At 45.5% G+C, this 144179-nt stretch overlaps 1 long non-coding RNA gene across 1 annotated transcript; it reads right to left on the bottom strand.

Annotated features, from left to right (window-relative positions):
- Nucleotides 1-60355: 60355 nt before the first annotated feature.
- LOC146817316 (uncharacterized) lies at nucleotides 60356-121081 on the bottom strand. Its single transcript, XR_014962964.1, has 3 exons — nucleotides 120939-121081; nucleotides 119915-119966; nucleotides 60356-62627 (listed from the first exon to the last, which is right to left on the bottom strand). It is a non-coding gene; the product is annotated as an uncharacterized LOC146817316 (long non-coding RNA).
- Between the last annotated feature and the right edge of the window lie 23098 nt (nucleotides 121082-144179).

The raw sequence follows: 144179 nt of genomic DNA, 5'->3' as shown, positions 1-144179 counted from the left end.
AAACTTAAGATAACTCACAAAGGCTCTGTCCACATGTTCACAGATGCAAAATCTGCAATGAAGTTTGCCAAGCATGTGGGAGGGAAAAAGAATGCAAACATATAACATGCTGGTCAAATTTCAGAAGCCGTATTAAGCGACAATGATTAACTCTCTTTTCTTCTTTTTCTTATTTGCTAAATCAGGTTTGAACTCTGGTTTGTCACAATTTGGAACCTGTTGTGGCATGGCAGGGATCGCCCATGGCAGATGCTGAAAAAGTATACTGTACTTAGGATGCGGCCGCGTTGCGTAAGCATGTTGTGCTATCTGCTTAAATTTAGTGGTTCTCCATCATAAGCTAAGCCACCCCGCCTATGGCAGGGTAGTATGCCGGAGACCCCACGCCCCCCAGGGAGAGTTCCCGATGGCAGCTACTAATTTGTATTAGGTATAAAATGCTGTTTTTGTTTCTAGGGTGGGAAGCTAACACACAACCTGATTGGGGGGTTGGTGTGGAAGGGGGGAGGGTGGGTAAGGTTAATGTTTAATTTTTAGGCAGGACACAGTCACACAACACACTCTTAGGCAGTGACAATGCAGTTCCAACAAGGGATACACACAAGTTGCAGAGGACAATGGAGACAAATAACACAGCCAATAAGCAATGGACAGTCAATTGATAGAGTAAGGCAATAGACAATCGGTATTTGATCTCCTCACAGCTATCAATTGATAAGACATGGCGACATTGAATCTATTAACATTGAACATCCGTGGGCTAAACTACCACAGGAAGGCCAGACTTGTCCACACATATCTTCTCAGACACCACATAGATATTTGCTTTTTGCAGGAGACCCACTTGAACTGCACTCCATCCACTAGGCTAAAGTATAAACGTTTGGGACATATATATTCAACTATATATTCAAACTATGCACGGGGAGTGGCTGTGCTGTAACCCTGGGTGGTGAACTACGCTCCGCTCATGGAGTTTGCGTAGTTTTGGTAACTTTGCAGTTCGCGTAGAACGCGTAGTTACCGAATACTACACAATCTGCAACGCAACATAGCCGTTTTTGTTCTTCGCGTGCTCAATATGCGTTCCCGTGCGCACGGTAACGACTTACCGTGATTCTGAGTTCGCCGACTCGATTTTTTTATCAATTTGCGTGTGCCACGAGCTCTGTAATATGGCCGCACGATCCCGCGAGAGTGTGTGAACGCAAACACGTCATTCGGACGCGCAAGTTGACTTCCGGCGGCAGTCTTGGTAAGATTGCGATCCCGAACACGCAGAAACTACCATCTGGCGAAGAATATCTCTCAAGCATCATAATACCTTCTCGAAAATGATCATTTTGCTCAAAAAAACTCCTCAGATTGTGATTTGGCTGTAGTTTTTTGTGCAAGGAGTCCTTTTTCTTTTTTTACTTTTTTTTCAAGAGTAAGGAAGTGCCCCTGAGTCTCCAACTTCCTATTCCTGTACAGCAGGCTCCTACCAGTCCATGTGCTGTTCACTTTCATTCGGATTTTGGAGCTGGAAGGATCACTTTTTGTGTCTGTCTGCTGAATCATATATCATTGGATTGGATTTGAGGACTTTTGGAATTGAGATTTTACAAGTAAGTTGGGGAATTGGTGTACTTGTTTGTTTGATTGGGCCTTGTACCTACATTTTTTGGGCATTTTCATTGTTTTTAAAATATATTTCTTGTTGTTGTGGGTGGCCTGTAGTTTCAGAAGGGGCCTAGTTGTTTTTCTTTGACGTTTCAGCCAGTAGGTCCAGAGGTGTCTGTAGAATTTTATTTTAAACATCATGTAGGGCATGGATGGCATTGGATTGAATTTCTAAATGTGGTTGGGGTGTAGTTCACTTTTTGGGTGTGTGTGTTGTTCATAAATAAATACCTTTGTTGGATGTGTGTTTGTGCTTGCTATGTAACTTTCCAACCTTTTGTAGCCCTGTTGATTTTAGTTTTTACATTTTTGTATTAAAGCTGTGCTGTTTAGCAGGCCTCCTTTGTCTGGTCATATAGGCCTGCTTGACTTCATTGTTTGCCATGGCCTGTTGTGACTGACCATCCATGTGGCTTGGGGCCATTTTGTGGTGGTAGATGAGTAGTGTGCTGCTTTTTCCATATACGGTACAAAAGGGACTGTTCCCATGAGGCACAGGGTCAGACTGATTTGCATATGGCCATGTCTGAACTGGGGTGGCAGAGTGGGCTAAAGAATGGTGATGGATCAAACCCAGATCTGTTGACTGGGTGTGAGTGTTTGATTGGTTCTGATGCTCCGTCCATCACCACCCCCTTTTGTACCGCTTTACTCGCCATAAGTTGGCAGGGTATGCTCAGACGTGAGTCCCTTGCTCACTTTGCCACTGGATTCAAGCAAGCCTGGCTGAATACCGCTGAAATGCCAGAAACCGGTCCTAGGAAGCTTGTTTCCGGTCCAGGGAAGGCATGGCTTGGCAGTTCGGGCTGGACTGTTCCTATGAGGCACAGGGTCAGACTGATTTGCATATGGCCATGTCTGAACTGGGGTGGCAGAGTGGGCTAAAGAATGGTGATGGATCAAACCCAGATCTGTTGACTGGGTGTGAGTGTTTGATTGGTTCTGATGCTCCGTCCATCACCACCCCCTTTTGTACCGTTTTACTCGCCATAAGTTGGCAGGGTATGCTCAGACGTGAGTCCCTTGCTCACTTTGCCACTGGATTCAAGCAAGCCTGGCTGAAGACGGCTAAAATGCCAGAAACCGTTCCTAGGAAGCTTGTTTCCGGTCCAGGGAAGGCATGGCTTGGCAGTTCGGGTTGGACTGTTCCCATGAGGCACAGGGTCAGACTGATTTGCATATGGCCATGTCTGAACTGGGGTGGCAGAGTGGGCTAAAGAATGGTGATGGATCAAACCCAGATCTGTTGACTGGGTGTGAGTGTTTGATTGGTTCTGATGCTCCGTCCATCACCACCCCCTTTTGTACTGCTTTACTCGCCATAAGTTGGCAGGGTATGCTCAGACGTGAGTCCCTTGCTCACTTTGCCACTGGATTCAAGCAAGCCTGGCTGAAGACAGCTGAAATGCCAGAAACCGGTCCTAGGAAGCTTGTTTCCGGTCCAGGGAAGGCATGGCTTGGCAGTTCGGGCTGGACTGTTCCCATGAGGCACAGGGTCAGACTGATTTGCATATGGCCATGTCTGAACTGGGGTGGCAGAGTGGGCTAAAGAATGGTGATGGATCAAACCCAGATCTGTTGACTGGGTGTGAGTGTTTGATTGGTTCTGATGCTCCGACCATCACCACCCCCTTTTGTACCGTTTTACTCGCCATAAGTTGGCAGGGTATGCTCAGACGTGAGTCCCTTGCTCACTTTGCCACTGGATTCAAGCAAGCCTGGCTGAAGACGGCTGAAATGCCAGAAACCGGTCCTAGGAAGCTTGTTTCCGGTCCAGGGAAGGCATGGCTTGGCAGTTCGGGGTGGACTGTTCCCATGAGGCACAGGGTCAGACTGATTTGCATATGGCCATGTCTGAACTGGGGTGGCAGAGTGGGCTAAATAATGGTGATGGATCAAACCCAGATCTGTTGACTGGGTGTGAGTGTTTGATTGGTTCTGATGCTCCGTCCATCACCACCCCCTTTTGTACCGCTTTACTCGCCATAAGTTCGCAGGGTATGCTCAGACGTGAGTCCCTTGCTCACTTTGCCACTGGATTCAAGCAAGCCTGGCTGAAGACGGCTGAAATGCCAGAAACCGGTCCCAGGAAGCTTGTTTCCGGTCCAGGGAAGGCATGGCTTGGCAGTTCGGGCTGGACTGTTCCCATGAGGCACAGGGTCAGACTGATTTGCATATGGCCATGTCTGAACTGGGGTGGCAGAGTGGGCTAAGGAATGGTGATTGATCAAACCCAGATCTGTTGACTTGGTGTGAGTGTTTGATTGGTTCGGATGCTCCGTCCATCACCACCCCCTTTTGTACCGCTTTACTCGCCATAAGTTGGCAGGGTATGCTCAGACGTGAGTCCCTTGCTCTCTTTGCCACTGGATTCAAGCAATCCTGGCTGAAGACAGCTGAAATGCCAGAAACCGGTCCTAGGAAGCTTGTTTCCGGTCCAGGGAAGGCATGGCTTGGCAGTTCGGGCTGGACTGTTCCCATGAGGCACAGGGTCAGACTGATTTGCATATGGCCATGTCTGAACTGGGGTGGCAGAGTGGGCTAAAGAATGGTGATGGATCAAACCCAGATTTGTTGACTGGGTGTGAGTGTTTGATTGGTTCTGATGCTCCGTCCATCACCACCCCCTTTTGTACCGCTTTACTCGCCATAAGTTGGCAGGGTATGCTCAGACGTGAGTCCCTTGCTCACTTTGCCAATGGATTCAAGCAAGCCTGGCTGAAGACGGCTGAAATGCCAGAAACCGGTCCTAGGAAGCTTGTTTCCGGTCCAGGGAAGGCATGGCTTGGCACTTCGGGCTGGACTGGATCCCATGAGGCACAGGGTCAGACTGATTTACATATGGCCATGTCTGAACTGGGATGGCAGAGTGGGCTAAAGAATGGTGATGGATCAAACCCTGATCTGTTGACTGGGTGTGAGTGTTTGATTGGTTCTGATGCTCCGTCCATCACCACCCTCTTTTGTACTGCTTTACTCGCCATAAGTTGGCAGGGTATGCACAGACGTGAGTCCCTTGCTCACTTTGCCACTGGATTCAAGCAAGCCTGGCTGAAGACGGCTGAAATGCCAGAAACCGGTCCTAGGAAGCTTGTTTCCGGTCCAGGGAAGGCATGGCTTGGCAGTTCGGGCTGGACTGTTCCCATGAGGCACAAGGTCAGACTGATTTCCATATGGCCATGTCTGAACTGGGGTGGCAGAGTGGGCTAAAGAATGGTGATGGCTCAAACCCAGATCTGTTGACTGGGTGGGAGTGTTTGAGTGGTTCTGATGCTCCGTCCATCACCACCCCCTTTTGTACCATTTTACTCACCATAAGTTGGCAGGGTATGCTCAGACGTGAGTCCCTTGCTCACTTTGCCACTGGATTCAAGCAAGCCTGGCTGAAGACGGCTGAAATGCCAGAAACCGGTCCTAGGAAGCTTGTTTCCGGTCCAGGGAAGGCATGGCTTGGCAGTTCGGGCTGGACTGTTCCCATGAGGCACAGGGTCAGACTGATTTGCATATGGCCATGTCTGAACTGGGGTGGCAGAGTGGGCTAAAGAATGGTGATGGATCAAACCAAGATCTGTTGACGGGGTGTGAGTGTTTGATTGGTTCTGATGCTCCGTCCATCACCACCCCCTTTTGTATCGCTTTACTCACCATAAGTTGGCAGGGTATGCTCAGACGTGAGTCCCTTGCTCACTTTGCCACTGGATTCAAGCAAGCCTAGCTGAAGACGGCTGAAATGCCAGAAACCGGTCCTAGGAAGCTTGTTTCCGGTCCAGGGAAGGCATGGCTTGGCAGTTCGGGCTGGACTGTTCCCATGAGGCACAGGGTCAGACTGATTTGCATATGGCCATGTCTGAACTGGGGTGGCAGAGTGGGCTAAAGAATGGTGATGGATCAAACCCAGATCTGTTGACTGGGTGTGAGTGTTTGATTGGTTCTGATGATCCGTCCATCACCGCTCTCTTTTGTACCACTTTACTCGCCATAAGTTGGCAGGGTATGCTCAGACGTGAGTCCCTTGCTCACTTTGCCACTGGATTCAAGCAAGCCTGGCTGAATACGGCTGAAATGCCAGAAACTGGTCCTAGGAAGCTTGTTTGCGGTCCAGGGAAGGCATGGCTTGGCAGTTCGGGCTGGACTGTTCCCATGAGGCACAGTGTCCGACTGATTTGCATATGGCCATGTCTGAACTGGGGTGGCAGAGTGGGCTAAAGAATGGTGATGGATCAAACCCAAATCTGTTGACTGGGTGTGAGTGTTTGATTGGTTCTGATGCTCCGTCAATCACCACCCCCTTTTGTACCGCTTTACTCGCCATAAGTTGGCAGGGTATGCTCAGACGTGAGTCCCTTGCTCACTTTGCCACTGGATTCAAGCAAGCCTGGCTGAAGACGGCTGAAATGCCAGAAACCGGTCCTAGAAAGCTTGTTTCCGGTCCAGGGAAGGCATGGCTTGGCAGTTCGGGCTGGACTGTTCCCATGAGGCACAGGGTCAGACTGATTTGCATATGGCCATGTCTGAACTGGGGTGGCAGAGTGGGCTAAAGAATGGTGATGGATCAAACCCAGATCTGTTGACTGGGTGTGAGTGTTTGATTGGTTCTTATGCTCCGTCCATCACCACCCTCTTTTGTACCGCTTTACTCGCCATAAGTTGGCAGGGTATGCTCAGACGTGAGTCCCTTGCTCACTTTGCCACTGGATTCAAGCAAGCCTGGCTGAAGACGGCTGAAATGCCAGAAACCGGTCCTAGGAAGCTTGTTTCCGGTCCAGGGAAGGCATTGCTTGGCAGTTCGGGCTGGACTGTTCCCATGAGGCACAGGGTCAGACTGATTTGCATATGGCCATGTCTACACTGGGGTGGCAGAGTGGGCTAAAGAATGGTGATGGATCAAACCCAGATCTGTTGACTGGGTGTGAGTGTTTGATTGGTTCTGATGCTCCGTCCATCACCACCCCCTTTTGTACCGCTTTACTCGCCATAAGTTGGCAGGGTATGCTCAGACGTGAGTCCCTTGCTCACTTTGCCACTGGATTCAAGCAAGCCTGGCTGAAGACGGCTGAAATGCCAGAAACCGGTCCTAGGAAGCTTGTTTCCGGTCCAGGGAAGGCATGGCTTGGCAGTTCGGGCTGGACTGTTCCCTTGAGGAACAGGGTCAGACTGATTTGCATATGGCCATGTCTGAACTGGGGTGGCAGAGTGGGCTAAAGAATGGTGATGGATCAAACCCAGATCTGTTGACTGGGTGTGAGTTAGGTATAAATGGCCGAACACTGCTCGTCTTACCAGCAAGTTGCCCCATGGAACTATGGGCGATGTAGTAGCGACGGCGAGTACGCCTATGCTACGAAGTGTAAGAATAAGTATGTGTCGCATTAGCCATCCCTGGACACGTGTTTCGAGGTAGTTGCCTCTCGTCAGCAGGGAGTAGGTAAGTGTAGAGGGGTGCCGTGTAGACTGCCTGCAATTAAAAATAGGTAAAGTACCTTTCAAGGCGCGCAGGTGCCGGTCAAAGACTCGTCAGTCCGGTAGCTCAGGAGAGCCGTAATGAATTAGGTATAAATGGCCGCACACTGCTCGTCATACCAGCAAGTTGCCCCATGGAATTATGGGCGATGTAGTAGCGACGGCGAGTACGCCTATGCTACGAAGTGTAAGAATAAGTATGTGTCGCATTAGCCATCCCTGGACACGTGTTTCGAGGTAGTTGCCTCTCGTCAGCAGGGAGTAGGTAAGTGTAGAGGGGTGCCGTGTAGACTGCCTGCAGTTAAAAATAGGTAAAGTACCTTTAAGGTGCGCAGGTGCCGGTCAAAGACTCGTCAGTCCGGTAGCTCAGGAGAGCCGTAATGAATTAGGTATAAATGGCCGCACACTGCTCGTCATACCAGCAAGTTGCCCCATGGAACTATGGGCGATGTAGTAGCCCACAGTTCCTTGGGGCAACTTGCTGGTGTGACGAGCAGTGTGCGACCAACCTTTGCACAATTTATTACGGCTCCCTTGAGCCAACGGGCTGACGAGCCTTGGATCTGCACCTGCGCGCCATGAGAGGTACTTGACCTGTTTTAATTACATTTTGGCAGTCCACGCGGCACCCCTTACACTGACCTGCTCCCTGCTGACGAGAGGCAACTACCTCGAAACACGTGTCCAGGGATGGCTAACGCAACACATACTGTTCTTTCTACATCGTGGCATAGGCGTACTTGCCGTCGCCACTACATTTACCGCAGTTCCTTGGGGAATTTGCTGGTGTGACGAGCAGTGTGCGACCAACCTTTGCACAATTTATTACGGCTCCCTTGAGCCAACGGGCTGACGAGCCTTGGATCTGCACCTGCGCGCCATGAGAGGTACTTGACCTGTTTTAATTACATTTTGGCAGTCCACGCGGCACCCCTTACACTGACCTGCTCCCTGCTGACGAGAGGCAACTACCTCGAAACACGTGTCCAGGGATGGCTAACGCAACACATACTGTTCTTTATACATCGTGGCATAGGCGTACTTGCCGTCGCCACTTCATTTACCACAGTTCCTTGGGGCAACTTGCTGGTGTGACGAGCAGTGTGCGACCAACCTTTGCACAATTTATTACGGCTCCCTTGAGCCAACGGGCTGACGAGCCTTGGATCTGCACCTGCGCGCCATGAGAGGTACTTGACCTGTTTTAATTACATTTTGGCAGTCCACGCGGCACCCCTTACACTGACCTGCTCCCTGCTGACGAGAGGCAACTACCTCGAAACACGTGTCCAGGGATGGCTAACGCAACACATACTGTTCTTTATACATCGTGGCATAGGCGTACTTGCCGTCGCCACTACATTTACCACAGTTCCTTGGGGCAACTTGCTGGTGTGACGAGCAGTGTGCGACCAACCTTTGCACAATTTATTACGGCTCCCTTGAGCCAACGGGCTGACGAGCCTTGGATCTGCACCTGCGCGCCATGAGAGGTACTTGACCTGTTTTAATTACATTTTGGCAGTCCACGCAGCACCCCTTACACTGACCTGCTCCCTGCTGACGAGAGGCAACTACCTCGAAACACGTGTCCAGGGATGGCTAACGCAACACATACTGTTCTTTATACATCGTGGCATAGGCGCACTTGCCGTCGCCACTACATTTACCACAGTTCCTTGGGGCAACTTGCTGGTGTGACGAGCAGTGTGCGACCAACCTTTGCACAATTTATTACGGCTCCCTTGAGCCAACGGGCTGACGAGCCTTGGATCTGCACCTGCGCGCCATGAGAGGTACTTGACCTGTTTTAATTACATTTTGGCAGTCCACGCGGCACCCCTTACACTGACCTGCTCCCTGCTGACGAGAGGCAACTACCTCGAAACACGTGTCCAGGGATGGCTAACGCAACACATACTGTTCTTTATACATCGTGGCATAGGCGTACTTGCCGTCGCCACTACATTTACCACAGTTCCTTGGGGCAACTTGCTGGTGTGACGAGCAGTGTGCGACCAACCTTTGCACAATTTATTACGGCTCCCTTGAGCCAACGGGCTGACGAGCCTTGGATCTGCACCTGCGCGCCATGAGAGGTACTTGACCTGTTTTAATTACATTTTGGCAGTCCACGCGGCACCCCTTACACTGACCTGCTCCCTGCTGACGAGAGGCAACTACCTCGAAACACGTGTCCAGGGATGGCTAACGCAACACATACTGTTCTTTATACATCGTGGCATAGGCGTACTTGCCGTCGCCACTACATTTACCACAGTTCCTTGGGGCAACTTGCTGGTGTGACGAGCAGTGTGCGACCAACCTTTGCACAATTTATTACGGCTCCCTTGAGCCAACGGGCTGACGAGCCTTGGATCTGCACCTGCGCGCCATGAGATGTACTTGACCTGTTTTAATTACATTTTGGCAGTCCACGCGGCACCCCTTACACTGACCTGCTCCCTGCTGACGAGAGGCAACTACCTCGAAACACGTGTCCAGGGATGGCTAACGCAACACATACTGTTCTTTATACATCGTGGCATAGGCGTACTTGCCGTCGCCACTACATTTACCACAGTTCCTTGGGGCAACTTGCTGGTGTGACGAGCAGTGTGCGACCAACCTTTGCACAATTTATTACGGCTCCCTTGAGCCAACGGGCTGACGAGCCTTGGGTCTGCTCCTGCGCGCCATGAGAGGTACTTGACCTGTTTTAATTACATTTTGGCAGTCCATGCGGCACCCCTTACACTGACCTGCTCCCTGCTGACAAGAGGCAACTACCTCGAAACACGTGTCCAGGGATGGCTAACGCAACACATACTGTTCTTTATACATCGTGGCATAGGCGTACTTGCCATCGCCACTACATTTACCACAGTTCCTTGGGGCAACTTGCTGGTGTGACGAGCAGTGTGCGACCAACCTTTGCACAATTTATTACGGCTCCCTTGAGCCAACGGGCTGACGAGCCTTGGATCTGCACCTGCGCGCCATGAGAGGTACTTGACCTGTTTTAATTACATTTTGGCAGTCCACGCGGCACCCCTTACACTGACCTGCTCCCTGCTGACGAGAGGCAACTACCTCGAAACACGTGTCCAGGGATGGCTAACGCAACACATACTGTTCTTTATACATCGTGGCATAGGCGTACTTGCCGCCGCCACTACATTTACCACAGTTCCTTGGGGCAACTTGCTGGTGTGACGAGCAGTGTGCGACCAACCTTTGCACAATTTATTACGGCTCCCTTGAGCCAACGGGCTGACGAGCCTTGGATCTGCACCTGCGCGCCATGAGAGGTACTTGACCTGTTTTAATTACATTTTGGCAGTCCACGCGGCACCCCTTACACTGACCTGCTCCCTGCTGACGAGAGGCAACTACCTCGAAACACGTGTCCAGGGATGGCTAACGCAACACATACTGTTCTTTATACATCGTGGCATAGGCGTACTTGCCGTCGCCACTACATTTACCACAGTTCCTTGGGGCAACTTGCTGATGTGACGAGCAGTGTGCGACCAACCTTTGCACAATTTATTACGGCTCCCTTGAGCCAACGGGCTGACGAGCCTTGGATCTGCACCTGCGCGCCATGAGAGGTACTTGACCTGTTTTAATTACATTTTGGCAGTCCACGCGGCACCCCTTACACTGACCTGCTCCCTGCTGACGAGAGGCAACTACCTCGAAACACGTGTCCAGGGATGGCTAACGCAACACATACTGTTCTTTATACATCGTGGCATAGGCGTACTTGCCGTCGCCACTACATTTACCACAGTTCCTTGGGGCAACTTGCTGGTGTGACGAGCAGTGTGCGACCAACCTTTGCACAATTTATTACGGCTCCCTTGAGCCAACGGGCTGACGAGCCTTGGATCTGCACCTGCGCGCCATGAGAGGTACTTGACCTGTTTTAATTACATTTTGGCAGTCCACGCGGCACCCCTTACACTGACCTGCTCCCTGCTGACGAGAGGCAACTACCTCGAAACACGTGTCCAGGGATGGCTAACGCAACACATACTGTTCTTTATACATCGTGGCATAGGCGTACTTGCCGTCGCCACTACATTTACCACAGTTCCTTGGGGCAACTTGCTGGTGTGACGAGCAGTGTGCGACCAACCTTTGCACAATTTATTACGGCTCCCTTGAGCCAACGGGCTGACGAGCCTTGGATCTGCACCTGCGCGCCATGAGAGGTACTTGACCTGTTTTAATTACATTTTGGCAGTCCACGCGGCACCCCTTACACTGACCTGCTCCCTGCTGACGAGAGGCAACTACCTCGAAACACGTGTCCAGGGATGGCTAACGCAACACATACTGTTCTTTATACATCGTGGCATAGGCGTACTTGCCGTCGCCACTACATTTACCACAGTTCCTTGGGGCAACTTGCTGGTGTGACGAGCAGTGTGCGACCAACCTTTGCACAATTTATTACGGCTCCCTTGAGCCAACGGGCTGACGAGCCTTGGATCTGCACCTGCGCGCCATGAGAGGTACTTGACCTGTTTTAATTACATTTTGGCAGTCCACGCGGCACCCCTTACACTGACCTGCTCCCTGCTGACGAGAGGCAACTACCTCGAAACACGTGTCCAGGGATGGCTAACGCAACACATACTGTTCTTTATACATCGTGGCATAGGCGTACTTGCCGTCGCCACTACATTTGCCACAGTTCCTTGGGGCAACTTGCTGGTGTGACGAGCAGTGTGCGACCAACCTTTGCACAATTTATTACGGCTCCCTTGAGCCAACGGGCTGACGAGCCTTGGATCTGCACCTGCGCGCCATGAGAGGTAGTTGACCTGTTTTAATTACATTTTGGCAGTCCACGCGGCACCCCTTACACTGACCTGCTCCCTGCTGACGAGAGGCAACTACCTCGAAACACATGTCCAGGGATGGCTAACGCAACACATACTGTTCTTTATACATCGTGGCATAGGCGTACTTGCCTTCGCCACTACATTTACCACAGTTCCTTGGGGCAACTTGCTGGTGTGACGAGCAGTGTGCGACCAACCTTTGCACAATTTATTACGGCTCCCTTGAGCCAACGGGCTGACGAGCCTTGGATCTGCACCTGCGTGCCATGAGAGGTACTTGACCTGTTTTAATTACATTTTGGCAGTCCACGCGGCACCCCTTACACTGACCTGCTCCCTGCTGGCGAGAGGCAACTACCTCGAAACACGTGTCCAGGGATGGCTAACGCAACACATACTGTTCTTTATACATCGTGGCATAGGCGTACTTGCCGTCGCCACTACATTTACCACAGTTCCTTGGGGCAACTTGCTGGTGTGACGAGCAGTGTGCGACCAACCTTTGCACAATTTATTACGGCTCCCTTGAGCCAACGGGCTGACGAGCCTTGGATCTGCACCTGCGCGCCATGAGAGGTACTTGACCTGTTTTAATTACATTTTGGCAGTCCACGCGGCACCCCTTACACTGACCTGCTCCCTGCTGACGAGAGGCAACTACCTCGAAACACGTGTCCAGGGATGGCTAACGCAACACATACTGTTCTTTATACATCGTGGCATAGGCGTACTTGCTGTCGCCACTACATTTACCACAGTTCCTTGGGGCAACTTGCTGGTGTGACGAGCAGTGTGCGACCAACCTTTGCACAATTTATTACGGCTCCCTTGAGCCAACGGGCTGACGAGCCTTGGATCTGCACCTGCGCGCCATGAGAGGTACTTGACCTGTTTTAATTACATTTTGGCAGTCCACGCGGCACCCCTTACACTGACCTGCTCCCTGCTGACGAGAGGCAACTACCTCGAAACACGTGTCCAGGGATGGCTAACGCAACACATACTGTTCTTTATACATCGTGGCATAGGCGTACTTGCCGTCGCCACTACATTTGCCACAGTTCCTTGGGGCAACTTGCTGGTGTGACGAGCAGTGTGCGACCAACCTTTGCACAATTTATTACGGCTCCCTTGAGCCAACGGGCTGACGAGCCTTGGATTTGCACCTGCGCGCCATGAGAGGTACTTGACCTGTTTTAATTACATTTTGGCAGTCCACGCGGCACCCCTTACACTGACCTGCTCCCTGCTGACGAGAGGCAACTACCTCGAAACACGTGTCCAGGGATGACTAACGCAACACATACTGTTCTTTATACATCGTGGCATAGGCGTACTTGCCGTCGCCACTACATTTACCACAGTTCCTTGGGGCAACTTGCTGGTGTGACGAGCAGTGTGCGACCAACCTTTGCACAATTTATTACGGCTCCCTTGAGCCAACGGGCTGACGAGCCTTGGATCTGCACCTGCACGCCATGAGAGGTACTTGACCTGTTTTAATTACATTTTGGCAGTCCACGCGGCACCCCTTACACTGACCTGCTCCCTGCTGACGAGAGGCAACTACCTCGAAACACGTGTCCAGGGATGGCTAACGCAACACATACTGTTCTTTATACATCGTGGCATAGGCGTACTTGCCGTCGTCACTACATTTACCACAGTTCCTTGGGGCAACTTGCTGGTGTGACGAGCAGTGTGCGACCAACCTTTGCACAATTTATTACGGCTCCCTTGAGCCAACGGGCTAACGAGCCTTGGATCTGCACCTGCGCGCCATGAGAGGTACTTGACCTGTTTTAATTACATTTTGGCAGTCCACGCGGCACCCCTTACACTGACCTGCTCCCTGCTGACGAGAGGCAACTACCTCGAAACACGTGTCCAGGGATGGCTAATGCAACACATACTGTTCTTTATACATCGTGGCATAGGCGTACTTGCCGTCGCCACTACATTTACCACAGTTCCTTGGGGCAACTTGCTGGTGTGACGAGCAGTGTGCGACCAACCTTTGCAGAATTTATTACGGCTCCCTTGAGCCAACGGGCTGACGAGCCTTGGATCTGCACCTGCGCACCATGAGAGGTACTTGACCTGTTTTAATTACATTTTGGCAGTCCACGCGGCACCCCTTACACTGACCTGCTCCCTGCTGACGAGAGGCAACTACCTCGAAACACGTGTCCAGGGATGGCTAACGCAACACATACTGTTCTTTATACATCGTGGCATAGGCGTACTTGCCGTCGCCACTACATTTACCACAGTTCCTTGGGGCAACTTGCTGGTGTGACGAGCAGTGTGCGACCAACCTTTGCACAATTTATTACGGCTCCATTGAGCCAACGGGCTGACGAGCCTTGGATCTGCACCTGCGCGCCATGAGAGGTACTTGACCTGTTTTAATTACATTTTGGCAGTCCACGCGGCACCCCTTACACTGACCTGCTCCCTGCTGACGAGAGGCAACTACCTCGAAACACGTGTCCAGGGATGGCTAACGCAACACATACTGTTCTTTATACATCGTGGCATAGGCGTACTTGCCGTCGCCACTACATTTACCAAAGTTCCTTGGGGCAACTTGCTGGTGTGACGAGCAGTGTGCGACCAACCTTTGCACAATTTATTATGGCTCCCTTGAGCCAACGGGCTGACGAGCCTTGGATCTGCACCTGCGCGCCATGAGAGGTACTTGACCTGTTTTAATTACATTTTGGCAGTCCACGCGGCACCCCTTACACTGACCTGCTCCCTGCTGACAAGAGGCAACTACCTCGAAACACGTGTCCAGGGATGGCTAACGCAACACATACTGTTCTTTATACATCGTGGCATAGGCGTACTTGCCGTCGCCACTACATTTACCACAGTTCCTTGGGGCAACTTGCTGGTGTGACGAGCAGTGTGCGACCAACCTTTGCACAATTTATTACGGCTCCCTTGAGCCAACGGGCTGACGAGCCTTGGATCTGCACCTGCGCGCCATGAGAGGTACTTGACCTGTTTTAATTACATTTTGGCAGTCCACGCGGCACCCCTTACACTGACCTGCTCCCTGCTGACGAGAGGCAACTACCTCGAAACACGTGTCCAGGGATGGCTAACGCAACACATACTGTTCTTTATACATCGTGGCATAGGCGTACTTGCCGTCACCACTACATTTACCACAGTTCCTTGGGGCAACTTGCTGGTGTGACGAGCAGTGTGCGACCAACCTTTGCACAATTTATTACGGCTCCCTTGAGCCAACGGGCTGACGAGCCTTGGATCTGCACCTGCGCGCCATGAGAGGTACTTGACCTGTTTTAATTACATTTTGGCAGTCCACGCGGCACCCCTAACACTGACCTGCTCCCTGCTGACGAGAGGCAACTACCTCGAAACACGTGTCCAGGGATGGCTAACGCAACACATACTGTTCTTTATACATCGTGGCATAGGCGTACTTGCCGTCGCCACTACATTTACCACAGTTCCTTGGGGCAACTTGCTGGTGTGACGAGCAGTGTGCGACCAACCTTTGCACAATTTATTACGGCTCCCTTGAGCCAACGGGCTGACGAGCCTTGGATCTGCACCTGCGCGCCATGAGAGGTACTTGACCTGTTTTAATTACATTTTGGCAGTCCACGCGGCACCCCTTACACTGACCTGCTCCCTGCTGACGAGAGGCAACTACCTCGAAACACGTGTCCAGGGATGGCTAACGCAACACATACTGTTCTTTATACATCGTGGCATAGGCGTACTTGCCGTCGCCACTACATTTGCCACAGTTCCTTGGGGCAACTTGCTGGTGTGACGAGCAGTGTGCGACCAACCTTTGCACAATTTATTACGGCTCCCTTGAGCCAACGGGCTGACGAGCCTTGGATCTGCACCTGCGCGCCATGAGAGGTACTTGACCTGTTTTAATTACATTTTGGCAGTCCACGCGGCACCCCTTACACTGACCTGCTCCCTGCTGACGAGAGGCAACTACCTCGAAACACGTGTCCAGGGATGGCTAACGCAACACATACTGTTCTTTATACATCGTGGCATAGGCGTACTTGCCGTCGCCACTACATTTACCACAGTTCCTTGGGGCAACTTGCTGGTGTGACGAGCAGTGTGCGACCAACCTTTGCACAATTTATTACGGCTCCCTTGAGCCAACGGGCTGACGAGCCTTGGATCTGCACCTGCGCGCCATGAGAGGTACTTGACCTGTTTTAATTACATTTTGGCAGTCCACGCGGCACCCCTTACACTGACCTGCTCCCTGCTGACGAGAGGCAACTACCTCGAAACACGTGTCCAGGGATGGCTAACGCAACACATACTGTTCTTTATACATCGTGGCATAGGCGTACTTGCCGTCGCCACTACATTTACCACAGTTCCTTGGGGCAACTTGCTGGTGTGACGAGCAGTGTGCGACCAACCTTTGCACAATTTATTACGGCTCCATTGAGCCAACGGGCTGACGAGCCTTGGATCTGCACCTGCGCGCCATGAGAGGTACTTGACCTGTTTTAATTACATTTTGGCAGTCCACGCGGCACCCCTTACACTGACCTGCTCCCTGCTGACGAGAGGCAACTACCTCGAAACACGTGTCCAGGGATGGCTAACGCAACACATACTGTTCTTTATACATCGTGGCATAGGCGTACTTGCCGTCGCCACTACATTTACCACAGTTCCTTGGGGCAACTTGCTGGTGTGACGAGCAGTGTGCGACCAACCTTTGCACAATTTATTACGGCTCCCTTGAGCCAACGGGCTGACGAGCCTTGGATCTGCACCTGCGCGCCATGAGAGGTACTTGACCTGTTTTAATTACAGTTTGGCAGTCCACGCGGCACCCCTTACACTGACCTGCTCCCTGCTGACGAGAGGCAACTACCTCGAAACACGTGTCCAGGGATGGCTAACGCAACACATACTGTTCTTTATACATCGTGGCATAGGCGTACTTGCCGTCGCCACTACATTTACCACAGTTCCTTGGGGCAACTTGCTGGTGTGACGATCAGTGTGCGACCAACCTTTGCACAATTTATTACGGCTCCCTTGAGCCAACGGGCTGACGAGCCTTGGATCTGCACCTGCGCGCCATGAGAGGTACTTGACCTGTTTTAATTACATTTTGGCAGTCCACGCGGCACCCCTTACACTGACCTGCTCCCTGCTGACGAGAAGCAACTACCTCGAAACACATGTCCAGGGATGGCTAACGCAACACATACTGTTCTTTATACATCGTGGCATAGGCGTACTTGCCGTCGCCACTACATTTACCACAGTTCCTTGGGGCAACTTGCTGGTGTGACGAGCAGTGTGCGACCAACCTTTGCACAATTTATTACGGCGCCCTTGAGCCAATGGGCTGACGAGCCTTGGATCTGCACCTGCGCGCCATGAGAGGTACTTGACCTGTTTTAATTACATTTTGGCAGTCCACGCGGCACCCCTTACACTGACCTGCTCCCTGCTGACGAGAGGCAACTACCTCGAAACACGTGTCCAGGGATGGCTAACACAACACATACTGTTCTTTATACATCGTGGCATAGGCGTACTTGCCGTCGCCACTACATTTACCACAGTTCCTTGGGGCAACTTGCTGGTGTGACGAGCAGTGTGCGACCAACCTTTGCACGACTGGGTGTGAGTGTTTGATTGGTTCTGATGCTCCGTCCATCACCACCCCCTTTTGTACCGCTTTACTCGCCATAAGTTGGCAGGGTATGCTCAAACGTGAGTCCATTGCTCACTTTGCCACTGGATTCAAGCAAGCCTGGCTGAAGACGGCTGAAATGCCAGAAACCGGTCCTAGGAAGCTTGTTTCCGGTCCAGGAAAGGCATGGCTTGGCAGTTCGGGCTGGACTGTTCCCATGAGGCACAGGGTCAGACTGATTTGCATATGGCCATGTCTGAACTGGGGTGGCAGAGTGGGCTAAAGAATGGTGATGGATGAAACCCTGATCTGTTGACTGGGTGTGAGTGTTTGATTGGTTCTGATGCTCCGTCCATCACCACCCCCTTTTGTACTGCTTTACTCGCCATAAGTTGGCAGGGTATGCTCAGACGTGAGTCCCTTGCTCACTTTGCCAATGGATTCAAGCAAGCCTGGCTGAAGACGGCTGAAATGCCAGAAACCGGTCCTAGGAAGCTTGTTTCCGGTCCAGGGAAGGCACGGCTTGGCAGTTCGGGCTGGACTGTTCCCATGAGGAACAGGGTCAGACTGGTTTGCATATGGCCATGTCTGAACTGGGGTGGCAGAGTGGGCTAAAGAATGGTGATGGATCAAACCCAGATCTGTTGACTGGGTGTGAGTGTTTGATTGGTTCTGATGCTCCGTCCATCACCACCCCCTTTTGTACCGCTTTACTCGCCATAAGTTGGCAGGGTATGCTCAGACGTGAGTCCCTTGCTCACTTTGCCACTGGATTCAAGCAAGCCTGGCTGAAGACGGCTGAAATGCCAGAAACCGGTCCTAGGAAGCTTGTTTCCGGTCCAGGGAAGGCATGGCTTGGCAGTTCATGCTGGACTGTTCCCATGAGGCACAGGGTCAGACTGATTTGCATATGGCCATGTCTGAACTGGGGTGGCAGAGTGGGCTAAAGAATGGTGATGGATCAAACCCAGATCTGTTGACTGGGTGTGAGTGTTTGATTGGTTCTGATGCTCCGTCCATCACCACCTTTTGTACCGCTTTACTCGCCATAAGTTGGCAGGGTATGCTCAGACGTGAGTCCCTTGCTCACTTTGCCACTGGATTCAAGCAAGCCTGGCTGAAGACGGCTGAAATGCCAGAAACCGGTCCTAGGAAGCTTGTTTCCGGTCCAGGGAAGGCATGGCTTGGCAGTTCGGTCTGGACTGTTCCCATGAGGCACAGGGTCAGACTGATTTGCATATGGCCATGTCTGAACTGGGGTGGCAGAGTGGGCTAAAGAATGGTGATGGATCAAACCCTGATCTGTTGACTGGGTGTGAGTGTTTGATTGGTTCTGATGCTCAGTCCATCACCACCCCCTTTTGTACCGCTTTTTCCATATAGGCCTGCAGGTCTTTTCTTTGTTCCCTTTGGCTACTGCTTGTTGTTGTTGTTGTGGCCTGGCCATGTGGGTGGCGGTCAGTTTGTGAATTCAGGCAGTTTGCTTTTGCCACAGGATTGCATTGTCTGTCTTCCATTTCTTTTTGTTGTGGGTGGCAAGCCATTTTATGGAGCCATCCAGGCAGTGTGCACTGCTTTCCCATAGGCCTGCATTCATTGTCTAGTGTCTTCACTTTCTGTGGGTGGCCTGGCCATGTGGGTGGCGGCCATTTTGTGGAGTTAGGCAGTGTGCTTGCTTTTGCCATAGGCTTCAGTCCCAAGCTTGTGGCCTAGTCTGCCAGTAGGCCCAGAGGTAGTCATCTCATCTGATTCATGGGTGCATAAAAACTGTTTCTGTGTTGTCAGTTGAATTTTAACATCATTTATGGCATTGGATTGAATTGCAAAATGTGGTTTTTGGGGTGGAATTTCAGGGTTTTTTTGTGTGTTAAATAAATAGGCCGTTTCAGCCAGTAGGTAACCCTAGGTGTTCAGCTTGCACAGTTTTGGCATCCCCGCACTGCACGACAACGCGGACTTACAATTTTTGTCTTCTTTTTGCGCTCAATATGCGTGTTCGCAAACGCGATATCGACTTTTTGTAACAATCACAATGCCGAACACGCTGAATTTGCAATCTGGCAAAGAATATCTCACAAGCAGCATAAAACATTCTCGAAAACGATGATTTTGTTCATTTTGCTAAACAAAACTCCTCAGGTTGTCATTTGGATGTAATTTTTGGAACAAGGGGTCATTTTTCAGTTTTTTACAATTGCTTAGAAGAGTAAGGAAGTTCCCCAGAGTCTCCAACTTCCTGGTCCTGTCCTTTGTCTTCACTTTCTTGTTATTTTGGCTGGCCTGACCATTTGGCTTGGGGTCATTTGGTGGTGGTAGTTAGTAGTGTGCTGTTTTTGCCACATAGGCCTGCGTGTCTTTCCATTGTTCCTCTTGTCTTACTGCTTCCAAATCCATCCCCATTGCCAGCTGCAGCTCCCTGATGCTGGATCCATCCCACGTGATGCACAAATTTAGGCCAAACAGGCTCCACTACATTTTTGTTTTTGTTCTTTGCTATTCTTATTCTTCCTGAGTGTACACAGTACACCAGGAAAACCCTGGCCTGGTTGTCAAAGTCTCATAAATGGCTACACTGTTGTTCACTGAGTTACTAAAATGTAATAATTGTGACCACCACTACACACTAAGAAGTTATATATTATATTATTTTGATTGCACTATCTTTTGACTGATGTTCTTCTGGCTTTTTTGCTTTTAGGTGCACAAAAGACTGAGGAGGAGGTGTGTCATCAACGTCCGTTGTGCTGCCAGACAGACGTCTTGCTGCTGTACACAACGTGACGTGTGAGTGACCTGACCAGACATCTCTGCAACTTGTGCAACTGAGTGCTGCTGACATCTGAATAAGATGTGCCCAAAGAAAGCAGGCAGCAGGTCCTCCAGTATCAAGAAAGTTGCTATTGAGAAGAAGGAAACGAAGAAGGAAGTGAGACTTAAGTCGGGTGTGCCGCCCAAAACGTTTTTTGGGAAAACGAAAATGACACCTGCAGCAGCGGTGTCCAGGGGGCAAGCTGGGGCCAGCACCTCCGCATCAGTGGCCCCAACCCACCAACCCAGGCCCAAGTACATGAGTGTGGAAGAGGTAGCCAGCCTAATGGAGGAAAGCAGTGATGCTGAGCCTGAACTAAACTTATCGCTACCTCAAAATAGTACCCAATCAACGCAGGAGGAAACACAGAAGATAAGTGCTCAACAATAACAGCCGCAACCACCGCCCGCAATAGTAGTTGTTGTTCCTCCCAAATTAGGGGCAGTTCAGGAAATTGAGCCTCATGCAGAGGAAGAAGAGGAAGCCAATCATTCAGAAGATCCATTGTCTTCCAAATCCCCACCAAGGAAAAGGAGGGCTAGTCCAAGTTCTTAGCCTAGCCCCCCTTCTGAAGATCTAGATGCCACTTGTAAGCCACAAACTGAGTCTGAGAGGGAGACACGTCCCAAGACCGGGCTAGGGAAAAGGAAGGTTCCACAAAGCCTTACACTTATGGAGGTTGATTTAGAACAGCAGGATGATGATGATGATGATGAGCCAGTCATCACGAACATCACTCCCGGCCCGAGGAGATGGAGACCAACATTATTACCCTATCCAAAATCGCTGCGAGGGATGTAGCACGCATACCTCCAACACAGGTAACACCAAAACGACCTTCAGCTTCCATATTTGCATTAGCAAATTCCCGTCAGCGACCTACATCCAGCACAACCACCACCTCAGTAGAAGTATGTAATGGTACAGCACAGAGTCAAATTCAAAGCACACCCTCAAGTTCATCCGGCATTGGAAGTGGTACCTCCAGCAGGAGGCAAAAGTGAAGATCCCCAGTTTGGGACTTCTTTACGGTTAGCGAAAAGGAGGAGAACATTGCTATATGCTTCATTTGTAATACCTCTGTTGGTACCGAAGGCCAAATAACCCATCTGAGAAAACACCACTTGATTAAATGGGAGGACCACCTTCACGGCATAAAAACTGCTATCATTGGTGTTGATGGGGATAAATGAGTAGAAGAAGAAGATCCGATCATGGTGGGAGAGGAAGGACAGGGAGACATTCTCTCTGGTAGTGGTGCACAAAGTTGCCCTGTCCCCAGCAGTGCAGTGTTATCGTCGACCACATCTTCAGCAACATCTCTGTGGCACAAGTGTAAGAGTCAGCCTGAGACAGCAACGAGTACCGCAATGAAAAAAAGGGCGTTGTTGAGCCTAACAGGAAGGAAAACCATGCAGCCCACCATTATCAGCATGTTTAGGCCGGTGGAAGGGAGGTACGAACGCAACCACCTAATAGCACGTTTGTACAATGCAAAGCTGGCTAAAATGTTAGCACTGGACCTTCTCCCTTTTTGTTTTGTTGAAGGGGTGGGTTTTCTGGAATTTGTGAGAGCCATCTGCCCAAAATGGCAGGTTCCCAGCCGCTACTATTTTGCCAGAGTTGCTGTTCCAGCACGACATCACGACGTGCTGGAATTGCTTGGAAACGCCTTGAAGCAGAGTGCTGTTCATAGTATCCACCTGACAACAGACATGTGGACCAGTTGCCAAGCCACTGATTACATGTGCATAACTGCACACTGGATCTCTTTCGTGGGGGTTAGAAAACAGATATCTGCTGGTGTTGACGCTGCTGAGATTTTTCATGCCATTCGCAAACATGCAACTGTAGCCATGTTTACCATGGAGAAATCTCATACTTCTGCAAACATTTTGGATGAGTTTAACAGCAAGGTCTTTGAGTGGCTGCGCCCAAGAGGGCTTAACATTGGTTTTGTTGCCACGGACAATGGCAGTAATGTAGTTAGGGCCATGAAAGACTGTGGCTATTTCAGGGTCCCATGTTTGGCACACTGCATTAACATTGTTGTTCAAGACTTTCTGAAAAATTAATACAAAGTCAGCAACTTACTGGTCACCTGCAGAAGAATATGCACATATTTCAGCCATTCTTTTAAAGCCCGGAAGCAGCTAAGGGTCATTCAACGTGAGCATAAAATGCCAGTCAAAGCATTCATCCAGGAGGTGCCAACACGTTGCAATTCAACTTATTACATGCTCGATCGTCTGTTTGAGCAGTATATACCACTCAATGCTTATGTCATGCGAAGATTAGGGGATCCTACTGTGAGAGGCATGACCGTTGAGATGGGTCAATGGGACCTCGTTAAATGCCTGCCAGAGAGGCTACTTCTTTTTGAGGTCTTCACACGTGAAGTCAGCAGGGAGGACTGTACTATGGGCCAAGCTATCCCATTCTTGCACATGCTAGAGCAACAGCTGAAGGAGGTGTCTGAAACGTACGCAGGTGTGGATGACAAACAAGATGCACATTATTTGGCGGAATCCTTAGCTGTTCGCTTATCTGAAAATACAAGGATTCAAAATAACATTGTGTCACATCCACATTACATTTTTGGATCCACGGTACAAAGTATTTCTGAACAGTAAGGCAATAATTCCTTTTTCAGAAGTGGATGTTGCCAAGTACAAAACTTTGATAGCTGAGCAAGCCATTGACTTTGAAAACGAATGGCTGGTAATTATAGGCCCCCAGCCCAGAACAAGTACTCCAGGGCAGATTCCAGAGTCAAGTTCTACTTCAGGGCCTGAGGGTAGTGCGTTTGCCTCCCAGCAGTCACCGACACCAACACTACCAATAACATCAACAGCAAGAACAGGATCATCCACACTACAATCGGCAACTGATTGGTTTCTACGGCAGGGGTATGGTAAGTCCAGTGCTTATGCAAAGGCAAAAGAGGCCGAGCACATCGGAACATCCCTGAGCATTGAGCGAATGGTCCAGGCATATCTGGATGACCCAACAGAGGTATTCATGGATGGAAATCCATTGGTGTATTGGTATGGGAAAAGAAGCCAATGGACAGTGCTCAGCAGGCTGGCAATAAAGTATCTGGCTTCCCCTGTCGCAAGTGTCTCTTCTGAGCGTGTTTTCAGTGCTGCTGGTGCCATTGTAACGGTGAAAAGGACCCGTCTCTCTCCCAAAAGCGTGGAGAGGTTAACCATGATCAAAATGAATCAGCACTTTATACCACCGGACTACAAAATACGTGAATCACAGCAGGAAGAGGACAGTGACTTTGATGACATAAGTAGTGGGTTACATGACCTACTTCTGGCGGAACCACCAGAGTTTGAGGACGAGCTCCTCTTCCCTGAGAACTAGGCTTTCAAATTGTTACTTTCTGTCTTCCTTTATTTGTGTGTGTCTCTGTCTTTTTCTGCTTCAAATCAAATCACAACAAATAAATCCATCACCACCATCTTCTCTTTTTATTTCCCTATTGGAGTTGTACCTCTGTGCATTTTACTGCCCACTCCTCAGAGTCATGCTCCATCTTCCTGACTCGCCCTAAATACATTTCAGTCAAGCCAGACATTGGATGGAGAATAGTACAGGAAGAATTGATGCCTCTAACAGTCCCTTCAGAAGAAGTGGAACGTGAATATAGGTATCCTCCTTTTGTTTCCGAGCCGAAACTCGTCCCTGTCAGAAATAGGCTAATGCCTCGGCAGGCATAAAAGCTCGTCAATGTGAGAACAGAAGGTACTTGGCAGAGAAAGACCAGAGACTCTTCGAAGAAATTTGCTGACATGTCACATTTCTGCAAACTCAATTCAATTGACCAATGACCGCTTCCCAGGCCACGGCCCATCTCACAGCACTGACCATGATGATGTAAACCAACTACAACTGCGACAAAGAAGTGCCACAGATGAGTAAGAAAACCGAAACAGTGACTAACACTCAAAATTAATGTGGAGTAATAATGAGGCCACTGGCTTGGTAAAAAAACACACACCTGTCAGAAAGAACTAGGCATCTGACAGACAAAGAGAAGAGCAAGACAGATAATGTACTAATGTTGGCAATGCATGCGTTGTATGCAGACTCAGAGTGATTGTTGTTTTTTGTGTTGATGTTAGTGACGTTGTGCATGAAGTCGAACTGTACTACTAATTAATCTACCAACCAAAAGTGACTCAAGTGACAGTCAATGTTTCCCTTCTTGTTGTTTAATAACCAAATTGTACTCCTACTACTACTGCAGGCCAATATCCGTTGCAATTTTTAATATGGAATATGGACTTAGTCGGAGTCGTACTCGGTATACTACAGACTGAGTTGGAGTTGGCCAACACGTACAACAACACCATGATGATGAGTCATGACCATACTATCTTCGCACTTTCGCAGTCAGTCAGTTGGATCGGAGCTGATTGATGGAATAACTCTGGGCATTTCAAATCAAGTGGCATAAAACGACAAATTAGTCAACAACCACAGCAGACCTACTTGTCCGTGTAGTGGTGGAGTCGAGTAGTGCAGTGGGATGACTGACAGCGGTGCATTGCCATAGATTTGATTTCTTCACCTAATTTTGAAAATGCTAGGTTGCTGTATATGTGCTTTGTCTGGCACTGTCAAACTTTCAGTTAAATGGCTATTTGGTCACGGCCCGGTGACGTGGCATGGCATGCTCTGTCCTGTTGTTGGTGTAGCTTAAAAAATGCTGTAAACAGAGTAGACAGACATGATGTATCTATCCATGCCGCCTCAGTCTAAAAGTGTTCTGTTCTCTGTCTGACTCTTGTTGCACTCCACCGTAATTGATGCATTTTTTTATTCATTGATTTCTGAGTATCCCATTTGTTTTTCCATTTACACTTACAGGCCGGCTTCTACCCTGTGCTATACTTGGAAAAACAACGCACACTTACCTTCCCAATGAATCTACATATGCCAGGCAGGCAGTGGTGACACCCAAAATTGATGGATGGAGCATCCATGGAAGGGACTGAGGACCAAGAGGAATGCTGAGATGCAACTCCCCAGATTTAACCAGGATAACAATCATAACCAGTAACAGTATCAACTTTTGTCATCTTTTAAACAATTTGATTCATTTTTTGTCTTCAATCATTAATGTTGTGTGTTGTTGTTATTATTAATTATGTTTGCTCTCTGCTTATAATTCATCCCTACAGCTATTTTTATATTTTCTTTGCTATTTTTAAAAGTAAGCCAGGTACAACAGAACAGAACACAAACTGTATGTAATCTGTGTCTCTCTCTCTATGAGGGCAGACAGACAAGGCAAAGTGCCTAATATTAATATATACTGATGGCCTGCACTGCCTAATTGTCTAGTAGTAGTTAGTAAGTTTTACTTATCATTAACCATCAAGTTATCATCATCATCATGCATGCATTTCCTTTTTCACCCTTAACACATTTATGGATATGGTAGTCTACAAAGATTGTGTTTTCTTTTGTTGTTTGTCCATGCATACTTTTTTTCTTTGTCAAACCTTTCCCCAAACCCCCCTTCCCAACCATTCATCAAACCCTAATCCTTTTCCCCCGGGCTGTGTGATTTATTGAGGTGTGACTACATTAATGTACACCAATAATTGATCACACGCTTGCTGAGCGGACGTGGCGCAAGCAACACTAATTCAATTTCAAGGCAGGTGGAGGATCTTTTTCTGCTTGCCCACCCATGAAGATACGTATATTTGCGAATTGCGAGTTAACTTTTTTAACAAAGGAACGTAATCCATCATCATTAATTTCCGGCATCGATTGTCATCCTTCCTATTACACACAGCACTAAAGGTTACGCTTGTGTCTAGTGTAGGCCTGGTTGAGTGACTTGAAAACAACTACAGTTTCTAACTTGTTGTTCTAGGCTATCCCCTCCACCATTATGTTTTATTTACTTCACTCTACTACTCCTCCCAGAGTCTCTCTCAGGTGGCTGACTGTCTCATTTTTTTTTTTTTGTAAATGCTACTGCCAGTGTCTACTACTACTACCACCACAACCATGGCATCTGATTCTGCATTCTCTTTGGAAACCCAACCTGCATCGTCAACGTCATGCAGCCATCGCTGTACCTAACTTAAACCTCAATCACAGGTAAGAAAAGAAAAGATATTTGGGGGAGGTATAATAATGGACTAGGACAGGAGGAGGAGAGAGTGACCGTACTACTAGGACAAGTCAATCAGTTAGGGGTACCACATCTATCTGATTGTGTCTTACAAAGCCAGCCAATTATCTAAATCAAACAATGGCTGTGGCCCTGCGGCAGCAAGGAAACAGTGTGACGTAAAACAGTAACCCCACCCAAAAAACATTAACCACATTGTGTGTAAAGTAAAATATATATAATGTAATCCCCTAACAAAAATAAACTACGTAAAAAATCCCACAACACCTGACCCGCCCCTCTCCCTAACCCCAACCAATGACCAAAATGAAAAAGTCCAAAAAGGTCCAATTGTCCATAACCCCAACGCCCGATTCCCACCCACCAAAAGAACCGATAAAAAAGGGGCAATTTACTAGCGGCGGGCTCTTCTCTCCAGGACCTTCAGATGCTTCTTCACCTCCTCTAGCTCCTCCTCCAGCCGCGCATTCCAGAGGAGCATGCAGCGTGCATATGTCCTGCAGTTGCATCCACAGCGGGGGTAGCAGTAGTGCTGGATGTTGTTGCTGGTGGGCGGCGAGGGTAGGCTGCCTGACCGCGGCGCTGAACAACTGGAGGTGCCTGGCTGGGGCCCGGGGCATTGGAGGAGGCTGCAGCTGCTGCCGCCTCCTCCACCTCCTCCGCCAGATCCACCAGCCATCTGTACTTGGTACAGATGGCCTTCAGCTTCCGGCGCTGGGCCAGAACTGCCAACTCCTTCCTCGTTGGTTTTGGAGGAGCTATATCAAGAAAGAAAAAAATAATATTTTAGCAATACTCTTAGCAAAACAGTAACACAAAATTAATTCAACACATAGTAGCTGTAGCACTACCAAGCACAGTACATAGCATTGGTGGTATGTATCTGTCCTCCCACTTCCTCAGCCTCTAACATTTGTGGGACTTTTTCAGGCATTATACTAGCACTATGGCACAGTACACCAGTCTCCTTTTTCTCTTTAGTGTAGCGAAATTACATAACCTTGTTGTCGCCGACACATGCCAGCTCGGTCAGCTTGCGCCGAAGACAAACATACTCAAGTCTGAATCATGATGACACAGACTCACGTTAGTTCTATTTAGTATTTACTACTGTCTTCAGGTGGGGAAGCTCGTAAGTTTCTATTACGGGTGGCACTGGACATAGTCTCTCTGTTACATCACGGGCAATTGCTCAATTTCACTTTCACCCTGCCCTGACTACTACAAAAAGGCAGATTATATATCTGATCTAATGATCATTGCTTATATATGGGACGACATGAGGTACTTTATTTTGATTGATTGTGTAACCAAAAGATAGGCCACCCCCAATAGCAGGCTGCCTGACAGTACAATTAACATAGGTAGAGAGTGGTCCTCTTAGTCAGAGAAAGGCGCTGATAACTACATACATCATACACAACATATATATATGATGTGCTTGCAAACTACTGTGAGTCAAGGGAGTATTTTGAAAATACAACTTGTATATTCCCCTCGGTAGTCGGCTTTGCTACTGTGGCGCGGTTTCTTTTACATTCTCTTCAAAGACTCTGGTCTGCAACTCTGCATCCAGTGACAGTCGCCACCTATGCTAAAATACATCCAGGCATCCATCCATTCAAAGTAACCGTCTAACATTCTTCTTAATCTCTCAACAAACCTTAGTTTGTTTCACCAACAACCACCCATGCGTCCTTCCTTGCTTGCCTTGGCTTTGGGTGTGACCCAAACACCGCTGACTATTCTGGCAATCCTATTCACCCATACAATGTGGGCACCCATGCAGGCATCTTTTCTTTGACTTTCCACCCATCCTTCAACAACTCGTGCATCTGATTCCTATGAGCCACCTATGCATGCTTCCTACGTATTCTTCTCTGCCAGTCATATTACATCTTGCCCGTCCTTCCTCCTTCAGTTCCACCCTTCAAAACCCTTTTTGTTCAACACATTCATCAATGTCATCTGATCTGATCAGATCAGACTTTTAGTCTTCTCCATAAACTCACAGCTGAGTTGGAGTCAGATGGAAGAAGTCATTGGTTACTCAACTTCCGCTGCTAATGCTTTTGCTGCTTCTCCTGCTTCTCTTCAACCGTTGTCTAATGTTCACTGCAACTTCATACTTACTAAGTCTCAACAGTACAGTGAGTGAGTGTGCACTAGTACACCCTTCCCACTAGTATAATGTCAATAACTAAGGAACATAACTTACCACCGCCCACCGCTGCTGCAGGCTCACCCCCTCTAGCTCCTGTGGGTACGCAGCTGCATCTCCGGCTCCCTCCGGAATGGCCGCATAGCCGCTGGCGCCAGCACTGGTGGTGGCCGGTAGTACGCCTAGAAAAAACATAACACATTTTTAGATGCCATATATACCTCCCCCTTTCATTCTTTTTCACTAGCAAGATTGAAAAAAATTAATACATACATATACAACATACATCACTAGTCCAAATTGGGTACTAGAGTAGAGTAGACTCGTAGTGTTATGGTCCCTAGGGTCATTCTAGTCTACTCTACGCTTTGCAAAGTTAGCCTGAGTCATGCACCATTTTAGCTTCATGTCTTTTGCGCACAGACGTTACCTCTCAGCTTGTTCTGGATGCCTTTGAGTCCACATGAGCTCATACAGCTACTGTCTGAGCATTGCATACAAGAGGTCGAAAAACAAGCCAATTTGTTAAGGAGTTCTGGTCAGTCCGTATTGCTTAGCCATAACATAATATGCTACACTTTTTGGCATGAATGAGAAATGCTTGCATTATACTATGTAACGCACACAATTTTTCTCATACAGGTGGAAGATTCCCTTCTACGAACGAACCAGAGCTTTGCAAGGCTTATGATGCATGTAACCAGTACTTCTATGTTCTAAGGTGAGGAGTACCCCAGAATTCGCACAGAGATTGTTTGTCTGACTCTTCGATGGACTTGTTGTAACAATGTTTATTGTTTTAATCTTATGCATTTTTCTTTTGTAGCTGGCTCGTATAGTATAATGATTTGAATTGTAGAACAACGTACAGAGCTTGTCAGTTGAAAATAAACCTTTTGAACTTCAACGTACACAAAGACTCTGTGGTATTTGGTGTGGTGGACTTACACGAGTGCGTGAGCAAGAGGGTGTTATTATGTTCCTGGGTTGTGTCTAATCATTGGGTATCTTTGGGGGGGTTTTGGGGACCTAATGAGCGAGTATAGCTAGTCTGCCACAGGATTGTGGTGGGTTAACTTCTGACTGAGGTGTGAGGAAGGTCCAACCTCCCATCACCAACATCCTATTTTCTTGTGCATAGTCTGTATGTGGCTGAGCAGAATTCTGGTTGAGCATTTTGTTGGTGGGAATTGTCGAAAAGCCTCAAGAAAGATTAAGAAGACAAGAAGAGGACAACCCAAAGGACTGGACTCCGTTGCTAGAGCTATTGGTGAATCTGAGTTTAATTAAAACCTTTTAAATAAAGAGTGGCCAACTGGGCAAGCTTAGCTATAGACAAACTAATAGTAGTAGTACAGAGAGTCATAGCCGGCTCATAGCACAGGCAGTTGGAGGCAGGGATAACGACAACAAGAATTTAGAAACAGTCTAGATCGAAGAAGATTTGGAAAAAAATTGAATTAGGAAACAGAAATAATAGTTCGGGAAAAAAAGGTGCAGTAAAAGTTAGGGAAATATAATTATTAATATAACCACTGGAGGACTTACTGGGGCCAGCAGCCGAGGCTTAGGTAGAGGAGGACTGGTCCTGGCCCTGGGAGGCTTGATGTTCTTGAAGTTGTGACTGTCCCGCCGCCGCCTTTGACCCCGTTGTCTTGCCCCTGGGTGCTGATCATGTAAGATATAACAAAGAAAGAGACAAACATTAATGATTGGTGTACTATGAAACAAATAAAATATTTTTAAAAACGCTCAAAAAACATTTTAGGAAACAATTGCAATAAAATTGACCTATGTCATCTGATCGACTAGTAGTATTATTGCGGGACTCACAGACAGTCTACTTATTATTTATGATCACTAATCCAGTATTCCATTCTTATTTCAGAATACTAACTAAACTAAGCCTATGTACCACCTGACATAACCCACATATTCCGGACGGGCCAATTGTTCAATAAGTCTGCATTTAAATTTTAGCCCTCAAAAATGCATAGGTGTAGGACACATGCATAAATTTGTGCATACACCAAATTTTCGGTTGTTGCATCTGATGTTATCATGCTAGTGATACTGCTAAGCCTTACCACTCGCTAAACAAACTACAAAAGGTTCTACTTAGGACTGGGGTAAGCACGAAGCAGCACTCAGTGACAGAGGATTCATCACGCAAACCTAAAAAAAAAAAATACTAACTAAACCTATCAATCCATCCACCACTATCTCTTCTTAGTGACAGGAGGACAAAGGAAGGACTAGAGTCTCTCTAGGAATAGCATTACCTGACTTAAGTTCTCTAAGTAAACTCTTACATAATCAATCAGCCCAAGCGAGTGCAAAGTTGCAATCAAGTAAGAGCACGCTGAGCACCTGTGTCCTACAATCACAGAAGATTTTGAAACGTAATTTACCTGCAATATAAGGAGCAGTATCCTTGCTATTCGGAAAAAAATCATACACAATACTTATACTGCTAGTATATTAGCTATTTACCAAGCCCCACGACCTCGACACCTAGCAGGTCCAGCAGGTCCTGCTCCCGGTCCAAGATGTCGGACCACCAGTGGGACAGCTGGTGATGGGTGTGCTGGACCCCTGATTCACGGAACACAGCCCGGCGCACCTTCGCCCACTGGCGGTGACGCTCCTGGGTCTGGTACCCAGAGCCAGGCCTGCTGCCAAGGTCAAGGGGAGGTGGCACTGAACAAAAAAAACCAAAGGCGGCCACCTCCACCTCTCCAAAAGCTCCCAGGCCTGCACCCCTGGACGGCGCAGTCTGCCGCAAGGCAGGCGGCTCTTGGGCGCAGGTGCCTTTCCATTGGAGCGGCTGTTGGTACCCTTAGGCATGGTCTGGGGGTGAGTGGGAGGCACAATAGGGAAAAATAAAGTTAGGGGAAGGAGTAAAAGAAAGTAATATAAAACAGTAGAAAAAACCCAGTAAAAGTAGAAATAACATGCAAAATATAGACTTAGGGACAGAGAGTGATAGATAATAAATAAAAACGATCAGAAAAACAGTGTAAAAAGCTAAGGATGGCAAAGATTGAGGGAGGATAGAAGCAGGCACCAGAACCATAGCATAGAATGAAAAAACATGATGGCCGATCCCGTCGCGACCGCGTGGGTAAGTTTGTGCGATATTTCCCCGCGAGCACGCACAAAACGTCGCGAACATGTTAATCGTGTTCCCGAGAATGACATGCGCATCGCGAACACGCTATACGTGACCCAGAACAGGAAATAAGGCATCGCGAACAAGACAAAAACAAGATGGCCACGCCCATAGGTGACCGCATGGGTAAGTTTGCAAGATACTATACCCCGAGCATGCAAACAGACTCCCGAACACACAATACGCATTTGCGAACGGATGGGAGAAGCAACTACGCGTGCTCGCATAGCTACACTTAGCTCGCGAAGCGCATGTGCAACTTTGCGTAGCTATGCGCAGCGCGACTACGCATACTACGCCCAGGGTTACTGTACTGGTGAGGCAAGGTTTCGATTGGAAGTTATGTGAATCACAAATTGATCCCAAAGTGAGATATATTATACTACTGGGGTCACTCAGAGGCACATTGATCACATTAGCAGCAATCTATCGCCCAACTATATACAAGCCTTAGTTTTTTCAAACCGTATGGGTGAAAATCAAATCCACAGGTTGTGATACTGTTATTTGGGGCAGGGACTTCAATGCTGTGCTTGACGATGTGGTTGACAGGAGGGTCCTGTCCCATTCCCTACGTCCTAATTCCAGCGCCACACTGCATACCATTATATCTGATGGCAATTTAACCGATATCTGGAGAAGCTTTAACCGCAACACTATGGAAAGTACATGCATATCAGAACTAGGCCTGGGCTAAAATTCCGTTAAGCTCGCGGAAATTGCGATAATTTGACATTTTCGCGTTCCACGGAGAGCGCGAAAATGTCAAAATTTCCGCATTCCGCAGCTTAGCGATAATTTATTTCTTGCTCGCGCTGTAAAATAATACATTTTCGCGTGCGCGCGATCGCCTTACCTGAATCCCTGCGTTCGCCGACAAGTTTTCCCGATCCGGTCGCGTTCTCCACGAGATGTTGGATTGTTGGTAGCCATTTGCGCTGTCTCGCGACAGTTTGCACCCGCAGTAACGTCATTCGTCGCGCGATCACGTCTTCTTCTCGCGATCATGCACTGCGAGACAAGTGAAAACAAGATGGCCGCGCCTGTGAGCAACCGCATGAGTAAGTTGGCGAGCCGCGCAGAAAATACCGCGAACGGGCGGGATAAAAACTTCCGCCTCTTCGCGATATTTCCGCGTGTTTGTAGAGATTTTTAACATTTTCGTGATAATTTGCTAAAGTGAATTTTGCAAATACCGCCCACCGCTAATCAGAACCCCACAGTTCCTGGTCCAGGTTAGACTTTTGGTTGCTGTCTAGTGATGTGGTGACGTGGACACAGAAGGTTTGTCACCTTCCCATGTCACTGTTAGATCATACCCCTTGCTTTCAGCGGTTGTCCATGCCCAACACATCCAACCGAATGTTCAGCTGGAGGCTCCCCCCAAATGCCTTGCTCGACAAGGCCTTCAAAGAAGAGATTCAGAGGGACTTAAAAGTTTCGGGGTGATTCGGTAAGCAGGGGCCGAGAAAAAGGGGGATCCCAAAACGTGTTTTCTCCATGTTAATTCCCATAGGAAACTTTATACACGGCTACAGCCCGAACTGCTGAACGGAATTACACCAAATTTGGCAAAAAGGAGAAGTGTGGCTCAATGGTTAGAGCGGCAGACCCTGATGCAGAGGTCTGGCCCGGGACCAGGGTTCAATTCCCGCCTCGGCGGGTCTTGGGCTCAATTTCCTCTGACCTGTTAATTCTCACCTCGGTGCCTATTCTAATCATGGGTCCCACTCTGCAACTCTGGGCAATAGCTTGCTTAATCTCCACAACGGCCCCACCAGCGCTGGGATGCCTGGCTTCACCTTGGGGATGCCCAGGAGTGGTCATTTCACAGGGAAAAGCTAGGAAGGGTTCCACAGCGGTATGAGTACAGCGCCAGGACACCCTAGGGTAACAGTGCGCTATACAAGTACAACACATTTACATTTGGTTCAGAAAGATCCCTTTTTGTTAAATAGTGTATATCTGTTCAGTAGTTCATGAGAGATTAGAAAAAGAAAACTTTTCAATATCTGGGTGGAGCCTAACGACACACCTCATCGTGAGAGCTGATTGGCTGTCAGCACTTCATCCTGGAATTGCTGGCAGCCATCTTAGGACCAATATACATGATAGTACCCCTTTGAAATGCATTGTAGTGAATCAAAGATTTTGAGGGTTACCAAAAGGAGAACTATAAAGGGTGATATCAGACTTTAGTTACATTAGAACTCATTTGTTGATGGTACCATACTAATTTCATGAATTGTTGTGTGTTCAGAGGTGATTAAGCCCTGTGAAAAACCTTGTGCTGGGATATCACAGATCATGTTCGAGACAAAACTGAAGCTAAAATGAGAGCATATTTTCTGTAAATTCACATTATCTTTCTCAGTCATGTGAGAATGAAGTCTGTCATTCTCAGTAAATCATGTACATCCAACAAGGGCAGAGACTGTCAGTTGATGCCTTTGTGTTCTACTGCAGCTTCCCAGAGTGTTCTAAAAAACAACTAGAGCGCTAACAGCCTTACTTATGACAAAAGTATGGCACACCTGAAGCCATCCTGATTGGAATAAACTGGTAACACTTAAAACATTTAATTTAACCCCTTCCATGCGGGGCGGATTCCCCCGCTGTGCTGACCGTTACCTGCGCGGGCGTGGTCATGACGGAACGGTTCCGTCATGAGCACAGCTCAACCGACGCTCATGACGGAACCGTTCCGTCATGAGCGTCGCAGGGGTTAAAAAGGAACAAAATGATGGGGTTCATTTTGTCATAGAAATTATGGTTAGTGCTGTAGAAAGAAAAATTAGGACATGTTTCAAGTGTGATCTCAAATATCTTCCTGTTATATTTCAAAAGGAGCAGCCTGTCAGTTGATGCCTTTGTGTTCTACTGCAACTTCCCAGAGTGTTCTAAAGAACAACTAGAGAGCTAACAGTCTTACTTATGGCAAAATGATGGCACACCTGGAGCCATTTTGATTGGCATAGAAATTATGGTTAGTGTTGCAGAAAGAAAATTTAGGGCATGTGTTAAGTGATATCTCAAATCCTCTTCTATTTCATTAGAAACTTCTGACATGCAGACTGAAACAATCACTTTCAATACCAGCAGTAGACTTCCAGTTAACTCCCTGGTGAGCAGTAGCTTTACTACAGTGATCTAATGAACAACTATAGTGCTAACATTCTGAATTTATGGCAAATGTGTGACACATCTGAATTAGGGGTGGGCGGAATTTGCGTAGTCTCACTAAGCAAAGCTCTGCGAAACGGTAAAAAATGTCTGCAAGAACGCAGAATTTTCACGAACATGCGGAATTGCTTGTTCGCAATGCTTTGTTCCTGTTCGTGAACGCTGTTTGCGTGCTCAGGAGGAAATATCTTGCGAACACGCATTTTGAAAACGCGAACAAGCAAAAAATTCCGAGAAGTCGCGGAACGCAGAATTTCGGGCAATTTCGCGTTTTCCGCGGAACGCGAATTTACCCAAATTCCGCAAATTCCGCAAATTCCGCGAGCAGAACGCAATTTACCACCCAGGCCTAATCTGAATGCCTTCTTGATGGAATCAAAGTAAAAAACTGAAAGCATTTCCTACTGAGTAGACTGCAGTAAATGAGGAAATTAAGAAACTTCAAGACAAATAAGTCTCACAAGATGGCCACCAGAGAAAAAAGAGCCCAAATGTAGCACACATATCACCCAGATGTAGTCCACATATAGCCCAATGACAGAAGTGTGTAAAACACTTTTTATTTTTATAGTGCAGACTGGTCAGGTATTGGAGCGTTACATCTTACTTGGACCCCTTATTGCGTATTTTGCACAAAGTACATGAGATTGATCTTGCGAAACATTGAACTTTACGATTCTGTTAACCTGAAGTTTCTCTGAACCAGGCTTTGAAACGTCCGTTTTTACCTACTGGTTTTAATAAATTCTCACTGTATTGTATTAGGAAAGAGGATTTACTGTTTTTATGTACACTTTTATGATCTATGTTTCTAAATCAGATCGAATAAAGTTTAATGAATTCTATGGCAGGAAAGAGGCGAGGATTATGCATATCTTTCCTCACTTTTTTTGCATAGCAGTTCAAAGAAAACGTAACACAACAATCATTAAACAAAAGACTACACAACCCATGAACCATTAGGGGGGTAGTCTCCAAGGCAACTATAGTCCAATCATATCACAGTCCATCGTATATAATATTGTGACATCCCTTTTGCTTCCTCTTTCTTCACTGCTCGTCAGTTAAGAGCATTCCTTACATTCTTGGCTTAATCTGACGTTGTTGCAGTTTGTATAGCAGCTTCTTGTGCAAGTTATTAGCATTATTGCCTTGGTATTGTTTCATATTCCCTGCGCAGCAGCCTCTTGCCCGAGAGCATTCTCCCCTTCAAAGTTTCTCCCGCTGTGCACTCTACGTGTGGTGAGATTCTGTCAGGCGCGTCTGTTTCCAAGCGAGGCAGCTCCTTGGAACTCTCCTGCTGGTCTTTATGGGCATTTGGGAATGCGGTCACTCCTTTAGTGTCCGCTTGATTCCCGACCAACCCTCGCCTAATTTTGACACCGCTACATGGTGATTTCCCCACACGGGCACGTTAGTGTCCAGCACCACCTGGTGGTGGTAATTGGTATTGCACCTCAGTCTATTCTTATAACAGCTTTGGGGAAAGCCCAGCTGTTGGAGCACCAGCGAGGAGGATGCCTTAAGGATTTTAAGGGCATTTGTTCTGTGCTCACACCCTCTGCTATCATGTCTTCTCCAGAAGACCATTTTTACTCCCCCTATCAAGAAGTGGAGGAGGAATGGCCCTCCAACTTCTCCCTCCAGCAGTGGACCAAGCCATCACTCTGGCTATTTCTAGGGCGCTGGCTCCACTTAGGGATCATGTTGATAATCTGGCGAAAAGCATCCCTGGGGTTTTCAGTGACCCTGATCTGGTGGTTGGCGGGTCTCAGTAGCTCCCAGATGAGGAATAAAAGGGCCGTTAAGCATAACGCAGGTCACTTGGAAGGATTTGATAAACTTACGGAGACCTTCCTCAAGAGTGCGCGAACGCTAAAACATGCACACTACCGGGAGGAGGAGGAGTCCGGAGAAAATTGCAATGCTGTCACCACTATTGTAGACCCCGACGGTGGGTTTCCCTTAGAGGGAGAGGGTGTATCGGAGGACGATTTCTCCTCCGATGAGGATAAGGACTCGGGGCGTCCCTGGCATCCAGAGTCCCACTCCTCTCAGTCCTGGGTTGGGGACGGGGTCCACTCGGACATGTTTGAGACTACCCAAATTTACCATCCTAGGTCGGCAGAGTGGACCCCTGACACCAAAGTGGCAGAGTATGCGGTGGGGAAAATCCATCAACCTCTTGAAAGGGAGGTTAGGAACAGGATGAGGGGAGAATGCCCCAGGCCCTCACTGAAGGGAAAGGTGGCACACACGCCTGAAATTGCTGAGAAGCTATGTACCTTTTTCTCCAAGTATATGAGGGATCCCAAGAAAGGAATTGATAGGTCTTGGACGTGGTAGGGCCCTTGACCCAAACTATTCAATTGGCGGAGCGCTCAAAAGAGTCAGGATCCCCTTTGTCCACGGATATTGTGGCTGGTTGGGCGCACTACCCTAAACCCTAAAACACTACCCCCTCCACTACCCAAGCATCACTGCACTACCCTAAACCCTAAAACACTACCTCCAACACTACACAAACACCACTGCACTACCATAAACCCTAAAACACTACCCCCAGCACTACCCCCTACACTACACAAACACCACTGCACTACCCTAAACCCTAAAAAACGACCCCAGCACTACCCCCTACCCTTCCCAAACACCACTGCACTACCATAAACCCTAAAACACTACCCCCAGCACAACCCCCTACACTACACAAACACCACTGCACTACCCTAAACCCTAAAACACTACCCCAGCACTACCCCCTACACTACACAAACACCACTGCACTACCCTAAACCCTAAAACACTACCCAGAGCACGACTCCCTACACTACCCAAACACCACTGCACTATGCTAAACCCTAAATCTACCCCAGCATGACTCCCTACACTACCCAAACACCACTGCACTACCCTAAACCATAAAACACTACCCCCAGCATGACCCCCTACACTACTCAAACACCACTGCACTACCCTAAACCCTAAAACACTACCCCAGCATGACCCCCTACACTACCCATACACCACTGCACTACCCCAAACGCTAAAACACTACCTCCAGCACGACCCCCTACACTACTGCACTACCCGAAACCCTAAAACGCTACCCCAGCATGACCCCCTACACTACCCGAACACCACTGCACTACCCTAAACCCTAAAACACTAACCCAGCACAACCTCCTACACTATCCAAACACCACTGCACTACCCTAAACCCTAGAAGAAAAAAAACACCCCATGCCCAATGCCCCTTACCTCTCACTCCTCGTGGTTCCTCTCTCCTTATGGTTCCTGCTTCACGTCGTCTCTGAGGGGCAGTTGTCAGGGACTAACTTGTAAACATTTACTTGCACAGGAGCAGAACGACGATAGGTCCCAATGCCCTCTTCGGAACACTTCCTGTAGGCTATTAATTCCGTACCAGGTAAGTTCCAAGGGGGGAAAGGGGAATTGGACAGAGAAGAGAAAGCTCCAATATCTGCCTGTAGCTTCTTCTTTCTTCTTACAGGTCTGATAACAATTACATCACAATTAGTACTTAGTTGAAACTAGCTAGGAGTCTTACTCACTATTAAACATTTCTTCCTTATCTTACCAGAATGTCTTGGATGCTTGCTACTATTCGTACTTCTCTATACCTTTGCTTGGAAGAGAAGCCCTCACTCACGCTCTTCTTATTTTAAGGCCCGTGCTGCTCAGGACTGTTCTTTTATCCTTACGTGAGAAAGAATAAATAATTAGTGAAATGAAATTAAATGAAATGAAAAATTATATTTATATAGCGCGTAACTACCCGGAGGCCTCGTCGCGCTTCAGCAATTACTATGACGAGCTCCAAGGTACATTAGCACGCTTTCGCAAACAAATGGGTTTTTAGGACTTTCCTGAATGCCATCCTATTGTTGATCTGTCTAATACTCACAGGAAGGGAATTCCATAGTTTGGCGTCAGAGTGTGAGAAGGAGCGACCGCCCCAACGGGCTTTGATAACCTTTGTTGGAGTTACTAAGTGCAGTGAGCCGGAACGAAGGGCTCTGGAAGGGACGTAAGGCACTACAAAGGGGAACAAGATGGCAGGGCCTGTTAGATGAAAAGATTTGTGCACTATGCACATCGCCTTAAACTGAGCTCTGGCAGTCATTGGGAGCCAATGAAGCTCCTTAAGGGCTTTCTTAGCTGATTGCCAACGAGGAATATTAAACAATAGCCGGGCGGCACAGTTTTGGGTGACTTGGAGCCTTTTGGTCACCGCTACAGGGGCGCCCAAATATAAGGTGTTCCCGTAATCCAGGCGAGAGAGAATCAGGGCCTGAACCATGACTCTCCTCGCCTGAAAAGGGAGCAAAGGAAGAACCTTGCGGAGCATTTTCATTAACCCAGCACAAGTTGAGGCAGTCTTGGTGGCTTGGACCGAGAAATCAAGCGCCCTGTCAAGCCAGATTCCAAGGCTCTTTATCTGGGGCTTAGGGAGGGGAGGAGTGCCAAGGCATGTAGGCCAAATAGAGGCCAAAGTGTTCGGTAAGGAATTACCTAATAACATGATCTCCGTCTTCTCCCCGTTAAGTTTAAGACAAGACGCATGCATCCACTCAGCAACAGCCTCTAGACACAGACCCAGGGTGTTAGATGACCCCTCCGAGTGGTCCAAAGAGACCACCAGTTGGGTGTCGTCTGCGTAGGTGACGATACGCACACCAAAGGGCTGACCTATATTTGCTAGAGGTTGCATATAAACATTAAAAAGAGTGGGGCTCAGGGACGAACCCTGCGGAACCCCACAACTGAGTGGTTGCTTGGCCGAGATCGTCTCACCCTCGAACACCTGAAAAAAACACTCATCCAGGAAGGAAGTCAGCCATTCCAGGGGCGCGCCCGACACACCCATGCCTTTCAAACGATGTAATAGGATGGCATGGTTGACAGTGTCGAACGCGGCACTGAGGTCGAGTAGTATGATGGCTGCTTTTCCTCCCTGGTCCAGCACCGCTCTAGTCTCTTCTGTTACTGCTATAAGGGCAGTTTCAGTTCCATGCTGAGGGCGGAAACCCGTCTGAGAGACACATAGTAGGCTATTAGATTCTAAATAGTCCACTAAGATGTTATTAATGTGTCTCTCAAGAAGTTTGCTCATCCAAGGAAGTAGGGAGATAGGGCGAAAGTTGGCCAAATTGTTCTGATATAAGGTGGGTTTTTTCAGAAGTGCCCTAACCATCGCACACTTCCATTGGACTGGGACAGAATTCGAAGCAATGGAAGCATTGAGGACATCCAGGATGGCAGGACGGATGACGTCGATTACTTTGATAAGAGTCTGAGGAGGTGCTGGGTCGTTAGGGGAACCCGAGGTGACTTTAGGGATTATTCCATCCAATGAGGAGGAGTCTAGAAGGGGGAATTTGTCCAACAGGCAAGAAGTCATCGTGTCGGGGTCCATTGTGGTGGAAGGCTCCAAGTTCCCACCAGCTATGGAGAAAGAGGAATAGATAGTTGAAATCTTCTGGGAGAAGAAAATTGCTAAGTTATTGCAACGGGTTTTTTCGCCGTCAAGTGACTGACGCTCAGGGGGAGGGGGAGTGATTAGGGATTTAGCAATTTTAAAAATTTCCTTAGGAGAATTGGCAGCTAAACAAATTTTTGATTCATAAAACTGAGCTTGGGCAGATTTAATTTCACTTTTGTAGAGCTTTATAGCAGCTCGGTACTCCACTTTTTTAGATTGAGAATATTCTTGTCTCCAGGCTCTCTCTAGTTTGCGACAGAGTTGTTTCCTAGACCTGAGAGCAGGCGAGTACCAGGGAGCAACTTTGGGTCTATTTATTAGATGCAAAGATTTCTTTGGAAGGACTAGATCGAGGGTGCTGGAGATCCAATTGTCAAAATTGACAGTGGCTGTGTCGGGGTTAGTCACCTCCGGGGCTGGCTGATCAATGAGAGCTCGTTTCCATTTAGCAAGTGGAAGTGAGGCCCATTTTCTTCCCCAGCGCTTATTGTGGGAGTGTGACATAGAAAAGCTGCCGGTAGACCAAGAAAAAGGTACCAAAAAGTGATCGGTCCAGGGTAGTGGTATAGGTGTCTCCACGGTTAGGCTCTCTAGATTACTGTAAATGTGATCTAGAAGATGGCCCCTGATATGCGTCGGTTGAAAGCCTTTCTGTAGCAGGTCCATAGCCTGCAGATTAGATAGAAGGCTATTGGCATCTGCGTCAAGTGGGACATCCAAATGCAGGTTCAGGTCTCCTAGCAGAGTAAAATTTGCTGAAGACAACACTAAGTCGGCAACTGTGTCCGTTATATTGGTGATAAAATTGCTGAGGGCGCCAGGTGGTCGATAGACTAACATACCAGAAAAAGTGTTTAAGGGGGAGAATTCAAGAGTAAAGTGTAAAGTCTCACAGGCTGGCGTAGAGGATGGGGTGACACGACATCTAAAATTGTCCCTGTAAATAATGGCCAGTCCTCCCCCTCTACCTGTCTTACGATCCAGACGTTTACAGGTATAGCCTTGGGGGGTGGCCCATACAATTGTAGGATCGATATCTAGCTGAAGCCAAGTCTCCGTTAAAAAAAGGGCATCAGGTTTAAGATCTTCTATCAACATAGCTAGTTCAATATGATGTTTTGGCAGGGATCGGCAATTGAGGAGACACATCTTCCATTTGCGCGTAAAGGAATGATTCCCTGAGTCTGGAGGTGAAACACACTGTGAAACCACAGTGTGGTATTCTAGTTGTTTTAAAATTAAAAGGATAATCTTCCAGCCTTTTCCCAATGACTTACTGTTCTAGGGCGAGAGTGAGGAAATGTATTGTGGGTTCTGATTATCGTGAAGTGTAGACGGGAAAATCTTCTTTTCAATTAGAATAGAGGAAGTAAGTATTTTATTGAGGCAATCCATAAGACTGAGGAGGAAACCTCCCCCCTTAATCTTCCCTCGCTTTTGGCATGAAGGAGTTATCCTCTTCGGTCTACTTTTATTATTTATTTCCCTTCACTCTAAACACTTAATGGTCTTGGTGTTTATTTCTATTTAGTTTAGCGTTCCTTTTATTTTATACTCAGATAGTAGTGAAAGAAATTGTCGGGTATTTTCAGGTCTAACACACGCTTCTGATTCTCGCATCCTAGTCAGGGAAAGCCTTTACCTGACTAGAAGCAAGACGTCTCCTTGGTTTCCTGAAGGACAGCTAGTCCTTCTAATGTTTCTCCCTTTGAATGTTCCCTGTATTGGGAAGAAGTTACCAAGTCACTCGACTTGATGCAGTGCCCGGAACAAGCTTAGGAATCTAAGTCAGAGACACGACGCTTGAATTTATGCGCACGCGTCTGACTCTGAGAGTCTCCCAAGCCTCTGACAACCTCACGACTCGTAACGCGTAAACAAACACGTTCGAGTCTTGTCACCTCAAATTGGCTCGAACTCTGTGGAACGAATGAAATTTGATGAACCTCCTTAGTGGCAGCGCTTGAATGGCTGCGCTCGCCACCAAGGTTCAATTGTCTTTTATTTCACAAAACCAAGCGCACGAAATGAGCGCTCCTGACAAAATCTTCACTTGACACACAAACTGGATTTAAACTATACGCGGATCCTATGCTGACAGGATATTAGTTTATCTCCACAGATACATACAATGCTTAGGTCTTTTTTACTCTGAGGGAAACTTTTGACTTGACAATTCACTGATTGGTTATTATTCTTTTAGAATTAAAATGAGAGTTTAGCTTTAACTCCACTGACCTGACCTTGTAGGGAAGAATCTAGAACCGTCGAAAATAACCCCGCTCATTCGCAAACTACCCTAGCTGACTAACACGACGCAGGAACTCAGGTGTTCTTCCCTCAGCTTCTTCAGTGAAGGGCACAGTAGAATGTTGGAACACACTTCACCAGCTTCCTAGAATTCTAAAAGACTAGACTGCTAACAGCGGAATGCTGTAGCAGTACTGTGCAAGTTGGCAGCCATCTTGGAATTCCGCCGATGCCAACATGCACCCCAACTCAATGAATTGAAACACTCTTGATAAACTTGCGAACAAGAGGTAGAAGCCAGAACAGCGTTATTGGGAGGAAACCTCTTGTGGGTCCTGACAGTACCCCCTCCCAACGGGGTTTCCTCCAAACGCGGCTTGGTAGGGAATTTGGTATGAAAGGCTTTGATTAAACGGGGGGCATGGACATTAGTACTCTTTTCCCAGGAACGTTCATCAGGTCCATAACCCTGCCAATCAATGAGGTAGAAAAGTTCGTCATGTACTATTTTAGAATCCAGAATTCGTTTAACTAGATACTCAGCCTCGCCATTAACAATCAAAGGGTCAGGAGGGGAGGCCCTGCGCAAACCTGGATGAATCGGTTTGAGGAGAGAAACATGAAAAACTGGATGGATTTTACTAGTGTTAGGAAGAGATAATTGGTAGGTGACTGGATTTACAACCTTCGTGACTGGATAAGGTCCCATAAATCGAGGTTGAAATTTACGGGAACCTTTAAGTTTAAGATTTTTAGTACTTAACCAGACCAAATCCCCAACTTGCAGTTCAGTTTGTTGTTTGCGTTTGCGATCAGCGAAGAATTTGTAACGATCCTTCGCATTAGACAAGGACTGGGTCACTGAGTGATGGATCTTAGTTAGTTGACGAGCTATATCCTGAGCAGCAGGAACCTCAACTTCATCAAAACTAGCGTGAGAATTAGGATGTCTGCCTGAGTTGATGAAGAAAGGAGAAAGACCAGTGGAAACATTAATAGCGTTATTGTGAGCATATTCTGCAGTCCACAAATGATCAGGCCAATCACCCTCCTCATCTAACAAATACAGTCTGAGGTGCTGTTCTAAATCTTGATTAGTACGTTCAGTTTGGCCATCGGTTTCAGGATGGAAACTTGTGGAATACCGATGGTCAATATTGAGACCCTTGACATAAGCCTGCCAGAAACGAGATAGGAACTGGGAACCCCTGTCCGAAATGAGTACCCTAGGAATGCCATGAAGGCGAATGACATGTTGGTTGAAGAGTTGAGATAATTGTTTAGCAGACGGAGTACCCTTGAAAGGTATATAATGGGCCATTTTACTAAAGGTGTCAACAACCACAAGAATGGTATCATACCCTTGGGAGGAAGGCAAATCTACAATTAAGTCTAAGAAGACTGTGTGCCAAGGATATGGAGGAGTCGGTAAAGGTTGCAAAAGACCTTTGGGGGCCTGCCTATCGGATTTTCCCCGTGCACAATTGTCACAGCTCAGCACATATTGGCGAATGTCACGACACATGTGTGGCCACCAAAAATATCGTTTTAGTAAGTCTTCAGTCTTTAAGATACCCTTGTGTCCACCCAACGGATTGTCATGACATTCCTGTAGAGCCTGGAGTTGAAGTTCTTTGGTGGGTAAATACAAGGTGGAACCCATATAAGGAAGGCCATTGCGAATAGAACGTTGAGAGTCTTCTGCCGCCCAGAGCTCCAATTCACAGTCGTTCAAAGATCGTCGAACAAGCTGTTCAAAGGGTGCTAAGGAAATTGTGCCAACGAATTTCCCATCTTGAATGATTTGATGATTTTCCACAATGACCGATTGATTATCCGTGTCAAGTCGAGAGAGGACGTCAGCTTTCCCATTCTTCGATCCGGGACGAAAAGTGATGACAAAATCAAAATCAGCATAATAGAGGGACCAGCGAAGTTGACGAGGCGTGAGGGTTCTAGCAGACCGTAGAAATTTTAAGTTGCGATGGTCTGTAAACACCGTCACCGTGTGCTTCGCCCCCATTAAATAATGTCTCCAGTCTTTGAATGCATCTTTGATCGCAAGGAGTTCCTTTTCCGTAATGGTGTAGTTACATTCCGCAGGGTTAAGCTTGCGGGACCGGTAGGTCACCGAATGCAACTGTCCCGTGTCCTTGTGGCGCTGAGAGAGTATGCTGCCGATGGCGAGGTCAGATGCGTCTGTCTCAAGATAGAAAGGATCTGAGGGATCTGCATGCAGCAAAACAGGCGCTGTGGTGAAACTTTTCTTCATTAACTGAAAGGCAGCTTCTGCTTCGTCGGACCAGTGGAATAGGACTCCTTTCTTCAACAGACGGGTCAAGGGAAGAATCTTCTGGGAGAATCCATGAATGAAGCGTCTGTAAAAATTAGAGAAGCCGATAAAGCTTTGAACTTCTTTAATGCAGGTAGGGGATTTCCAGTCTGTGATAGCTTCCACTTTGTGCTCATCCATCCGAACTCCCACAGGGGATAGTACGAAACCCAAGAATTCCACTGTATCTGTATTGAAGAGACACTTCTCTAATTTCACATATAAGGAGTTCTCCCGTAATCGTTGTAAGACAGCTCTGACCTGGCTTCGATGTTCCTCTACAGAGTTAGAATAAATCAAGATGTCATCAATATAAAGGATGGCACAGCGGTCAATAAACTCACTTAAGACATCGTTGATGAAGTACTGGAAGGCAGCTGGCGCGTTACAAAGGCCATAGGGCATTACCAGATATTCATAAAGGCCGAATTTGGTCCTGAACGCAGTTTTCCACTCGTCACCTACCCGAAGTCGAATCAAGTGGTATGCTCCTCGCAAATCAAGACGAGTGTAAATTTTGGCTTCCTTAACCTGATCAATTAGTACCGAAATAAGGGGCAATGGATAGCGATTCTTGACAGTTATTCTATTAATGGCCCTGAAGTCGATACAAGTCCTGAGATCGCCATCTTTCTTCGGTACGAAAAAAAGTGGGGAAGAGACGGGAGACTGTGATGGTCGGATAAATCCATTTTCCAAATGTTTAGTTAGGTATTCTTTCAAATGGGCGTTCTCCTTCTCGGTCAAGGCATAGATTCTGCTGCAGGGTAGATTGGCCCCTGGTTCCAAATCAATTTTGCAGTCGTAGGGCCTGTGGGGGGGTAAGGTTTCTGCCTTAGCTTCATCAAAAACGTCTGCAAAATCCTTATAGTCTTCGGGTATCGAGGTAGCGTGAATCACACACACAGAAACTCCACTATTACACAATGGCGTGGCTGCACCGGGTATAGGTGAATGCGTGGAACCATTGAAACAGTGTCTAGTGCAATAGTCAGAATTCAATTGAATTGTTCGGGCTCCCCAATCAATTAAAGGATTATGTTCTGTAAGCCATGGTAACCCTAAGATCAATTGAAATTGAGGAGCATCAATTAAGTTAAAATGCAGATACTCGTGATGATCTTCAACAGTGGTCATGTGCACCAATTCCGTATGACTGGTTATTGGCCCAGAAGTAAGGTCTGTTCCATCCACAGCTCTAACTCTTTCAATCTTTTCCTTCTGGATGGCTTGCAGACCAATCGAGTGAGCAAACTTGAGGTCACAGAAATTACCAGTTGCCCCCGAATCCACCATTACTGATATTCCTGACAAAATTTTGCTTCTGAACCTTAAAGTCACGGTCATAACCAAATGGGGAGAGGAGACTTGAAGCGTATTTGCCAATTGATGATTAATTGGAGTCATTTTCACAGTCGCATCCACAGGTTCAACTCCACTAACCTGTGGTGCTTCTAGTTTCCCTTCTCCTTAGCAGGCAACTTAGGTCTCTTTAGACAGTTTTTGACAAAATGACCACTTCCTCCGCAATAAAGACACAATTTATTCAGCCGTCGTTTCTCTTTTTCTTCTTTAGAGAGGGGACCTCTGACCACCCCAATCTGCATAGGTTCTACTCCCGAAGAAGTCTCAACTGCTCGTGTGGACTCTGTCTTGACACAGTCAAAACGAGGAACACTTGGCCTAAACTCCTTCCTCCGTTCTCCTTTCCGTTCACTCTGCCGATAGTCAATTTCTAAGGTAAGATCCACTAGGGCCGAGATGTCTGTGGGGCGATTTGGAATTTGAGAGAGAGCGTCTTTTAGTTCCTCTCGCAACCCTCTGTAAAACACTGCCGCTCTCTTGTCCTCAGGCCAATTGGTTTCGACTACCAGCTTGTTAAATTGGGCCAGATAGGGTACAAGGTCTCTGTTTCCCTGTTTCATTTCCAATAATTCATTATCAGAGGCTTGAGACGCAGTCCGTCGGTCAAATATTCGAAGGAATTCTTTCTTGAAGTTATCTAAGTTGTATAAGATCGGATCATCTTTGGTTACCAACGGCATAGACCAAGAGGCAGCGTCGCCACTCAGATAAGACAGGATGAATGCTACCCGTGATTGTGCATCGGGAAAAATCGTGGGGCGGCACATAAAGTGTAAGGAGCATTGTGTTAGAAAAATTTGAGCCTTATAGGGGTCTTCATTAATTCTCTCAGGAGGGGCTAAGGGTATTACAGGAGATAATGAATGAATTACTTGTGTTGGGGTAAAGGATGAATGTTCCCTGTATTAGGAAGAAGTTACCAAGTCACTCGACTTGATGCAGTGCCCAGAACAAGCTTAGGAATCTCAGTCAGAGACGCGACGCTTGAATTTATGCCCCCGCATCTGACTCCGAGATTCTCCCAAGCCTCTGACAACCTCACGACTCGTAACGCGTAAACAAACGCGTTCGAGTCTTGTCACCTCAAATTTGCTCGAACTCTGTGGAACAAATGAAATTTGATGAACCTCCTTAGTGGCAGCGCTTGAATGGCTGCGCTCGCCACCAAGGTTCAATTGTCTTTTATTTCACAAAACCAAGCGCACGAAATGAGCGCTCCTGACAGAATCTTCACTTGACACACAAACTGGATTTAAACTATACGCGGATCCTATGCTGACAGGATATTAGTTTATCTCCACAGATACATACAATGCTTAGGTCTTTTTTACTCTGAGGGAAACTTTTGACTTGACAATTCACTAATTAGTTATTATTCTTTTAGAATTAAAATGAGAGTTTAGCTTTAACTCCACTGACCTGACCTTGTAGGGAAGAATCTAGAACCGTCGAAACTAACCCCTCTCATTCGCAAACTACCCTAGCTGACTAACACGACGCAGGAACTCAGGTGTTCTTCCCTCAGCTTCTTCAGTGAAGTGCACAGTAGAATGTTGGAACACACTTCACCAGCTTCCTAGAATTCTAAAAGACTATGTTGTAAATTAAGGCAGAATGTGATTAAGCATTTACTGAAAACATTAGTGTTTCCCTTTTATCGTGTTTTCCCCATTATGTTGGCCGAAGTCCGGACTCCATTTTGTATTGACATGCTGCCACGTGTTCACCACGAGGAGAGTCCGACCTCTGTGTTAGTTGCTCTTGTAATCTGCCTAGCAATAGGTTATAAATAGCTCTCCCTTGTCCGTCTGGCGCATGCCCAGACTTGACCACATCTGTTATAATTAGCTTTGCTTGACCATGTGTTTTCGCGGGCCCAAGGAGTGTGTTAGCTCCGCCCATGTATTGATTTGGTATCGAGAATGACCCTAAATGGTAATGTTCTTCAACTTTGTGGTATCCACCCACTCATGAGCCCCTTCGCTGTGTATAAAAGGGGACTGTGTATGCAAGTTCTTTGTGCTACTCCTTGCAATACTGAAGAGTGTTGTGTGGATTGTAGGACCACCCTTAAGGGTTAATAAACGTTGTTTTTGTACTTTGCAGTTTCCGTGCCAACTTCCTTATAGATTTCGTTACAGAAGAGCGAACCCTTGTCTCTTGCGGGCCTAGCTGGGGCTTGTATTCATCAATTGGCGCCCATCACGTGGGGCTCATCGGCGACTCGGATGCTCGAAGGACTGGTCGCGACGAAGGTGAGGAGTTTGGCCGGGGACGTGATCACTGCCAGCGGCGTCTTAGCCTTGGCATCCCGAGGTTTTTCTTCCTTCCCTTCCGAGCTGACCATCTGGGTGGCGCCGGTCATCGACTGAGACCTCTTCTGTCGGTCCTGCCGTGAGAGCCGTTTGGGCGATTGTGGAGCTTGGCAGTTGGAACCTGGACTCTTGATTGGTAAGAACCGTTGTACGGTACTTGCTCCGAGTTTTGAAGCCTGGTCTGGCTATTTGAGTTTGATTGATGGTGACTAGTCATATTTTGAATTTGTCTTTGTGAAAATATATGCGTTGCAACACATATAGGCAGGTAATGTGGAGAAATTTCTCCGGAGCTGTGTAAACTTTGAACGGCGCAACGATTAAGTGCCATTTTTCTTGATAATACTGCATATTTTGCATTATTCCTAGCATGCCTGCTTTTAGCGCACTTCGTAAGTGGTGCTGTTGTCTTGGGAACCGGTTGAACCTCGAGGAATCTGCTCCAGCTCCCCCAGAGGGGACTCCTAATAGGGATATGTACGTGAAGCATGGTCTTTCTTCCATAATGTACAGCACGTTATGGAGGAAATATACTAGGAAGGATCCTGAGTTGCGATGGCCTTTGTATGGATCGTTTGATCTACGTAAGATTGAGTATGTGGAACAGTGTATGTGTAAGCGACGTGCGCGTCAGGATATGTTTGAGTGTGTGCGATTATGGGTGAAGGAAGTGCGTGAGCGAGAGAAACGTGAGAAAGCGCTGTTTGATAAGGAGCAGCGAAAGAATGATCATGTGCGAGCGCAGGAAGCGAAGCGTCGGGAGGACAAAGAGCAAACGGACAGACAAGAGAAAGAGCGTAGGCTACAAGTTTCGGGTCAATATGTTGTTCGTCAGCCGCTTTATCCTGTCCTTAATAATCCTGATGACGATTTTTATTTACTAGATCGCTCTCCGCCCCCTTATGTTGGCGCATCTGCTCCACGGCCGCAAGATTCTGGCCCGGCTCCGGGTAAGGTCGACACACGGTCCATGTTATCGGCCGAGCATATGGCTGAGCTCCGGAAACTTTCTCTTCGTGCACTTAAGGGCAAGATGTCTATGGATGAGTTGTTCCATGCTTGGGGGTCGTGGCAAGATAGAGAGAGGGTGTATTTTCTGTCTCATTTTTCAGAAGAAGTAATCGCAGCTTTCCGAAAATATTCTAGTGTCTTTGAGCCTGACGACGTGTCTTTGGATGCCGGAGCATTACGTAATGGTGTTTTTTTTCTCCCCCTAAGGCTTCTGAGGCGGCTCGGCGGCTGTTCGCTTTGCGGGACGAGGTACTGGCCCTTAGAGAGAAAGCACGTCAACAAACGGAGGAGGAGAAGCAGTCAGATTCGTCTGCAGCAGGGGGCCACCCATCCGCCTCCCAGTCAGATAAGGATGACATAGTGCATGCTAAACCAATGCGAGAGGCGGCGCCTTTGTATGTTCCTCCTAAGGGAGCGGGGACTAGCTCGGATGTTAACTCCGCCGATGCAAGGGGATATTTTGTATATAACTGGGTTTATACTCCATGGCATAGGGCCGATGTTATGGCATTAAAGAATGCGCTGCCTGACCCCCGCAAGAATCCAGCGGCCTTCTATGAAGAAGTCGAGGGGGCCTTGAATTCTTGCATTATGACCCTGGCGGATATAGACCTGTTCTTTGGCCTTATCCTACCGCCGGATACGTGGCGCTCTGTCCGGAAGGTAGATGATGCGGTTGCCTTCAAGGCCCGGTGGTCTGACCTTGAGGATGAGGATAGGGAACGAAAGCCCGCACAGAAACCACCCCAGAATATTTTAGATCTCCCTGCGGCTATTGTGGCTAAGTTGAAGACGATTATCCCCCCTAAAAAGATTGACTGGAATATGTTAGCAGCATGTAAACAGAAAGTTGACGAGTCAGTCGCGGACTTCTTTACGCGTTTTGAGGAAACGTTCCATGATTTTAGTGGTCAGTCGCTTACTGACGACACGGGCCGCCACCTTTTCGCGGACAAATATGTGGCTAATCTGCTGCCGGCAGTTGCGGCCCGGTTAAAAGCGAGTGAGAGTTCTTGGTCCTCCGCGACACCGACGGCCCTTCTGACCATCGCCCAGTATTATGAGCGTCAGGAGCACGAGGCGAAGGGCCAGGAGGAGAAGAAATCGAAAGATCTTAAAACCAAAGTGATGTTAGCACAAGTATATGGCCCGCCCCGCCGGGGTAATAATAATAGAGGAAGGGGTGGATCTTATGGTCCCCCTTCGGGCCGATCGGATTTGAATAGGAACCAGTGTGCGTATTGCAAGCAGTTGGGCCATTGGGCCAGGGATTGCCCAGCGTTGCGTGCTTCGCGTCAGGGGCACACTCCGGGTGGCCCGAGAGGTAGAGGGGGCTTCTCGAACTTTAGAGGGAATTCCAACGATAATGTCCGTTTCGATACCGCTGGACAGCACCGAGATAGCTCAAATGTTTTTGATCGCCAGCACCAGTATCATGTATCGGACATCGATCGCTCAGGATATCATGATTCTCAGCATGCATAGGAATGCGTAGGATGGGGGTCCGAATCAGTTGAGGTGCCGGTCGATCAGACGGGTCCTTATGTATCGGCTGAGGTTTTAGGTTCTACTGATCAGTTCCTAGTGGATACAGGAGCGACACGTAGTGCATTGTCTAGGTACTTGGTTCCGGGGGCTCCCCCATCCGGCTCAATAGTTACATCGGTAGGGTTTGACGGTACACTTTCCCGAAGCCCTCTTTCACAGCCCCTTGCATTTAAAGTTGATTGTTTTTCTGCGCCTTGTCCGTTTCTGCTTGCTCCGTACACACCGGATAACATTATGGGCCTTGATATGTTAAAGTATTTTAGGGCTACAATTCGCTGTTCCCCTGAGGGTGTGAGGGTGATTTTAAATGACAACTACCCCCGATCTGGGCGGATGTGTACGATCTCAGAGGATGCGTTGTTGGCTACCCTCCCCCAAACTTTATGGGCAACATCGGACACAGATGTCGGACAAATGGTGATTCCTCCGGTCCACATTAGTGTCCAGGAGGGGGCGGTACTACCGCGCCTCCCACAGTATCGTATTTCCCAGGAGGGCGAGGAGGCTCTCATACAGATTGTGCAAGACTTGATCGCAGTGGGGGTAGTGGAAGAAGTCCCCTATAATATCTGTAACAGTCCGATTCTCCCTATTCTGAAAAAGGACACGGATGCAAAGGTTTATCGGTTCATAATTGATTTGAGGGAGGTAAACAAGATCGTGATACCTCAGTACCCGGTGGTTTCCGATATCACGACGTTGCTCACCTTGGTCCCGCCTACGGCGACCATGTTCTCAGTTATTGATTTGAAAAATGCCTTCTTTTCTATTCCCATTCACCCCGATAGCCGATTTCTTTTTGGGTTCACATTAAACAATAGATCTTATCGTTTTTGTAGAATTCCCCAAGGCTATACAGAAAGCCCTAGTATTTACAGTCAGGCTTTGAAACGACAGTTGGACTCCTTTGTTTTACTCGAGGGGGTCGCCCTCATTCAATATGTCGATGACATCTTGTTGGCGGCTGACACCCTGGAGTTGTGTGAGAAAAGCACGTTATCCTTACTTTCCTTTTTAGCATCCCACAATCATAAGGTATCTAGGAAGAAATTGCAATTCTGTAGACCAAAGGTGACTTATTTGGGTCACCTTTTGTCTAAGGAGGGGCGTGCACTCACACCAGATCGTATCCAAGTAATTTTGGACACACCAAGGCCATCCACGCAGAAGGACGTGCGTGCATTTTTGGGTCTTGTTTCTTTTTGTAGACAGTGGATATTGGGGTTTTCACACATAGCTAAGCCATTACTAGCTCTCTTGACAAAAGACACGCCCATCCCGATCCCCTGGTCAGATGAGTGTGACGCTGCTTTTCAGCAATTGAGACAGGCCCTTTGTTCAGCACCAGTGTTAGGGACCCCTGATTATGCAAAACCCTTTTCGTTGTATGTGCATGAGAAAGATGGATGTGCATTATCAGTCTTAGTGCAGATGCACGGCGATAAGCAGCGCCCTTGTGCATACTTTTCGGCTGTACTTGATCCTGTCGCCCGAGCATTGCCGGGGTGTTTTCGCTCGGTTGCGGCGACAGCTGTGTCAATACGGCAGAGTGAAGGAATTGTATTGTCCCATAAACTGTTGGTGTTAGTTCCCCACGCTGTTGATGCCCTGCTTAATCAAACAAAGACGCAGCATTTGACCAGTGCCCGTTTAACGGGATATGAGTTGACGCTTTTAGCTCCTCACATTACGTTAAAAAGGTGCGTGACATTAAACCCGGCCACATTGTTGCCATACCCCGAGACCCAGCCTGAGGCACAGAAAGCGCATGATTGTATCCTTGTGACTGAGGAACAAACAAAGGGTCGTATTGATCTCCAGGATACGCCCTTTTCAGATGTAGATGGAGAGTTGTGGGTAGATGGATCATGCCTGAAGCTACCAGATGGTACGACTTCAGCAGCATATGCAATTACCACATTACACACGATAGTGGAGACAGCACGCATACCACAGAAATCGGCTCAAGCAACGGAACTGATAGCGTTAACACGAGCGTGTGAGCTCAGTACAGGATTGTGCGTGAATGTTTACACAGACAGCCGCTATGCCTTCGGAGTAGCGCACGATTTCGGCCTACTCTGGAAGGAGAGAGGGTTTCTAACGTCACATGGGGTACAGATAATGCATGGGGAGTTAGTCCACAATCTTTTAACTGCATTGACATACCCAAAGAAAATCGCCATTGTTAAGTGTAGCGCCCATAGGAAAGTGGTTGATAAGGTTGGAGAAGGGAATGCGTTAGCGGATCGAGTAGCACGGGAGACTGCGATGCAGCCCGGCACTACTGCCATGTATGTAGTGAAGTCACAGGTGGAGAGATGGCATGATGCGAAGGAGCAAGTGCGAGAAATACAAAAGACCGCTTCTGACAAAGAGCGGGAACAATGGGTTAGCGAAGGAGAACTGGATGACGAGGGTTGCTGGAGAAATAAGCAGATGGATAGATGGAAGTTACCCACGGCTTTTGTACAACCTATGGTCCAGATGGCACATGGGCTAGCACATGTTGGAGCTTCCGCAATTGTGAAATTGCTTACCCAAGTCTGGGAGCATCCAGAGATTGCTAGCACAGCAAAGAGGGTGGTGCAGACCTGTATGATCTGTCTGAAGTATAACCCAGGGAAAGGTACGCGAACTCCAGCAGGAGGATTTGCGACACCCACTGCACCCTTTGAGGTTCTGCAGATGGATTACATCCAGCTTGAGCGCTGTAACAATTTGAAGTATGTTCTAGTAGTGGTTTGCGCCTTCAGCAAATGGGTTGAGGCGTACCCTGCGAAAGACAATACTGCAATGACTACAGCGAAGCTATTGCTGAAAGAGTTTTTCCCCCGATACGGCGTCTGTAGACTTCTGTGGAGTGATAATGGCCCTCACTTTGTAGCAGATGTTATAAAGTATGTCTTGAAGGGCCTAGGCATCACCCAGAAGTTCCACGCCGTGTTCCACCCTCAGTCTGCAGGACTAGTCGAGAAATATAATGGCACATTGAAGCTTAAGATCGCCAAAATTCAAGCTTCAACATCTTTGACTTGGCCGGACGCCTTGGCACTGGCGTTATTGTCAATTAGGTCGGTGCCACACTCTCGAACCGGCCTTACACCCTATGAGATTGTATTTGGACGCCCAATGAATATTTGGGGTCCACCAAGGCCTAAGGCTGTGTATGATGTACCTTATGTAATGATGAGTGATTATCTGGCACAGTTAACGGATAACTTGGTTTCTATTCATCAACAGGTCCGAGAGGCGCTCCCTGATCGGTCTACCGGTGAAGGACATGGTCTCCGGCCTGGGGATCATGTCATGCTGAAGGTTTTCGACAGAACGAACAGTTTGGAGCCGAGATGGGTCGGACCTGAGCAAGTTCTTCTTGCAACGAGGACGGCAGTGCGAGTTTCGAACAGGAAGAATTGGATCCATTCCTTGCACTGTCGAAAGGTACCGCCCGGATTGGTGGAATCTGCTGTACTGACCGATCAACGAGACATCTTAGCAGCAGAGACAGGCCGTGCTGCAGTGCCAAACGACACTGAGGAGCTCTTTCCGGACCATACGACTTCTGGAGGAAGGCGATATCATCTGCGACCAAGGAAGTGAGGTTTCCAGTACCGGGACATACTGTCAGAACGGCCCTTGGGTTAGTGAAACGGAGAGCCGATGAGGCAAGGGGGGGGGATCAGCCCTGCATTAGTGTAGCGACACCCGTCTTGGCCCGCTGGTGAAGAAATCAACCGCTGCCCAAGGGGAAGAGTTCTGACAGACTTTTAGTTTCAGGAAGATATTAGGGTATTGTTTCCTTTGACATGGAGAAGAAGAAAATTTTTTGTGCGTTGGGGTTCATGCTAACAGTAGCTATCGTTGGTATAACCACATGGTTTGTGGAGGAGGCAACTCCAGCCCGAGAGACACTTGTGTTGACGACTCCAGTGCCTGCGGAGCACTACTTTTACACATTGCCATATCAAGAGTTGAAGCATCGACAATCCTATTTGAATAACACTTTCATTCAGATGCTGCATCACACCCACGTTGCTACAAACGCTACGAACTGTTGGATATGTGGGATGATGCCAGCCCATCAGAAGAAAGGAGGTACGCCATTCATACCACTTCCTTTCTCTCATAATGGCTCTTGTAGAGCATGGTACACTCTGTTGTTTGCCACTCGAAAACCGACAGTGGGACGATTGCTTTTTAGACTTAATAAGGAATGTCATCAGGACAAGAATGGATATCCACAAGCGAATGGGACAATTTGGGAATGGGAAGAATACCGACCGGACAATGAATCCATCCCCTATATCTTCACGAACACCAGAGACACTGTGGGGAAGGATAAGTTTGTAATCCAAGTAGCACAAGCCCAAGCGGACCTGTGCGTCCAGAGTGTGGGTTTTATCCCTGTCGGTGTCAGTGATTGTATAACTGTGTTAAACATTGATGGGTTAAACAACAGCACCTTCCTAGCATCCCATAATACCTACTTTGTATGTGGAGATAAAGGTTATTACCGTTTGCCGGCTGGGTGGTCTGGGGTATGCTATGTATCATTCCTATTACCTCCTGTATTCCTAGCACCTGCATCGTATCACAAGGATTTAAAACTGTTGAATAATGTGACTGTAAATAGATATAAACATACTCTATCCATTGACGAGGTGGATCAAACAGATACCAGTTTGCAACAGTATATTGATTTTAATTTAGGATTGTTCTTCTTTGTTGGAGCTGCTTTGAATAGTAGGAAGATCCGAAGATTAACAAGAGTGGTAGAAGCTGTGACTAATCAGACTGCTGCTGCTCTCGGGAATCTTACGGAAGAATTACAGATTACCAGAATTGTTGCATTGCAGAACCGTATGGTATTGGATGTAATGCTAGCTGATCGAGGAGGAGCCTGTAAAATTATTGGAAGTAGCTGCTGTGTGTTCATCCCTGATCATACGCCATCCGTTTATAACGCCATTAATAAGCTGCATAAAATAGCAGCTGAAATCCACACGGAAAACGCCACTTGGTCCTTTTCTGGATGGTTTTGGGCGTTGGTTACTGCCTGGGGTTGGAAGGTTCTAACTGGTCTCTGTATTATTGTAGCAATTCTGTTCCTTTTCTGTATGTGTATTCAATGTGGACCATTGTGCTGTTCCGTATGCATTTCATTCTGCATTCCAGATAAGAAAGCTATTGCCGATGTTGCCCGCCAGAAGGGTCTAGCTAAAGAGGTTAAAGGAATGATGATAATTGACATATACGATGATTATTCTTGGAAGCCAGATGTCTTCAGTAAATGCTGAAAGGGTCGTCTGTTGTAAATTAAGGCAGAATGTGATTAAGCATTTACTGAAAACATTAGTGTTTCCCTTTTATCGTGTTTTCCCCATTATGTTGGCCGAAGTCCGGACTCCATTTTGTATTGACATGCTGCCACGTGTTCACCACGAGGAGAGTCCGACCTCTGTGTTAGTTGCTCTTGTAATCTGCCTAGCAACAGGTTATAAATAGCTCTCCCTTGTCCGTCTGGCGCATGCCCAGACTTGACCACATCTGTTATAATTAGCTTTGCTTGACCATGTGTTTTCGCGGGCCCAAGGAGTGTGTTAGCTCCGCCCATGTATTGATTTGGTATCGAGAATGACCCTAAATGGTAATGTTCTTCAACTTTGTGGTATCCACCCACTCATGAGCCCCTTCGCTGTGTATAAAAGGGGACTGTGTATGCAAGTTCTTTGTGCTACTCCTTGCAATACTGAAGAGTGTTGTGTGGATTGTAGGACCACCCTTAAGGGTTAATAAACGTTGTTTTTGTACTTTGCAGTTTCCGTGCCAACTTCCTTATAGATTTCGTTACAGAAGAGCGAACCCTTGTCTCTTGCGGGCCTAGCTGGGGCTTGTATTCATCAACTAGACTGCTAACAGCGGAATGCTGTAGCAGTACTGTGCAAGTTGGCAGCCATCTTGGAATTCCACCGATGCCAACATGCACCCCAACTCAATGAATTGAAACACTCTTGATAAACTTGCGAACAAGAGGTAGAAGCCAGAACAGCGTTATTGGGGGGAAACCTCTTGTGGGTCCTGACAGCGGTGCACATCATTGTGAGGAAATGGTACAGCCTCTGTTTCCTTACAGCAACGTGGATAGTCTCCATGTTTTTAAGAACGCATGGTCATTTACCATACATACCTTTACAACAAAATTTGTTGTAAAGGTATGCATGGTAAATTACCATTTGTTCTAAAAAAATGTGTAGTAATGACTTCGCGATGTACAACGCATGCGTGGTAATGCATGCGTTGTAATGGTATCGCGAAGTAAAAAAGTCATTGTAAAGGCTGTTTACCGATTGAAGCTGGACCCTGTTCTTCAGTGAGATGTTTATTTGATTAATTAGGAGGAAGGAATGTGTTTTTTTACCGAAAAGGGCATTCCTAGCTGTTGTATTGTGAAAGTGTCCGCGTGGCCTGGTTTCACTTCCGGTGAGAAAGCGGAAGAGTCTGTTTGGATCTAAAGGAGTTCTGTTGTTGGACGGGGCCGGAGCGACACGTCATCAGAAAACATAGCTAATGGAAAGTCTCCTTCCTGAAGTGTGGAGCAGTGGCATAAGAGGTTACAGTATAACCATACCGCGTGACCCATGTGCCGCCTCCAGGGTACAGGAGACAGAAGCGGCATCGCAGGTCCTCTTGCAGACCGTTTTTGCACTAATTCTACATTTTGGTACTAGGGCATTTTAACTTTATTGTTCCTGCCAGATACAAAGAGAAGATCCTGTGTTATTCAGTGTCCTCGTTACCTTTTTGTGGGTTGTGGTGCTTGTCACTTCGCTGCCCCGCCGGTGCACACGACTGGGCACCGCACCTCGTGTGCCATCTACAGGGCCTCTGCCTCCGGATCACTGGTTTCGGTTTCTGGAGTGGCAACAGAAACAGTTGCTCCCAAAGGACTAGCCTGTACACTTAGGTGAATATCCCCTGCACCAGCATTCCACGGAAATTCTTTCCTAGCTCTCCCACGTCGACGAGGACGTCATAATAGCACGGCTCCGCTCGCGACACCGTATGACGTCATCGGAGCCATAAGAGGACCTCATCGGCGTGCTGATGTCAGTTCCACCCATTTTTTCTGTGCCACCGAGGCAAACAGGCGGACCGAGACATTTTCAGATGTATATATAGTATAATAAATATATATAGATTCACTGAAAAAACCATAGGTTTCAGGCACGTTATAGTTAGAAATTAGCATTTAAAAAACCTTAGAAATTCACTGAGAAACCATAGGTTTCAGGGGCATTATAGTTAGTTGGACATTTCACTCGTACAAACCATAGACATTCTCCCGTTATAGTGAGTTCAGCTAACTATAACTCGCACGCCCGCAATGCACTGCTGATGACGTCACATATTACATCACTCATGACATGGTCAGTGACATCACTCATGTCATCACTGATGACATCTCAAATGACATCACTGATGACATCATCCAGTGAATGTGTGTTTTTCTGAAAATTAAATATGTTTTATATATGTATATCTCAAGGTCGATGGAAGAATAAATGGGTATATAAGTGTCTAAATGGATGATTTTGTTTTGTAAAATTGATTGTATAACTGACTGATTAAGTGCATCTTAGTGAATACATGGGTTAGTGAGTAATGTTTAAATATGTAAATATCTGTATCAGTCTCTCACTTTGTGTAGAAGTGGCTGCATGGGTTGGTGAGTATCTACATGAGTGTCTATATGGGTTATTAGTTGTTTTTTTTAGTATCAGTATGAGTGTCTGAGTGTCTCTATGGTTTGGTGGGGGTATTACTTACTGCATAGATGCATGAATGAGTGGCTCACTGTTTGTATGTGTTGAAGACAGCATGTGTGCAGGACTGTATAGGTGGATGAGTGTTTGTATGGGTGTGTTAGTGAATGAATGACTGTCTCAATAGTGTCTTTATGAGTAACTACATATGTTTTAAACTAAACTAGTATATGTGAGTATTGGTGTATAGAAGTGAGTATATGTGAGAGTGAGAGATTGAAAGAGTTCCTGTACAAATATTTAGGTGTTTCTATAAGCGATTGTTTAAGAGAGTAAGTATGTGAAAGTTTCTGTAGAAGTAAGTGTGGTAGTGTGTGTATAACTGTATATGCAAGTAAATGGATGTTTGATACTTGTTTGCATGTGTGACTATGCGTGTGAGTAACTCTATGGATGAGTGGCGGTGTGTAACAGGATGTATAGGTGTATGAGTACATATGATGAGTTAGTACATGTATGAGTGACTGTATAGGGACTGTTGGTGAATGAGTGGATGTGTGTGTAGATCTTGGAATTACTGAATAGGTGTGTTGTAACTGGTATTGGCATGTCCATTGTTTTGAAAATGTTAGTTTGTATTTTTGAGTGTGTGTATCAAAGGGTATATTAGGGTGAGAGGAGGTCTGCCACTCTATCACAAGGATGATGTCATCAGTGATGTCATCAGTGAAGTCATTTGAGATTTCATCAGTGATGTCATGAGTGATGTCACTGACCATGTCATGAGTGATGTAATATGTGACGTAATCAGCAGTGCATTGCGGGCGCGCGATTTATAGTTAGCTGAACTAACTATAACAGGGGAATTTCTATGGTTTTGTAAGAGTGAAATGTCCAACTAACTATAACACCACATATATATATATATATATATATATATATATATATATATATATATATATGCTTACAAAAAGAGTTTCCCCTTGGGTGGAGGCACACATCAATAGTTGCTGGAATCCCACACTCGCGATCACATTCCAAATTCGCCGCCGACGCGTTTCGGGCTGTACCCCTTCTTCATGGGCGGTCTTGGACAAATGGACGGCACACAAGGACCGCCAGCGTTTTCCCTCATCGCTTTTTATTCATCCTAAAATAGGTCATCCCTGGAATTATGGGACTGGTAGTTCCTCCATACAATTGAGCCTCACATGAGGTGCTGCCAAAAATGCCCATCTGTGAAAAATAATAAAAAACAATCACTGGGGTGCTCACAAGGTGCAGGAAAAGCAATGACAGCAACAGTCGCTCCGCTGCCGCTCTTGATCTATGGCGACAGTGGACCCACAAGTTCGGTGAGGGTGCCATCCGTGACCGGGGCAGTCACTAGGATGCTTACAAAAAGAGTTTCCCCTTGGGTGGAGGCACACATCAATAGTTGCTGGAATCCCACACTCGCGATCACATTCCAAATTCGCCGCCGACGCGTTTCGGGCTGTACCCCTTCTTCATGGGCGGTCTTGGACAAATGGACGGCACACAAGGACCGCCAGCGTTTTCCCTCATCGCTTTTTATTCATCCTAAAATAGGTCATCCCTGGAATTATGGGACTGGTAGTTCCTCCATACAATTGAGCCTCACATGAGGTGCTGCCAAAAATGTCCATCTGTGAAAAATAATAAAAAACAATCACTGGGGTGCTCACAAGGTGCAGGAAAAGCAATGACAGCAACAGTCGCTCTGCTGCCGCTCTTGATCTATGGCGACAGTGTATCCACAAGTTCGGTGAGGGTGCCACCCGTGACCGGGGCAGTCACTAGGATGCTTACAAAAAGAGTTTCCCCTTGGGTGGAGGCACACATCAATAGTTGCTGGAATCCCACACTCGCGATCACATTCCAAATTCGCCGCCGACGCGTTTCGGGCTGTACCCCTTCTTCATGGGCGGTCTTGGACAAATGGACGGCACACAAGGACCACCAGCGTTTTCCCTCATCGCTTTTTATTCATCCTAAAATAGGTCATCCCTGGAATTATGGGACTGGTAGTTCCTCCATACAATTGAGCCTCACATGAGGTGCTGCCAAAAATGTCCATCTGTGAAAAATAATAAAAAACAATCACTGGGGTGCTCACAAGGTGCAGGAAAAGCAATGACAGCAACAGTCGCTCCGCTGCCGCTCTTGATCTATGGCGACAGTGGACCCACAAGTTCGGTGAGGGTGCCATCCATGACCGGGGCAGTCACTAGGATGCTTACAAAAAGAGTTTCCCCTTGGGTGGAGGCACACATCAATAGTTGCTGGAATCCCACACTCGCGATCACATTCCAAATTCGCCGCCGACGCGTTTCGGGCTGTACCCCTTCTTCATGGGCGGTCTTGGACAAATGGACGGCACACAAGGACCACCAGCGTTTTCCCTCATCGCTTTTTATTCATCCTAAAATAGGTCATCCCTGGAATTATGGGACTGGTAGTTCCTCCATACAATTGAGCCTCACAGGAGGTGCTGGCAAAAATGTCCATCTGTGAAAAAAAATAAAAAACAATCACTGGGGTGCTCACAAGGTGCAGGAAAAGCAATGACAGCAACAGTCGCTCCACTGCCGCTCTTGATCTATGGCGACAGTGGACCCACAAGTTCGGTGAGGGTGCCATCCGTGACCGGGGCAGTCACTAGGATGCTTACAAAAAGAGTTTCCCCTTGGGTGGAGGCACACATCAATAGTTGCTGGAATCCCACACTCGCGATCACATTCCAAATTCGCCGCCGACGCGTTTCGGGCTGTACCCCTTCTTCATGGGCGGTCTTGGACAAATGGACGGCACACAAGGACCACCAGCGTTTTCCCTCATCGCTTTTTATTCATCCTAAAATAGGTCATCCCTGGAATTATGGGACTGGTAGTTCCTCCATACAATTGAGCCTCACATGAGGTGCTGCCAAAAATGTCCATCTGTGAAAAATAATAAAAAACAATCACTGGGGTGCTCACAAGGTGCAGGAAAAGCAATGACAGCAACAGTCGCTCCGCTGCCGCTCTTGATCTATGGCGACAGTGGACCCACAAGTTCGGTGAGGGTGCCATCCGTGACCGGGGCAGTCACTAGGATGCTTACAAAAAGAGTTTCCCCTTGGGTGGAGGCACACATCAATAGTTGCTGGAATCCCACACTCGCGATCACATTCCAAATTCGCCGCCGACGCGTTTCGGGCTGTACCCCTTCTTCATGGGCGGTCTTGGACAAATGGACGGCACACAAGGACCACCAGCGTTTTCCCTCATCGCTTTTTATTCATCCTAAAATAGGTCATCCCTGGAATTATGGGACTGGTAGTTCCTCCATACAATTGAGCCTCACATGAGGTGCTGCCAAAAATGTCCATCTGTGAAAAATAATAAAAAACAATCACTGGGGTGCTCACAAGGTGCAGGAAAAGCAATGACAGCAACAGTCGCTCCGCTGCCGCTCTTGATCTATGGCGACAGTGGACCCACAAGTTCGGTGAGGGTGCCATCCGTGACCGGGGCAGTCACTAGGATGCTTACATAGATGCTTGAATAAAAAGCGATGAGGGAAAACGCTGGTGGTCCTTGTGTGCCGTCCATTTGTCCAAGACCGCCCATGAAGAAGGGGTACAGCCCGAAACGCGTCGGCGGCGAATTTGGAATGTGATCGCGAGTGTGGGATTCCAACAACTATTGATGTGTGCCTCCACCCAAGGGGAAACTCTTTTTGTAAGCATCCTAGTGACTGCCCCGGTCACGGATGGCACCCTCACCGAACTTGTGGGTCCACTGTCGCCATAGATCAAGAGCGGCAGCGGAGCGACTGTTGCTGTCATTGCTTTTCCTGCACCTCGTGAGCACCCCAGTGATTGTTTTTTATTATTTTTCACAGATGGACATTTTTGGCAGCACTTCATGTGAGGCTCAATTGTATGGAGGAACTACCAGTCCCATAATTCCAGGGATGACCTATTTTAGGATGAATAAAAAGCGATGAGGGAAAACGCTGGTGGTCCGTGTGTGCCGTCCATTTGTCCAAGACCGCCCATGAAGAAGGGGTACAGCCCGAAACGCGTCGGCGGCGAATTTGGAATGTGATCGCGAGTGTGGGATTTCAGCAACTATTGATGTGTGCCTCCACCCAAGGGGAAACTCTTTTTGTAAGCATCCTAGTGACTGCCCCGGTCACGGATGGCACCCTCACCGAACTTGTGGGTCCACTGTCGCCATAGATCAAGAGCGGCAGCGGAGCGACTGTTGCTGTCATTGCTTTTCCTGCAACTTGCGAGCACCCCAGTGATTGTTTTTTATTATTTTTCACAGATGGACATTTTTGGCAGCACCTCATGTGAGGCTCAATTGTATGGAGGAACTACCAGTCCCATAATTCCAGGGATGACCTATTTTAGGATGAATAAAAAGCGATGAGGGAAAACGCTGGTGGTCCTTGTGTGCCGTCCATTTGTCCAAGACCGCCCATGAAGAAGGGGTACAGCCCGAAACGCGTCGGCGGCGAATTTGGAATGTGATCGCGAGTGTGGGATTCCAGCAACTATTGATGTGTGCCTCCACCCAAGGGGAAACTCTTTTTGTAAGCATCCTAGTGACTGCCCCGGTCACGGATGGCACCCTCGCCGAACTTGTGGGTCCACTGTCGCCATAGATCAAGAGCGGCAGCGGAGCGACTGTTGCTGTCATTGCTTTTCCTGCACCTTGTGAGCACCCCAGTGATTGTTTTTTATTATTTTTCACAGATGGACATTTTTGGCAGCACCTCATGTGAGGCTCAATTGTATGGAGGAACTACCAGTCCCATAATTCCAGGGATGACCTATTTTAGGATGAATAAAAAGCGATGAGGGAAAACGCTGGTGGTCCTTGTGTGCCGTCCATTTGTCCAAGACCGCCCATGAAGAAGGGGTACAGCCCGAAACGCGTCGGCGGCGAATTTGGAATGTGATCGCGAGTGTGGGATTCCAGCAACTATTGATGTGTGCCTCCACCCAAGGGGAAACTCTTTTTGTAAGCATCCTAGTGACTGCCCCGGTCACGGATGGCACCCTCACCGAACTTGTGGGTCCACTGTCGCCATAGATCAAGAGCGGCAGCGGAGCGACTGTTGCTGTCATTGCTTTTCCTGCACCTTGTGAGCACCCCAGTGATTGTTTGTTATTATTTTTCACAGATGGACATTTTTGGCAGCACCTCATGTGAGGCTCAATTGTATGGAGGAACTACCAGTCCCATAATTCCAGGGATGACCTATTTTAGGATGAATAAAAAGCGATGAGGGAAAACGCTGGTGGTCCTTGTGTGCCGTCCATTTGTCCAAGACCGCCCATGAAGAAGGGGTACAGCCCGAAACGCGTCGGCGGCGAATTTGGAATGTGATCGCGAGTGTGGGATTCCAGCAACTATTGATGTGTGCCTCCACCCAAGGGGAAACTCTTTTTGTAAGCATCCTAGTGACTGCCCCGGTCACGGATGGCACCCTCACCGAACTTGTGGGTCCACTGTCGCCATAGATCAAGAGCGGCAGCGGAGCGACTGTTGCTGTCATTGCTTTTCCTGTACCTTGTGAGCACCCCAGTGATTGTTTTTTATTATTTTTCACAGATGGACATTTTTGGCAGCACCTCATGTGAGGCTCAATTGTATGGAGGAACTACCAGTCCCATAATTCCAGGGATGACCTATTTTAGGATGAATAAAAAGCGATGAGGGAAAACGCTGGTGGTCCTTGTGTGCCGTCCATTTGTCCAAGACCGCCCATGAAGAAGGGGTACAGCCCGAAACGAGTCGGCGGCAAATTTGGAATGTGATCGCGAGTGTGGGATTCCAGCAACTATTGATGTGTGCCTCCACCCAAGGGGAAACTCTTTTTGTAAGCATATATATATATATATATATATATATATATATATATATATATATATATATATATATATAACCCTAAACTCACTCCAAACCCCAAAAATACCCCAGCACCCCAAAACCTTAAAGCCACCATGAACACTATAATTACCCCCTACACCCCAAAACCCAACCCGCCCTGACCCCTAAAAATACCCCAATACCCCAAAACATAATCCCACCCTGTACCCTAAAAATACCCCCTACACCCCAAAACCCTATCGAACCCTGACCCTTAAAATTACCCCTGCACCCCAAAACTTTAACGCGCCCTGTACCCCCAAAATACCCCAGCACCGCAAAACCTAAACGCAGCCTGGACCCCAAAAATACCCCAGCACCCCAAAACCTTAAACCCACCCTGACACCTAAAATTACCCCAGCACCCCAACATCTAAATGCACCTTGAACCACAAAGGATTTCGCTCTCTGATCCTTGAGTGTGAAAAGAAAATTATTATAAGCAGTGTTCCCCAATTGGGGTTCATCCCCTTTAGCACTGCCTATGTCCCTATAGCAAGGGGCTGTATATAGTTCATAAATGTAGATCACAAATCATCCATCAAAGTTCAATTGAATGTGTTTATTTTTCAATGGTGGTATTAGATATTCTCCATCCCACCAGATTAATAGCCAGACTTCTTCATATCATATTTTTCAAACATAGAAGCATGTTTCTCATTCCATCCCAAAGCATTTGTTTCTTCTCCCATCCCAATGCATTTCGGACTGATATGGCCCTTTGTCAGGGGATAACCAATCTGAAAAGAAATATATACCTAAGGAAAATAATGAATCCCAGCCAACCGGCTAAACTTAGAACAATCATTGTATATCGAACTGTGATATAGCAACCATCTGATGTCTATAACCTAATGCCAGATGTTCGTAGTTCATGCATGTACCACGTGATAATAAAAGCAAACCAGTTCAAAACATAACACATGAAAAAGCGTAAAGCCTCAGTGTTAAGTACATAACGTTACCAGTGTGCCTGCTGACAAACAACTGGTTCAAATTCCAGATAAACATCTCTGTTCGAAATTATCAATTAATAAACGTGAAGCCTGCTTGGAATCAGAGCACTGCATGTTTTTATTGTGCAATCCCATGATTGCTAGTGTTAAAATAATTAGTGCGTGCCACTGGAAACAGATGCCTAACGCGTAACAGGTGACATGCACCCAAATGTTTGCAGCACGGCCAAAATCAAATACGTAAATAAACGAAACAGTGAGTCGTATAAGCATAAGTGATGCAGGATTTTGGTGTGCAATCCCGCTATATCATTAGTCAGATGCCTAAAGTGTAACTGGAGAAATTTTCCCAAATCTGCGCAGCGCGGCCAGAAAACATAGTGCAGAGGTTAATGATGTAGTGAGTCAAATAAAGAATCCAGGGGAATATTCACAAGAACGTAACGCAACTTGCACATTTCAGTCTAACTTTGCACATTTCAGTCTATCGTGGGAAAACAATTCTGTGTCAACGTGGTATTATCAAGCCGGCGGTACCATGTGATAGGCCCACGATAACGCGTCAAATGAACACGATAAAGTCAACGCGACGCCGCAAAAATGCGAAACACGAACACAAAAAAAGCGGCGATGAGGCCAATTGCGATACAAATATCTGCGAAAACCAGCAACAGGTCTGCAATTCTCACGCCTCATGCAGGGAAATGCACCATAAAGGCAGTCAAAAATAAAAAGTACATAAATAAACTGCGTAGCACCATGGATGTACCCGGACCGAGTGCAGAGGACAACACGAGCCCCACAAGCCCCACAGATGAACAGGCTGGGACCTTGGGTCAGGGAAAGGCAAGGACAAGAAGAAGTGGAAGACGCGGATCAGACCGCAAGAAAACAGGATCCTGATAACAGAGGTGACAGAACACCATCAACCACTGTTCGTCACCTACACTGTGTCATTGCCAACAAAAAATGGGACATGGGAGTCCATCGTGGACAAGGTGAATGCAGTCGGAGTGCTGAGGAGGACAATGGAAGAGGGCAAGAGGCGCTGGAATGATGTGAAGCGCAAAACCAAGCAGAAACTCGCCAACAATCAGAAGCCAGCAATGCAGACAGGAGGTGGGAGTCCAGCGCCACAGGAGGAGCTGGACAAGATGGAGGAAATAGTATCCACAGTCATCAGTGGGGAGACCGTGGCAGGAGTTGGGGGAGCCCACACTGCCCAACAAGACCTGACACAACAGCAACAGGGTGAGTAATGACCAGGGACTGGGAGGACAGGCAAAGATGGTAACAATGGCACACATGCACAATTAAGTACAGCACACTGCACACCCACAATGACTGTGGAGCCTTTCCCTGATCCCCTAGCCACACTGCAGCACACCTAGGAACAGGAAGTAGGCCCCCATCCATCATGTGCCCAGAGGGGGCTCGTCCCACACACCACCAATCTCACAACAAACACATGTACATATGTCAAACACAGCAATGCAGCGTGTATGTGAGCAACACTGACAATACAAGTGACACGGCATGACAAATAGCATTGCCGCAGTCAACATGCCATGAAATGTTGCATGCAACGACACTGATGTGGCTGAGTGTGGACCACATCCGTAAAGGAGCAGGTCACACTCTGAAACATCCACGTGCACAAACCACCCCTGACGTCGACAACACATCTGCAGACATAACATGCCCCAGACCACCAACTCCCAACAAGAGACCAATATACTCAAGTATGCAACATCTCAGCACCGTAGAGGCACAGAAGTCAAAGGCACACCGCCTCAAAGGTATAAGGGGCAACAAAATCAGAGCTGCAGGGGCGACTCCCCAAAATGCAGCACAAACACATAACATGCAGAGCACATCAACAACAATGTGGTACAAGTCGCAATACGTCCAACACAGAACAGGGGACGCAACTGGGGCCGCTTGTCCTTAGAAATGGCCCAATCCCTCCTGGCATGACAGGGAAATGTGAGTCGAAATCGGCCAAGTACAAACACACATCAGTGAGGTCGTTGAAATGTCCACTGGCCCGCATCAAATAGTCAGAACCACACAAACAGTCAAAATGTCCAGTTTAACGCCCTCTGTATGTAAACTTGTACAATGCGTCAACCAACATGTCAACACAATCTTCACATGCATCTCCCCTTCACATGGCAGAGGGATAATCAACACCTCCTGCAGTGCATACCTGACAACTCCTCATTGATGATGAAGAGGACCTCCACACCGTCGCACCACAACAGCTCATGGACATCTACGGCAACCCACCTTCAGGAACAGGGCAGCCCAGCTGCATCCCGGAGACCCCACCCCCTGCACAGACCACACAGCAGGAGGCACACATCAGCAGGGCTGGCTTCCAGCACCTCACCCAAGCACACATCGCATTCCAAGGCCAGGTGTCAGACTGCAAGAGGAAGGTGGCTGAACAGGTGCGGGTCGAACTCATGGCAGCCGAACTAGATCACATACGTGGGTGTCTCATTCCCATCAGGGACCACTTACACTCAACAACAGACACACACACTATGACACAGACACACGCATTAGCACATATCCAGTACTGAACCACGCCCAGAGCCACAGGATGATCATTCACACCAGTCCACTCCCCTAACATATTGAGGGACGACGACAGAGCTAAATGTCCAATGTCTTACCCACTGCCTGGGGTGACTAGGTTGCGTCCGCTATACACCGCACAATGTAATGTGGTACGGCCCAGGGCCACCGTGCATACGTAATGAGCACACAGACACACTGTGATAGTCAGTTGTACTGGCTATGGGCACGTGCGCCCGGCCACCGTTTATTACTAGGCTCACATGACTAGTGACGCCTTTGCTGGATAGGTGTAGTGTGAGTGTGATTCATCCCTCAGGGAGTGGTTGGAGCTGGCAACAACCACAACAGTGATCACCATTGAAGCGGAAACAGAAAACACCCACATAACACAAACAACAGCGTGGCATCATGGTGGTAGCCGGACCAAGTTCAGAGGTCACCCAATAGTCAGTCAGAAGGTTCCGTGAGTTGCAGTGCACTGAGGTTGGGGCACCAGAGCTCAGCGTGCTCATGTGAGAAATTGTCTCGGATTGTGTCCCTCGGGATATCCCTGCTGCTGCTGGAGTAGGGTGTGTCACACCTGCCACATCTCACCCGACATCATCCCAGGTCTTCCACACTGCCTGAGGTGACAGTTGAGTCCGCAGTCCACAGCACAATACTCATAGATCCTGGTGTGTAGCTGGACTATCATCTCCATTCTCTATTCCTGCCTTCTGGTTGTTGCCTCCTGCCCTCCCATTGCCTTCTCCCATCCGCACACTTGCCACATGTTCATCATCATCATCATCCCAGGTCTTCCCCACTGTATGAGGTGACATTGTTGCGTGAGCTGTCCACAGCACAGAACTCAATCAGAAACGGTCCATGAGTTGTGGTGCACAGAGTAAGTGACCCTGGATGCAGTGCGGCCGACACAGGCATAACGCTACGGGATGGTAACTTACAGTGCACTGAGATAGGGACACCAGAGCAGAGCGGGTCCACATCGATGTCCAAGGTGAATGTCATGGAGGGTTTCGAGGGACAGTGGAAGGTGTTCTTCCAGGGCATGATGCAGATGGCAGAACCAAGCAGACACAGGCAATATGGAGGAGATGAATGCTACTGACACATTCTTGACACCAAGTCAGTATCTTTTCATAAACAATGTGATTCTACCCTGCAGTAGTGAAAATTATTTTTAATTTATAATTTTTCAGTGAACAAAAAAGTGCTCCATGAGGTGTCATGGGAAGGCACCATGGGGCATATGTATGAAAGCAAAAATTAGTCGCAAACGCTGCGAATCGCAAAAAACAGCGTTTGCGACTGATTTTTCGCTATTTCATATGTATGACACATTTCCAAACTGAAAAATAAGAAATCGCTAAATTAGCGATTTCTTAGGCTGCGAAACAAGAAAACTGCGAATTTCCTAGCGAATACCTATTTTGCGATTCCTTAGCGTTGCGAATATCGCTAACAAGAAATCGCTAGCTAAGAAATCGCAAACACATGTATGAAAAAATCGCAAATTGCGATTTTACGAAAGTCGCTAATTAAGAAATCGCTATTAACACCAATTGCTTGCAGGTGGTAAACTGGTGCAAGGTACAAAAACCAGCCCACAATGCAACAAACACACCCACAATGGCTGCAATGTACGTGATAGCCAGGAGGCTGCGTATTCGGGCCCTTGCACACAGGAGAATGAGACAGGAACGTATCTTCAGGCTGCGCATCACCCTGTTACAGAACACTGAAGAGGAGATCTATGACAAGTACAGACTGCACCCACAGACCATAATGGACCTGATTGAGGAGCTGAAACCCCACTTGGAGCACCCTACTCGCAGGACACAAACAATTCCCACACATGTGCAGGTCCTGTGCTCCCTGCACCTCCTCGCGTCAGGGAGTTTTCAACGGGTCATAGCGGAGGTTGGTGGTGTGTCACAGAGTGCACTTTCGCGCTTCTTCCATGCCTTCCTAGATGCAATGCTACTGAGGCTCCCACATCACATTTACTTCCCCACCACCCAACAGGCATTACAACAAACGATACTGGACTTCTACCAGATTGCACGTTTCCCCCACGTCATCGGCTGCATTGACGGGACCCATGTGGCCATCACACCCCCAGCAGAAACTGAATATGTCTACAGGAATCGGAAATGCTACCATTCCCTCAACATACAGATTGTGTGCAACGCTAAGTATCACATCACCGACATCGTAGCCAAATACCCCGGCAGTACACATGACTCCTTCATCTTCCGACACAGTGGAATACACAGACGTCTGAGTGCTGGAGAGTTTGGGGAGGGGTACCTGCTCGGTAAATACATTGCACACATCAATACATCCACTACATCACTTGAGGGGGGGGACATTGACTCACCTATTGTGTTTTTTTCCATGCAGGTGACAGTGCCTATGCAGTGCGCGACTTCATCCTGACCCCATACCTGGATCCTGCAAATGCAAGTGAGAGGAGCTACAACAGGGCACACAGATCTACACGCTGTGTCATTGAGCGAACCTTCGGAATCCTGAAGAGCCGCTTCCGGTGCCTGCATAAGAGTGGAGGCGCACTGCAATACAGCCCTGAGACCTGCTGTAAAATCGTGGCAAGCTGTGCAATGCTACACAACATGGCAATGAGGAAAGGCACCACAATTGATGTGAGCGATACAGACACATCGGATGACGAGCGCCCTGCTCCCCCTGCCAGACCAGCACCAGGAGTTGGGGCAGCTGCTGGACGCCAGAGACGGACTGAGATCACACAAAACTACTTTTAGGTGAGTGTTGAGGAAATGAGACTACAAAGCCTGATGATGTGTCAAGTGTTTAATCACACTTAACATGAAAGAAATTGTAATTGTCCCCAGCACATGTTGTACACACAGTGCAGAGAAGGCACAAGAAATAGGGCAAACAGCCTTTTGCGGGTTAATGCACCCGTGTTGCAGTCAGTGTCCCCGCAGATGATCACCTCCGTCGGTGCCGTCCAGGGTGGTTGACCCCCATGGTGCGCCCTTGGCCTGCTACCTGTCTGCCACTGCGGCGTCTTTCACCTGGCAAGGTTGGAGTGATGCTGCTGCGACTCGATGTGTCCTCACTCTCAGCAGAGGCCATTAGTGCGCTGCCACCTGCATTGGCTGTCTGCAGCTGTTCCACAGCAGTGGTCACCTGCGCCAGCCCTCGCGCTATGTCCTGGCAGCAATGTGCCATGTCCACCTGCATGGTTACGCTTCTGCGTGTGAGTGCGCTGGTGGTGGTGCAGAGGCGGTTGACTGCCTTGGTGTAATTGTGTAGCCGTGCATTGGCACGTCGTCCAGCCCTGTCATTGGCAGCTTGGGTGTCCCTCAAAGTGGCACAGAGCTCTCGTATTGCCGCTACCATGCTGCGATTGTCCTGATGTAGGCGGCCTAGCTGGCGACTCATTGACCGCATTGCCTTGCTTTGCAGGCGCTGTTCCTGCAACATGCACTGTTCCAAGCCGGAGAACACGGTGCCTTCTCCTTCTGTTGCAGTGCTGCTCCTGGGCCTTGACCTGGAAATGGCCTGTTCCCTTTGCCTTGGTGTTGGTGCGTCATGACGGGGCATGTCTGTCACACCCTGACTCCCCTCTCTCCTGTCGGTGTCATCGCCTGTTGCTGGGACTTCATCCTCAAATGGAGGCAGTGGGGGCACATGTGCGCGCTTCCTGCGCTGAATTGGCTGCTGCTCTGTCTCATCGCTGGAGTCCGCAGGGTCTGCAGGCTCCTCTCCCTCAGCGCTGTCTTCTTGTGGCATGGCGTGTGCTGTGGATGTAAAGGGGACTATATGAGTTTGTGTTACTGTCTGCATGTGGCACTCAATAAAGTTACAAATCTTTGACGGCTAATCTCTGACACATTTCTATTCAATGATCCCCAAAACACATATGTTGCATTTACTTGTGATGGTGTCATGGACACACAGTCAGACACAGTACTACGAGTACCATGATGCATTGCTGGGTGTGCTGTAAGACCTGGGCTGGATTGGCATGTTGGGAGTTAACTATGCGCATTTGGGGGAGTGTGCAAGGGATGGGGAGGAGTGCAGGGTGATTTGGCATGCATCTTACCTTGTCTGCTGGATGAGGGGTCGGAGCTGTCGATTGCAGCCACACCACCAACGCTCTCAGGCAGGAGGGTTGACTCCACAAGCTCCTCATGGGGGGTTGGCTGCTCTGCAGTGGATGGTCCTCCTCCAGTCTGACTGGCATCCTTGAGTCTGGCTGCCACCCTCTCCTTGGACCTCTGGCGCATATCATACCACCGCTTGCGCAGCTCCTCGATGGTGCGTGTGGTGACTCCAACAGCATTCACCTTGCTCTGTATTTCCAGCCAGATTTTCCTCTTCCTGGCCTCTGGGACTTTGAGTGCCTTCTTCCCAAACAGGAGCTCATGGCTGCAGACCATCTCCTCAATGAGGACCTCCTGCTCCTTTTCTGAAAACTTGTGTTTTCTCTTTCTTTTTTCTGCATCTTTGCCCTGCTGGTTTTGTTTGGGATCCATTGCTGGTTGCTGTCTCCAGGAAAGCCTCCTCACACTCCACAAGCAGCCTCTGGGTGTGGCTCAGGTGAGCAGGTGCAGGCAATCACTACAGTTTCCTGTTTGTGATGTCATCAGCCTGCACCAGGCTTGCAGATTCCCGTTTTTGCGATTTCTTATTTAGCGAATTTCGCTATTAAGAAATCGCAATACGGGATTCTGCGAATTATTTGCGATTTTTAAGGAATCGCAAATGATTAGCGATTTATTTTATACATCCCGTTTAGCGAATCTGATTTTGCGAATCGCAAATTCTCGCAATTTGAGATTCGCTAAAGGGGAGTTTGATACATATGCCCCTAAGTGTTTTTAAAATACCCCTCACACACTATGAATCCCATGGTGTCATGCTTCATCATAGGGGTCTTCCCATCCCTCTACGGGGTGGGGTGTGCTGCGATCAGTAAGTATGTAGGAGCACTGTTGTTTGTGAGGGAATAGGCTATGTGTATTGAGAGAGTGAGAGTGGTAGGGTTAGTGAATAGTTACAAAAAAGATAAAAAATTCTCTGGCTAGTGGAAAAAACAAATGTATTCAATTCCCTGGCTGAGAATATTAAAAAAGGGGGGTTATGTAGGGGGGTGTACCTTAATCTGATACTCCCTACTGGGTCAACATGTTTCGTAAGCAGTCCCCACTGCTTTACTCATCAGGACCTAAATATGTCCCTACTACACTCAAAATGTTTTTTGAGATTAAATGAATTGTATGGCTATGACTCAAAAACCAAACTTCAAAATTTATGCAAGTTTGGAGAATGTTTGTAAGGGTACAATGACCTTCGTCGTTTTGAAATAACACATTTTCAGTATATTGTTAGGAATAGTTATCCTGCTTCATGAGCTTGCACCGGGGGGAAAGGAGCCTTGTAATAGTCAATGCTGAAGGTCTCTCCTCACCTCTGTCTGCCACCGTGCTGCTCTGTCAAGTTTGGTTTTTGAATAATAGGCATTCAGTTCATTTAATCTAAAAAAAAAATTGAGTGTAGTAGGGACATATTTAGGTACTGATGAGTAAAGCAGTGGGGACTGCTTACGAAACATATTGACCCAGTGTCACGGCCTCGGGCTTCTGGTACAGAGTTAGCCAATATACACAGGAGCGAAGCTGACGTCTGTCCTCTCACCCGAGATGCCTCACACCCCTGTTACTGAGCACAAGGTGGGTAGAATGGTACCTCTAGGGAGCGAAGAGACCGGAATGAGCCACCAGGGAACTTCAGGATTATCTGTAGTGAGGGATGAGCGATTCAGTAGAGAAAAAGAACACAACAGATAGCTGAGGCGGGGCTTGTGTAGTCGGAATTGTCAAAAGGAAAGGTAGTCCACGGCATACGTCTGCCTAGTACCCCATAACAAATGCTACATCCAGGACAAACGAAGATAGTACTCACAAAACATGGGAGAAGGTTTTCACTTATTCACAGCTCTTGGTAGATTCGTAGATAGGATGGTGAGCGAGGTTCCACTCACAAGGTTAATTCCTCAACATCCAGCTGCAGAGACTTCACTATCGTCAGATCAACAGAGCCAAGGTTGTATCGAGAGCGAGCGTTCTCTCGCGAGCTTGAAAAAACAAAAAAAGGACTCAGGAGGTTGTCAGGATAGGAGGAGGAGGCGAGCAATACTTCTTGCCGCTTGTGAGTCTTTCCAGTGTGAAGGCAACGCGTCTGTGTGCCCACACGCTTGCCGGAAACAATCACAATATCTCACCAAGCGTCCTGACGGTCATGAAGGTACCAGAGACTGAAAGTTCATAGCGCTTCCTCGCGCTATAGAAGTTGGGTTTGACAGCAGCTCAGGCTTGCGTTTGCTGCGAAAACAATAAAATAAAAAAAAATAAAAAAGCACACACAGCGCTACTCGCGCTTGGAAATGAGTCACTAGTTCGTAACGGTTAGCACATGCAAGCGCCTCCAAAGAACCAAGCTATATTCCAATAGCGCGACCTCGTGCTGAAGCAAGGTTTTGCAATCCACAGGTAGAATTCCTGTACCGTCTTCATGGAGGCAGGGTCTGTAGTAATCCAAGGCAAACAGGCCGTGGCCCAAGAAACAGGAAAAAAAGCCAAGCACCGGGGATCTGTGGCTCCCAGCTTATAAGCTGAGCTTGTCAGCTGATTAAGTTCTAGTGCAGTATGGGAAGGCACACATGTTACATACCCTACTGATGCATTGTGGGCAGTGTAGTTCTTTCATATACCATAGGAGTTCTACGCGGGAAGTCTACAGTCTAACAGTTCTCCCCTCTAACGGCCTATTCATAGGTCGAGGCTTGGAGGGATGTCTAGCATGAAATCTCCTTACCAACATAGGGGCATGTATATTCTCAGCGGGTTCCAAAGTTCTATCTTCGGGGGTATACCCAACCCAGTCTATGAGATATTGTAGTTTCCCTCTGACTTTCCGTGAATCTAGGATACTTTTCACTTCATATTCCAGTTCTCCTTCCACAACTATAGGAGGGGGCAGAGGTTCAGGGTAAGAGGAAGGGATGTAGGTTTAAGTAAAGATGTATGGAAAACGGGATGGATCTGTATTTCAGGTGGAAGGTTCAACTTGACTGTCACAGGATTAACAACTCGAGAAATGGGGAAAGGCCTTATGTACCTGGGTTGCAATTTACGGGGACCTGGTAACTGGAGGTTTTTTGTGGACAGCCAAACCTGTTCTCCTTCGGTGTACTCTGGTGAAGGTCGTCTGTGTTTGTCAGCCTGTGCTTTCATTGCTTGTTTGACTTCGAGCAGGGTTATTTTGGCTTGATCCCATATTGACTTGCGGCGAGTGTATTGCTCTGTAACAGCGGGCACATCACTGTGCTGGAGAGAAAGGGGCAGGAATTTAGGATGGTAGCCGGTATTAAAGAAAAAGGGGGAGACCTTCGAAGCAGAATGTGAGGCATTGTTATACGCAAATTCAGCCAAAGGAAGGGCCTGGAGCCAGTCAGTCTGTTCTAGAGACTGATTTGTTCTCTCCGTTTGCCCGTCCATTTGCGGATGGTAGGCCGTAGAGAGTCGATGATCTATATGAAGAGCCTTACATAACCCCTGCCAGAATTTGGACACAAACTGGGGGCCCCTATCAGTAACAATAACAGATGGTAAGCCATATAACCGGACTACGTTGCCGATGAACACTTCAGTGAGGTCTCTGGCACTGGGTAGTTTTTTAAGGGAAATGAAATGTGCCATCTTTGACAACATATCGACTATCACCAATATAGTGGTAAATCCTCGTATGGGTGGAATATCTGTGATAAAATCCATGCTAATGGAAGACCAAGGTGTATCGGGAATAGGCAGTGGCTGTAACAGGCCAGCAGGAGCACAGTGTGAGGTTTTCTGTCGTACACATGTAGGACAGGCCTTGACAAACTCATCGATGTCTTGGGTCATATCTGTCCACCAAAACCATCGCTGGCACGTTAGTAAGGTTTTTTCTCCTCCAGGATGGCCTGCCAAGGGCAGGGCATGACACCATTTCATTATTGAGTCACGGGTTTCTCTTGTAGGTATAAATAGACGGTTCTCATGATAGAACAGTCCATTCACTACTGTGTTGGAAGGGTCTGTTAACCATTTCTCCCTATCAAGCGTAGAGAAGGCCTTAGTTAATTGGGATGCAAAAGAGTCAACTGTGCTGTTAGCAGCTACGATCTTGTTTCCGGGATGATAGGCATGGGAGATTCTTCTATGTATTTATGACTTTTGCCTAGGCGTGACAAGGCATCCTCCTTACCTTGTTGTGAGCCCGGGCGAAAGGTAATTATGAAATCGTATTCCGAAAAGAAAGAGACCCATCACATTTGTCTAGGAGTGAGGGCTCAGGCAGACCTAAAGAACTGAAGATTCCGATGATCTGAGAAAATGGTGATAGTATGAGGTGATCCTAAAAGGTAATGTCACCATTCTTGAAAGGCCATCTTAATGGCCAAGAGTTCCCTTTCTCCAATGGCGTAATTTTGTTCTGCTGGTGACAAGGTTTTAGAGAAGTAGGATGGAGAGTACCTGATTGGGAATCACGTTGCGAAAGAACTCCCCCAGCTGCATACTGAAAAGCATCTGCCTCTACATAGTAGGGCTGTGTTTCATCTGCATGACGAATGATAGGAGCAGAAGTGAACTTACTCTTCAACTGTTGGAAAGCTCACTCGGCATCAGCATTCCACTCAAAGGATACTCCCTTTTTTAACAACCGAGTTATGGGTGTCACTATATCAGAGAAGTGATTAATGAATCTCCGATAGAAATTGGCAAATCCTAAAAAGGATTGCACGTCTTTGACAGTCTTAGGGCTACACCATTTAGTGATAGCTGTTATTTTAGCAGGGTCCATGTGTATGCCTTCTGGGGAAATAACAAAACCTAAGAATTCCACTCTTTGGACATGAAAATGGCATTTGTCCAGCTTAGTAAACAAAACAGGTGGTTGTCTTGTAATTGGTGTAAAACTAATTTAACATGTTTTACATGTGCTTGGTCATTCTGGGAGTAGACCAAGATATCATCAATGTAGACGATAACAAAAACGTCCAAATACTCTCCTAAAATGTCATTCACGTAGAATTGAAATTCCGCAGGGGCATTGCATAGGCCAAAGGGCATAACACAATACTCGAACAGCCCGAATTTTGTACGGAAGGCCGTCTCCGTCTCTAACGCGGATTAAATGATAGGCACCCCTAAGATCCAGCTTCGTAAAGATCTTGGCCTTCCGCACCTGATCTAACAGAGTAGAGATGAGTGGAAGAGGGTACTTATTTTTTATTGTCACTTTCTTCAATGCTCTGTAGTCCAGGCAGGCTCTTAAACCACATTCGCGTTTTGGAATAAAAAAAATAAGGGAGGAAACTGGGGAAGTGGAATGACAGATAAACCCTTTTTGTAACATGTCTTGTAGGTACTCATGGAGGTATTTATTTTCCGGTTCCGTAAGAGCATACACCCTTCTGACAGGAAGCTGGGCACCTAGTACCAAATCAATCCTGCAGTCGTAGGACCGATGAGGGGGCAAGGCTACTGCTCGTGCCTCATCAAATACGCCTGCAAACTCCTCATAGTCTGGGGGTAGAGCAGAGGTATCTGGAAGAGACAAAGCACAACTTAACGAAGTGTGCCAATGGGTAGTGTCATGGTAACAATGCGTCAAGCAGTATGATGAACGAAGCGTGACTTTTCTAGCAAGCCAATCAATGAGAGGATTGTGTAATTGAAGCCATGGGACTCCCAGAGTGGCGCCAAAACTCGGGGCATCGATTAAGTCAAAGGTAATAACTTCTGTATGTCCGTTATCACACATCATCCTAAGATTAGGGGTTTGATATGTGACGAGACCAGAGGACAATTCTGTCCCGCCCACCGCTCTTACCTTTTCAGGTTGAGTTTTAGGGACGAAGTCTATTCCTAGGGTCTCAGCCAAAGAGATATCCACAAAGTTTCCGGTAGCACCTGAATCTAACAATATGGACATAGTTTTCCTATGCTGAGAAGGTAGTAAAACTAAAACCGAGATAGTGAAATGTTTCGGTACAAGAGCCAAGGTATTCGCCAAGAAATGAGAGATCTGTCCGGTAATAGGACTTGGAAGAGCGATCTCTAAACTGTCCAAGTCCGTTAGTTTTCCAACAGCGCCGCTGCCCCCGTCCTGAGTGCTGTGGTTTTTTGAGGAGGTTTTGGTTTAACAGGACATTCCCTAGCGAAATGGCCACTCTTGCCACAGTACAAGCACAGATTCAATCTTCTACGCATTTCACGTTCTTCAGCAGATAGTGGGCCCCTCACACCCCCTATCTGCATGGGTTCACTGTTATCCTTAACTTCTTTCTTCTCACTTCTAGCAAGAAAAAGACGGGTATAATCACTCTTGGACTTTTCTCCTTGTTTAAAACTCAATAATTCATTATCGCTTGCTTGCATGTAGGAGTGAAGAGCAAAAAGACTTCTAATTCTTTCTTTGAATCTAGAGAGGTCATACAATATGGGGTCATCATTCTCTACAAGAGGCACCGCCCAGAGAGCTACATTGCCACTGAGATAGGAAATAATAAAGGCTACTTTCACCGCATCATCCGGGAAGGAGGCTGCCCTACATAGGAACTGGAGATGGCACTGGTTCATGAATATCCCATACTTGCTGCTATCCCCACTAAATCTTTCTGGCATAGCTAAAGGGGTCTGGGCGGGGGGTCACTACTGTTACGTTCACCGGGGCGGGGGAAGAAACCACATTAGTAGAGACAGAAGCAGTAGAAGGGACCTGGAAATGTCCAGGATGGATATAACTCCTCTTGAATTTAGGTATAGTGTCATGTGCTTTATCTTCTAACTGTCTTTGTGTTTTTAGTACCTCTAACTCAGAGACCAGCCGCTGATTTTCTCCTCTCAGTGAGCTAAGCTCTGCTTGTAAATTTGCTACAACTGCCACTAACTCACTCATGGAGGTTGGTGGGGTAGTAAGGGACAATGCATTATCCATAAGGGCATCGAAAGAGGCGCCCTTATCCATCTTCGCTCGGGGGATATAATAACCGCGGGCTTGGCTTTTCTGTCGCGGCCTCGGGCTTCTGGTACAGAGTTAGCCAATATCCACAGCAGCGAAGCTGACATCTGTCCTCTTTCCCGAGATACCTCACACCCCTGTTACTGAGCACAAGGTGGGTAGAATGGTACCTCTAGGGAGCGAAGAGACCGGAATGAGCCACCAGGGAACTTCTGGAAAATCTGTAGTGAGGGATGAGTGATTCAGTAGAGAAGAAGAACACAACAGATAGCTGAGGGGGGGCTTGAGTAGTCTGAATTGTCAAACGGAAAGGTAGTCCATGGCATACATCTGCCTAGTACCCCATAACAAATGCTACATCCAGGACAAACGAATATAGTACTCACAAAACATGGGAGAAGGTTTTCACTTATTCACAGCTCTTGGTAGATTCGTAGATAGGATGGTGAGCGAGGTTCCACTCACAAGGTCAATTCCTCAACATCCGGCTGCAGAGACTTCACGATCGTCAGATAAACAGAGACAAGGTTGTATCGAGAGCGAGCGTTCTCTCACGAGCTTGAAAATGCTCCAAACACAAAAAACAAAAAAAAGGACTCAGGATGCTGTCAGGACAGGAGGAGGAGGCGAGCAATACTTCTTGCCGCTTGTGAGTCTTTCCAGTGTGAAGGCAACGCGTCCGTGCACCCACACACTTGCCGGAAACAATCACAATATCACACCGAGCGTCCTGACGCTTATGAAGGTACCAAAGACTGAAAGTTCGTAGCGCTTCCTCGCACTATAGAAGTCGGGTTTGACAGCAGCGCGGGCTTGCGTTTGCTGCGAAAACAATAAAATAAAAAAATAAAAAAAAGCACACACAGCGCTACTCGCGCTTGGAAATTAGTCACTAGTTCATGACGGTTAGCACATGCAGGCGCCTCGAAAGAACCAAGCTATATTCCAATAGCGCGACCTCGCACCGAAGCAAGGTTTTGCAATCCACAGGTAGAATTCCTGTACCGTCTTCATGGAGGCAGGGTCCGTAGTAATCCAAGGCCAACAGGGCGTGGCCCAAGAAACAGGAAACAAAGCCAAGCACCGGAGATCTGTAGCTCCCAGCTTATAAGCTGAGCTTGTCAGCTGATTAAGTTCTAGTGCAGTATGGGAAGGCACACATGTTACATACCCTACTGATGCATTGTGGGCAGGGTAGTTCTTTCATATACCATAGGAGTTCTACGCGGGAAGTCTACCGTCTAACACCCAGTAGGGAGTATCAGATTAAGGTACACCCCCTACATAACCCCCCTTTTTTATATTCTCAGCCAGGGAATTTAATAAATTTGTTTTTTCCACTAGGCAGAGAATTTTTAATCTTTTTTGTAACTATTCACTAAACCTACCACTCTCACCCTCACAATACACATAGCCTATTCCTTCACAAACAACACTGCTCCCACATAATTACTGGTCGCAGCACGCCCCGCCCCATAGAGGGATGGGAAGACCCCTATGATGAAGCATGACACCATGGGATTCATAGTGTGTGAGGGGTATTTTAAAACCACTTAGTGCCTTCCCATGACACCTCATGGAGCACTTTTTTGTCCATTGAAAAATTATAAATTAAAAATAATTTTCGCTACTACAGGGTAGAATCACATTGTTTATGAAAAGCTTGACAGGAGGAAGATTCTACAGATATTCCTCTTAACTCCCTCCCTTTGTTAATGTTTACCAATTCATTATCAGCTACATGATGATGATGACAACTCCCGGGCCATAGACTCACACACCACCAAAGTTCAACCAGAGAGTGTTCATGGATTACAGGGCACAGAGTTAGTGGCACCAGTGCTGAAAGGGGATGCAGTCTGGGATGAGGCATGTTCAATGGCATGAAATCTGCAACAAATGAATCATGTCTCAGTTACACATGTGTGACCTACTGGACCGCAGTGTAGGCCAGAGCCAGCGGTCATCACGGGCCAAGCACTGTTCAGCCAGCTCCTCCTGGAAGTCTCACACACGGCATTGGAATGGCATGTGACGATGATTTGTGGTTGATGGAGGTTGAACCACCGGAGCTCAGCGTGTGCGATGATGCCATGTCCTGCCTGGTTAAGACTGGATTGGATTTGAATGAGGCCCGGTGGACCGCAGTGTAGGCATGATACAGATGACTCTGCGGTACTGGACCGCAGTGTAGGCCGGAGGCAGTAGTCAGTAAGCGACCACAGACACGTGTCGTTGGAATGCTACGCACAGGGTCGGTGGCACCACATCGAAGGGAGTATATTGATATTAAGCGTCCCATTGACATATGGACTCAGTCATCATGAAATCAAGACTCATTTCCAAATTTGTGACATACTGGACCTCAGTGTGGGCTGGAGGCGGTGGTGGAGTACGTCAACGAGAAAGGAGTGATGGGGGCCTGTGTTGTGGGCCTTGGGCTTGGAGGTTGCATCAGCACGTGGTGGGCCCTCCTTGACACACGCCGGTATCGGCAGGTGAGCAGTGAGGCCTGGCTGCGCAGGGGTGGGCAAGACGGGTTCAGGGACCAGCGGCCCCGGATACAGTAGGCGCACAGGATCGCTGGCAACTCTGCTCACGATGATGGCGTCGGCCTCGTGGCGGGGTGAGGAGCGCTGCCCTGGCAGAGACGTTGAGCATTCTGGAAGAGAACCACACCCAGGGATATGTGCTTTTTATTCACAACCCCTACGCTAGCCTGGTGTACGCCGGGCCAGCCCACCCGGCTCACGCTTACAGGGGGGACGTAACAGGCTACATTTATGCGATCTTCCCCACTGGCTGTGGTGACATGGTTGCGTCCAGTGTCCAATACACTCCATACACCAGTGGTGTATGTCTACATGGATATGGGTGTGGTCTGCATACAGCATTCTGTCTAGCACATCTCTGCCACACTTGGCATTGTGTACATACTTATTCATGGGTCACTTGCCTCCTTCGCACATGCCTGGTGCCCACCTCTCCACACAATCTGCTATGGTGTGTCTGATGTGCCATGCTGTTGAAGGCTCATTTATACATGGCTTGCCCAGGTTGCAACAGTAAGTTGTGCTGTTGGGTCTGGTGAGTGGGCATGTTGTATGTGAGTTTGAAACGTGTGCATTCCCAGTGTTGTGAGTAGCATGTTTGTGGAGTTTAGCTGTGTGGTGTGCTCATTTAGGGCCTCATGTAGGTAGCCAAATACCGGTCGGTAACGGCTGAAATTCGGTAAAAAACCCGTTACCGACCGGTATTTAGATAGTTGAGATGTAGGAGGCCAAAAACCCATATTCGGTAAATATGAATCGGTAAATACCGATTCAAATTTACCGACTTCAAAAATACCGCTTCAAATTTACGGAATACATATTTTCCGATTCGGTAAATATGAAGTGGTAAATATGAAGTGGTAATACGGAAAAATGATATGTATGTAAATTCGGTAATTAAGAAATCCTTCAAAATCGGTAAATAAGAGTCGGTAATTAACACTGATAGAAAGCAGGTGGTAATTTTCAACAGTGCATTTAAGCAATCCCAAAATGCAACAGCATGGACAACATGGCCGCTCTGTATGTCATTGCAAGGCGGCTACGTCTACAGGCTGCAGGACTGAAGATATGGAGACGGGAGGAACGCATCTACAGACAGTGCATCACACTCTTCCAACTGACTGACGCAGAGATACATGAAAGGTACAGGCTACACCCCCAAACCATCATGGACCTGATAAGGGACCTGCACCCACTCCTGGACCAGCCAACAAGAAGGGCGCATGCCATACCACCACATGTGCAGGTGCTCTGCAGCCTACACCTACTTGCATCTGGCAGTTACCAGGGGGTGATAGCTGCGGTGGGCAGTGTATCCCAGAGTTGCCTGTCCCGTTTCTTCAGGAAGTTCCTGGATGCCATGATGCAGAGAATGCACCACTACATCAGCTTTCCAAACACACAGGCTGAACTGCAGAAAACTAAAACTGACTTTTATCACATGGCACAGTTCCCCCATGTCATTGGCTGTATAGATGGCACACACATCCCAATCTGCCCACCAGCTGCCACTGAGCACATCTACAGAAACAGAAAGTCCACCCACTCCATCAATGGGCAGGTAATCTGCGATGCAGGGAACATCATCACTGATATCGTTGCCAAATTCCCTGGGAGCACCCATGACTCCTACATCTTCCAGAACAGTGGGATCTACACACGACTGCTTGCGGGAGAATTTGGAGAAGGATATCTGCTAGGTAAGTAACAGTGACGCTACATAGTACTCAGTGCAAATCATAGTGTATTGAGGCATGTGACTGATGTCTCCCTTTTACTCACCTAGGGGACAGTGCATATGCCGTGCGGTCATTCATCCTCACTCCCTACCTACACCCATCAACCCAGAGTGAGAGACGATATAATGTGGCACACAAATCTACTCGCAATGTGGTGGAGCGCACGTTTGGACTACTGAAGAGCCGGTTTCGCTGCCTCCATAAGAGTGGAGGTGCACGCCAGTACACACCCATCCTCTGATGCAAGATTATTGCCACTTGTGCAATGCTGCACAACCTTGCCACAAAGAGAGGCACAGAGGTCGAAATTACATATATTGAGGACAATGATGATGAGTCTGCACATGCAGAGGCCAACGCAGCAGGAGTACAAACAGCAACAGATGGAAGAGTGAGAAGGGCAGAGATCACATGCAACTATTTCTGAATGAGTAAGGGGACACAGCCTGTAGTTGGATGCCATAACGTAGTTTAATCAGGCAGCACTACGCCACAACACAAAGGAAATTGTATTCCAACAACAATGAAAAATAAAATTTTGTGAGTTAAGGGTTACTTCACCCAAATGTGTCATTGTTTCGCATGACGCATTAATGTTTGCGCCCACGCACAGCAGTGCGGGATGGAATTGAGGGGGCGTCCTCACTGGCTGGGGTACCAGTGGCACCACGTTGACGCCTGTTGCTCCGACGAGTGTCTGGGACAGGGGGGGTTATGCTGCTCCTGCTGGTCGTGTCTTCTGTGTCGCCAGCATCCAAAGCGCCAGCTGCTGCAGACTGGCTGGTGAGCAGCACTTCTAGTGCATTTGTGACCCTAACCATCCCCCTGGACACATCTGTGCTGCACTGTGCAAGGCCCTCCTGCATCGCCACAGAGCGCCTGCAGATCAGCGATGTGGCAGTCGCCAGCCGGTTCACTGCCCTCGAGGTCTGATCCTTCCTCTGATGTCCCCTGGGCCGTGTGGCCCTGTCCTCATCGAACTTTGAGTACAGCAGCATGATGGATTGGGACATGTCCCGCACGCCCGCTGCCATATCAGCAATGCCCCCTGCCATGGTGGTGATGCCCTTTTCAATGTTTCCAAAGGTGTTGTTGAGGCCACGCATCTGTCGCTGTACGGACACCATTGCCCTTGCCTGGACGCGTTGTATCTTCACCATGGTGCCCTCAAGACCTGAGAACACTCCATGGCCCTGCCCAAGGGGAGGTGGACTCTGCGGCCGAGCCCTGCGGCGCCGTCTGCCAACTGTGTGTTCTCCCTCAGACTCGGAAGGCACACTGGCATGGGTTACATCCTGGGGTACAGTGGACGTTTCCGGGCCCCTCGACTCCTCGGATGATGAGTCGGTTACATCCAACCTGGCTGCAGGACGCCTCCTCAACCTGTGCAATGCAGGAGGTGAAGATGGTGGTGAAACCTGCAGGACTGGGGATGCTGGCAGGATCGGCGATGCTGGCTGGGGTGGTGTAACTGCCTGTGGTGCCGTTCCCTGGGCGGAACTGGTGGTGGCCTTCTCTGTGCTGGGTGTGTGGTGTGCCCTCTCTCCCTTCTCATGGCCAGTTCTGTGCGCAGTAGTGCCTGTGGACAGAAAAGCGACAGCAGCTAAGTGTACCTGAAGCTTTTTCTTGATGACATGACAATACAATTTCTAGACAGTATCTCAATGTCCTCGTATCATGTTTGCCTTTCAGGGACTACATCTCCCATGATGCATTGCAGGCATGCACTAATACCTGTACTGGAGTGGGATTCTCATGGCACATTTTGGGAGTTGGGATAGGGGTAGGGGGGCACATTGCTGTGCAAGCGTCTTACCTTGTTTGGAGGTGCCTCTGGCGGAGCTGTCAGCGTCCCCAATCCCCACGATGCTTTCTGGCTAGATCGTTGTCTCCACTAGCTCCTCTAGTTCTGTCAGGGCTGGTGCTCTGTTGCGTCCACCTCCTGTCTGGCTGGCCTCTTTTTTTAATTCTGCCACCTTCCTCTTTGTGATGATGCGGATGTCATACCACCGCTTCTTCAGGACATCGATGTCCCGGGGGGTCACTCCCACGGCATTCACCTGTGCCTGGATTCCAAGCCAGATCTTTCTTTTTTCTGACTCAGGCACTTGCTGTGACAGTTTTCCAAATAGTTTCTGGTGCTGCTTCACGACCTCCTCCACCAGAACTTGCAGCTCCTTTGGGCTGAATTTGAGCTTTCGCTTCCTCTCCCCTCCTTCCCTCTCTGTGTCCTGGCTGGCCATTCTTGCAGTCTCCAGGTCTGAATCTGGCAGTTGCTCTCTTCCTCTCCTCAGCACTCCCAGCCTCTCCAGAGTCTGCTAATTGTGTGCACCTGCCTGGGTGTGGCCACTCCCTGGTTGGGTGGGGTTGAGGTTGCACAGGATTGGCTGCTTGAAGTCATGTGTTTTTGAACTGCCGATTCGGTATTTACCGAATCGGTATTTACCGAATCGGAATATACCACGTCGGTATTTACCGAATCGGAAAATACCGCTTCGGTATTTACCGATTCGGAAAATACCGCTTCGGTATTTACCGAATCGGTAAATTCCGATTCATGTTTACCGATTCGGTAATGTTTACCGATTGTAGACCTACATATAACTTACCGGTTCTTAAATACCGATTCGGTAAAATTCGGTATTTAAGAATCGGTAAAAATAATTTACCTACATATGGCCCTTAGTACTGGTAACGCTGGTTGATGATGAACTGTCAGTGGAAGTGGTATCATACACACCCCAAAATCTTAAACCCATTGAACCCTAAAATTACCCCAGCACCCCAAAACCTAAACGCATCCTGAACCCCCAAAATACCCCAGCACCCCAAAACCTTAAACGCAACCTGAACCCTAAAAATACCCCTTGCACTCCAAAACCATATCCCACCCTGACCCCTAAAAAAAAAACAGCACCCCAAAACCTAAATGCACCCTGAACCCCAAAAATACCCCAGCACCCCAAAACCTTAAATGCACCCTGAACCCTAAAAATACCCCCTGCACCCCAAAAACCCTAACTCACCCTGACCCCTAAAAATACCCAGTACCCCAAAACCTAAATGCACCCTGAACCCCCAAAATACCCCAGCACCCTAAAACTTTAAACACACCCTGAACCCTAAAAATACCCCATGCACCCCAAAACCCTAACCCACCCTGAACCCTAAAAATTCCCCAGTACCCCAAAACCTAACTGCACCTGAACCCTAAAATGACCCCTTACACCCCAAAACCATAACCCACCCTGACCCATAAAATTACCCCAGCACCGCAAAACCTAAATGCACCCTGAACCCCAAAAATACCCCAGCACCCCAAAATTTTAAACGCACCCTGAACCCTAAAAATGCCCCCTACACCCCAAAACCCTATCCCACCCTGACCCCTAAAAATATCCTAGCACCCCAAAACCTAAATGCACCCTGAACCCCAAAAATACCCCAGCACCCCAAAACCCAAACATACACTTAACCCTAAAATTACCACTGAACCACCATAACGTATACCCCTACACCCCAATCCCTATACTTACCTTACATATAAAAAACATATGCTTTTACCATTCATGCAACTAATTTCGTTGAAAAAGCATGCATGGTAAAAGCAAATAAAATGTAATGCCATGTATTGTAATGGCATTACGGAGTAATGGTATTTGCGTTGTCAGGGTATGCGGGGTGATGGTATGCGGGGTAAAAGATTTGTTGTAACGGTTATTTACCCAATAGAATATATGGCGTTATCCCGCATACCATCACCCCGCATACCATCACTCCGCATTTTTAACAATGCAAATGCAATTACACTGCAAAACCATTACCCCGCAATCTTTCACTCTGCATATGACTTTACCGTGCATGCCTTTACTTCGCAAAGGCATGCGTGATGAAGGCATAAACTGTGTAAAAGTGCTTTACCCTATTTCCTTAATATATAGATATATCTATATATCTATATATTCACTGAAAAAACCATAGGTTTCAGGGGCGTTATAGTTAGTTGGACATTTCCCTCGTACAAAACCCGTGAAATTCCCCCATTATAGTTAGTTCAGCTAACTATAACTTGCGCGCCCGCAATGCACTGCTGATGATGTCACATATTACATCACTCATGACATGGTCAGTGACATCACTGATGACATCTCAAATGACATCACTGATGACATCACGGATGACATCATCCAGTGAATGTGTAATTTTCAGAAAATTAAATATGTTTTTATATATGTATATCTCAAGGTCGATGGAAGAATAAATGGGTATATAAGTGTCTAAATGGATGATTTTGTTTTGTAAAATTGATTGTATAACTGACTGATTAATTGTATACATGGGTTAGTGAGTAATGATTAAATATGTAAATATCTGCATCAGTCTCTCACTTTGTGTATAAGTGGCTGCATGGGTTGTTGAGTAGCTACATGAGTGTCTATATAGGTTATTAGTTGTTTTTTTGAGTATCAGTATGAGTGTCTGTATGGTTCGGTGGGGGGTATTACGTAGCACATAGATGCATGAATGAGTGACTCACTGTTTGTATGTGTTGAAGACAGCATGTGTGCAGGACTGTATGGGTGGATGAGTGTGTGTATGGGTGTGTTAGTGAGTGAATGACTGTCTCAATCATGTCTTTATGAGTAACTACATATGTTTTAAACTAGTATATGTGAGTAATGTAGTATATATATGAGTATATGTGAGAGTTAGAGATTGGAAGAGTTCCTGTATAAATTAGTATGTGTTGCTATAAGTGATTGCTTAAGAGAGTAAGTATGTGTAAGTTTCTGTAGAAGTAAGTGTGGTGGTGTGTGTATAACTGTATATGCAAGTAAATGGATGTTTGATACTTTGTTTGCATGTGTGACTATGTGTGTGAGTAACTCTATGGATGAGTGTCGGTGTGTAACAGGATGTATCGGTGTATGAGTACATATGATGAGTGACTACATGTATGAGTGACTCTATAGGACTATTGCTGAATGAGTGGATGTGTGTGTAGATCTTGGAATTACTGAATAGGTGTGTTGTAATTGGTATTGGTGTGTCCATTGTTTTGAAAATGTTAGTTTCTATTTTTGAGTGTGTGTATCAAAGGTTATATTAGGGTGAGAGGAGGTCTGCCATTCTATCACAAGGATGATGTCATCAGTGATGTCATTTGAGATGTCATCAGTGATATCATGAGTGATGTCACTGACCATGTCATGAGTGATGCAATATGTGACGTCATCAGCAGTGCATTGCGGGCGCGCAAGTTATATAGTTAGCTGAACTAACTATAACGGGGGAATTTCACGGGTTTTGTACGAGGGAAATGTCTAACTAACTATAACGCCTGTGAAACCTATGGTTTTCTCAGTGAATATATATATATATATATTATCTACTGGCGGTCGCCAGTAGATAGTTAGAGTTAGGATCGTGTTTCCATAGGAAATCCGCAACATTCTATTTGGAATAACTTTGGCGCCGATTGACGAATTCTCGTGAAATTTTCAAAATAGGTGGGGCGCTCTGCTCCGCTCCTTCCCTAAAAGTCTCGGGGGGATTTGTCAAGCGGGGGCTGAGAAAAAGGGGGGGTCCCAAAACGCGTTTTCCACATGCATTTTTCCATAGGACCTTTAGTCCAAGCTACAGCCCGAACGGCTGAACAGAATTACTTGAAATTTGGCAGAGAGGTAGTCCTCAGGTCAGGGATGTGCCTTTTGCAGGTCTGGTGTAAATCTGTTCAGTATTTCCTGAGAAAATAGCATTTAAAAGCATACATATATCTATAGGCGCCTTTGTCAGGGGGTCCCAGAAGGACCCCCAAGGGCCAAAATTTCCTTTAATTTTTTTGTGAAAAATCGCGGAGTACGGTATGCGCACGGTAAAAAACCTTAAAAAAAAAAAAATACATAACTTAGCATTTAAAAAACCGTACAAATTCACTGAAAAAAACATAGGTTTCACACACGTTATAGTTAGGAATTAGCATTTAAAAAACCTTGAAAATTCACTTAAAAAACCATAGGTTTCACACATGTTATAGTTAGCTGGACATTTTACTCGTGAAAGACCATTGAAATTCCCCCGTTATAGTTAGTGCAGGCAACTATAACTCACGCGACCGCAATCCTCTGCTGATGACGTCAGATATTACATCACTGATAACATATGTGTCTTTCTGAAAAAAAAATATTTGTAATATATGTATAGCTAAAAATTAATGGAAGAAGACATGGGTAAATAAGTGTCTAAATACAGTGATGTAATATCTGACGTCATCAGCAGAGGATTGCGGTCGCGTGAGTTATTGTTGCCTGCACTAACTATAACGGGGGAATTTCAATGGTTTTTTAAATGCTAATTCCTAACTATAACGTGTGTGAAACCTATGGTTTTTTCAGTGAATATATTACCTACTGGCGGTCGCCAGTAGGTAGTTATAGTTAGGACCACGTTTCCATAGGAAAACCTCAACATTCTATTTTGAATAACTTTGGCGCCGATCGACCAATCCTCGCGAATTTCTCAAAATAGGTGGGGCGCTACGCTCCGCTCCTACCCTGAAAGTCTCGGGGGGATCCGTCAAGCGGGGGCTGAGATAAAAGGGGGGTCCCAAAACGCGTTTTTCCCATGCATTTTTCCATAGGACCTTTAGAACGAGCTACAGCCCGAACGGCTGAACAGAATTACTCAAAATTTGGCAGAGAGGTAGTCCCTAGGTCAAGGAAGTGCCTTTTGTAGGTTTGGTGTAAATCTGTTCAGTAGATTCTGAGAAAATAGCCTTTAAATCAATATATATATCTGAGCCCGCTTACGGTACGCTTACCGTACGCTTACGGTAAGCGTACGGTGGCGTGCGCGAGCGCGATTCTGATTGGCTCTTAGATCTTAGTAAACATTCGAATCGGCCGAAACCAGGAAGCAGCGGCCGCCATTTTCTGTGTTTCACTCTGAAAAAAAAAGAGTGAAAACAAGAAAAGGGGGCAATGAGGAGAGTTACAGACCCCCTTACATTTGTGAGGGGGTCAAAGAAGGACTGTAAAGTACAAAACAAACATTTATTGATTTTTAAAAAAAATCACGGGGTACGCGTACGGTAAGCTTACGGTAAGCGTACGGAAGAAACATGGCGTGCGCGAAGGAGATTCTGATTGGCCCATAGATCTTAGTAAACATTCGAATCGGCCGAAACCAGGAAGCGGCGGCCGCCATTTTGTGTGTTTCACTCAGAAAAAAAACAGAGAAAACAAGGAAAGGGGGCAATGAGGAGAGTTACAGACCCCCTAACATTTGTAAGGGGGTCAAAGAAGGACAGAAAAGTACAAAAAAAACATTTATTGATTTTAAAAAAAATCACGGGGTACGCGTACCGTAAGCTTACGGTAAGCGTACGGTAAAAAAAATAAAAATAAATAAATGAAAAGCAGATTTAAGAGTTTAGAAATTAGGGAGCTCTAAAAAGAGCTGTTGTGTTTATGAAGTCATTTTTTAAGTGGTACCTACAAGTAAGTACCGATGCAGAGTCTAAGGTTCAAGAGGAAGACTCTGTTCCCTTCATCATTGAAGTGCACACCATCTCCTCTATAAATGTCTTGCATGTCATAACGCAAGTTGTTGTGGTAAATGGCACCCATACCATAGTCACGGAGGAAAGCAGAAACAGATTTGTTGACGTGCTTTCTTGCTTTGTCAATCTGCGGACAGAAATGATAGGACCAGTTCCATTTTTGCCTTTGGCATATGTTGGAAAACACAAAGGCAGTTTTAGGGAAAAGTGTAAACAGTTGTGCAAAGGTGTCCTTCATAAGCATTTCCAGACCTACCCCAGTCAAAGTGCCTAGGTCATTGCCACCACAGTGCACTATTATGAGGTCAGGGTGTTGGATTTGAATGAAGGATTTCACCAATGGCATCAATTGGTGCCACTTTAACCCTCTCTGACCAATCCATTTAATGTCTACATTTGGCAAAGCAAGGTCTCTCATCATACCTGTTTTCTCTGAAAACTTTTCACTCCAGAAGACATAGCTGTGCCCTACAATCCACACTGTGAACATCTTCAAAGGAGAACTGGATGCACTCAGGAGGTGTCTTTCAGTAGAATGGCAATATGAAAAGAAAGACAGTTTGGAAATGGAGGCATACATATTTTTTTCAAAACAAAAAGAACTGATTGGCTGTTTCATACCATTCTAGAATAAAAACTAGGCTGTATGTGTAAATTAATAGAAGCATGTTTTGTATTGGTACAAAAAAATGTGTAACCAAAGAACAGTACTATGGATTTGCTGTAAGGTTTGAAAAGTCAAGCACTCTTGCTCTGTGGAATTGAAACATTGTGTGTCGAACTTCTGACCTAACTCTACACAGCAGTGTTCCATGAGCTGTTGCTATGGTAGCAGGCAGAAGTCAAGTTGGGGGAAGGGTACTAGGCAGAAGTCAAGTTGGGGGAAGGGTACTTTTGGAAAAGGGTTGGTTTTCAACCAATAGAAATGTGTGATTACATTTGAAAAAAAGGGGGAAGCACTGAGATTTGAAACTTACATGTATATGTGTGGAAAAATAGAGGGAAAGTTTGCCATTATCTGGTTCTGCTGAGAGGAGAGAGGTGAACACAACAGAGATCCTGGCTCTGATAATCTGCTGTTTGAGTGTCACATTTCTTTCACAACTAACTAATTTTAAAGGTGAGTTTACAGTTTGAGAGGGGATGTATGTGGTAACTTAAGAAATGAATAATAGAAATGGGAATTGTTTTTGTTGTAGTTACACATGGTGGTTTCATAATGTGTCAGTCTGTAAAAGTGATTTACACTTGCCCCGAAAAAAAAAAGAGCAGTAAGTGTGCTTTCAAATTGGCAAAGAAATTTCGTTTTGGGACTAATGTGAAAACATGACTCTGTGTGCATAGAAGAATTATAGGCAGAGATTTATTGCGTCTTGCTCTGGTGATTTCACAGTTGCATTAGATGGAAAGGGGGAGCGAATTTTTGGGGGAAGAAGCAGAGTCTTAGCACACACCCATGTGCTTGCCATGTATAGTCATGCACAGTATTTAGAAGCGAGTGGGGTTTTCAGGTTTAAGTCTGTAATGCAAATACATTCAGCATCACTAAGGCTGGTTGCCCTTGCTGGACTGTAGGCAGTCACAGAGAATACACATGGTGGTGGTCTGAAAAAACAGCTTGGACATGTGCATTTAAATAAATCAAAAAAAGTGGTTTTATAATGTGTCAGTCTGTAAAAGTGATTTCCAATTGTAAAAAGTGATTTTCACTTGGCCCGAAAAAAAAAGAGCAGTAAGTGTGCTTTCAAAATGGCAAAGAAATTTCGTTTTGGGACTAATGTGAAAACATGACTCTGTGTGCATAGAGGAATTATAGGCAGAGATTTATTGCGTCTTGCTCTGGTGATTTCACAGTTGCATTAGATGGAAAGGGGGAGCGAATTTTTTGGGGAAGAAGCAGAGTCTTAGCACACACCCATGTGCTTGCCATGTATAGTCATGCACAGTATTTAGAAGCGAGTGGGGTTTTCAGGTTTAAGTCTGTAATGCAAATACATTCAGCATCACTAAAGCTGGTTGCCCTTGCTGGAGTGTAGGCAGTCACAGAGAATACACATGGTGGTGGTCTGAAAAAAACAGCTTGGACAAGTGCAATTAAATAAATTAAAAAAAAAAGGTTTCATAATGTGTCAGTCTGTAAAAGTGATTTTCACTTGCCCCGAAAAAAAAAAGAGCAGTAAGTGTGCTTTAAAAATGGCAAAGAAATTTCGTTTAGGGACTAATGTGAAAACATGACTCTGTGTGCATAGAGGAATTATAGGCAGAGATTTATTGCGTCTTGCTCTGGTGATTTCACAGTTGCATTAGATGGAAAGGGGGAGCGAATTTTTGGGGGAAGAAGCAGAGTCTTAGCACACACTCATGTGCTTGCCATGTATAGTCACGCACAGTATTTAGAAGCGAGTGGGGTTTTCAGGTTTAAGTCTGTAATGCAAATACATTCAGCATCACTAAGGCTGGTTGCCCTTGCTGGAGTGTAGGCAGTCACAGAGAATACACATGGTGGTGGTCTGAAAAAACAGCTTGGACATGTGCATTTAAATAAATCAAAAAAAGTGGTTTCATAATGTGTCAGTCTGTAAAAGTGATTTCCAATTGTAAAAAGTGATTTTCACTTGGCCCGAAAAAAAAAGAGCAGTAAGTGTGCTTTCAAAATGGCAAAGAAATTTCGTTTTGGGACTAATGTGAAAACATGACTCTGTGTGCATAGAGGAATTATAGGCAGAGATTTATTGCGTCTTGCTCTGGTGATTTCACAGTTGCATTAGATGGAAAGGGGGGCGAATTTTTGGGGGAAGAAGCAGAGTCTTAGCACACACCCATGTGCTTGCCATGTATAGTCATGCACAGTATTTAGAAGCGAGTGGGGTTTTCAGGTTTAAGTCTGTAATGCAAATACATTCAGCATCACTAAGGCTGGTTGCCCTTGCTGGAGTGTAGGCAGTCACAGAGAATACACATGGTGGTGGTCTGAAAAAACAGCTTGGACATTTGCAATTAAATAAATTAAAAAAAAAGGTTTCATAATGTGTCAGTCTGTAAAAGTGATTTTCACTTGCCCCGAAAAAAAAAAGAGCAGTAAGTGTGCTTTAAAAATGGCAAAGAAATTTCGTTTTGGGACTAATGTGAAAACATGACTCTGTGTGTATAGAGGAATTATAGGCAGAGATTTATTGCGTCTTGCTCTGGTGATTTCACAGTTGCATTAGATGGAAAGGGGGAGCGAATTTTTGGGGGAAGAAGCAGAGTCTTAGCACACACCCATGTGCTTGCCATGTATAGTCATGCACAGTATTTACAAGTGAGTGGGGTTTTCAGGTTTAAGTCTGTAATGCAAATACATTCAGCATCACTAAGGCTGGTTGCCCTTGCTGGAGTGTAGGCAGTCACCGCGAATACACATGGTGGTGGTCTGAAAAAAACAGCTTGGACAAGTGCAATTAAATAAATTTAAAAAAAAGGTTTCATAATGTGTCAGTCTGTAAAAGTGATTTTCACTTGCCCCGAAAAAAAAAGAGCAGTAAGTGTGCTTTAAAAATGGCAAAGAAATTTCGTTTTGGGACTAATGTGAAAACATGACTCTGTGTGCATAGAGGAATTATAGGCAGAGATTTATTGCGTCTTGCGCTGGTGATTTCACAGTTGCATTAGATGGAAAGGGGGAGTGAATTTTTGGGGGAAGAAGCAGAGTCTTAGCACACACCCATGTGCTTGCCGTGTATAGTCATGCACAGTATTTAGAAGCGAGTGGGGTTTTCAGGTTTCAGTCTGTAATGCAAATACATTGAGCTTCACTAAGGCTGGTTGCCCTTGCTGGAGTGTAGCACTCTGGACATGGGCTTTTTAAAAAATCTGAAAAGTGGTTTCATAATGTGACAGTTTGTAAAAGAGATTTTCACTTGCCCAAAAAAAAGAGCAGTTTGTGTGCATTCAAATTGGCAAAGAAATTTTGTTTTGTGACTATTGTGAAAAGAAATGTAGTAATATATTTAAATACAATAAAGGAATTTTTTTTTAGTTTTTTTCAGGTATTGCTGAAGAGCAGTGAACAAAATTTAAGATGCCTACAAAATCCAGAGTTCAAAAAACGCTAAAAAAAAAACTATATTTGAAGACAACTGGAGGACCAAAGTTAGTAGAAGATGCTCATGTTGGGAAAAAGAAAAAATCTTCTGGTAAGCAGAAAAAAGAATTTCTTAAAAAAATATTCAAAACAAAGAAAAATGTACAAAATGTCTGTCCAGGGAAGAATGTAACAAAACGAAGAGAACAGCAAAAAATTGAGAATTTAGTTAATGCAAATATACCTTCTGCAACTGAAAAGTTTTACATAAACAGAAAAACAGCGTTTAAAGAGATACGTAGAAAAATGTTTCAGAGAAGAGTTATGTCCAATTTGATAAAGGATGTGAAGAAATATAAGCAAAAGGCAAAATATTACAAGAGAAAAAAAGAAATTGAAGCCATTGCAGCAAAAGCATTAGAATTAAAAAGGAAACTATTCATATTAATTTTGAATAGGATGCGTACATTAGATAAAATGGTTAATGTACTGAAATCACAAAGCAAAAGCAAAAGAGTAGTGAACAGAACAAACTTTTGTAAAGTGTTTTTAGGAAAGTGGATGCATAGTTCAAGTAGTGAACCTTTTTTTAATGAAGAGAGCTATTTTCAAAGTAATAGTTTGCTGCATGCAGTTGACACCAGAGGTCGTTCATACGAAGTAAAAAATGGTTGCATAATGGAGAAGGAGATAATGGTTCCAAGAGATGAGGTACAAGTGATGGCAGATGAGGCAATGGGGAGACGTCCTAAAGCCCCAGTGTACACTTGGAATTGTAGTAGTATTTGCACTGTGCGTCAGGAATCTATTGACAGATTTCGAGAGTTTCTAAGAGAATATAGTAAAAAAAGTGTAAAACAGAAGATTAAGGTGCTTCAAAGTCTGGATCCATGCAGAGTGAGAGAGAATACTGGTTTGCAGGGTCATTCTCTGGCTTGTCTATCTAGAAAAGTGTGCAATAGTGTTTTCCATCATTTTAGGATGCTGGCTGTTCATCATACTGAAATGAGAAAGTTTGTGAGACGGTTGTATTTTGCCAAAAGTCCAGCAATAAAGTTAAATGAATTGAATAGGGCTCTGTTCCGAGGAACGGTATCAGATGTAGAGAAGGTTGTTGATGAAATTCAGTTTTGTTACTTTGGTCCTGAACAAAACAGTGCAGAGAAGGACACAGTAAATGAGGAAGAAGTGGAAGAGAATGTAGAACCTTCTGTAAGTAAGACATTTAATGATCACATAACAAAATTTGCAATAGTCTCTAATGAAAGACCAAATGTTACTTGTATTTGTTGCCGCAGAACTCATTATAGAAAACAAACTAGGAATGTTGATCTCTACAGAAAGAGTGAAAATGAAGATAATTATAAGTGGATGGATTTTGCCACATATATATTTCTTGAAAATTGTTTTGAATTGGGTGAAGATCAGCGTATTTGTAAATACTGTTACAACAAGTTAGAGGAAAATAGAATGCCGACCAGAGCTGTACATAATAATTTAGAATTGGATGCTATTCCTGCTGAACTTTCTGAATTAAATACATATGAGTCTATACTCATTCAATGTGTTCATCCGTTCCAGACCATAGTACGTATGGAGCCCAAAACTGGTAAATTACCTCCTTCAGATTTACTGAGAGGTTTAAAAGGTAGAGTGGTGTATTTGCTCTTGGATTTGAAAAAAAATATGGAAACTATTGATGCGGATACTTTGGAAACTGAACCATTAATTATTCTGGTTAATGGTGTACCTACAAAGAATAAGAAGATTTGGCAGGAGCTGGTAGATGTGCGGAAAGTACAAAGAGCAAATTTGCATTTGAAAAAAAATAACAAATGGTATGAATCAATTTATATAGAAGAAGAAGAAGAAGACGAAGATTTTCAAGAAGACACAGAAACACCAACTGGACGAATTGAAAAAGTGGACAAGACAAAGGAAGAAGAAATTTATGAACATTTTAGCATACATCCTCTTCATTCGAAAGAAGTTATGGGAGACAATATTGATCTCTTTCAGATGAAGAAAGCAAAAGGAACTCCCGTGAGTGTATGGGAGGAGAGCTTGGAAGCTCGATGTTTTCCCCAGCTGTTTCCTACGGGAAAAGGAGGACGATACGATGAACGTCCAGAACAGATTCCAGCTTCAGAGTATCGGACTACAAGACTATATGCTGAAGATCCCAGATTTCGACAAAGTATTCCTTATTTGTTTCATCTTTTATTTGAAAGCGACTTGTCTGCACTGTCTTATGCAGTAAATCACATTTTAAAAAGTGGAGTACATTTACAAAATGTGTCTGCTAAGGATTTTATGGAGAAAGTGCAGCACCGAGATGATCATTTGGAAACACAACTGATCAATCTGATGGCTTGTCAGCGTGGGACAAATGAATATTGGTACCGACGCCATGGTGAACTAAAATGCATGTTACGCAATTTAGGAACACCAACATGGTTCCTTACCCTAAGCTGTGCCGAGTACGCTTGGGAAGATTTACTGGATTTTCTACGAGAGGCCAATTCAAACATTAAAAACATCGAATACAAGACAGCAGGAGAACTGTGCTCATTGGATCCGGTTAATGTTTGCAGATATTTCAATCATAGATTTGAGGCTATGATGTCCTTCATCTGCAATAAAAAAAATCCACCCCTTGGAGAAGTAGTGGATTTCTTTTGGAGAAAAGAGTACCAGGCAAGAGGTGCTCCTCATATTCATATGCTGTTGTGGATCAAGGATGCCCCAAAGTTTGGAACAGATACTGATGAAGCAGTGTTATCTTACATTGAAGAATATGCAACATGTGGTATACCAAAAATCACAGAAGAGAACAAGTTAAAGGAGCAAGTTTTACGTTTCCAAAGTCATCGGTGTGGAAAATACTGTCGACGGAAATACAAGAGCAAAGAAAAATACTACACTAAATGTCGATTTGGATTTCCTAGACCTGTTCTTTCAAATGGAAGAGTAAACAGTTTTATGTCAGCTGTGAGACATACTATCACAAGAAAATCACCTAAGAATACCTACAACCTTAAAAGAAAAGAAGAATCAAAAAATATAAATGACTACAACCCAGTCATTTTATCCATGTGGAACGCTAACATGGATATACAGTATGTAGCTGACAATTCCATTGCTGTTGCACGATATGTAACGTCTTACATTACGAAATCAGAAAAAACAGAATTGAAGGAAATGTGGGAAGAGATTTCTCACGAGAAAACTGTCAGTAAGAAGCTGTACAGTTTCAGTTTGAAGATGTTATCGCATCGAGAAATTGGATCCTACGAATGTTCAGATAGGTTATCTTCTGCAAGTCTCTACTCGAAGTCAAGAAGAATAATTTGGGCAAGTTTAGGCCTTGCAGCAATGAGAAATCGGGTACTGAAATCTGTTGGAGAAATTGAATATTTGGCCGAGAATGACCCAGAAAGTACAGATATATTGAAAACAAACATGTTGGACACATATTATCCCAAGAGAAGTCATCATCTGGAGAACATGTGTCTCTATGAAGTGTTGCAGAACTACATTTATTCACGGAAAGCTGCAGAAGACATTAATAATGGAAAATATAAAGTTGTTGGTGAAGAAGGATGTTTGGTGAAGCAAAGCAAAGGAAGTTTGATAAATCATCGGAAGCTGAGTTGCGACACTACCGACAAGAAAGAATTTTACTACTTGGCTCTTTTACAGTTGTTTAAACCATGGCGTACAGAGGATGAACTACTGGGAGAATTTCAAAGCTATGAGGATTCATTTAATGCTTGCAAAGACAGCATACAATGCAATACATTCACAACTTATCTGCAAATGTTAAATGAAGAAATTGAACAGGAAACTACAATTGCAGCAGAAATAGCTAGAGACAGTTCTCAGGACAGCCAAAGTTCAGGAACACACAGTCAAGATCCCCTAGGACAACCAATCGTTGAAAATGAAGCATCAATAGCCATGAATGAAGTGGAAACAGCTATGAATCAAGCTCAAGAAGAATTAATAGACTTAGAAAATTTGGAAAGACAACTGAATCAAGAGCAGCAACAAATTTATGAAGAGATCAAAAACAAAATTGATCACGGATTTCTACATGTAAAAAAAGAGTGCTCATGCACATCATTTCATCCAATCAGGATGTATGTAAGCGGACAAGCTGGCACTGGAAAAAGTTTCCTAATTAAAGTCATCAGAAGCTATCTAAAGCAAAAAACGGATTCTACTTTGTCTTGTGTGGTTACTGCTCCAACTGGGTTAGCAGCATATAACATAAAAGGAATCACCTTACATCGTTTGCTAATGTTACCAGTGGAGCATGAGAACAAAATACAATTCAACAAGCTAACTGGAGAAGCATCCTTGGAAGTTTCACGAGTATTGAAGAAGATGCAAGTTCTCATTATTGATGAGGTGAGCATGGTATCAAACTTAATGCTTGCCTTTGTGCATTTAAGAATGCAGCAAATTTTGAAGACAGACTATGACGTGTTATTTGGTGGAAAACACGTCATAGTTTTTGGAGATCTTTTGCAACTTACTCCAGTTAAAGGACAACCAGTGTTTAATACTGTGACACATGAAGACACGAAGAAGTCATTGGGAAGTATCGGTAATACAAATATTTGGTCCTTCTTTGAGTACAAGGAACTTACAACTAATATGAGGCAAGCAAACGATGAAGAATATGGAAGTATTCTGAAAGATATCAGGATTGGACTACTCACAGAAGCTGGCAAAAAAGCATTACAGACTCGGCTGCTACATAATTTATTTCCAAAGGAAGAAATAGTTGCAGAGAAGATATACAAGAACATTGCAGAAAACAAAAGTGTCATCTGCTTAATGCCTACTCTACGTGAATGCTCAATATTCAATGAGGAGCTTTTGAAATTGGAAAAGGAAGAGATCAGGAAATTGGAAGCAGTGGACAAAATTGAGGATGGAAGAATTACTGTCACAGTAACAGGCAAACTGAAAAATAAATTGGACTCACTAGAGAAGAACATCTCCAAAACAGCTGGATTAGAAAAAAATCTATATGTTTGCATGAACTGTAGAGTGTTTTTAAGGAGAAATTTGGATGTTGAGAAAGGTTTAGTTAATGGAGCGATGGGAAGAGTTGTGGGTTTTATTAATTATCAGAAAAAAGATGGAATTGAATGTTTAAAAATAAAATTTGATCAGATAGATGAAGTTAAAGATATTTGTCGTTGTACAGTTCGTTTTATGCTTGTGAAAGACTTATATGTACGTAGGAAGCAGTTTCCGTTTTCTCTAGCATATGCTGTAACTATTCACAAGTCTCAAGGATTGACTGTAGATTGTGCATTTGTGAACATTGGTTCAACTGTGTTCAAAGAAGGTATGGCATATGTTGCTTTGTCACGAGTCAAAACATTATCAGGTTTATTCATGATAGACTTTGAAGAATCAAAAGTTAGTGCTGATACAAATTGTGTAAAGGAGTATAATAGATTAAGAAGAAGCTATGCTCCTCATTTAGGTCAGTATCCTGTGTTGGAGAAACGTGTAGTTTCTCGTAAAAGAAAAAATGAGAATATCTGTAGTGAAGATGTAGAGAAGAGGAAAAAAAAGAGGAGTGATGTAATTGCAAGCAAAAAGAAAAAGGAAAATGAAGAACAGGTTGTAGGATGTCATTTTGAAAATAGCTCTGGTGTCAACTGCTACGCAAATGTAGTGCTGAATGTTGCATTTTATCTGGAAAGTTTGCAAGAGCAGATAATAGTAAATCAGGGAAAAAGATTCTGTTCAGAGCTGAGTCTCCTTTTTCAAAAGCTGAGTAAAGATAAAACTCAAATAGTAAGTGCTACTGACATTAGAAAACTTTTAGATGTATGTTCAGGACGAACACAGTTTTCTCAAAATGAACAGCAAGATGCACATGAATTTTTGATGTATTTTCTTCAGGTAGTGGAAGAAGAAGGAGTTCCCATTGACATTTTTTTTGGTCTCTCTTATAAATGGGAACATAGTTGTGATAATTGTTATAATATATGTGGCTCTATTGTTGATAATGAAAGGTTTATTTATTTGACATTGCCAGAGAGTAAAACAGTCACTTTTGCAAAATTAGTTAAAGATGCTAATCATAGCATGAAATGTGGTGAGTGTAATTCTGACATGTTTTCAACATTAATTTTAAAGGAATACGGACAGTATGTAATTTTAATGATGCAACGATGTAGAGCTGATGGTTCAAAATTGGATACTTTAATAAAGAAGTTTACAGGACAGCAATTATCAATTTCAGGAAAAACTTTTGTAACTGTTGCAATAATTTTCCATGATGGACCTACTGTTACTTCTGGACATTACACAGTTTATCTAAAATGTGAAAAAGGCTGGACACTGTGTAATGATTCCCAATTGATTTTCAAACAACGTTTGCCTTTTGATTTAGCAAATTCCTATCTAATCTTCCTGAAACCTAAATTTTAGAGAGACTTGGCAAGATCTGGACAAAATAATTTTACCATTTTACTGGATTACCATTGCAATTTTGTAAAAAAAAGATTTTTAAAATTATCATTTGGCCTAATGGAAAGATAACCAATTGTAATGTGGACTTTTTTAATTTTTAATGCAATTTTGAAAAACCAATAATTTAGAGATTATCGGTAACTTCTGCACATTTTAAATTTTGGAATGTTATTGGACTGCCATTGGAAATTTTTACAAAAATGATTTAAAAAATTACTATTTGGCCATGTGGAAAAGTAACCAATTCTATTGTGGACTAAATAAATTATTCAAAAAATTTTCGTGAACCAAAATGTTACAGAGAATCGGTGAGATCTGGACAAATTAAACTTTAGAATTTTATTGGATTTCCGTTGGAAATTTATTCCAAAAAAAAAATTAAAATTACTATTTGGCCTAAAGGAAATGAAATCAGATGTATTTTGGAGTTATTTGAGATATAATATTGTGATTATAGTTCTGAAACAAACATATCAGACGGTATTTTAATGAAATAAGTATTGGTATTAGATGATATTTTTTTACAATATTATGCATTTCTATAATGTTAAGTTTAATTAAAAAAAGAATCAGGGCTTTTTTAATACAATCTTTGTGATTGGTATTTTTTTTTGCCCGCTGTAAAATGATGAATGCAATTGCTTTCACAATTTATAGTGAAATGCAATATATTCTGAAAACAGCAAAAATAAGGCAAAAAGATTTTTTGGTAAAAAATGTAAATATGTGTACTGTATTATAAAATGTTTAAAAAATATTAATACTTTTTTCTTTTTTTCCAGATAGATATAGAAAATTTTCGAAAACTACAAACATTTTTAAAACTATTTTTTTAAAAAAGAAATGAATAAATATTTTTTCAGTGAGTATGGTAAGTCAATAATAATAATTGTAGTCTCTCAAGGACAATGTAATGTGATAAATGATTTTTAGTGTTTTTTTTTAAAAATAAAAAAAAAGTACGCGCACCGTACGCGTACGGTAAAAAAAAATAAAAAAAAGTTTTTAAAAACATATGTAAAAAAAAGATGAAAGATAAGGTTGGCTCTTAAAAGAACCGTTGTGTTCATGCAGGGACAGAGGAAAGGAAGCATGGGAAAATTATTCAAAGCGACAAATGTGCTGATCTATTTTGTTGTTCACTAGGGAAACACTGGTCTCCCTATGGCAAATTAGATCTTTACAAAATGTGCAATGAATATCAACCTTCCGAAATCGAGGGTTCATTTCCAGAGGGCCAGCAAAAGGAGATTCTCCCCCCACAGATGAAGGGCTCACCTGACCTGCAGAAGAAGGAGTAAGCCCTGCAGGTGATGGTCCAGGCTGAGCTGCTGTGGATGTACTGGCTCGTCTTTCTGAAGAGTTACCTCCAAAAAGATGACCATGTGTCCTTCTGTGTACATCCTGGAGGTGTCTCTTCATGGTGTGATTCCCAAAGGAATACTTCCTGTTAGGATTACCTCTAGAAAGTACACGCTGACACAGCTTGCAAGTAACTAAGGGTGCATTCACCTTTTGCTGGCCTTCTGGAAAAGTAAAATAATCCCAAACATAAGAAGGCTTTTGTTTCCTCGATCTCTGCCTCAAGACAGTGCTGCTAGTGCTAGCCTCACTCTCAGAAGAGCTCTGCTGTTCTGCCATCGTATCCCAAAGACAAACCAGCTCCTTCTCCCAAGGGATCACAAGCAGAAATGAGGGGAATGGGTGTGGTGTAGGAGAGTTCTAGAACTGAAAGTAGTTTCAACCAATCAAAAGTTGTGTTTCAAGATCACATGACCTACCGTACGCTTACGGTACGCTTACGGTACGCTTACGGCAAAAAGTACGCGTGCGCGTAAAAAAGACACGCGCTTGCGCGCATGCGCATAACAGTCACTCCCCGGCACTTCCGCGTAACGTGCGCGTGTGGCGTAAGCGCGCACGCGTCCCACGCGCAGTACGCGCGGCTACGCAAAGTGCGTAACTATACGCAAGCAGCGTAGATAGATTACGGACGTTGCGTAAACCGTACGCTTACTGTGAGCTTACGGTACGCGTACCAAAAAAAAAATAAAAAAAAAAAAAAAGAACTGGAAATAAATTTTACATGTTTATTTTAAAAAATATATTAAAAAAAAATATTTAAGGATTTTAAAAATTAAAGCATAGTCTTTATAAAAGGTAAGTAAATTAAATTAAAAATATGTTTGAAAATATTGAAGAATAAAAAAAAAATTAGCATTTAAAAAACCTTGCAAATTCACTGAAAAAACCATGGGTTTCACACACGTTATAGTTAGGAATTAGCATTTAAAAAACCTTTGAAATTCAGTGAAAAAACCATAGGTTTCACACACGTTATAGTTAGGAATAAGCATTTAAAAAACCTTAGAAATTCAGTGAAAAAACCATAGGTTTCACACATGTTATAGTTAGCTGGACATTTTACTCGTAAAAAACCAATGAAATTGCCCCGTTATAGTTAGTTCAGCTAACTATAACTCGCGCGCCCGCAATGCACTGCTGATGACGTCACATATTACATCACTCATGACATGGTCAGTGACATCACTCATGACATCACTGATGACATCTCAAATGACATCACTGATGACATCATCCTTGTGATAGAGTGGCAGACCTCCTCTTCCCCTAATATAACCTTTGACACACACATTCAAAAATAGAAACTACAATATTCAAAAAAATGGACATACCAATACCAGTTAAAACAACCTTTTCAGTAATTCTAAGATCCACATACACATCCACTCATTCACCAACAGTCCAATTCAGTCACTCATACATGTACTCACTCATCATATGTACTCATACACCTATACATCCTGTTACACAATGCCACTCATCCATAGAGTTACTCACACACATAGTCACTCATGCTAATAAAGAATCAAACATACATTTACTTGCATATACAGTTATACACACACCACCACACTTACTTCTACAGAAACTTACACATACTTAGTCTTTTAAACAATCACTTATAGAAACACATACTTATTCATACAGGAACTCTTTCAATCTCTCACTCTCACATATACTCACATATATACACCAATAGTCACATATACTAGTTTAAAACATATGTAGTTACTCATAAAGACACTATTGAGACAGTCATTCACTCACTAACACACCCATACACACACTCATCCACCCATACAGTCCTGCACACATACTGTGTTCAACACATACAAACAGTGAGTCACTCATTCATGCACCTATGCACTACGTAATACCCCCCACCGAACCATGCAGACACTCAGACTGATACTCAAAAAACCAACTAATAACCTATATAGACACCCATGTAGCTACTCACCAACCCATGCAGCCAATTATACACAAAGTGAGAGACTGATACAGATATTTACATATTTAAACATTACTCACTAAGCCATGTATTCACTATGATACACTTAATCAGTCAGTTACACAATCAATTTTTCAAAAACAAATCATCCATTTAGACACTTATATACCCATTTATTCTTCCATCGACCTTGAGATATACATATATAAAACATATTTAATTTTCAGAATAACACACATTCACTGGATGATGTCATCAGTGATGTCATCAGTGATGTCATTTGAGATGTCATCAGTGATGTCATGAGTGATGTCACTGACCATGTCATGAGTGATGTAATATGTGACGTCATCAGCAGTGCATTGCGGGCGCGCGAGTTATAGTTAGCTGAACTAACTATAACGGGGCAATTTCATTGGTTTTTTACGAGTAAAATGTCCAGCTAACTATAACATGTGTGAAACCTATGGTTTTTTCACTGAATTTCTAAGGTTTTTTAAATGCTAATTCCTAACTATAACGTGTGTGAAACCTATGGTTTTTTCACTGAATTTCAAAGGTTTTTTAAATGCTAATTCCTAACTATAACGTGTGTGAAACCCATGGTTTTTTCAGTGAATATATATATATATATCTCCCTTTCTGCATCGTCCCATTTTTTTGACCAAGTGGGCGCCTCTCCGATGGTGCGTGAGGAGGATGGCAGGACCAAGCCGTTTCAAATTCCACAACACTTTTCCCAAAGGGAACTTCTCACCACACTCACAGCTCCATGCTTCTTTGCAAAAAACGTATTCAACTCATCCAATTTGTGTAGTTCAAGGGTGTTTATTCACAGCATGCCAGCACACCCCTCACTTTTCAGTCTCAGCCGAGACCTTCTTCATGTTGTTATCCCCGTGAACAAGGTCTCGGCGGAGACTGAAACGTGTAGTGCAGTGTGTTTGTGTAGTGTTTGAAGGTTCGTGCTGGAAATAGTGTTTTAGGATTTAGGGTAGTGCAGTGGTGTTTCGGTAGTGTAGCGGATCGTGCCGACAGACTGACTCACAGATCTCCGAGCCGACGTACTAGCTTGTAAAGGAATAGCCGCGACCTGCTGATGTAGGGAGAGACAGCATGAAAAGGGTATCTCACACAGACACAGATACCAGTGTTGCCTCGCAGAGGTAAAACTATGAACCTGATGGCTTCTACACGGACAGATGCAAGCTGACGGACTGAATCATAAAATGGCTTCCAACACTTCCTAGTTTCAACAGTTCACAGCCAATCAGCTGCAAGCTTGTGCTCGTAACTCCTCAGCCAATCAGATGTCAGAATTCTCAAATGTCAATATCTGTAAAATTTGATATTTCCCAAAAACTACTGAACGGATTTCCACCATTTAAACAAAAAACCGTACTTTCTGTACCATCACCTTTCTCCCTGCTAAATGTGGCGTAAGTCCGTTCAGCAGTTTCACTTGTAGTCTTCTCTAAAGTTTCGTTTGGAAATTGCATGGAGAAAACATGTTATGTGACCCCCTTTTTTCTCAAACCTCCCTAGACCAATAACCCCCAAACTTTCAATATAGGAGCTGATCAAAAAAGAGAAACTTTTTGAATAATTTTGTAAACCTTCGCCAAACGACGTCAAAGTTATAAGCACATGTAGGGCTCCAAGAGGGGGGCCGCGCAACACCCCTCCCAACATGACTGAAGCCCTGGAGCTGCGGGGACCACAGCGGGCCCCTGCAGCCCCAGCAAGCCCCGCTAATATTTTTTAACAAATGCCCCCGGAACCTACCCACCCAGGGACCTCATAAAATAAAACACGACCCCAGCACCAATTGTGCTGACATTTTGTTTTATTAAAAATGCTTTTTTTGGCCCAGGGGGTCCTTTTGGGACCTCCTCAGCATGCCTAGGGGATCACAGTGTTTCTACTCTGCCCCCTTCTCTTGTTTTATATCTTTATTTCTCTGTTTTCTGGAGACTCGTTTCTACCGAGTCACAAGATGGCTGCCAACATTTCCTGGTTTGGAGTGTTGGCAGCCAATCACAGTGAAGCTCGTACACGGCACTTAGGCTCCGCCCAGATATCAAAACCTTTATTTTTTCTAATTTCTCAGCAACTACTGAACGGATTTACACCATTTAAAAAAGGTCGCTTTCTGACCCACGCACTACCTTTGTGCCAAATTTGGGGTAATTGTGTTCAGTAGTTTCAGCTGTAGCCTTGCACTAAGTTTCCTATGGGAAATTGATTTTTTGACTCTTATTTTTTGAATTTCTCAAAAACTGCTGAACGGATTTACAGCATTTAAAAAAAGGTTGCTTTCCGAACCAAGCTCTACATTTCTGCCAAATTTGGGGTAATTCCGTTCAGCAGTTCGGGCTGTAGCTTGTTACTAAATTTCTTATTGAAATTAACATGGGGAAAACGCGTTTGGCAGCCCCCTATTTTCTTAGCCCCCGCTTGACGAATCACCCCCAAACTTTCAGGATAGGAGCTGACCTGGATAGACTTTTTTGAGGGAAAATTTCACAAATGACACCAAAGTTATTAGCAAATCAAAAAATGCTTTTCCTATGGAAACTAAGTTCTAACTGTACTACCTACTGGCGACCGCCAGTAGGTAACATATATATATATATATATATATATATATATATATATATATATATATATCTCCACAAGACGCTGGCTTTTCCCAAGCCACTTGTACGGCGGGCACACGGCAGGGGTAGCCACCCCCCAATATCACCAACAAATCCACTGCGTCTCACTTTCCCAATGTCAGGACGAAAGAAAGCACTGGAGCCGTGGCCACAAATCAAAGGTGTGTTTATTAAACACTAGGTCCGACGCGTTTCGGAGTTTACACGCACTCCTTTATCACGGGCAACAGACTGTGTTTGTTAGGCATAGTTAAAGTGCTAGTGCCGGTCACGTGCAAAAAACATAGAAAAAATACTATCTTCGTATTTTAAATCAACAAATGATACAAATTACGAGACTTGACTCACATATGAATAATTAAACGTGATCAAACAGGTTGTAGTTGAATAATGCACAATTCATTCTTTTTTCAATATAATGCAGCTCCGTGTACTGTTACGAATCAAGTCTTTTGAATCGATCAAACTTTATCAACAAGCTCGTGCTCACATCGTAATATGCTAGCAAGATGCCATTGCTCTGCTAGTACTCGCTAAGTCATGCCCTAGTGGGCAGAATCAATGGTTCAACCAAGGCAGATTTATAAACAAATAACTAGTTTTAAACAATGTATTGAGAAAGGAGTGAACAATTGAGTAGCTTGTGTTGCCGCCCAAGTGGGCATTAATCTCTCATTCAGAAGATCAATGAAGAACTCATATGACATGATAAATGCTTACACCACATTAACAGAGTAATCGCATTAACACCCCTCTTTGTGTGCATCTTTTCAACATGAGAGTGAATATCTAGTCTTCCCCGTAATATTCATATATTTTCATGATTTCCGTCAAGTCATCTGTAAAAAATTGAATAAAAGACAAATTTGTCATAACTATCAAACGTGCACTAACCAAGATAAAAAATAACACAAAAAGTTAAAAACACACAGGGGAGTTTCACCTAAAATTTATCATGAAAGACTTCACAAGTGCACTGACAGCTCTTCATCCAGATTAAGGCCTATAGGGGCCATCGTATTAAATCTGATGATCATCTTTGATTCTAACCTCCTGAGCTCACGTGTCCTGTTACCACCCCTACATCTAAGAGGGATGTCATCCAGAACAACAAACTTAAGAAGGTTCGGATTTTGGCCATGCAACTCATTGAAGTGACGCGCAATGGGATAGTTTTTGTCATTTCTAGTGATTGCTCTGCGGTGTTCGAGAATTCTGATCTTGCACTTATGGATAGTGCTGCCTATGTAAAATTTGTTGCACGGACATCTAAGTGCATAAACTGCATATTCAGTATTACAATTGAGGTGTTTTTGTATTATGAATGGTGCCTGTTCATTAGATAATCCTAATGATTTACAACTGTTACTGAATTTGCAGGCTTTGCAATTATTACACACAAAGAAACCCTTTATGTTACTCTTTTTCTTCTTTTCGGACAACATACTTTTACATAATATGTCACCTATTGATTTAGGTTTTCTGAATGTAAGGGAAGGGTATTCTCCCACATACTCCTTAAGATCTTCATCATTTCTAAGTACATCCCAGAATTTTTTGAGGCTTTTCCTCACTTCCCAAGCTTGGTTGTTAAAGGTAGTGATATATCTTAAACATTCTTTTGTATCTTTTGTCAATTGCCTCCCCACGGGACATAACAATTCTTGTCTGTTTAACATCTCAACTTTTTTTGAGGCCTCATTAACCAGGGTTTTGTCGTATCCTCTGGCTAGGAATCTCTCAGTCATGACTTGTTTTTCTAACAGATAGTGTTCATCATCGCTGCAATTCCTGCGTGCTCTTAGCAGTTCTCCAAATGGAATACTGCGAATTAAATTTTTTGGGTGACAGCTGTTGGCATGTAATAAACTGTTGCCGAAAGTTGCCTTCCTGAACAGTTTGGTACTCAATCTATTCTCCTTGATTAAAAGTTGCAGATCGAGGAATTCGAGACTGGTGGCATTGATATTACAGGTAAATTGTAGATTAAGCTCGTTGTGATTCAAGCTTCGGACAAACTCATGAGCCATGCTTTCTGTTCCATTCCATATACAGAAGATGTCATCTATATACCTTAACCAAAGGACGGCGTGGTCTTTAAATAGTCTGATGTTGTTGACTACATGCTCCTCCCACCAGCCAAGATAGAGTCCTGCAAAGCTGGGGGCGAAGCAGGTTCCCATCGCCGCCCCTTGTGTTTGTTTGAACATTTGGTTGTCAAAAATGAAAAAGTTCATGCTAAGACATAATGTAATCATGTCCAATAGCATCTCAGTGTGGAAAAGAAATGACAATGATCTGTTTTTCAAAAAGAATCTACATGCTTGTATCCCTAGATCTTGTGGAATGCATGTATAGAGACTGCTCACGTCCATGCTCATAAGTCAGTAGTTGGAATCCCACTCCACATTGTTAATGAGTCTTAGAAAATCGCTCGTGTCTCTAACATAAGAAGGTAATGACTGGACTAGTGGTTGCAAAAAATGGTCTACATATTTAGAAACATTTTCAAGGAGACTATCACGTGATGAGACTATTGGCCTCCCTGGTGGCTTCGTAGCATTTTTATGAATTTTGGGGAGGAGATAAAGTACCGGAATCTTGGGATTCTTACAGTGTAAAAATTTGAATTCATCATCACTGATCAAACCGTTGTTTCTCCATAGTGTTAGTTTTTTGCCCACTTCACTAACTGCTTTGTCATATTCAGTTTTATTGGAGATACTGTATCTCGCTGTGTCTGATAATTGTAGTCTGCCTTCCTCTAGGTACATTTCACGTGGCCAGATCACCACATTCCCCCCTTTATCGGATTTTTTGATGACAATATCTGCATTGGATTCAAGCTCATTTATGGCCTGTCTTTGTTTTCTAGTTAGATTGGGCCTTGACACTGACTTACATTTGGCTAGCTTTTTCAATTCGTTAATCATACCTCTTTCGAAACAAACTATTGCTTCGTTTGTGATTTGTGGAAGGAAGACGGATTTGGATTTGAAAGCAGTGTGTCCTCCAGCCTCAAGATCAATCTCAGTATCAGCTAAATTAACCAGAGGGTCTTCTGAAAAACCTGCCACTTCTGCTAGCTCATGGACCGTCTGTAACACCTCAATATCGTCAATAGCCAAATTAGAAGGTGTACTGGGTATTATCAATGGTTTAGTGCTCTTTTTCCCTGCAAACCATTTTTTGAGTTTCAACTTTCTAACAAAGAAGAAAAGATTAATGCGAGCCTCTGTATAATCAAAAGAGGCCGTAGGACAGAATGACAAACCCAAAGATAAAACATCCAATTGTTCTTGAGTTAATATAAAACCAGAGAGATTTACCACTGTCTTAATATCCATCATTTTTTGGCAAATCGGCCCCTTGTTCGAGTTCCCACCGGGCTGTCTGTTGGATTTATTTGCTTTGGTCTGTTTCCTCCTCTGCCGCCTCTGCCACGATTTCCTCTTGGGCTTCCGCTGTGTGCCTGTACATTTGTTCTTTCTTTGGCCATCAGCGTATACTCCTTTAAAAGACGTGCTTTTACTGAATTCAAGTCTTGTGGTATTGCGGCTGCTGTTTCTTCGATGTTGTTAATGTCTATATTAGATGTAGTGGCTACCTCTTCAGTGTCAGAGTTTGGTATGATAGCCGCTTCCTGATGTCTACTTCCGGTATCGACGTCCTCATCAGTATCATTCCTTAGTTTTTCAAATTTCTTGCCAAAGGTGAGTATCTGGCCCTTGTTGTAATCGATTTCATCTCTTTGAAATTTGCTTAATTTTTTCTCTTTAATGTCTTCTTCTATTTTGGACAATTTCTTATCCATTTTCGCCATTTCCACTCCAGGAGTAATAAATATACTATTCTTAATACAGTATGTGCAACAGTATATACATGTATGTAATTTGTATCATATTTTTAGTAAAAAGTATTTTTATCTAGTGTTTACTTTTTAGGTATAATTTACTTATAAATATTTTAAATTTGTCTGCAGTTTATTTGTTACATGTATTTTTTATTTGATGTGTATGTATTTAGTTATATTGGGATTTAAAAAAAAATGAGAATTAAAATATGGATTATATTAAATATTATTTAAAAATAGTTGTATATGTGTATTTAAATATAAATATATTTAATTTAGATTATATTAATTTAATTTTCTATGTCAAAATATGTAATAATTACTGTTTTTAACTTTAAATTTTGAAAAACAATTTGTTTGTGTATTTTTTCATATCAGTGTAAAATGATATATGTTTTCGATATTTTTGTACATACCCTTTTTAGGCACAATATTTCTGTTTCACAATATTTTTAGATTTTTATATTGTGTCAGAGAACTCCTGCACCAACAGGATCTGCCTTAACCTGCAACTGGACCTGCCTGAGCCATGCTGGCCTCGGCTAGAGTGAGTTCTTGATCCCCAAAAGGTGATTCCCTAGGTCCCAGACCCTTTGCTGGCATCAGAGAGCATTGCTCTTCAAGAAAAGGTGAATTCCTTAGGTTATGGGGTCTTTGTGACTGTGAACGGGCCCATTTGTGAAGAGACTCTGCTGCCCATGACAACCACCAGTGCGAATATCTGGTGAAAACCACTCAGTGGCCACCAGCGACAACTGGCATTGTGAGATCTGTACTTTGCACTACAGTAATGACAGTCCGCAATGATCATGAATGAGAAGCTCCAGCAACAAATGTCTGCATCTCCCGACTGGATATTCACTTAACAGTGATGACATTCCATGATGCCAGGCCTGATATTCGCACTACAGCAATGACCATCCACGACACTCTCCCTGCTCCTCGTGGCCTCCTTCACCGCTAAGTGAACTCTTCATGCCTGACTTTGAGAAGGTAACTTTTTGAACTGGAGTAACCTGGTCCCTGTACTCAGTCCACATTCTGTCACAGTCAGCCTGAACTTGATACTTTCCCTCGGGCTAGCATGACCGGATAACCACGAGTGGCGTTTTTTGATTTTAGACTACTGATTAGATTTAATCTTTTTCTGTGTGATTTTATTTATTAAAATGTATCCTATTTTATAAATTGGTTTGGGATTTTTCTTGTGTAGTGTTTTCACTTCATTACTGTTTGTGTGATGCATAAATACTTTACACTTTGGGGCCGATTACGATCCTGGAAAAACCCGGTACAAACCGTGGGTCGGAGCGTTTTCTCCGTCCGACTCGTACCGGGTTGTAAAACTTTACAAACATGCAATTACGATTCGTACGGAAACACCATTTCCGTACGAATCGGAAAAAAGACCAACCGACAGAAAAATACATACAAATGTGATCCGGGACACCGCGGACGTGACGTCCGGACGGAGTTAGGCATGTTTTTACGTACCAGCAATTACGATTCGCACCGACTGCAGTCCGGATGGGAATATTTTTACGGCACCCAAAAAGTGCCGGATAAGCTAAGTACGCGGCGATGCGAGCTGATTAGGGGGCCCGGTACGTGCCGTACCCCCCCCGTATGTACGGGGCGTACCCCCGTACCCCCCAGCCCCCCGTATGTACGGAGCGTACCCCTGTACCCCCCAGCCCCCGTATGTACGGAGCGTACCCCCCAGCCCCCGTATGTACAGTGCGGACCCCCCAGCACCCCGTATGTACAGTGCAGACCCCCAGGGGGTACGCCGTACATATGGGGGGCTGGGGGGTACAGGGGTACGCCCCATACATACGGGGGCTGGGGGGTACGCTCCGTACATACGGGGGGCTGGGGGGTACAGGGGTACGCCCCGTACATACGGGGAGCTGGGGGGTACGCTCCGTACATACAGGGGGCTGGGGGGTACGCTCCGTACATACGGGGGGCTGGGAGGTACAGGGGTACGCCCCGTACATACAGGGGGCTGGGGGGTATGCCCCGTACATACGGGGGGCTGGGGGGTACGCTCCGTACATACGGGGGGCTGGGGGGTACAGGGGTACGCCCCGTACATACGGGGGGCTGGGGGGTACGGCGCGTCCCTCCGCGGGGGGGGCTGGGGGTACGGCGCGAACATACGGGGGTGGGGGGGGGGTACGGCACGTACCGGGCTCTTGTTTGGACATCTCCATGGTTGCTATGGGAGTTCGCTCCAGACGGTCTTTTTTCCATACAGTTGTACAATCGGACGGATGGGACGGATCGTAATTGCGCATTTGGACTTCAGTTTTTACATTTGTACGTAAAAATGTCCGGGGACGTGTCGGAGACTTTTCCCGACCCGAGGACGTGTGGGGGAATATTCCCAATGCGATTTGTATGAACTTTTTCCCATACGAATCGTACTTGGCAGTTTGTACGGCGCTTTTACCATTTGTACGGAAAAAAGTCCAGATTCAATTCGGTTGGGGACATTTTTTCCAGGATCCTAATCGGCACCATTGTCTTTAAGTTGACCTTAACTGCTTTGTGCCAAGCGTCCACAGGTTGAAGCACAGAATAATTTAGTGACTTTTGAGATTCACCCTGTCAATGATTGTGCTTGTTGCTTTAGAAGGGATCATCCTAACCAATAACCTCATTTATTACAGAGAGGCACTGTGGGATAGTGTGCATTAAGGACAAAGTACATGGAGGCACCCTCGGTCCCATGAACAATACCGGCCAACGTGCGGTGCGTGACTGCATGCATGAGCATTAAACAAACTGGTCCCACAAAGGTCAGTGTAGTGTGCTGAGGGGGCCCCCACACACCGCAGGGGATGAAGTAGCTATAACATAATGTTACATTGTGTTGAATGCACTCGGCTGCTCTGTGCTGAGGGAAGATACGTTTGCATTTATATGAATTAAGTTTTGGAAACTGTTTATGCTGTATAAGCGAGGGGCCCAATTATGAGTTTAGCAGTGAGAACCGCCTGCTGTATTATTACGTTTTAGTCACTGGCGGGTGGTTTCTTTGGCGTTCCCACGGCAGTACCTATAAAATAGGCAAATGTCTATGTCAAAGCAAGTTCGAGCACGGCATGGACTGTGAAGCTCATGCCGTGCTAGAACTGGGGGTTCATGCACACAGAGAGGCACATGTTGTGCCCCCTTGTGTGCATCCACATGGAGTGAGGCACAAGGGAGCCCTGTAGGGCCCTCTTTGTTTCCTCACCACCACTGTTTTCATGAAAAAAGACCTCCATGAAATCAGCGGAGTGAGTAATGTCATAAATATGCTTGGCAGGACCGCGGCAGTCCTGCCAAGAATATTACTGCCTCGAGACTGCTGCACCTCTGCCAGGGAACGGCGGTTCCCTGGCGTAGTCGGATTTCGCATTCGGAAGACAGTCACTGCCGCCCACCACGGGTTTGGCAGTCCAGGGACCGCCAGACTCATAATTGGACTCGAAGTGTGAATGAAGTAGGAGTTGCTCTGTTGTAAGTGTTGCAAGAGTAGAGGTACGCAGCTTAATTAGCTGTATTTGCTCTGCAGCACGGTAAGAATGTTCTGCCCACACATGCTTATAACTGCCGTGCAAAACATGAAAAGTATTTAAATTATGCGAAAGTAGGTAAGTATAGTGTATGGTCGCTTCTAATTACTTTTAGTAGAAGATCTACCAGTTTACACAATATGCTTCAGTCTTTTTTGCACTTTAAACCGCTGCCATGCACAAAGATTTAAAATGCTCATGAGTGGAGAAAGACGAATGCAAACATTTATAGTACTGTGTGGCCTGGTCGTGTTCAATGACACTAGCTAAAATAAGTACTTCAGAACTATGTTAATGCAGCGATTCCAGTAATAAGTCTAACATGGGATAGAAATGTCAGTTTGCACCATCATGAAATGTAATCACAATTACAGTATCTAGAATCTGCTCAAAAAAATATGTCCTGTATTATTCAGTACAAGTACACAAAATGCAAACCTTGCCTCTTTCAAAAGAGATACTTTTGTTGAGCTGTAGGGAATCAGTTTCCCCAAGAGAAAGTAAAAAACTACAGCAACGCCAAAATAATGGTCTAATTATAAATGAAAGTGTGCGGCGCAGGGCTGCTCTCTCATCACATTAAAACGAGTTGTACGGCTGCACTCTTGGATGTGCCCAGCTCAGGGGGTATTCTGATGTTTACAGTGTGAATAAAAAGACATTTGCGTTGACTATCCATTTGCAGCGCGGCTAAATGTAAAGTGTAATAAAAACACCTTAAATAATCACATCAACACTGGTGATTAGGAGAACAGGTTTGGCCATCCCTTTCAATAGAACGGCACATCTATTACACTCAAACAAACCCAGCCTTTGGAGTGCTGGGCCCTCACAGCGGCCCTAGGTTAGTAACACCGCTGTTCAAAGATAATAAAATAGACCCTAGAATTCAGAAGCGTGACTGGGACATGGGCGAAAGGGCATCTGTTACACATTATGAAGATATGCTTTAAAGGGTAGCAGCGATTTACGCAGCAATGGAAAAGGAGTAATGGGGCATTTATCTTCCACACATCATTGCATCCACTGCTCCTGGTTGCTTCCCTTGATCAATGCAGTAATTAAGCCGCTTAGGGCAGACTCACGGACCACCTGCTTTCCGCAGCCCCATATGGATTCACAATGGAATTAATGTACTCCACGCAGATGCATCTGCATTTAAATGCTATGGGAATACAATGTATCTGCTTAAATGTGTTCCCACCTCTTGGAATCCTTTAGGGGTTTCCACATGCTGCAAACTCCCGCGCATTAATAATTTAACACAATCCTGAGGAGGAAAAGCACAAGCTGGATAAAATGGCTTCAGAAGTCTATTCATATTTTTAGAAGCATTCCATTATTCTAATTCTAAATAATGTTCAGCTATGCGAATAACATAATTTCTCCTTTAACTTACATTTTACTGTACACTTCAAAGAGTATGAGCAAACAACATTTAATATGTTATTTAAAAGTACTGTTTTAGCTTGTGCGGATTCAAACCATGATACCAAATACCAAAAATGATTGCTCTTATAAGGGTAATTGAACGAAAGTAAACTCTAATGCCTCTATTACGAGAGTGGCGTTTTGGAATTAACCACTGTTCTGGATGTCAATTCCACTTGATTATTTCAAGCTGTAAGTGGTGTGTAATGTACTGTGTAAGTTCTATAAATGGTAACATGTATGTGGTACCAAGTGTACCCAGTGTCAGTATGCTTCAATCCTGCCTTTGTTTGGTGCTACTTGAAGACCTTTTGTGAGCCAAAATCCATTTTGACCAGTGGCGGCACCTGGAGGGAGTGCTGCGGGCGGTGAGGCAGAGGAGGGGGGGGAAAGGGGGTAGTAAGCTCCGGCATACGGCCGAACAGAGGGGCATATTATCAAGCCAGGCGATAAAATTTTCGCCGCTTCAGCGGCAGAAAACTGCGGCTAAAACGGCGATAATGGGCTTGATAATATGCTCTATGGAATTCCAATTGAAGCCCATGTTAGATGTCCTTCACATTTAACATGGGCTTCAATTGAAATTCCATAGAGCATATTATCAAGCCCATTATCGCCGTTTTAGTGGCAGTTTTCTGCTGCCAAAGTGGCGATAATTTTATCGCCTGTTTTGATAATATGCCCCAGAGTTAGGTAACTAAATAAAATGAAATACATTGCGCGCGCTGCATCGCCATTTGGCGTTGCAGCCCACGCAATGTAATTTGTTTTATTTATTTATTTACTTATCTACGTGAATTAAAAGTTATCGCTCATGCCGATGACATTGGAATTTTCTCTTCAGACTGGGCAACGGCTTTGGTCTCAATTCAGGAGGTGGTTGAAAAGTTTGGCCGATTTTGTGGGTATAAATTGAACCCTCATAAAACTCAAGTTCTCCATAATTTTGACCCGGATACACCTATTACGGGTGGTTGTACTATCACAACCTATTTGGGAGTAGTAATCTCTCCTCGTGTCAAACAGGAATGGAAACTTAACTATGAGCCATTGCTTCATTCGGTTACTCAAAGCTAAAAGAAACAGAACAAACGATACCCATAATTGGTAGATGCAACATCATTAAAATCATCACTTTGCTTAAGTTTCTATACCTGTTTCATGCTAGCCATCTTTGCATCCCCAACTTTTTTCTTTAAAAAACTGGAAGGCGCAACCACGTGACAGAAATTTTGGGAATCTGGTACACTACATAATCGACCGCCATCCGCATATCCCAGGCAATATCCTGGCAAATAATGTTCAACACAATAAGAGTGTTTAGTAAACTGCAGGTTTGTGAGTGGGTGTGGTTAAATGACAAGAGCTTTTTACACAGCTCAAAAATAATAAAGATAAAATGTGCACAAATTGTTTTTACTAGGATGCTTTATTTTACACAAGTCATAGATTGATAATAACACCACCAACATTAATGTGACAGGTGTGCCTATTTTTCGCCACAGAGATAGTCAATCTGTGGATGGATTTTGCTACTGCCATCCTCAGGCTGTGCTCCACATCCACTAATTTTACAGCGTAAAATATCTGTGAAATGCTCTAATTTCTCATAGGTGAGGGCCCGTTTTGATCTAAAAAAACGTTATGGTTGTTGCATGAAACAAACGCATTTCTCTGAAAATAGTAATAGACTTTCCCACATCAACCACATTCAAAAGAAATGAAAAAAAACGGTATTCACAAGAATCTGTTTAGGAATTATTCCAGGCCATCAGGGCAAAAACAGAGCTGTCTCTATCAAGGGCCCCCCTGAAAGACTGGATTGCATTGCATGTAAATGTGTACTTTTGTACTTTAGGACAAAAACGTGATGGGGCACGACATGCCCATACTTGTTTACAGGGGCGCAACCAGACCCGAACTTCGGGGGGTGGGGGGGCTAACACTCCCAGCCAGGGCTGTCCATAGCACTGGCCGCACACAGTGCAACAGTATTTTTGGCACCCCCTCCCCCATTTCCTCCTTCTCCATGAATTCCCACACTACCACTCACCTACAGTGCACCTCATTCTCTATAGCACCTTTCTGACAAACATTTCATTTTTTTATAGCACTAATCATAGTTTACTCAGACTCAGTTCTTTGATCTGCATGGTAGACATTCTTTGTAGCAGGCACATTATCCCTCTGCGCTGTGTGGGTAGCTGGAGTGCACATGTGAGTGCACAGTGAGCGATGAATCAGTGTGAGAGTGAGATGAGAGGAGTGACAAGGTGAGTGAGGTGACCATATGAATTTGGGTGTGGATGTAAGTGCAGAGTGGGACGGATGAATGTATGGTTAGTGATGGGCTTATTTGAGTGAGATTGCAGATTGAGCAGTGAGGGGGACAGGTGAGCGAAGTGTCACATGAGTGCAGGTTGAGTAGTGTGCTCGTGTGACTGCAGGGTGAGGTACAGGGCGAACAGCGCAAGTGCATTGTGAGTGCAGAGCGATCACTGTGAGTGCAGGTTGAGCTGGTGAATGCTGTGAGTGCATGGGGATCAGTGTGAGGGCACTGTGATCTCTGTGAGTGCAGGGTGAGCATGAAAGTGAAGGGCGAGAATGGGGAGAGTTGTCTGAATGCAGGGTACATTCCCAGACACTTGAGGTAACTCAGCATGTTATTGATAGCGGCGTAGGGTTTCAGATATGTTAAACTATTGCTATTATGGCATTAACCAGGGATTGAGGGGGAGGAAATAAATAATGTGCTGATCTTGCAACAAACTTCCAGTTTTATTATTAGGGTTGCCAGCTCATTATTTTGATGTCCCATGCGGTACACAAATAAGCAGTCACCTAAAGCTGTATTCTCAGTACTTATCTGTGCGTACTTTGAACAGCAAATTTTGTTCTAGGGCTGCTTGAATGATCCTTGACTGATATCTAAAGGGAACAACGACAGAAAAGTCACATTACAAATGAATACAAACTTCTTTATTTATAACCTGTATTTAGTGTCAAGACATTCAACTTGCAGGCTCTTTAAACCACACTTGGCTGGAATTTTCTTTTGGCAACTTGAAGCCATTTTAGCCATGTGGACGTTGTGCGCCTGCCTGCGTAATTTTAAAAGAAACGTGGTCTCCTTTCTGGGATGAGGAGGGGGTTCAATTCCTATTATTCAGTTGCAGTGGGAGGCAAGGAGTCTCCTCTGCTATGAAACCAAACACAAAGGAACAGACAGTCCACAGTGGACTGTCTGTTTGTTTGCTTTTGGTTTTAGCAGAGGAGACTCCTTGCCTCCCACTGCAGTTAAAGTATTTCAACTGCAGGAATTATCCAGCTAATTGGAAAAGAGATTGTTAGGGCAGTTTGAGCAAGGGCTCTGTTCTGGAAGTTCATTTCTCCTTCTGTGACTTTGATACTTTTATCAGAATCAAGGTTTACTGTGCTGAGAGAACAACAGAGGCACCTCCTGCGATTGTCTTTTTTTATGAATTTGTAAAATTCTTCCTTCATGCTATCGACAAATTGTTCTGCTGTGCTCAGCCAGTGATAAGTTGTTGCTGTTTTTATATGTTCTCCAGAAAAAAACATCTCTAAAGCTTGTGTCTCATTGCAGATTAATATGCAGAGGCAATATACCGGACTGTATCAGTTACACATATCTGGTGTTTGAAATTACTTATGGGTGTACATTCAGTGCCATGATTGCATTTGTGGTGCCCCCATGTTTTGAAGTTTTACAACGTTACTTTGTTAGTCTGAGTGATAAGATCTGAAACGGTTAGCTTGTGAAATTAAAAAGAATGAGCACGTCGTGCCCCATCGATTTCCCCTCCCTCCCCCTCCCTCCAACCCTCTGTTTCTACCGAACACCGGCCAATCCCACCCCCTTCGAAAAAGCTCTCTTACCTTTTGTAGTTTTCATTTCAGCAAAGTCCTTTATAACCAGGCGACGGGAAAACCCAGGAAACAAAGAAGAAAGGGCAGCAAGCAGTGGAATGCTGGAACTTTATGCACGCAAATTTCGCGGCACTTCCTGCAATCTCTGCTGCTGTCCCATCATTGGTGGAACGTCAGTGGTGACGTTCCTACCTGCTGATTAGCTGCTGCTGCTCCGGAGTTCTCCTATCAAAAATCCCCATTTGAAATGGGTGACAACTTGCGATCCGATCGTAGCACAGTACAAGTTAAACAAAGGAAAGCTTTTGCAGTGCGCGCCCCCCCTGGGATGGTGGTGCGCCCCCCCAGGGGGACACACCCCATAGATTGAAGAACTCTGGCATATGGTATGAAATTCTTGAGTATTGCTCACGGTCCTTCGATGATCTAGCACAATACTCTTATTTCCAGCTTTGTAATAACCCTATCCTCCCGGATGTATTCCACCACTCTATCACTCAACAGTGGGCAAACCACAGGATCGAGTGACTTGGCCAGCTTTATGACTCTGATTGCTTTCGCGCCTCTGCATCCTTACAATTTGCTTTACAATCTTCTGCAGAAAACCTTTTTTTTTGTTCAATATCTTTATATTTTAAAAAGAAGGAGTTCATACAGATATAATAAAATGCAATACAAATTAAAGGAAATATAGACACAAAAATAGAATTCATGACATAAAAAATAGTGAATCACAAATAGTACCGAAACCATATCAAATATCCAAGGAATGTCTATATTAGAATGTTAACAACAAATTAATTGTATTGCATAGACACCACAACCTTTTTTAAATACTTACAAATAAGAGATTATTTTTTGAGACGACAACTGATACAAACACCACACTCTCATTATGTACTTACATGCTCGTTAATTTTTAAGCAGAAATCACGAACTAGAACAATATACTCACAATTCCGTCTATATAGGAGTGATGACATTCAACGCCTTGCTGACAGATGGAGTCAAGCCTTAGGCATAACTACTACTTCTTCAGAAATTGTCTCTGCTTTAGACATCTTAGATAGCTCTATTTACTCTATCAGCCTAAGTTGCAGCAATTTAGAAACATCTGCATGTTATATTACACTCCTGAAAAGATTGGGAAATGGGCACAAAGGTTACGGATGGATAGGTGTGGTGGCGGATACAGGGCACGGTGCCCAAAGTGCGGATTGATCACTGCCAATATTGTTCATATGCTGTCTACCTGTGCCAAGATGTATACTTTCTGGGGGAATGTAATACAATTTATTGGTCGTCGCTTAGGCCAGGATTTTCCCCCTACCAATAAGGAGCTATTGTTTAGGTCTCATAGAGAACACTGACCGAGAGTTGAGAGTTCTCTTTTCTATCGTTTTAGTTGCTGCCCGTCTCTGCATTGCAAGAGCATGGATCTCACCAAACCCCCGGCATTTCCTGAATGGTGGTTCTTCATGAAAGTACTACATGAGAGGGAAAGTAAAAGTATAAAAAGCACAATATAAAATATACATTCCAAAAAATACAACTTTCATGATTCAAATAGTAGCAGTAATTTGTTTAAAACAGTAGATTTGAAAGCAGGATTAGATTCATAATTCATAAGACAAATGGTCCAGCTGCCTATTCTTCCATGAAAGGAGCAAATACGAGGCCATGGTAGAACATTCTAATTCATTAAATAATAATTGTAAAAAATACAGAGCTGGGCGACACTGAGTAAAATGATATTTATGCATACGTGGCCAAATAAATCTTTTGCGGTGCGTCTTATAAAATTTACAAAAAAAGGGAATGTGTAGATTTGATTGTGGAGAGAAGTCAATGCACGGACAGGGTAGAAGATCCGCTATAGAATAAATACCAGCTGGAAAAGAAAGCATACAAGGAATGAGGTTCAAACAAAACCGTACTAGAATAAATCAATGGCGTGAATTGGTCACAAAAAATTTGTATCTCGGGCGCCTTCCTGTTCAATTGGGCTCTCTAAATGAATTTTATGAAAGCTTTCGAGCAATTTAATTTCGATTGCTCCAGTGTCTTTGATTAAAAAAGATCTTTTAATTTCTTTATTTGATATTATGATGCAGGTTGAAGGAGATGTGAATAGTCGGCCTAAACCAAGACAAGTGAGGCTGTTTTTAAAATATAATAACAACGGAATCTTTAGCACATGTTCCAAGGTGAGACAACCTAATTATGTTGTCGATATAAGGGACATCCAGCTTGGTGTGGCATAAAAAGTTAGAACAACTGGCTGGAAGGCCAATGAGTCTTTTCCAAAATAAATTTTCGATGGTCTGGAGAGTGATGGCATTGGTGTATTCCCAAATTCCTGCCCCGTAAGTTGCCACTGATATTGGTTTGGCAGATTAAACCTTTTTGATTATCTCAAGGGGGTTTGCACCCAGGTTCTTTGTTAAGGAATTAAGTGCTATTATACTTTTTTCCAGTTCTAGGCCTCTAGTTATGATCATGTTGGACCAGGATAGTTGTCTCTCAAAGGTTATTCTGAGATACGAAAAGGTGTTAGTATGGGCCAGTTCACTTCCTTCTATATAAAAATGTGGAGGCCTCTTCTCTCTATGTCCAGTTATTAAAACAAGAGACTTTGCCTCATTTGTTTTTAGATCTAGGCTAGTCATGTAGTTTACATAAATCCCTAATAGTTATTGTAAGGTTCGATAAGTACGAGCAATCAAGAAAGCATTGTCTGCATATATCAGAATTGGGGTGCATACATTCTTTATCAATGGGACGTCTGGGGTGGAGTTCAGTTGTTGTGCTTCTACCCCATTCATGTAGATGGAAAAGAGGAATGGGGCAAGAACACACCCCTGGCAGACTCCCCTTAAAATTGGTAATGACCTACAGCACTCACCCTGGTTTCTGCAGTGCAGTCAATGCTGAAGAAGAAAGTTTTCTAATAATGGTAGTTATTGTATCGTCTATACCCATTTCTGCCATTATTTCCCAGAGACGGTGATGGGTTACGCTGCCGAGAGGTCCATAAATGCCAGATATAGTTTCTCCTGCTCTGCTTAAGTATACTTGGCGATTAGTAGGGTCAGGTTGAGACTTTGGTATCACTCCCCTTTTTGAACCCCTATTGAACTGGATCAAGATGTATTGTTTGTGGCCCATTCCTGTAATCTGTTAAGTAAGACACAACCCATCAATTTGGCGGTACTATCTAATAAAGAAATTGGACTAAGGTTTTTGGGCTGGTTTTGTCTCCTTTTTTGTGAATTGTAATTATAATAGACCTCTTCCACGAATCAGGTGGATCCACTGCGGCTATTACATTAAAAACGTTAGTGAGCACCGGCCCCCACAGTTCGCTATGCCCCATATAAAGGTCTACTGGAGTGCCATCTGGGCCAGAGGCTGTATTAGTGGAGGACTGTGCGAGGGCCAATCTAATTTCCTGTAAGTTGAAACACAAGGGCCGATCTGTGGGGGGGGGCTATTTGGTGGCAACTGGCTAGCCAACCCCTCTGTATGAGAGTTATAAATAGAGGAAAAGTGTGCAATCCAAGAATCCTCATCCACATGGATCGCAGTGCTTGGATCTTCCAAAGGTTTAAGGAATGGGGCATTAATAACTCTCTGAAAATTCCTAGAGTTTTTGGAGAGAGCCGCTTGGTGAAGTTTCTCCCAAGCGTCTTCCTTGAGAGTTTTGGTTCTTTTCTTCCTGATCTCTGAGTAACAAAGCCGTAGGGTCTTCACCAGTGATGTGTCCCTTGGGGTAGATCCAAGTGCTATATGTAAATTTGAAAGGGCCTTTGTGCTTAGGGCCTGGATTGTTATAGAGGTTCCTCTTTCCCTAGTTATTGACTTTTTTGGCTCTGACAATATCCTTTCGAAGGCTGTTATTGTCGGTATTAGGTCAGGGATTGCTGCCAGACAGGTCATAATATCGTCAAGACAATTGCCAAACACACCTGTGATAAATTTCACCTTATCTACCATTTCACATTTTAAAATGATCCCATTTTTCCTTGTTATCACTGGGTTAATATGTCTTGTCTAACCCAGAGCAGTTCCTGCCCATGTCAAGTTGGCAATTATGGCATGATGGTCACTAAATCCATATGGCATAATTGGAATACTAGAGATAGATTTACACAGGGACAAAGAAATCAATAAAAAAATTAGGTTTGAACCCTGACTGGTCAATTCAAAGGTATATTTTAATAAACCAGAGCTGAGGTCAATTGGATTCATGATTTCCAGGTCATTAATAAAAAATAGTCTATTCAGAGCAAACACAATAGGCATTGTGTGCAACATGGCAAATTTTATCACCTGAATCATTAAACAAGCTGCATACTATTTTATTTGGTAAAGTGCAGCAATGTGCGTTAAAATCACCCACCCATAGGATTTTTGGAGGCTGCTTAAGATTCTTAGCAAAGATATTAACATCTCTTTCCAGCATATCAACAATCTCTTTCATATTCGCCTTAAAGTTGTTATTATAATAATTCATTAAAAGAATGGTATCACCACTTGGTTCTTTTAAATGAAGAATGTGGTAATAGGAAGAAGCATTAAAAAATTATAAGACTACTAATTTTAAAGTGATTTTTAACAACGTTAAGATGCCTCCCCTTGCGCGTTCAGAAACAGAAGGGCAGGCTGGAGTATAGAAGGAGCAATAGCCGTCTAGATAAATTGGTCCTGTTTCCCATGTTTCCTGGAAGCAAACCAGGTCATGTTTATTAATATTTGCTAACTAATCTAAGTTAGACACTTTGGACTTTAGTCTAGAGATATTCCAGAAAGCTAGTTTGATATGGTCACTAGGAATAGGTGTTTGATTAGCAAGTGCCACCTGAATGTTAGGTGAACCGAGACCTAGGTCCTTAGGACTTTGAGATAAATTAGTAGAAGTCCCATTCCCCCCGTCAATCACACCTATCCAGGTCTTTAAGGGCGCTAAAATGGTTGTTAATGGGGACATGTGTGAAAGGGCGGCCTTGGGTAAGGTGAAGAGGCTCCTGATAATGTTTACTGTGTGAATTTTAAGAACTTTGGGCACTGTTAGATGGTCTGTCAGGTCTGTAGAAGACGCCAAGAGGTAGTGCAAACATCTGGGTTTGCTGTGTAGCTGTGTCAGGTAAGCGCCAAAACCATTTCTGAACCAGGTGGTGCGAATTAAACTTAACTACCACGCAGTCCCCCTGAAGAGTTTTCTTAGAATTCCCTACCCAAGCCATCCATCTTGCCATTAGGATACACGGTAATAACTCCCCTCGACCCCCCATGCTTGCTAATCAAATGGCATGCCTTGGTAATAAATTGATCCGTAGATTCTATCTACATTCGCCAGGACTATGACATAGGGAAAGGCAGCAGGGGGGAAGATCCACTCTTGAATCATTAGGAAGGTTTGTCCAATTTATCACTTCACTGTCATAGTCTCTAGAGCGTCTCGCTAATGATAGAGAAGATGGTTGATGCCCCCTGTGGTCACAAAGGATAAAAGGAAGAATGGTGAGAGGGTGAACGACTTGCGAATTTGAAGCTAGAGGGTTATTTTGAACTTCACCGACCCACAAATCTACTGATTTTGGGCCTCTTGCCCTAAGGACCTTGCTATCAGGTCTCCCACTGTCCCATGTAGTTGAAGAATGCTGAGGTATTACAGTAGGCTCAGAGGGTAGGATCATCTCCCTAGCCCCCACCTGATTGCGACCGTTAATCCTTGTGATAGTTAGATTTAGGGAAGCCAGAGTTGCCGCAATTTTACTTAGTCTGTCTGGGAAGGGCTGTATTAGGCAAGTGAAAGACAATTCCATTTTTAGTAGCAAAGCATCCACTGAACGCATTGAAGGTATGGAGGCTGTTGCAACCTCTGATACAATAGTAGATGTTGGCTTTGTAACTGATATTACACCCCCTATTTCCCTCAAGATAGACAATGGGAGCGTGAGCTCTTGCGTTACCCTGAGAGTTTTTACATTTATAGTGAGTTACAGTTTGCTTAGGTGGTAGAGGGGGAGAAGAAATTGACAGGTCTTCCACAGATGTATTTGGAGTCCCAATGTTAGTAAAAACAGGTGAGCAGCCGGGCACTGCTAAATCGCCTATTGATAGTCTGCCCTCTACAGTCTGGATCTCCCTGTTCAGAGCGTCTGAGGCTCTTATAAGGAAGGCATCTAAGGTGTTAGATGACTTACCTCCTTTAGTGGTAGATTTCCTTTTACCCATCTGCGTCAACCAGGCCAAATCCAAGTCCAGATCTTGATAGCAGATGAAGGAATGGACTGCTGGGGGAGATGGGAGATGTGGTCCACTCCCTGGCAGTTCTCCAGGCTCTCCCCTGGACCTCCCAAAGCACAGTGGGCGATGTGCGGCTCTCCCCGTGGGTCCCCACAGCACAATGGCAACCAGCAGTCGTCTGGTAAGGCACTTCACTATTTTCCTAGCTGCAACTTCCTGATGCCTGCAGGATGAACACAGTCCTTCTCCGCTGCCCACAAGTCACGGCTAAGCCCAGAACATCTACACGGGTATGAAGCTAAAAGAAACCTCGGCGGAAGTGGTAAACACCAAGAGAGAATGTGTCCTTGTTGAAGACTTTCTGGTGGAACGTAATACAATTTTTGGTCGTCGCTTAGCCCAGGGTTTCTCCCCTACCAATAAGGAGATTAAGAGGTCCATTACAATGACAGGCGGCACTGTAACGGTAAAAGGGACCGCCCGCCATATGTGCGGCGGTCCCGTGGTTGAAATTAGGATGCGCCCGCCACACTAGCAGGCGCATCCTGCATTTTTTATATTGCGGAAGTCGGTGTTGTTAGCAGCACCCGCCGCAAATTAAAAAAGGAATGTTGTGCATTTGCATGCACAACATGGCAGGCACCGCACAGTGCCAGCCACCTTGTGTATGCAAAGGTACCCCCCATGTGCACCCCCCCAACACCCTGGGGGCCTGCTACAGGCCCCCAACAGCAAAGTCCGCGAGCCTTTCCATGGCGGCAATGCCTCCATGAAAAGGCGAGTGACCACCTGCATCTTAATATGGATGGCGGTGTCTTGCAGACACCGCCACCATGTTAAGGCCCTTTTCCACCCGGTCGACTCGTCGACCGGCAGAAAACTGGCGGATGGTCTTCCAATCCACCGGGGTCCCCCCACCATCGTAATGTGGTGGGGGAAAAGGTAGGCAGGCGGTGAATGTTGGCGGGTGGATCCCCACCTCCATGCGGGCAGTGGCGATCTGCCCGCCAACATAATCGGCACCTATGTTAGGTCTCATAGAGAACACTGACCGAGGGTTGAGATAGCTCTTTTCTATCGTTTTAGTTGCTGCCCGTCTCTGCATTGCAAGAGCATGGATCTTGCCAAACCCCCCGGCCTTTCCTGAGTGGTGGGTTGTCATGAAAGTAATACATGAGAGGGACCGTGCATTGTCTGGAGTCAGAGGTATACAAAATTAGACCATATATGGGACAGGTTTATTTGATCTTCCTTGCATGTATATTCCTAAGGACTTAAGGCGACTATTTCTACTACTCTTTTATTCTTTTTTCTCATTTTTTTCTCTCTCTTTCTTTAGTATATTCAGATCTGGATTATAATTTATATGTACAAAATTATGTGCCCCTTGGGAAAACTTAATAAAATGTATATTTTAAAAAAGGATGCAGGGTGGTGTTCTGTTCCTCTAGCAGGATGGCCATCTGGGCTTCGCCCAGGACCATAAATAACTTCAAAGAGGCCTTTGCTGAAGTGAGTCCTGACCCCAAGTGATGTCCACAAGGTCCTAGATGCTTGGCTGGTGTAACAGTGTAGCCCTCCTAACTTGTTCTTTAACAAGTGACTTAAAAATGTTTTGGCTTCAAAGACCTAATTTTTTACGGACCTGATTATGAGTTTGGGGGTCTTTCTGTGGGCCACCATGCCAGTGCCCGGCAGGAAGACCGCTGAACTCATAGTCAAACTGCCCACCATACTACGAGTTGAATCCTGGCGGGCGGTGCATGCGGTCCCACAGTGGTACCTTTCTAAGGCTCAGAGGAGAGCCTTAGAAAGGCACCTCTGTGGGAGCACTGCAGCGCGTTCCTGCTCGGAAAGAAATGTTGTGCATTTTTTGCCATGCAGGAAAAGCGGGTGCACAAATACAAGGGTGCACACCATGTGCCCCCCTGCATGCACCCAATGCACAGAGGCAACAAGGGGCCCTGCTAGGGTCCCCTTAGTTTCCTCTCTGCCACCCTCTTCATGGCAGGCTCACCGCCATGAGAAGGAAGGCAGTGAGGAAACTCATAATATGCTTAGCAGTGCTAAAGCGGCACCATTAGCATATTACATCCTCAGACTGCTAAAAGTTCCTCCTATGGAATGTTTAGCTGTTTTCCGCTGACCTTGCAACAGGTATGTGTCTTAAAGAGAAAGACAAGATTAATATACCCCTGTGCCTAGATACCAAGTGGTCTGAACTTTTTTTACATGATTAGAAAACAAGAAGATGGAGATGACGTCAATATGAGAAAAACCACCCAGGAGATAGCCATACCAGTGAATCTCATGGACAGACCCCCAGCCCCCTTTTCGTGGTCTCCCAGCCACTCATCCTCTAAGTGGAACCTGACCTTGTTGATGTATGGTACCATTACCAAAGGAGAGTTTAGCGGAAAGAAAAGGAGAAAGGCCTCCATCCCTACAAAAGGCCTTTGGCCAAGAACTGGGGACAATGCGAACCAGAAATTACATGCAGTCACAAAACACCCACCGCCACCACAAGACTGCCAAAAGGCAGAAAACAAAGATGTTGTACCAGTTACCATCTCCAACTGAAGGAAGCCAAGAGGCACACAAGGGGCTTCAAATAGGAAGGCAGGGTAATCTCTAGACACCCCTGATCGGAGGAAAGCAAGAAGCACATGAGAAGCAACAACTAGGACATACTTTGACGCTAGTAAAAGGAAAAAATCAAATCAAATATATTTACAAGGAAAATAATATTGATACCAGAGACAACAGAGACATCAGAGAAATTAGGGATTATCTTGATCTGGCAAGTAAAAAAACACACAAGCTCAAACAATCAATGTCCCCAAGGGGTACCATGCTCCCAGCAGCAAAAGCCAGAGTGAGGAAATTTGAACAAGCACGTCTCATCCTATTCCCTTATCCCCTAAAATAATTGGCCATGGAAAAGTCCCAATATCATCGCAATGAGTCCTGACCACCTCTCCAAGGAAATTCTGAAAAATTCGACTTGATGACTCACTAGATAAAAAGCTACTCTCAGACAAACACAGACATTTCAGCAAGAAGAAAGTCAGTGAGGTTTGCCAACAGCCTGAATAGGTTTCAAACCTCATGATCGCCGAGAAATCCGAGAAGTCCAGGACATTTTAAACCAGAACACTAGTCTTAAATCATCAATATGGATCTCATCCACCACCTCAAGAACTTAGTAAACTTGTTAATCAACTCATCAAGCCCGCTGCCTTCTCAAACATTAACTAAGCAATCCAATGGCGAACTGGCATCCTGCTCTCTAGGGCTTCGGTTTGAACCACCTTCATTGGTACACCCATCGTCACATGTTTATTGCAAGCCACCTCATATTAACTACCCTGAGGAATTATGCCAGCATGAATCTAGAAGCTGCGAATCAAATGCTTTGATGAAGAACTCCACCTCCTTGATAACCACTAACAATACCAGTGACAGTCACAAAGCAGCTAAGTCGCAACAAGAAGTACTAAAAAACTTCCAAGGGGAACTATCATCACCACTTAGCTCCTGCCCAAATCCAACATTCCGTCATTTTCAAAGCCAGGTTAACAAACTTCCAAAAACAAGACTCTTGCACATGGACGCCCTCCATACCTTATCCACTCATAAGGTTGAGACCCAGCTAATAACTACTAACAAAGCCTTGAACTCAATGGCTAAAGTAGCCCATATGCACACAGATACACTTGATTTACAAATAAAAATGCTCCACCTGGTCGCTGAACTAATAACGGGAATGGGCACCAACCTTGACCAACTCAACTCTCTGATACATAGAGCTCAGACCAAGCCAGCGCAACATCAGATGTGCAAGAAATGTAGCTGCAAACCCATACTAAAGAAACTAGAATCACTCCCGGACATAATGACTACCTTAGTTGAGGATCTGAAGAACGAGGCGAGACGATTTCATACAACCCTTTCTCCCCCGCCACCTCATAACCAACACCAATGCTGGCCCATATCAAGTAATGAACATGTGTACACCAGTGAGCACCCAGGATGCAACATAACTAGCTCCAGGACAAGAATCCAGTTGTACAGTCATGATGCCCCTTACGTTCCAGTGCAAAGGACCATTGACACATAAGAGAACCAGATCGGGATTCTGAAAGTCGATGACAAACAAGAACATGACATTACTCAAAAAGCAACAACAACAAAGGATGCAGATAATCTCACACTACTAAACTCCGTTATATACATTAGTAATTTGAGCTTACCTGTTATGGCAATAAATACGAAAAATGCACCCACCAGAGTAGGCCAGCACTTATCTAGGAAAAACAAGAAGAAAGTAAAGAAAGTGGAAGGCACACGTCATAACCATGCAGATTATGAACAATTTACGGAGTTCGAACCCTTGAAGAACCTTGAAAGAGTAAAAACAAACCAACTATTAAAAAAATATTTTAGGCCCGAAGTCATCAAAGACTCCTCATCGATTCCTGATAAGCTTACAGAATCGCCAAATGGCAGCATTCTCTGCCAGCTCATTCCAAAGGTAAACCTCGGCAAGGGCACTGAACATAAAAACAATCGCTGCCAAGAGACACTAGAGTTGCTCGAAGAAGATGGAGATTACATCAAAATGAGAAAAATCACCCAAAAGATAGCCACACAAGTAAATAACATGGACTGTCAGGGAAAAAAACTAAATGTGAAAGCACTAAATAACCTCGAAATCACAGATGGCAGACTGCAGTATCCCTTAGGAAATGAAGGAGGGTAAGAACCACCCTATGATGCTCCCCCAAATTGTCTGCAAGGGGAAAGACCGGATATGCAAAGTTGACCCGCTGAGATTAGGGTGCTCGAAGAAAGTCTCGCCGGTAAAAAAAATTAAAACTGAAGTTGTACCCTGACTACGTGTCCCAAGGAAAATGGGACACCCTCATTAGAGGAAATATTTTAAAGCTGTGCTCGCATCTTCCGGGACAAGAAAATATTAAAACCATAGACATCGAAAGTGTGGCATTTGTTGCCCCAGAACTGGGTGAGATAAATGAGGCAACAGAAGTAACCTTCTGTAGTGAAGAAATGGCCTCTGCCCTAATGAAGAACAAAACTCCTCTAGGAGGCTGGTGAATCCAGGCTAGTTTTGCCGCTCCAGTTAAATACTGAGCATTTCTAAAAGAAAGAGCCTCTTGCACTTCGAAGGAAGATAATGAAAAAATCACACCAACACAGCCATGCCCTCATCCAGCTCAGTCCTGTGTGGTCCCCTAGCAGGACCAAAATTATTGGCTCTGACAGAGGGCTTGCAGCAAATCACCACAAGTAAGTCAAGAGGTCCACATCAGTGTGTTTTTAAATGGCAAAGTTCTCAAGACCGGACCTGGCTTTCCCAGGCCCTAGGGCGAAGTACCTAGCATCCCGGTCAAAAACAAGACCAATAAGGACGCCGATTACTTCTTTAAAGTCTGCTCATGGAACATCCGAGGATTAACCAAAGACGAAGCCAAAAGAATGACAACCTGCCATCTGACGAGTTATGACATCATCGCCCTACAAGAACCTTGAAAACAATCCCATGGCAGGACTATACTGTTTACGAATCATATGCAACCGCATCTCAAGTAGGTGGCCATGCCTTGGGAGGCGTGTCAATCTATGTGAAGAACAACTTGGCTCCACAGACTTCTTTGCTGTGTAAAGGGCAGTGAGATTATATTTTTCTTAAGACCCAGATCCTAGTACAGAACCACAAACAGTGATCTTCGGCTGCATTCAATTACATCCATCCAGAATCAAAAGAGAGGTGACCTTGAGTAAAATGCTCCCCGCCATGAGGGACCTCCTCTTCCTCTTTTCAAATCACATGTGTATAATAATGGGAGATTTTAATGCCAATCTAATGGAGACAGGTTTGGATTCTTCCTCCTTAACGTCACTAGAAGACCAAATGTGTGCTATTCCGGACATAAGACACCAGTACCAACAAAAAGATGGATGTGGCATAAAGGTAGCAGCTTACCTAAATCAATTAGGCTTTTGCACTTTAAATGGAAGATCGAATCGGACTCACCAGCCGCTTACACACATGTATTGTGCTTTAAAATGGCCACACTGGATTACATCTGGGTTTCGATCACTCATTTCCATTTAGTGCTGGAATTTGCTGTAATGCCTTCGCTGGCAAGTGACCATGCCATTCTCATGTGTAAAGTCCCACTCTCGCAGTGCCTTTGACCAGTAACCCAGTTGATCGGGAAGTAAAAAAAATGTGGTAGACCGTGGACCACCAGGACGAGATCGATGAGACAGTATACCGCTTTATGGATACATTTATACAAGAGTGCATTGACCAATTGATCACGACATCATGGGAAAAGACAGTGTATGACCTAAGAGAGAGAAGACCTAGTCATACAGAAAATCACAGGGCCAAAGATCACCCCACAACACAAACTAAACACGTCATTAAATATAAGCAAATCATTGCGAAAAAACCCCAGATAAATTAAACAGTCTCCTGAATAGACTTACCTAGGATAACATTGAACACCAATCAAAGACGGTATTGACACGTAAGGTGTACAGGAAAGTAAGATATACCCTGCAGAGGTTGAAATAAGGCCACCTCTGGCAAACTGGTCACAAAATCATAAAATCAAAAGATCAAAGGAAATTTTAGAACTGGGTAAACAAATGTGCCAGACTAGCACAATTATCCATTATAACAAACATTTCCCCTGTGAGTGAGAGGCTCACATTGAAACACTCTGCATAGACCCCACCTGTAACAACCGGACTGGTCCTCACAGTTCTAGCTATGTCAACACAAATCGCACTTATTATTAAAAAAATGTGCTTTGCCGCACAAGTGGGCTTCACTTTTGGCCCCTCTATTTGGGGACAGCCGAATGGGTGGGTGGATTCCTGACTACTGGCGAGGCTCTCTTCTTGTTCCCATCCACAAAAAAGGTTCCCGCACCAGCTCCGAAAATTATCGGATGATCGCTCTTCTTGACCTTGAAGGGAAGTGTTATGCAAGTACTTTACTGCAAGAATTGACTACCTGATCCCATACACTCAAACCGGCTTTCAAAAGGGTTGCTGCATTGAAGACATTTGATCTGTCCAGCTCATATGATCGAGAGCACCCTTTCCACAAAAATAAAGTCATTGTACTTGGGGTTCATTGACTACCAAACAGCTTTCAACAGTGTTGTCTGCCCCAGATTGGCTGCCTACAGCTGGGGGTTGGGTCCCTTTGGGTGGAACACTGGAGGGACAGGGCAGGATTGGAACCTTTTGGTCCCAGGTTTGCCCTTGCCCAACAGAGTCCTTCTGGGGGAGGTCCCTACACAAAGTTATGGGAGATCCCTCAGTGTGTTGAGGAATTTTTACCTGGCTAGGGCTACTAGACTGGGTGCCCCTAATCTGCTGATGGGGGGTTCCACAGACCTCCCTGACCTCTGCAGCCCTGGGCTGACTGAGGTAGGGTAGGGAGGGGCAATTTACCCGCTCCAGACTGGGTACAACCTTGGAAGGGTCCCCTGCCATCAGAGGTGCTTCCAGGACAGGCCTGACTACCTCTGGGGCAGTTCCTTCACTAGGGGTAGGATCAGTTCCCTAAGGAGGCTGACCCTTACCTAAAGTCTGAGGGGGATGAAGACTTTTCTTCAACCCTTGTGCTCTCTTGTGGAGGAGAGTGGGCCATTCTTTCAGGTTCCATCAGTCCAAAATTTCCCTGGGGTTGGGCTGTGGCCACCGCAGCCCCATCAACTTTCTTAGTGAGGCCTAACATTCTTAAATGGGCCTGTGTCTCAACTTCAACCCAGGCTGAAATCTCCAGATCATTGCCCAACAGGCAATCTACAGGCAAGTTTGGAGACACTGTCACTCTCATTGGGCCAGTGACCCCTCCGCAGCTGAGATTGACTATGCATGGGATGATCTGTCCTGATACCATCTATGTTGGTCACCTGGTATTGAAACTCAGGTAAAAGCTGTTGAGGGGGGAATAGTTTGGCTGTCACCATGGTGACACTAGCCCCTGTGTCCCTGAATGCCAAAGCTTTTTGACCATTGATCAAGGGCTCCTGTCTGTACCTGCCCAAAGCATTGGGAGCCATGGTAAAAGTGGCAAGTCCCATGCCACCATCACAGTCTAAGGAGGCTTGTGAGGGGGATCTGTCTAAACTAGGGTCCACCTCTGTTCCCCATGAGAATGCACCTAACTTTTTGGGTGCAATAATACCGCCTGGGAGATTACTACTAGTAGTACTAGGAGGAGTGGTAGTATTAGTTGGAGGAACATTTTCTTTATTGCCAATCCTGGGGCAACTAGGATCCGTTTTCCAGTGGCCAGGCTTTTTACAAACATGGCAATATGGTTACTTTTCAGGACAAGAGGGAGTTTGGGACCCACCCCCAGAGGAGGACTTTTAGGGCCTTGTAGGGGATTTGTCTTCAGATTTATCCCCACCTTTCTCTTGGGACTTGGTAGAATCTTTCTTCTGGTCACCACCCTGATTCTTAGGCCTTACCCTGGTCCTGTCCCATTTGTCTGCCTTCTTTCCCAATTCTTGGGGAGAGGTCAGATCAGAGTCCACCAGGTACTGGTAAAAAAGCTGGTTTTGACATTTATTAAGGATCTGCTCCCTTATAATCAAATTGTACAATCATATAAAGTCATGCACCTTGCTGCCATGTATCCAACCTTCCAGAGCCTTAGTAGCACAATCTACAAAGTCAACCTAGTCTTGAGTCTGAGCTTTTTGGGTATCTCTGAACTTCAACCTATACTGTTCAGTTGTTAGGCAAAACCCATCAATCAGAGCACTCTTCAAGACCTTGTAATTGTCAGCATCCTCCTCTCTAACAGTGAGGAGCTTACCTCTACCTTTGTCTGCAAAGGGGAGCCATAAGATTGCTGCCCACTGCTCCTGGGGGACCCTTTGAACTTTACAGGCCCTTTCCAGTGCATTGATCCATTTGTGGATGTCATCCCCACTCTGGTAGGAAGGGACAATCTTATTTAGGTTTCTATGGTCATGAGACCTCTCCCTATCCCTAGGGAAGTTGCTGCCACCATGGGACTCTAGTCCCATCTGTTTTCTAGCTCCGTAGAGCTCTAGGGATTCCCTGTCCATTGCCAGCTGCTGCTTTCTGATTTTAAGCCAAGCTTTCTCATACTTCAGCAGTCTCTCTCTCCTCTCCTAGGAGGTTTCCCTCCTATGAGCAGAGATAGAGGTCCCTATAGATGAACCAGAAGGGTTAGACTCCACTGAGGGAGATCTAGACCTTTTAGGCCCACCACCAACTCTTCCAGAAGGGACAAAGAGGGGACCATTGTGGACCTCCACCTCATCTTCCAGGGGAGCTGGGATTCCCAGGTCAAGATCATTGTCATCTTCCTGGTCAGGTCCTGGGGAATTTCACCCCTAGGCCCTTCCTCATCTGCTGCCCCACCCACTCTGCCTACCCCTTCAGACACTATAGGTCTTATGAGATCATCCAGCCTGAGTACCTCTAGGAGGTGTTGGGTGGTTGGACTTTTGCCTGTCTTCAGTCTCCTAGTACTGCATAATGCTCTCAATTCCAATAATGGGAGGTTATCATACTTGGAGGGAAGAAGCCCATTGGCATCTGGCAGGGACCCACTGGTTCCTGGCCTTGAAGACATTACTAGTGATGTGTGGTGTATTGCAATACCTACTCTAGTGTGGCCTACTAAACTCTCTTGAGTTGTAGAAAGGGTGTGCTAAGCCCTTGACACACAACTCTAAGTTCAGTAGAACTTTCTGTATTCTAAAGCTTGTATTATATGTGCCTCAGGTACCTTTAGTGGTTTTCAGTTAGTCAATTCAATTGAGATTATCTGGTAAAACAATAGCAAGCTGGAATCTCACACAGTGCACACCAATGTGAGAAGTTGGCCTGGTATATGCTGTCCTCTAATTAAAGTGGGCACCTTGCACCAGTCCAAACAACCCCTTATTGATGATAGGTAAAGACAACCTTTATTGAAAGCTATCCTAGTGGTAGCTATGGAGTGCAGCCTTCAGGCTAAGTCTTGAAGGAATGTACAGCAGCTTGTTTTACCAGTCTATAATCTCTTGAATGACCAAATGAAAGGGAACCACACCAGGTATATATATAAAATATATGTATTTATTTTTAAACACACCCTACTAGTCTCTTTATGAGGCTAGAGGTCCAAACACATAAGTTACCCTTCAAATATTACAGTAAAATAGCACAAATACATGTTAGGCCCTAGGGGCGAACCAAACCATAAACTAAAATAGTGGTATAAAAACCACGACTTAACTAGACACAAGGACTAGAGCCTGTAGAATCGCTGGGGCCCCAAGGAACCACCCAAGATAGTGACACAGGGTACCCACGGGGGCTGTGTGCAGTGTGAGAACACAGCAGCGAGCTCCCGTTAGGTTCTATGGGGAAGGTCGCGGTTAGATTTTTAAAGATTCTAAGATCAACACTTAGTGATGAACTAGGCCCAAACCCTTTTAGACTTAGGAAGTTCTAGGGTCAACACCCATGGGAGCACAGGAGTACTCGAGTTACCTCACCCAGGTAAGACGGGGTATAGGTGTCAAATGGTGTCGGGTCGCGTCTTCGTTTTCAATGGGAGCTGGCAAAGAAGTGCTGCTGCCAGGAAGATGCGAAGTGTCCAAAGAGATCCAAGCCTGGATCAAAGGTGAGAAGAACTGGAAAGCAGAGGGGACAGAGTCTGGTTCACTAGCCAGTGACCAGGGGCACGATAGACGAATGCCCACCAATGTCAGGTGATTTCAGGTGAAGAAGATAACGCTTGACTCTTTAGCCACGAGGACCAGGAGGTGTCAAAGACAACCAGGAGCTGGATTCAAGCTGTCCCACAAAGGATGTTGAGTGCTGCTGTGTCGGTGCCCGGATTGGACACAACAAGCCTTGGCAATACCAACCCACGCAGAAAGAAGAAAGATGCTTCGGTGCAGACCAGCAAGGTCTGAGGGACTCACCACGCGGTGGGGAGTCAGGGCACATCTGGAGCAACTAGGAAAGCCCAAGTAAAATCAGAGTTGCCTTCACAGGGACCCACCAGTTGATGGACCAGGGATCACAAAGGAGCCTCAAGCTGAAATGCAAGAAGCGGGCTCACGGAACACTTGGGGAGTGTAGGCCCACAATCTTCAGTGCAAAAGGTACTCGGAGCTTGGGCGACAAGTAATGTAAAGCACGACTTCAAGAGACGTCGAGAAGTTAATGCACTTGCAAATGTTCATGTTGACCAGGAGTTCCGGTTCCACATTACTCACGAGTGCTGCGGGTCTCAGCTTTACTGGGAACTCTGGTCATCCTCTGAGAAGTCTGGAAATCCTCTTCCTGGGCTGCAGATACTTCGGAGTCCGTCAGGAGCTTCAGAGATGCAGACCGGCAAATGCTTTGTTGGTGCCTGCCAAACAGGGGAGTCACTCCTTGACCACAAGGGAGATTTCTTCAGTCCTCTTGTCTTGAGTAGAGCGTCGAAGTTCCAGGATCCAGTTGCAGAGTTTCATCCAGGGATATCTAAAGTCCTGTTGCCAGGGGTTCCTTACTTATACCTAAGGAAGGGGTTGGATTAACACTGGGGAGCCACCTATGGGAGGGTTTGGAAAGAGGGGTGGCTACACCCATTTCCATTGTCCAGTTTCATGCCAGAGCAGGGCCTGGAAACCCCTGAACCGGTTTGAGCTGGGCTATGCACAGGGACACCAAATGTGCCCCCAGTGCAGGACTTCAAAGCACTCTGAGAGTGCTCCCACCCAGCCCCAATACACATCAGCCTGTCTGGGAGGTGGCTACACCTCCCTGTGACAGGAAACCTATTGTCCAGGCCTCCCCTGCTGGAGTTTCGGTCAGCAGCAGGAGTCCCGACCCGTGTCTGTGGCTGCAGCATCCATTTTGTGATGCCAGGTCTCTTTTAAGTTGGTACCGGGTATATCAGTGCTGTCATGTGTCTCCCTCTAGAAGGGTGGTGTCATATTCTCACACCAATTATTGATGTGAGGGTATGAGTCCAAGGTTTTTGACACCAAACACAACATGTTTCCGTGCAGCCAGTCCAAAGTTAGCATTAACCGTTTTAGTTATAATGCACTTAAGAGTATATGGTCAGGCTGCACTACTGACAACCCCGGAGGATAGATTCCAGTCTGCAGAGGGGCTCAGCTCATGCCTGGACACCCTTTCACATATAACCAAACACCCTGCCTTCAGGATTGATAAGGCCTGCCATAGGGGTTTCTATGTGAAGTGATAGGTGAGATATAGTGAGCCTATATCTCTGTAAGGGGTGCATGCACCACCTTACCCAGGCTGCAGTAGCAGACCTGTGGTGTCATTTTGGAGGCCTTTCCAGGGGTGGCATAATACTAGGAGTGGGCGGAATTTGCGAAATTCACTTTCGCAAACTATCGCGAAAATGTTAAAAATGTCTGCAAACACGCAGAAATATCGCGAAGACGCAGACGTTTTTTTCCCGCCCGTTCGCAGTATTTTCTGCGTGATCACAGCTCGCCAACTTACCCATGCGGTTGCTCACGGGCACGACCATCTTGTTTTCACTTGTCCCGCCCGCTCACGTTCAATATGACGTGCCCGTGTCCTCGCGCTCTCACTCGCGATGGAATATGGCGTGTTCGAGATCTCAATCATCTCATACTCTCGCGGTGCATGCATGAGAGGTTTACTCTCCTCATCCTTCCCATCATCTGTCACTGTCTGCATCACCACCTCATACCTCTTGTTGTGGGGTTTTAGGTAGTTGAGATGGAGTATGTGATATATTGGGTGACTGGTTTAGGGGTGAAACCCTACTCAAGCAGCAACCACAATCCTTGTGAGAGTGAGTCACAATCAAACCCCAAATAAACCTGTGTTCAACCATATAGTAGCTTGGTCCAAAGCACTCAGGCTTAACTTAGATGCAATGTGTAAAGTATTCATGCTGCACTTCAAGTGACAACACAAGAACATTCCCACACCAATTTTAGAACAATAGAGTAAATTTTAATAAATAAACCAAAACAACCAAAAATCTATTGATAGAACCAGAGATATGCAGGTATAAGGATTCCAATAAATATAGTGCAAAAAAGTGCAACGTGCCAACTGTTGATATCTGGTCGCGCTCCACTGGGAGAAAGTCAGAAGTTCAGGCTACAGAGACCCAGTTAGGCCTGCCAAATGAGAGTACCTTAAATTCTGGATACGAAGCGTTTTGAGTTTCCACATTGGGGATGCGTCGTGCAGTTGAGGCGATGCGTCAGTTCCGAGGGGTCGAGAAACTGCGATGCAAGGTCCTTTGTCAGCATTGAGCATCCCGTCAACAAGGGCTTGTGGTGTGAACTCAGGCATCGAGAATGTCTTGTGCAGTTGAGACGATGCGTTGGTTGGGAAGAGCTACAAAACTGCTATGTGAGAACCTGTGTCATTGTCAAGGCTGCCATTGATGAGAAATTTGCAATGCAAGGGCACAGGGGTAGTTCTGATGTGAGCTACAAGGTTGCTACGGAGTCTTGCCATGGGAGGACCCTCGCAGCAGAGGCAATGTGTAAGTTCAGCATGGGTTTGTGCAGTGCAGCAGAGGTGATGCATCATTGCTGCCGGATCCACAGATGGCTGACAGAGCACTTTCATGCCCATTTTCATGGGTCCAGGGCTGATGTGCAGAAGAGGTTATGCATACTTTCTGCTGGTTCCACAGATGGGCTGGTAGAGCACTTTCATGCTCATTTTCAAGGGTCCAGGACTGATGCGGCACAATTTAGCAGGGTAAGGGTCACAGATGGTAGAGTCCAGGTGATGGGTTCAAGGTTGTTGGAGCCTTCTGTATCTTTGGCTCTAATCAGAAGGCCAGCCAACTAGATCTTGAAGTCACTTCAGGATCCTTGGTTCCACAGATGCACATCCAGTCCTTCTCAAATAGGTAAGAGGGCACCAGACAGCAGGTCAGCACAGCAGGGCAGCAGTCCATCACAGCATCAGTCGAGCAGGTTGACACAATTTGTTCAAACAGGAATGCCGGGACTGATCCCAGGATACCTTGATTTACATTGTGCAATGGTGATTTAGATGTATGAAAGGCGGCAGAAGCCACGTGTTGGCTCTGCTTTTGTTTGGCCCGAAGTTCCAAGAATATGTTGATTTGAGCCAGAGCTTTGTATCAGGCTCAGCAAAACAAAAGCCATGTATCTGTTTCGAGGTTGTTTTGAGACATCAATGGCTCCCCCACCCATATTTTCCATTCTAGAGCCGTGTAAACAACAACAGGCTAGTTCTTAAAATTAATAAAATTATAGAAAATAAAAAACATTGCTCCCAGGCTCTTGCGTCTTTTTCACTCCCCATGTTAAGGCCACCGATGGCCCTCTTTTAACAAGGCGAGTTCATAAGTCATGTTTGGTCAAGCAGTTTTAAATATATTTTTGCGTGCCTCTTTAGTGTATGGACTCATCACTTCCTAAGGCACCTACGGGGTCCCTATCCGTGAAATATAGCACCAACCTATGCTTTATGGTGGCTAACAAATCAGAACTTCTTGAATAACATATTATGTATTTTGGAATGAGAAGGCGCGCTTTCTGTATTAAAAAAGAATACCTTTCATGCATTCCACTCGGTGAATCATTCATGGGCACAACGGAAGCTGCTATAGCTTGTCTACCGCGGCCAGCTGAGACCTTGAAGCCATGAAACACGCTGCATCTTTAGTTTCGCCTAAAAACATCCACAGCAGTTCTGTCTTGTATCTGCCACTAGAGGTGCATTGTAATGAAGTGAAAGTGAGTCTCACCACAGAGCTATACCCACAGTAAGGGTTGGCCCACGCAACATGGTTCTGTGACTTGGAACACGAAGGGGAAGAATCAATCAAAAGCAGATACTTTTGCAGGGGATGTGTCTGTGGCAAAGGTTTTCACATTAAAGAGGCTAGAATGGAAATATTGTTTTCTTGGGAACTGTGTTTCTTACCTTACAATGTTCAGCAGAGCTAACAATGCTTCCGGTGAAGTGAGAATGTGAAGCATTCTTATGAACACGCTTCTTTAGAATTTGTTTTAAACTCGCTGCTTTTTGCAGCGGCAGCTCCGCTCTATATTAGGCATAGGCACGGCAAGCAATCAAAGAGATAAAGGGCTCTTCTGACAGAGACCAAGAGCGCTGCCAGTCAGACTAAAAGCTCAAACATACTCACCCTCCATTACCAAACATGATGAGTTTGTAGTTTGCCTGTGCCTCGGGCTCCACTCCAGTCACGTGCGTGAGTGCCACAAGCAAGATATGACCTCACCTCCTTCAGGTCTGTCCCCAACCCTGTGACTCCAGCAGCGCGGGGACTGGCTGGGTCAGGCGCTGCCAATGCTCATTTGGAGCCCTGGGGGCTGTGCAACAATCTATGGGGCTCCTACATTGCAGAGCCTAGCGAGAGTTCCAGTGCGCAGGTGGGGCTGGCCAGAGCAAGGCACCCATCCACCCCAACATGCACACTTTAACCCAAGGAAGTCAACAAGCAGGCGCAGAGTGGAGGCTCTTCTCCCCCTCTCTCTCATGAGTGGGTGTATTTGTAAAGCGCACTGTGACTCCATGGAGTATCTTGGCACTGAAGACCGCTGGGGAACCCGTCCTAGTTTTCCCTGTGAGATGGTCCCTTTCTGGGTATCTCCAAGGTGAAACCAGGCATCCCCGGCGTCTGTGGGGGGCCGTTGTAGAGATGAGGCAAGCTTAATGCCCAGAGTTGCCGAGTGTGTTCCTGGTTAGAGTAGGTACCGAGGCGAGAATTATTGAGTCAGTTTTGACCCTGGTCCACGACCCTGCCGTCAGGAATTGAACCCTGGTCCCTGGCCGATTCTCTGCTTACGGGTCTGCCGCCTCTAACCAGTGAGCCACACCTCTCTACCAAACTATAACCGTGCCATGGCATGCAGAGCGGCTAAAATCGAATATGGAATTAGAATCAATAATACTGTAATGGAAAAACTAACAGGGGGTGACTACCCATAAAGAAACCAACCCTGTTGCAGGACCTGGAGTGTGGCTGGAGTAGAGACTTCCTGGGGAGAAAAATGCGCATTCAAACCATTTTTTGGTAGACGCCTTTCAGTATTTTATATTGCCAGGCTTGTAGAAAAATTTGGAATGGGCTCGGCTTCTGTAGGAAAGGCAGACCTGGCAGATAACCAACTGATGGACACAATGCATTCCTATTGATTAAATGCACTTTAATGATGAATGCACATTGAGAAATCCGTTTGTCAAATGCACTAGTATGTTGGTGTTTTACACAATAATCTTTTGTGAACAAAGAGTTGGAACCACACAAATGCTTCCGTTTTTTTGAGCTGCGGAAGAAAGGTGCCCCTGACTTGAGGTTTGTATTGTTCTGAATTTTTGTTAGGATTTTGTGAAGGTTAAAGTAACTGAATTTTAGTGAAGTGTAGAAATCGACTAGCATATCAGGAAATCAGACAGCGTGGTGTCTGACTGGTGCCTTGGAAATGCCAGTTTAGCTGTAGAAGAGTCAGTCACGTGTTTGGCATGTGACACATTGTTCTGAAGCCCTACAGGCCTTGCAGTCGCACTTCTTATTTTCTCATAGGCCTCTGCGATTCTGGTGATGCTGTGTGCCCTCTGCCGTCTTTTGATTGTGGCGTGGGTCTGCTGTGAGAACCTTGCTTGAGTGTGCAGACATGGTTTGTGGTGTGAGGACAGATTGGCACTCTGTGGTTAGTTTTCCGGAGACTGGAGTCATTTGACTCATTTTTAAGACACTGGAGTGAGATATGCAGTCCCCTAACGGTTCACTCCCAAAATACTGAGAAGAAATTGATGACACTAATGAATCGTTTGATTTGAGTTTTGCATTCATAGATTGAATGCTACTTATTGTTGTTTGAAGTCTGTAAACATGGGAGCATATTAGCAAGGGCCAAATTGCCACTTTATCGGCACTTTTTGCCGATAAAGTGACAA

This window comes from Triturus cristatus, chromosome 6 (assembly GCF_964204655.1).
Source record: "Triturus cristatus chromosome 6, aTriCri1.1, whole genome shotgun sequence".
Lineage (NCBI taxonomy): Eukaryota > Metazoa > Chordata > Amphibia > Caudata > Salamandridae > Triturus > Triturus cristatus.
Note: the sequence above shows the minus strand (reverse complement) of the source record. Positions and strands in the feature narration are given on the sequence as shown.